This window comes from Nansenia antarctica (assembly GCF_963989245.1).
Source record: "Nansenia antarctica genome assembly, chromosome: 7".
NCBI lineage: Eukaryota > Metazoa > Chordata > Actinopteri > Argentiniformes > Microstomatidae > Nansenia > Nansenia antarctica.
Genome location: NC_137677.1, coordinates 3,760,272 through 3,904,450, shown reverse-complemented (window position 1 = coordinate 3,904,450; position 144,179 = coordinate 3,760,272). Strand labels below are relative to the sequence as shown.

At 42.8% G+C, this 144,179-nt stretch overlaps 8 protein-coding genes across 12 annotated transcripts in view; 3 read left to right on the top strand and 5 right to left on the bottom strand.

Annotated features, from left to right (window-relative positions):
* Positions 1–28,655: 28,655 nt before the first annotated feature.
* LOC308161930 (tudor domain-containing protein 5-like) lies at positions 28,656–43,513 on the bottom strand (the record flags this gene model as incomplete). Its single annotated transcript, XM_080536010.1, has 14 exons — positions 28,656–28,836; positions 28,988–29,064; positions 29,338–29,442; positions 29,770–29,898; positions 30,178–30,378; positions 30,530–30,596; positions 30,978–31,187; positions 37,018–37,235; positions 39,045–39,238; positions 39,773–39,935; positions 40,453–40,536; positions 40,919–41,109; positions 42,368–42,871; positions 43,285–43,513. The coding sequence occupies 14 exons, from the start codon at positions 43,511–43,513 to the stop codon at positions 28,656–28,658; spliced, it is 2,553 nt and encodes an 850-aa protein (XP_080392136.1).
* A 9,918-nt stretch (positions 43,514–53,431) lies between these two features.
* On the bottom strand, positions 53,432–64,770 carry LOC308161929 (tudor domain-containing protein 5-like; the record flags this gene model as incomplete). The annotated part of the gene is made up of 15 exons (XM_080536009.1): positions 53,432–53,612; positions 53,761–53,837; positions 54,111–54,215; positions 54,543–54,671; positions 54,955–55,155; positions 55,307–55,373; positions 55,782–55,991; positions 58,659–58,876; positions 60,667–60,869; positions 61,377–61,539; positions 61,808–61,864; positions 62,034–62,117; positions 62,500–62,573; positions 63,625–64,128; positions 64,542–64,770. The coding sequence occupies 15 exons, from the start codon at positions 64,768–64,770 to the stop codon at positions 53,432–53,434; spliced, it is 2,502 nt and encodes an 833-aa protein (XP_080392135.1).
* Positions 64,771–72,300: 7,530 nt separating this feature from the next.
* Positions 72,301–85,595, bottom strand: LOC308161928 (tudor domain-containing protein 5-like; the record flags this gene model as incomplete). Its single annotated transcript, XM_080536008.1, has 15 exons — positions 72,301–72,481; positions 72,630–72,706; positions 72,978–73,082; positions 73,406–73,534; positions 73,822–74,022; positions 74,174–74,240; positions 74,622–74,831; positions 79,622–79,839; positions 81,640–81,842; positions 82,355–82,517; positions 82,824–82,880; positions 83,050–83,133; positions 83,325–83,398; positions 84,450–84,953; positions 85,367–85,595. The coding sequence occupies 15 exons, from the start codon at positions 85,593–85,595 to the stop codon at positions 72,301–72,303; spliced, it is 2,502 nt and encodes an 833-aa protein (XP_080392134.1).
* Positions 85,596–92,795: 7,200 nt separating this feature from the next.
* On the bottom strand, positions 92,796–113,840 carry LOC308161927 (tudor domain-containing protein 5-like; the record flags this gene model as incomplete). Its single annotated transcript, XM_080536007.1, has 18 exons — positions 92,796–92,808; positions 93,194–93,370; positions 93,510–93,613; positions 99,997–100,144; positions 100,293–100,369; positions 100,643–100,747; positions 101,075–101,203; positions 101,511–101,711; positions 101,863–101,929; positions 102,338–102,547; positions 107,757–107,974; positions 109,765–109,967; positions 110,472–110,634; positions 110,903–110,959; positions 111,129–111,212; positions 111,595–111,668; positions 112,707–113,210; positions 113,612–113,840. 18 exons carry the CDS (start codon positions 113,838–113,840, stop codon positions 92,796–92,798), a joined length of 2,763 nt encoding a protein of 920 aa, XP_080392133.1.
* Positions 113,841–119,618: 5,778 nt separating this feature from the next.
* fam32a (family with sequence similarity 32 member A) lies at positions 119,619–123,040 on the bottom strand. Of its 2 annotated transcripts, none has more exons than XM_080537368.1 (4): positions 122,960–123,040; positions 121,105–121,246; positions 120,607–120,660; positions 119,619–119,944 (listed from the first exon to the last, which is right to left on the bottom strand). In XM_080537368.1, the coding sequence occupies exons 1-4, from the start codon at positions 123,031–123,033 to the stop codon at positions 119,876–119,878; spliced, it is 339 nt and encodes a 112-aa protein (XP_080393494.1). In that variant the 5' UTR covers positions 123,034–123,040; the 3' UTR covers positions 119,619–119,875. The 2 variants fall into 2 exon arrangements, with proteins under 2 accessions (XP_080393494.1, XP_080393493.1); XM_080537367.1 differs by lacking the exon at positions 122,960–123,040 and adding an exon at positions 121,782–122,109.
* A 583-nt stretch (positions 123,041–123,623) lies between these two features.
* mrpl54 (mitochondrial ribosomal protein L54) lies at positions 123,624–127,231 on the top strand. The gene is made up of 3 exons (XM_080535488.1): positions 123,624–123,821; positions 125,556–125,712; positions 126,392–127,231. The coding sequence occupies exons 1-3, from the start codon at positions 123,692–123,694 to the stop codon at positions 126,522–126,524; spliced, it is 420 nt and encodes a 139-aa protein (XP_080391614.1). The 5' UTR covers positions 123,624–123,691; the 3' UTR covers positions 126,525–127,231.
* A 1,688-nt stretch (positions 127,232–128,919) lies between these two features.
* On the top strand, positions 128,920–140,012 carry malt2 (MALT paracaspase 2; the record flags this gene model as incomplete). The annotated part of the gene is made up of 16 exons (XM_080536006.1): positions 128,920–129,056; positions 129,476–129,642; positions 130,676–130,806; positions 131,237–131,387; positions 132,520–132,707; positions 133,403–133,499; positions 133,752–133,796; positions 133,917–133,961; positions 134,370–134,573; positions 135,192–135,369; positions 135,482–135,556; positions 136,520–136,647; positions 137,226–137,375; positions 137,837–137,997; positions 138,852–138,992; positions 139,527–140,012. 16 exons carry the CDS (start codon positions 128,920–128,922, stop codon positions 140,010–140,012), a joined length of 2,484 nt encoding a protein of 827 aa, XP_080392132.1.
* A 2,831-nt stretch (positions 140,013–142,843) lies between these two features.
* Positions 142,844–144,179, top strand: part of safb (scaffold attachment factor B) — a 29,824-nt gene continuing 28,488 nt past the window's right edge. For 3 of the 4 annotated variants that reach the window (XM_080536241.1, XM_080536240.1, XM_080536239.1), the window contains exons 1-2: positions 142,844–142,959; positions 143,135–143,300. In XM_080536241.1, coding sequence (XP_080392367.1) covers positions 142,877–142,959; positions 143,135–143,300 — 249 coding nt within the window. In that variant the 5' untranslated portion in view covers positions 142,844–142,876. Of the gene's footprint in view, positions 142,960–143,092; positions 143,301–144,179 lie in introns of those variants that run through there. The other variant, XM_080536242.1, reaches the window with a different exon arrangement.

The following is a 144,179-nucleotide window of genomic DNA, read 5'->3' as shown; positions in this document are numbered from 1 at the left end:
TGAGTCTGCACATTCCCATGAGGGGCACTGTGACTCCCAAGACATTTACAATACAGTTTTTTACGGTCGCTAAGTCGCAGTGTTCAATACTGAAGTCACAGAGTCACAACTCTTCATACAGTCAGCCAAGCAGAAGTCCATGTGGACCAAACTGCGACTCTTTCTCTGTGATTTGTGCATTGCTTTCATACAAAATGCATTCAATGACCACGGTCTCCAAAATCCACAACACTTCTTTCATTCAAACTCCCCCACCTGCAAAACACTATGTATTTGCAACACATTTTTCCAATGTTAACATACTGTGTTCAAAACTCTGAAGAACACATTAAAAACAGAATGATATGGTGCATATATGACCGAAAGCTCGTAATTAACTTTTTTTTTGTTTTGTTGCAGTGTTTGAGTGTGCAGATGCTGCTATTTTGCACTCTATTGATACTCTTCAGTTCCAGCACCTCAGCAAAGTCTGATAACAGATGAGCGGTACAGGATAAGTATATACTGTAGGAAAGTACATTGCATTTTGCAACAAAACGTCATATTTTGATTGATTTGTCAATCAAATCTAAATGGAAGGAAGATGACTGGCTGACAGTAGGGGTATACAGAAGTATCTGCACCTGTTATGTTTACAGTGGTACTAATACAATAACAAAGATCAAGCAAATGATTACAATACAATATTGTATTGTGGTACTATTAGTGGTACTAATACAATAACAAAGCACAATGAGTAATGGAGAACAATGTCATGTTTTAGTCTTTATAAGTCCAAGCGTTTTGTGAATATGACCATTATTGTGTGGTTATGTGTCTCTGCTTTTGTGTGTGTGTGTGTGTGTGTGTGTGTGTGTGTGTATGTATGCAAGTAAGTAAGTAAAGTAAAACCACCTCCTTCTCAGGTGATAGCAGCTGAGGGAGAACGGGCCGCCTGCGAGGCTCTCCGGGCCTCTCTGTCTGGGTCTCCTGCTGCCGTCCAGCTCCGTCTCCTCCAGCTCCTCCACACCCTCCGCCCAGCGGTGATCCTCACCCTCCCCTCAGCCTGCCCCCCCGACCTCTCACCTCTGACCCCCCCCAGCCAATACTACCTCTACGACAGCAGGAGAGACCAGAAGAGAGGAAGATAAAGATTCTCCTATGATGTAAAGAGAGACTATGGGGTGTCCCTTCGTGTTAACGGGATGTAGGGTGTAAAAGCTTAGCGGTTACAATGGAATGGTTTAGCAATGTGGCTGTATGTTGTTTATAGCAAAGCATAACTTGATATCAATAATCTGACTCCAAGTAATTTAATTGAGGCAAATGAGGCTTTAATAATACGGTGAACTTTTATTAGAACTTTTATTAGTAACAATTAACACAATTGTTACTTTACAATTAACACATAAAAAAAAAAAAATCTGAGTGGGGCAGTCCCACTCATAGTTTTCATTTTATTAGACAGATACAGTGAAGACAGACAGGAAAGTAAGGAGAAGAATGGAGAGAGGGCATGTCAACAGGGCATGGGCCGGATTAGAACCCATGCCGACATGCCTGTGACCAGAACACCAGGTGTCACCACATTCTTGAGACCTTGTCAAAGACCACTGCATTTCGTGATGTTAGAATTATAAGGTTCTATCTCCATTTTTGTCAATTTTGTTTTTTACATAATCTGATCCATTAGGTGTTTATTAATGCCTGTGTGGTGTTGTTTTTAAAATGTTTAAATTTTTGAGTTAGTAATTAATCAAATACAACGGTTCCATCTCACAAAACATAATAATAATAATAATAATTCATTAAATTGATATAGCGCTTTTCCGAGGCTCAAAGACGGTGACAATTGAATGTAATAATGGAATGTGAAAACTTTGACGCTCAATATCTCTGAACTACCCTAAACGGAGATAGAACCTTATAATTCTAAACGGAGATAGAACCTTATCATTCTAAACAGAGATAGAACCTTAGAATTCTAAACAGAGATAGAACCTTAGAACATTTTTTTTTTTTTTTTTTGAACTTTAAATAGAACATACATTTTTAATACACAATACAATATTGTAGTTTCTTGGGCTTGGAGGGTTTGGGACTCGACTCAGGCTTCTGACTCACTACTTTGGGCTCAGGTGTGGCTACCTTCTTTGGGCCTGCCACCGACAGATTTCTTGCTCACTGTAATACAAATATACGCGTATGAGTGTACCAAATTCAAACAGTCACTGATTGCATTACAGGGTTCGACAGTAACGCTTTTTTACTTGTAAAACATTCACCGGGTTTGTTTGCGTGAGCCCGACGAAGCTGCTAGATCCCGGATATGTTTACCTGTGTGCAGGAAGAACAACAGACAGCGCAGGCGCCAGACCAGACTAGATGATCCTGAGTGAAGATATTATCAAAGCGTACGGGTGATCGACAGGCGCGTACGCTTTGATAATATCTTTACTCCACGATCATCTAGTCTAGTCTCGCACCTGCGCCGTCTGTTGTTCTTCCTGCACACAGGTAAACATATCCGGGATCTAGCAGCTTCGTCGGACTCGCGCAAACAAACCCGGCGAATTTGTTACTTGCTCCGGGCAAGTAAAAAAGCGTTACTGTCGAACCCTGTATTATAAGAGGAGAAGGAGAGTGGAGTAAAACCACAGAGTAGAGTACTCTAGATGTCTTCTCTCCTAGGCCATGTTACTGTGAGTTACAGTAGATCAGTCAGCAGGCTTCAAGGCCATTAAGTCGAGATGTTTATGCCAATGGGAGGTTTTGCACAAAGAGTTGAATTAAGCGTATATTTGAAATTAGGATTCAGGCCTATACAAAACAGCCTGCTCTGGTGGGGGGAAATTATCTTCACAGAAAGATGTATTATGTTTTTTACCTGCAATATCACTGATATGTGTGTAGTATTGACATACTAATTGAGGTGTGTTATTGATTTGTCTATGACAGTGGTGTTATGGTGTTGGTCTGTGGTTGAGGTGCGTTATGGTGTTGGTCTATGACAGTAGTGTGTTAAGGTGTTGGTCTATGACAGTAGTGTGTTAAGGTGTTGGTCTATGACAGTAGTGTGTCATGGTGTTGGTCTGTGACAGTAGTGTGTTAAGGTGTTGGTCTGTGACAGTAGTGTGTTATGGTGTTGGTCTGTGACAGTAGTGTGTTAAGGTGTTGGTCTGGGACAGAGGTATGTTATGGTGTTGGTCTATGACAGTAGTGTGTTAAGGTGTTGGTCTATGACAGTAGTGTGTTAAGGTGTTGGTCTGTGACAGTAGTGTGTTAAGGTGTTGGTCTATGACAGTAGTGTGTTAAGGTGTTGGTCTATGACAGTAGTGTGTTAAGGTGTTGGTCTATGACAGTAGTGTGTTAAGGTGTTGGTCTATGACAGTAGTGTGTTAAGGTGTTGGTCTGTGACAGTAGTGTGTTAAGGTGTTGGTCTATGACAGTAGTGTGTTAAGGTGTTGGTCTGTGACAGTAGTGTGTTATGGTGTTGGTCTGTGGTTGAGGTAGCCGACCTCTGGGCTCCTCTGGGTCTCAGCTAGCTGTCTCTCCAGGTTCTGGATCTTCTCCAGCGCTGCCTGGAGGGCCTCCTCCGCCTTCAGGGCCCTGACCTCTGAACTCTGGGCACCGACCTCTGAACTCTGGGCATGGACCTCAACCCCACTGACACACACACAGAAATACACGCTCACACACACAGTCTTGAAACCATACATGTCAACAAATGTGGAAGTACCATAATAATAATAATCTTTACATCATCATAAACAAACAGACATACTGCATAAAAGTAATAAAAGTAATAACTCACAGATCCATCACGGTGGCCAAGGCATCAAAGGCTGTCTGAGTGCTGTCAGTGTGTGGACAGACAACCATCTCCTCAGCCTGACACAACAAACACACAAGTAAAAAAATATATATATATGTTTTTAGGGCATTTCTGCTTTATTAGGATAGAGACAGTAGAGATTGACAGGAAGTATGGATGAGAGAGAGAGGGGGGATGACTTGCAGCTGTCGATGGCCGGAATTGGACCAAGGACATGGCGATGATATGGCATGGATGGTTGACTTACTTATAATAGACATGCTTTATCTATTGTACACAATCTAACTCTTGTTCAATCCGAGGGCGTGATGATACAGGGTCAGAGGTCATACCTGGGCCTTGAAGTTGGCCTGTGTCACCCCGATGAACTCCAGCTTTGGGAGGTCAGGCAGCTGCTTCACTTCTTTTTCATTGCTCCCAACAGCAGGGTCTGCAGCCTAAAACACATCAGGGTTCGACAGTAACACTTTTTTACTTGTCCGGAGCAAGTAAAACATTCGCCGGGTTTGTTTGCGCGAGCCCGACGACGCTGCTGGATCCTGGATATTTTTACCTGTGTGCAGGAAGAACAACAGACGGCGCAGGCGCCAGACTAGACTAGATCGTGAGTGAAGATATTATCAAAGCGGATGGGTGATCGACAGGCGCGTACGCTTTGATAATATCTTCACTCCACGATCATTAGTCTGCTACAATGAGAGTGTGATGTGTGTGTGTGTGTGTGTGTGTGTGTGTGTACTGTTAGAATTGGGAAAGGGGAGCTCCTCACCTGGGGTGTGGCAGGGGTTTGGGTGCAGGGCTCTGGGGTTTGGTCCACCACGTCCATGACTACTTCCATCCCCTCATCAAACACACCCTCGCCCAGATACAGGGTCACAGGGTTGAACTGCTCACACAGCTGAAAGAAGAAATACGTTTGACACAACAAATGGATGGATGCAATGGATCATTGTTGTTGAATGGGATATATACAGTACATGTATAAGCAAGTGTATGTGTGTGTGTGTGTGTAAATGGTAAATGGACTGCACTTATATAGCGCCTTTTTTGCTGCTCCAAAGCACTTTACAACGGCCTCTCATTCACACACACATTCACACACCAATGGCGGCAAGCTGCCATGCAAGGCACTGGCCCGCTCACTGGGAGCAATTTTGTGTGTGTGTGTGTGTGTGTACATTACTGACCTCTGAGTTGACTGCAGAGGGACAGGAGAGCCCGTGGCCCTGGCTCTGCAGGACACTGTGAACGTACACGTCCTCCTCCGTGTCTGTCTCACACAGGAAGACCTGCAGGAAGTCTGCGTGGTAGCTGTGCAGAGCTGCCCACAGGAGGCGCTCACAGCACAGCTTCCGGAAGGAGCTGGTAGCGTTCAAACTCCAACTGCCCTGGAACACCAAAACACAGGCTTTTAATATGGAATGGGAGATAAGAGTGCTATCTGGAAGTCAATGGGACTCTATGGGAGCAATACAATGTTAAAAGCTTGGGGAGATTGGTGGTCAATAACAGTGATATGAGATGTGTGTGGAGCCTTACACCCATAGGCTTGATTCCACTGAGTGATGAGGGGACCGCTTGGGCCGGGAGCTCAGAGTAACAAGACCTTGGGGTGAGAAAGCAGAGAGATGTAGGGGGACAACAGCAAAACAGACAAGGAGGCCTAACACTTGTCGTTAAAATGACTGTCACATTTACAGGACATTGATTTTACACTACAATATGTGGCAAGAAGCGGTCTCCCACAAAACCCCCAAAACATTTTAGTCTAGCCGTAGTCAGCGACGAAAAGACTGAGACTGCACTGGAATGTTTTCAGTTTTCATCAATTGGAACTGGACTGGAACTAAGAAAAATGGAGGTGACTTCATCTAAACACCAATGACTAAAAGTGACTAAAAAGCCTGCCAATATTAACACTGGTCTAGTGAAACCTGCCCATTGACTTTCATTGCTCTCTGTCTGAACTGGACCAGAAGAAGCCTACTTAAGGAACTTGAGGCTGGTCCTGTCCACAGTGGTGAGGTCCCCGAAGTCCACGTAGTACACCTCCACCTGGGTCTGGCTGAGGACGCGGTGGATGACGACCCGGTAGAACCACTCGTCTCTGGGAGCCACGCAGCACACCTGGCCCTGACGCACGAAACGTGAGGGAAGGGAGTACCACTCCGACACCTCGGGATAGGTGTAGCAACTCCTAGGAGGAAGAGGCGTTTCCCACAAACTCTGACATCATCTTGCAACTCGTTACATTACATTTTGGCCATTTAGCAGCAGACGTCTTTAACCAAAGCGAACTGACAACAAATAGATTTGTCTAAGTAAGTGAATCCAGTGTTTCCTCTACATGCATTTCATCGTGGCGGACCGCCACGATGGAATTTCCTCCGCCACCATTCAGATTTCTCAACCCAAAAAAAAAAAAAAGATTTAGGCCGCTTTTCAGACCTTCACAGCGCTAGACACACCCACAAGCGCTGAAACTGGACCAGTCCGTGTGTGTCGCGAGTATTGAACTTGAGGCTGCGTTCGTAAATTCGCTCTGAGAGCCCCGGAGCGCACACTGGGTTCAACGTCATAAAGGGACCAAGTCATTTGATTGGACAAGAGGCATTCCGTGAGTGCTGATCAGATTTCCAGAGCGTATTTACGAACGCGCCCTGGCTGTCACCCGAACACCGCGAGCTAGCGTAGTGTAGTGTAGTATAGGATGCGTAGTGTAGTGTAGTGTAGGATGGAGAGAGAGAGGAGAAGCCTCTCTATGTGTTACCTATGTCCAGTGTACTAGAACCACTCTAACAGGAGTGTTTGTCCGTGAATAACACCGGCTATGCCCGGGGTAGAAACACAAGACTATAGCTGGATAAGGTCTACAGGTCTACACGGTCATTTTAAGCCGTCGACCAGCCCTCTACGACCACGGGAAGTCATGTTAAAAGTGAAGATACTTCTGTTAAACTAAGCTAAGCTAAACATCGCTAATCGCTAACTCCCTCCTGGGCTTAAAGTGACAAGTAATAACGTTGTGAAAAAAAACGTCAGATCAGTGTTTTTGTTTTTATTGACAACGGAATTACATGCTGGAAAAACATGCAGACACAGACAATAAGAGACACACGGGAGAAGTACAGGAAAACATTTTATTTTTTTGGGCCATCCTCGAGTTTTGGCTGAAATTACGTCGTTGTTTTGAGCGCGCGTGCGCGTTTCATGCGCGTGCGGTCAGCACTACCCGCCACCATTGTAAAAATTCCTGGAGGAAACACTGGAATCATATATCCATCAGTCATTGTAAGAAAACATAATCTATGCTAGGACCAGGAGCCATTGGCAGTCGCAATGCTAGAAGAATTTTTTCTTTCTTTTTTATTCTATTCATGGTTCTATGTTACCACTCCAGATACAGGAATCTGACCTGATCATATGTGTGGTGGCCTGGGAAAACCCGTCGGATGTCGCTGGCGTTCGTTTGTGGCAAAGAGCAAAAATAGATGGAAATGTCCTATTTCGGCGATTTTGATATTATGTGGTATTCTAGTACTTTGAACTCCATACTACATTATGGTGAATAAACATTTTAAGAAAACAAAAGAGAAAGTACTTATTTTTATGTTTTTGTGGTGGGTAGTTTGCTAGCGAAACAACGTCACGTTGAACGTGTCTCATTCTCAGTTAAGCAACGCACGCACACATGAGCGAAAGGAGAGACGATACTTCCACCTGTGTTATTGCCAGTTTACTGATGCTCACAATAAGCATAAAGTAATAAAATCTTAACTAGAAGACACACAAATGGATCTGTCCCTCGCATACCGACGAGGCGAGCAGACTAACACCGCATCACAAGCAGACAAACGAGACCGGACGATCTGCATAGGCTCCTCCCCCGACCCGGAGGAGAAAGGGGTCGGGGGCAGCATTTCTCACCTTTCACTTTTTTTGACATGATACATTAAAATGCTCATAACATGTGGTTGCCTGAGATGTTAGACTCAAGGTATTGTGAGATCTGATAATCTGCAGCATGACTACAATGAAGGCAACCATTGACTCTATATTCATTTCCCATTCCCAATGGGAAATGAAAGTAGAGTCAAAAAGTAGGGCTTTGGGGAGGGCCAGGGAGATCATGGCTGACCCCGCACACCCAGGCCACAGCCTCTTCGCCCCGCTCCCCTCAGGCAGGAGGTCACTAAAGACTGTGAAGGCCCGACACGCACACAGCTTTTTCCCCACGGCCATCCGGCTCCTAAATGCTGCTGCTGGTGTCCCCCCCCCCCCCTTGCACTATGATCAGGGGTGCAAACTGGTGATGGCCCAAAAAGGTGAAACGTTTTTTTTGTGGCTAACCTTTGAATAGCGCTAGCACTAATGGTGTTAAATAGATACCGCTAGCACTAACGGTGGTCTAACAATGATGCATGTGTAAGTAGCGGCAGCCCTGACCTCAACACCTGCAGAATTACTTCTAAAACAGTTTACTGTGACTGTGTTCTCTATGCTGTCTGGAACTGCACCTAGTTCCCTGAAGCTAAAAGTTATTTCAACAGCAGCATTGTTGAAAGTTTAGCAGACAGGAAGATTAGTTAGCTCGCGCATCATGAAAAAAGCTAGAGCTAAAAAAACAAGACAACAACTAGTATGTTGCATATTAGAGACCTGTCATAGATGAATGGAAATAAAATGTATTTAAAAAATCTATAAATATAATATAGTTAAAGACAAAATTGTTAAAAACCAATTCCAATTGAATAAGAAAATAAGAAAATAAAGTAATATTAGTCCCCTGAAGAAGGGGGGGGGGGGGGGGGGCAGAGTTTCAGTGCAGACACAAACACCTGTGTACTTCCTCATCATCGTTGTACACTTCCTTTTCTACTGAGGGCAGCAACAACAGTCTCACATTCAGCTGTCAGTCAGGCACACATGCTAACGCAGCTACACAGACAAAGAGACTATACAGTAGAGTTGAGGTAAAGTTAGAATAAAAAGTATTGGAAAGATGTCTGAGGTTATCCATGCCAACCCTGACAAGGATGAAAACGTCAGGTTCCACAGAGGGAAGGTGGAGGAGAGGATTGTGGTCAGAGAGTCTCATCACTCAGGTCAGTAACTAATAACTGTCCTCACTCAGGTCAGTAACTAATAACTGTCCTCACTCAGGTCAGTAACTAATAACTGTCCTCACTCAGGTCAGTAACTAATAACTGTCCTCACTCAGGTCAGTAACTAATAACTGTCATCATGAATCATGCTTGTGATTTCTGAATCTCCCTTTTCTGATGACACACACACACACACACACACACACACACACACACACACACACACAGCTGAAACAGAGTAAGACTTATGGATTTAAAATGCACATACTGTAGAGACTCATTTTTAAATGGTTGGTATATTTGGAAAAATGTTTGGAAGGCCTAAATATTCACCTTTCAAGTTCAGTGTCAATGTCGTTGATAGAGTTACTTCCTCTCTACCAAACTGTATATATGGTCAGGGGTGCACATAACTTTTTGGGGCCAGTGCTCAGAGGAGCACCTAGGGATGCTGCTTGGTGCTCCCCGAGCTCGCGAGTCACGACCCGTCCCACAGGATGGATAAAAAAGGGATACATGGATAACTTATATTAGCAAAACGACATTTATTCATAAATAAAGATGAACGAACAAATGATTGTGTGCAAAACAAAAGAAACAAATGCAAAATCAAATGACTGCTCTTTAAGCATGAAAGTCTGTCAGACTCCTTTAAACACAATGAAATCAACTGACATCTCTTTAAGCACTAACTGAATGTCTGTTCTTTAAACACAATGAAATCAACTGACATCTCTTTAAGCACTGCTCTGTTCTGTAAACACTGAAATCAACTTTTCAACAAAAAGTTACAGCCTAAGCATTTATTTATGCTACAAGCTTAATCATCATCATCACTGCTCTCTTGACTGCTGTAAGTTATCACTGTCCTCAATTTCAACCATGGTAGAGGATGTTGTAGGCTATCACTTTAAATAGCTCATTATTTTGATTGTGCAACAAAGTCTTCTTTTTTTCTAATAGAATTCCCAACCATATTCCCTGGGTCAGGGGTCTAGGTGCGATAATCAAGCTGTAAAACAAACGTCTGAACGTTTGAAAGCTTCAGAGAAAAGAAACGTGAAGTTCCTTGGTGTTGTTTTTCCTTTTAGCGACGAGTCGTTCGGGACCGAATTGTCACGTGTCGGCGTGATAACCGTGCGATACGCGATAGGCGGAATGAAAGTACAAGTTACGATACTTTCCGAATGTTTTCGTGAGGGGAGTCGCCGTGGTCGTTGTGATGGCGTTACGGGGCTTGCAGTGATGCAGCAGTCAGCAGTCAGCAGGTGGATTTTGAGGAAGTAAATTCCTCTCCCAGCGCTCCCAGCTGTTGGTGCGCAAGAGCGCGTTCATGCCGCTGATCTTCCGCGCAGCCTGCATTTTGGCGACGCATGCGCACTGGCGCACCAGTTATGTGCACCCCTGTATATGGTCTCTTACTGCATCTAGCTGTATCAGCATGTAGCATGTCGCTAACTGAATGTGACCCTGTGGTGGTTTTTGCCCTCAAAAGAAAGGAATGAGTAAAAAGAGGAAGAATATTAAAAACAGTATAAAAGGTAATTGTTAGTGATGCTCCGATCTGATCGGCGCCGATCGGTATCGGCCGATATGGCCTTGATCGGTTTTGATCGGAGTTCTCAAAACGGCCGATCAAACATGACCGATCAGTTTACAAAATGGCCTCGCCAGTCTGGAAATATTACACAGTGTCGGAAAGAGACAACAAATATGCCGTTTGTAATGTCTGCTCAAAAGAAATACCTTGCGGAGGAACGCACGCAAGGTCTTTCAATACCACGAATATCATACGGCATTTGCTGCGTTCGTCGATTCGCTCAGAGAGCGCCGAAGCGCACACTGGGCTCGACGTCATAAAGGGACCGAGTGCTTTGATTGGACGAGAGGCGTTCCACGAGTGCTGGTCAGAGTTCCAGCGCGACTTCACGAGCGTAGTGTAGGTAGTGTTCACCGACGTCATGTGACCCCGTGAGCAGGAAGTCACTTGGCCCATAGCAACAACAACTATTAGCGCGTGAGTTTTAGGTCTTCCTCTGTGCACCTTGCACAAGTGTAGATAGCGAGCGACTTTTCAGCAGCAGGACATATTTTAGATGATAAGAGGAACAGGCTGAGTGCCAAAAACGCTGAGATGCTTGTATTTCTCAAGGCTAATCTGCCAGTGATGCTGCTTAATCAGAAGTAAGGTTTGAGTCTGAAATCTCCTTAGGTGCAATGTTTTGTTTTTTTGTTTTATTGATTATTGCTGACTTGCTGTCTTATCTCCTCCTAAATATGACTTGAAACTGACTGACTTGAAACAGTATTTTATATTTGGCTATAGCCTGTTTATGTTGCAGTTTAGTTTGGGTATGTTTATTGTTCCTCAGGAAAGCTACAGTTACAGTATAAGCTCCAAGTTCTCTAAGAGCCCCTAGTTCCTCTCATTCGAGTGGAATGTTGCACATTTGATGTGACAGTGTACATTCTATTTATTATGATTTTTATTTTCACATTTTATTTGTTTTTCCTGAAGTAAGCTACAGGTGGTTGTGAATTCAATAAAACAGATGGTCGTCAATTCATGATACTTTCTCATCTCCTAATTTCATTTAAATACTTAATATACAATGTCAATGGTGTTAAGAATAATTTAAAACATAAATAATGCTACACAATAAATAGAATGCTTCAATTGCCATTTTCGACGCTGTGATCGGTGATCGGTGATATCGGATCGGCAGATCACTGATTCCAGTGATCGGTGATCGGTGATCGGCACCAAAAACCCTGATCGGAGCATCTCTAGTAATTGTAGTGAGAACTTGTCTAGGTGTGAACACACACACACACGCACACACCCATACACACACCCGCACGCACACCCATACACACACACACACGCACACACACACCCCCAAAGCATGCTGTCCACACACACATCCATACACACACACACACACACAGCATGCTGTCCGCGCACACGCATAAACGTACACACATGCACGCACGCACACACGCACACACACACACACACACACACTCACACACACACATTAACGCTTCAGACACTTTTGTGCAAATGTCTGCTGCCATCTTGTGGACTTTCTTATACTTTCTTATTTTATCTAATTATTTACACATTAAAATCTCACGACTCTAAAGACATAGAATCAGCACAGATTCAAAGAGATATGAGTGACTAACAATCATCATTTTATGTTTGTTCATTGATATGAGATTCAGTGATGTAGAATGGTGTGTGTGTGTCTCTTGCAGGTAGGAGAATCCACATGCTGGTTGCTGGGCTGATGTGTGTTCTACAAGTCACACTGAACGTCTCCTGCGTCTCGTCCACTGTGAGTCTCCTGACTTGTGATTATGATATTATCCTTGAATACACACATAGGGCGTTCACACCGGCAAAGAACCGTGCCGGTTCGAACGCGAACCAAGTCTGGAACCGGCCGGCGCATGCAGACCCAAACTCAATTGGTTAGGAGCCTGAAAAGTTGGTTCGCAGCGGGTACCAGAAAATAGTGGTTCTCAAGCGCGAACCAAAACGTAGAACAGTCTCGTCGTCAGTGGGTGTGTCATATTCTAGGCTGCAAAGACCAGCAAGAAGGAAGTAGACAAAATGTAATCTAATCTAAATCTAATCATTAGTGATCAAAAACAATATCAAAAGTTTCATTATTCTCTCTATCTTCCTCACATGCTCAGCAAACACACACACACACACGCACACGCTCGCGGACATGCGCGAACGCGAATTTCGTAAGCCATTTCTATTCCAGTAATGGAGCAGCTGGTTAGTAAGAGAAGGCGTGTAGAAAGTGTCTTTTGTTTTGTTTCATATAAAATTGTGTTTATTTCAGATACTGTAGTGGAAGATATTATCCTCATGTCCAGTGAAGTAGCTGCCATCTAGTTGTGACATTTTTGTTTATCCCGCCCCTTCATCACCCAGCGTTGATGACGCGGATGGTTCTGGTTACACTGGTATGAACCCTGATGGTTCTGGTTACACTGGTATGACCCCTGATGGTTGTGGTTACACTGGTATGAATGCGGACTCGTTCGCCAGACAGCACCAATGTTCGGAGGTTCCCGAACGCGAACGCGAACCGGCACGGTTCTTTGCCGGTGTGAAAGCCCTAACAGAGAGCTCTATGAAGAGAAACCACCAAACTGAATGTCACATGGTCGTAATTCTTATGAACTGAATCAGTTCAGTAGAACCTGATGGTGAGAACAAGTTATAAACCGCCAGGCTGTCAACCTAACCACAGCTTCTCCTGTCTCTCAGACAAATATGAGAATGATCACACAGACTGGTTACAGACCAGTTACAACAACCTGACTAAAGAGAGAGACGACCTTCAGAGGAAACTGAAAACCGGTTGTGCAGAAGGATGGATGAAGTTTGGCTGCAATTGCTACTCCCTCTCCACTGAGACTAGAACCTGGGATGAGAGCAGACAGGACTGCAGAGACAGAGGAGCAGACCTGGTGGTCATCAACAGCATAGAGGAACAGGACTTTATCATTGATTTGAATAAGAAATTCGTCTGGATTGGTCTGACTGAGAGAGACAGAGAGGGGACCTGGAAATGGGTGGATGGCACACCTCTCAACACAGGTACTGGGGTCACAATCAGCCAAATAGTTATAGGGATGATGACTGTGTTTGCATATTTAATTATGGAAGTAAACTTAATCAATGGTATGACTACCCATGTAGAGTGACACTGAACTGGATCTGTGAGAAAGTGGTTTATACAGGGGTGCAAACAGGTGATGGCCCAAAAAGGTGACACTTTTTTTGTGGCTAACCTTAGGGGGGGGGGGATAGCGCTAGCACTAATGGTGTTAAATAGATATCGCTAGCACTAACGGTGGTCTAACAATGATGCGTGTGTAAGTAGCGGCAGCCCTGACCTCAACACCTGCAGAATTACTTCTAAAACAGTTTACTGTGACTGTGTTCTCTATGCTGTCTGGAACTGTACCTAGCTCCCTGAAGCTAAACGTTATTTCAACTGCAGCAGAGTTTAGCAGACAGGGAGATTAGCTAGCTTGTGCATCATGTGACATGGATGAGACTTAGTCTTAGACCGACCCCCCCCCCACCACACCCAACATTTTGTTTTGCAGATCTACACAATTCACATGGATTACCTATTTTGAGATAAAAATGGCTAATTTAGCAGAAAGGTGACAAGTTTGCACCCCTGAATGATGTTGGTTTGCACTGTCTTGTCCTGTCTTGCACCTGTCCTGTTGTAAACTGCGCTCCACTGTCCCAAACCAAATTCCTAACATGTTTACATGTCATGGCAATAAAGTCTTCTAATTCTGATTGTCATGTTTCCTCCCCGGTCTAAGCGGCACAGTCTCCTCACCTCATCTCCACCATCATGCTCTCCAGGGCGCGAGCCTCCCGGGTCTCGTGGAAGCGGATGAAGAAGTTGCTGGGTGACTCCACGTGCTCCACCAACACCTCTATCACCTCCCTAGGGTCCCTGGGCGTGGGCGCCCTCAGGCGCTGGCCCCGCAGGGCGTCCAGAGGAACCATACCTACCATACACCGTAACTGCACGGCAGGGAACTTGGCCACCATCTAGAGGGGGGAGAAACACACAGCCATGAGTGTCCACAAACACACACACACACACATGAATGTGCGTGTACACACACACACACACACACACACACACGCACACGTACACACACACACATTTTTATTGTCACCACAAAGACACTTTGTGGATTGAATGGGTTGTCCTTGAACATTTACAATCACCAAAGAAGATGTACAGGAGGTGATCAAAGATGTACAGAAATCAAACAACATCTATTCTTGTGAAATGCGTTTCGGTTTCAGCCTCAATTGTCTATGATGATGTATTTGGTCCAGCTGCCCTCAGGGGAAACAGAAGCTACAGACTGACCTTGAACAAAAGGGCAAGTAGGACCAGTTACTCTTCTTAGACCAGAGTCAGATCGTGAGTTTAGAATGATAAGGTTCTATCTCCGTTTAGAATGATAAGGTTCTATCTCCGTTTAGGGTGGTTCAGAGATATTGAGCGTCAAAGTTTTTACATTCCATTATGTTTTGTGAGATGGAACCTTTGTATTTTATTAATTACTAGGGGTGTAACGGATCGCCCCCCACGGTTCGGCACGCATGTGTACCGCGGATCAATTGCAAAATGTAACCAAGTAATAATATTACTTAATATTAGTTAATATCCCTTGTAAATCACAATGTAGAGTTGCCATGAAAAGATAGACGCGACAGTTGCGTGCTTTGTTTTACTCTAAAGCGCGATGATGGGTTGATAATGCAAAAAAAAATCTAGAACAACAAGGCTGCGTTCGTAAATTCGCTCTGGAATCTGATCGGCATTCATGGAACGCCTCTTGTCCAATCAAATTACTTGGTCCCTTTATGACGTCGGACCCAGTGTGCTCTCCGGCGCTATCAGAGCAAATTTACGAACACAGCCCAAGTGTTCATGGCGAGTCCTGCTAATGTTGGCGACAGAGAAGAACTCGAAATGCCTCCCTCGTCATTTAAATCCCATGTATGGGAGCACTTTGGCTTTGCTATCAATTATAACAATGACGGACAGTGTCATTGGAAGTGTGGTCGATAAAAAAGTTACGGTGTTTAAGCGTTGTGCAATGAGAAAGTCGTACGAGCATGGCCACACATTTGCCGCGACCCTGGTGTGTTGATGGGAGGCACGAAAAAGGCAGCTTGACAACTTCTGATAATGTAGCCAATTTTTTCATACCATGTTTAAAGTAAGGTTTCACTTTATTATTTAGTTAAAAGTGGCATAAAACATGTTTATTTGTCTGCTTTAAAGAGCCCAGTGATTCACTGCTGCAACCAGGTGCCTCCTCCCTCTCTCCTACTGCATCATTTAAGTTGAATGTGTGTTTCTGTTTAATATGTAGCCTAATGTTTGAGTGTAGAATATGTTATGTATATGTATATATATATATATATATATACACACACACACATATATATATATATATACCAGTTTTGACATCTTGAATGTTGTTGGGTTTTACACAGTAAAAGTGGTGTTTTTACAGAATTCGAGGAAAAAGCTTTTTATTTTTATGTTTTGTGTTGATCCGAAAAATGATCCGATCCGTGACTCAAAAACCGTGACACAATCCGATCCGTGAGTTAGGTGATCCGTTACACCCCTATTAATTACTAAAAAAAAAATGTCAACATTTTAAAAATAACACCACACAGGCATTAATAAACACCTAATTGGATCAATTTTGACAAAAATGGAGATAGAACCTTATAATTCTAACGTCACGACCTGTCTTCTCAGACCCGAGTCAGACGGGTCTCTTCTCTCACCTGTTGGAAGGTGGTGGTGGTGATGCGGAGGTCTGTCTCTGACATCAAGTCGTTGTCGGCGGCGGCCTCTCCGTCCTCCCCGTCCTCCTCCTCTCTGCGCCCCTCCCAGGGCGACTCCCCAGAGCTGAAGTAATAGCCCTGGCTGGAGGGGTTCAGCCGGTCACCCTGCTCAGCATCGCCGGGGGTGTCGGGCTCTACAGACCCTGGCCAAAAACATCACATCAACAAACCTACGGACCTTTGGGGACAGAGCCTTCAGCGTGGCTGCACCTACCCTCTGGAACTCCCTCCCCATAGTGATCCGCAATGCCCCCACCCTGGACTCTCTGTTCTCCAAGGCCTTTGGCCCCTAGTCACTGTTTCAGTTTTGTTTTGTCCTGTTTTTGTCTGTCTGATCATTCCCTTGAATTGTAAAGTGTCCTTGGGGTTTCTGAAAGGCGCTATATAAATTAAAGTTATTATTATTATTATTATTATTATCAGGGTGCTGCGTTTATAGAATGCCATGAGCTATAAGATACAGTACTCAGTTCTGCCCCTCCTCTTCAAATGACCCTTCCCCCAATGGGACAAATGGCTGTGATCTCTCAATAATGTGGGAACGCAATGGTATTAGCTGAATAGAATAGATAGGATGCATTTTTTTACATTTTAACCATTTAGCAGACGCTTTTATCCAAAGTAACAATACAAATTGAAACCATCGAGCTGACCTGGCTGCGTGTGGCCGGTGTGTTTGGTGTCGGTGATCATCCAGTGGGGGCCCTCGTCCCCGGCCACAGGCCGCAGGTGCAGCGTGTCGCTCAGCGCACCAACCATCTCCGTCACGCTCAGGAAGCCACTCTGGGCCACCGGGAGCTCCTCCCCAAACATCCTCTGTTGACCAGGGGGAAATGGTAAATGGTAAATGGACTGCACTTATATAGCACCTTTTTTGCTGCTCCAAAGCGCTTTACAACGGCCTCTCATTCACCCATTCACACCCATTCACACACCAATAGCGGCAAGCTACCATGCAAAGCGCCGGCCCGCTCATTGGGAGACATGTGGCCAGCCGGGGATCGAACCGCCGATCTGCCAACTTTGTGATCATTAGGCGGCGACTCTACCTCCTGTGCCACAGCCGCCCCGTAAAGTAGAGTGGAATATGTGTAACAAAGGAAACTAGTATAATTACCTTGTATTCGGCATGAAGATCATGTATTGATATCCCTTCACTGTTCTGAGCAACAACCTAGAAAGAAGGAATCTTCACTGTCACCATCACGTGTGACTAGAACATTAGGAGTTTTCAATGATTTCGGTATCCACCCATAAAGGAGCAACTCAATAGTCTGGCTCCTGACTCATTTACTTAAACAAATGTATTGATTGTAAGTCGCTTTGGGAAGATGTAAACTGACCTGGCGAAGGTTGGCCTTCAGCTCCTCACTGACGGTGCCCGCATAGCCGTTCTCCAGGATACGCTGCCTGAGCTTCTCCTCCAGCTGCATCGTGGCCAATCAAACACAACACATTCACTAGTGGTGATTGGGTGAGTTCCCATTCATATAAATGTGAAGTGCAACGAGACCAATAATCATATCTCATTAAATGTTCTTCACAAAAAAACATGACTTCTAGTAGAAGTGAACTCTACAAGCATTTAAAGTAATGTTCAGGGGTGCAAACTGGTGATGGCCTAAAAAGGTGACAACATTTATTTTTTGCCTGAAAATGAAGAAAATTATCAACATGGTTGATTCACATGGATTTACTATTTTGTGGTAAAAACCGCTAATTTAGCAGAAAGGTGACAGGTTTGCACCCCTGAATGTTACAGTTTCACATACAGAACATTTACTATGAGGTAAAAAGAGAAACAGACTCACTTTTATGACACATCTTTCAAATAGCTGCCCCTGTTGGATGAGCTGTGGCTCAGCATCTGTTTGCACACTCAAATCTGTGCAAAAAAACTTAGTTTATTGCACGAACTTTCAGTCATAAACCTTCTTCAGGGATAAAGCAGACAATTGAATGCAGTGGTATTCATAGCTTTCATGTGACGTCACAGCATAGTGGAAACGCCCACCTGACGGGCAAAAGGCACTTTTTGCGGGCAAAACCCACGGGCAAAACACACTTTTTGCGGGTTAATATCTTTGATTTCCCGTGGGTTAGGAAAATAATTCCAACGTGTCCGGATAGAGTAGAAGACAGGGAATCCAACACTATTTGAATGGAGTCGATCCTCCACTCCTATCACCGTGGACACAGCAAGGAGCGAATTACCGGATATAAATATTCCCTCGCCGACAGCGGGAGTTGGGAGTTTCGTCCAGCAGCCGGTGAACGCCCGGTTGATCGAGTTTCATATTAAAAGTATATCTTCTCGGGGTGTCAGCGCGGTGGTTAAGGGCTCAAAATGACCGTATACTGATGGTGAATTTAGCAATAATAGTCTTATGTTTGTACCACCTCCATAACCGGTGTTATTCACGGGAAAAGCCGGTCAAGGAGGCACCCTTTGCAGGTCAATAACTTTGATTCTCCGGGGGTTAGGAAAATAATTCCAACGTGTCCGGATAGAGTAGAAGACAGGGAATCCTCCAACACTATTTGAATGGTGTCAATCCTCCACTCCTATCACCGTCGTGTATCTTGATAGTTCTTCATGAGTGAGGTGGTCTAAATAGTAGGCAGCCATGTTGAGCGATGTTGCTATGATACTTTTTGCCCGTCAGGTTGGTGGTTGCTAGGGAAGAAACCACGTGACTGAAAGCTATGAATAAAGGCTTCAAACAACATCACTTAATTAGCCAATGCACAACATCTGTGTCAAATCTTTCACCTAGTGGCTAGGCATCATGGGAATTGTAGTCCTAGATTTAGTGGACTACAAAAAACATGTGTTCATGAGACAGGAAACACCTAAAAGTACATGAAATATTTACAATATATACTTAACAGAACAAAAAACTATAGAGAAATGCTACAAACATGCAGACATCAGGCAGTAGCCATCATATAGCATAGAACATAGTGTCTAAAGTAATTTATTCATAGCACAACACATGTCGAAATCCTCATTCAAGCCTAGGCGTTGTAAACGTTCTAGGGTGTGGATCCAAAAAAGCTCTCTGGCATAACCTCCTGTCCGAGGGGTAATTTGCTCTATGCCGCCTGCCCTGAACCATTTAGCAGTTAGCATTTACCATTTACCACTTAATTAGAGTTTACAGGGACAGTCTCCCTGGAGAAAGTTAGGGCTAAGTAACGTACTGAAGGGCACACTAGTGGTGGTGTTCCCAGGCGAGTCCAACTTATAGCCATGTATAGTTAAAGGTATAAAACAGGGATACTGAATGATAGCATGCCCATGGACACAAGTGCTAAATGTAGTCCTGCTCAGAAAAAAGCCTTCACATCAGGTCCCTCAAACGCATACATGTAAAGAAAAAGTAAATGTTAAAAAGAAAACGTGAGTTTAGAATTATACAGTTCTATCTCCGTGTAGGGTCGTTCAGAGATAATAATGAGCGTCAAAGTTTTTACATTCCATTATGTTTTGTGAGATGGAACCTTTGTATTTTATGAATTACTAACTCAAAAATGTCAACATTTTAAAAATAACACCACACAGGCATTAATAAACACCTAATGGATCAGATTATGTAAAAAACTCAATTTTGACCAAAAATGGAGATAGAACCTCATAATTCTAACGTCACGATCTGTCTACACTGTAGTACCAACCCACCTGTGTCTACCGCTGGCCTCGCACATGTGTCCGTCGAGGGGGTCAGCTGTGGTCGAGGTGGCTTTATCTGCCCCGTCCTCACCGCCGTCCCCCCACGCGATGCCATCAGCGCCCCACCCTGCCACGCCGTCAGCCCCATCGCAGGTGGCGCCACCTTCAGGGTCAGCAGGGAGCCCGTCCGGCTCGGCTTGACCGCCACCAGGTCCGCCGCGGCCGCCAGCATCTCCGCGACGGAGTAGAAGCCGAGGTTGACGAAGCACAGCGGGTGGCCGAAGTGGCGGGCGAAGCCGGCCTCCAGCTCCGACAGGCCCACGGGCCCCTGGGCGAGCAGCTGCCGCAGCTGTGAGCGCAGGTGAGCGGGCAGGGCCGGGGGGGCGTGGCCCCGCCGGGGGAGGGGGCTGGCGGGGAACAAGCCCATACTGCCCCTGTGTGGTTTGTTGGGCTTACGGACACGCTGCCGGGCCACCATCTCCCCTATGCGTTGGGTGCTTTCGTCCAAAACCGCTGCAGAGGGACCAAGGGATGGGAGGGAGGGAGGGAGGGGAAGAAAAAGCGAGGCAAAGAGTTGGGTTGGAATAAAGTAGTTTTTTCGTGCATACGTGTGTAATTTTACTCTGTGCAGGTCATAGTACTAAAATGGTAATGGTAAATGGACTGCACTTATAGCGACTTTTTTGCTGCTCCAAAGCGCTTTACAACAGCCTCTCATTCACACATTCACACACCAATGGCGGCAAGCTGCCATGCAAGGCGCCGGCCCGCTCACTGGGAGCAATTTTGGGGTTCAGTGTCTTGCCCAAGGACACTTCGACATGTGGCCAACCGGGGCTCAAACCGCCGATCTGCCAACCTTGTGATCATTAGACGGCGACTCTACCTCCTGCGCCACAGCCGCACCACTACTAGACTGGGCTTACCTTTCAACACCAAGCTGCCGTCTTCCAAAAAGTCCATCTTCACCACGTCAGGCATCTCCTTGATCATGTCCATCACGTTGTGGAAGCCGAGGGACCTCAGAGGCAGCGGATGGCCCACGATGCAGAGGTAGTCCCGACTCAGGTCGTCCGGGGACAGGCCTAACTTGGACGAGTTGAGCACGGAGCGAACATCCTTCTTCAGGCCCCACAGTAGCTGGTCTTGGGTCATCATTATTAATGCCTGTGTGGTGTTATTTTTATAATGTTGACATTTTTGAGTTAGTAATTAATAAAATACAAAGGTTCCATCTCACAAAACATAATGGAATGTAAAAACGTTGACGCTCAATATCTCTGAACGACCCTAAGCGGAGATAGAACCTTATCATTCTAAACGGAGATAGAACCTTATCATTCTAAACGGAGATAGAACCTTATGATTCTAAACGGAGATAGAACCTTATCATTCTAAACGGAGATAGAACCTTATGATTCTAAACGGAGATAGAACCTTATGATTCTAAACGGAGATAGAACCTTATCATTCTAAACGGAGATAGAACCTCATCATTCTAAACGGAGATAGAACCTTCTCATTCTAAACGGAGATAGAACCTCATCATTCTAAACGGAGATAGAACCTTATCATTCTAAACGGAGATAGAACCTTATCATTCTAAACGGAGATAGAACCTTATCATTCTAAACGGAGATAGAACCTTATCATTCTAAACGGAGATAGAACCTTATCATTCTAAACGGAGATAGAACCTTATCATTCTAAACGGAGATAGAACCTCATCATTCTAAACGGAGATAGAACCTCATCATTCTAAACGGAGATAGAACCTTATCATTCTAAACGGAGATAGAACCTTCTCATTCTAAACGGAGATAGAACCTTCTCATTCTAAACGGAGATAGAACCTCATCATTCTAAACGGAGATAGAACCTTATCATTCTAAACGGAGATAGAACCTTCTCATTCTAAACGGAGATAGAACCTTCTCATTCTAAACAGAGATAGAACCTTATCATTCTAAACGGAGATAGAACCTTATCATTCTAAACTCACGAGATAAGTACAAACCTAGTAAGACCATAGACATTTCAAAAATGTTAGTGACAAAATGAAAGCCACGTTTCTTAGGCTGCTAGCTAGTAACTACTCACGCCCAGTTTTTATTTTAAGGAGCAAGTTCAATTTCAAGTTGGAAAAGAAAGTTATCTATTAATGTTGCCGGCCAATAGTGTCTTTTATGGATGCAATGCAGTTAGCGACGTCGATTATTCACGAGAGAGAAGTAAATAACATCAACTAAAGACATTTAGTTTATATTTTGGCAGTGGTTTTTAAGTCACTGTTCTCACACTTGAGCTAGTAGCCTAGCTAGCATTTCAATTGACTTCAGCTAGCGAGCTAACTAGCCACTATGGCGCATCTGTCTTATCAACATTGTACGACAGTTACAGCTTGTAGAATACTTACTAAGCTGTCTATTCATATACAGGTTGTTCATTTAGAATTAGACCATTATTATTATTATTATTATTATTAACCTTAGAAAGAGAGAGTTAAATACAGAAGCGTGTAACAGTCTCTCCACAGTGACTCTTCAATCAGCGACTCACGTGCAGGTCAGGTGTCAATCAGACATCACGTGCAGGTGTCAATCACGTGACGTTAGAATTATAAGGTTCTATCTCCATTTTTGTCAAAATTGAGTTTTTTTTACATAATCTGATCCATTAGGTGTTTATCAATGCCTGTGTGGTGTTATTTAAAAAAAATAAAAAATAAAAACAGTTAGTAATTAATAAAATACAAAGGTTCCATCTCACAAAACATAATGGAATGTCAAAACTTTGACGCTCAATATCTCTGAACTGCCCTAAACGGAGATAGAACCTTATAATACTAAGCTCACGACGTGCCACGCAGCAGACTGGCGTCATTATCACGTTGATTTCAGTCATGCGCAAGATAAACTCCTCAAAAAAAGTTTGGAAACGTTATTTCAGTCGATTCTTCCTCCCCTTTAATAATACCAATTGGTATTGTATTTTATATCGTTGGAAAGCCTGATTAGTCACCTTTACAACGAGGTACAACTTGTCTTGTAAGGATCATGCATTCGTGGAATGAGCAACACAGATAAACGTGTGGGTAGCGGCCAAAGAAATGTGCCAAATCCCCTGCAATATGTGGCATAGTTGTGGCATGCAAATTCATAGCGTTTTTGGTCTGGGACTTTTTGAGCTTTTTGACCAAAGCCAGGAAAAGAATAATAGGAACTATCCGCTCAGACAACAATTAAAAAGAGAGGCTTGAATGTGTGAAACCTAGATGGTCTCTTGACTTCTCTAGCACAGCAAAACAATATATTGTGAAATATGTGTAAAGTTAAGCAATACAGAGACTTATTTACTAGTTGACGAGCTAAGTAAAACACTTTTGAATATATATAATTATTTTTTTTAGAGAGAGAGGGGGAGGGGTAATTCAAGCACTTTCAATGACCCATGTCTATTTTCAAAAACTTTTAAGGACTTGATTTCTTTTTCTCCAATTCAAAAACTTTCAAGGATTTCAAGGACCCGTGGGAACCCTTTACTTAAGTACAAACCTAGTAACAACATTTCGATAATGTTATAGTGACCAAATGAAACCCGCGTGTCTTAGGCTGCTAGCTAGTAGCTACTCACGCACAGTTTAACAAAGGAGCAAGTTCAAGTTGGAAAAGAAAGTTATCTATTAATGTTGCTGGCCAAAAGTGTCTTCTATGGATGCAATGCAGTTAGCGACGTCGATTATTCACGAGAGAGAAGTAAATAACATCAACTAAAGACTAAAGATGTATAGGTTTCTAAGTCGCTGTTCTCACACTTGAGCTAGTAGCATAGCCTAGCATTTCAATTGACTTCAGCTAGCGAGCTAATTAGCTACTATGACGCATCTGTTTTATCAACGTTGTACGACAGTTACAGCTTGTAGAATACTTACTAAGCTGTCTATTCATATACAGGTTGTTCATTTAGAATTGTCTACGTTCAGCCAAATTAGATCATCGTTAATATTATTATTATTTACCTTAGAAAGAGAGGTTAAATACAGAAGAATGAAGTCTGGAAATGGAGTCTTCAATCAGCAACGCGCGTGCAGGTGTCAATCAGGCATCACGTGCAGGCAGGGGCGCCGCTAGGGGGGGTGGGTAAATTAGGACGATTCTAAGGGCCCATCACTGACAGGGGCCCAAGAGAATCATATTTTTAAATATATTATATTTATAATAATATTATTATTATCATAAGGAAGTTAACGTAGCCGACTTCAAATTATAATTCTATGTATTAAAAAAACAAACTGGAGTTTTGTTTCTCTATGTTTGACAAAATTAAGCCTTATTATTTACCCCTCTATTTATTCATTGCATGGTTCAGTCCACCGTTAATCAGCAGCGCACGTGCAGGTGTGCAGGTGTCAATCAGACAGCACGTGGTGCCACGCAGCAGACTGACGTCATTATCACGTTGATTTCTGTCATGACAAGATATAAACTCCTCCAAAAAAGTTTGGAAACGTTATTTCAGTCGATTCTTCCTCCCCTTTAATAATACCAACTGGTATTGTATTTTATATCGTTGGAAAGCCTGATTAGTCAACTTTACAACGAGGTACAACTTGTCTTGTAAGGATCATGCATTCGTGGAATGAGCAACACAGATAAACGTGTGGGTAGCGGCCAAAGAAAATGTGCCACAATCCCCTGCAATATGTGGCATAGTTGTGGCATGCTAAGTCATAGCATTTTTGGTCAGGGACTTTTTGAGCTTTTTGACCAAAGCCAGGAAAAGAATAATAAGAAGTAAACCACCAATAACAATACTACTATGTAGTAGGAATAATAATAATAATAATATAATTTGTATAATGATACTAACTGGATTTGATTCCCCAATCAATTGTAATGTAAAAAAAATTACTTGAGATTTTGTTTCAGAAGCTGAGTTTGGGGCCATAATGATAATCAATTACTTTCTTTAGAGGGACATGGAGGTCAATAACTAGTAATTAAAGTGTGTGTGGGAAGATGTGTGTCTTTCCTGGTCTGAAAACAGAGAAGAACTTACATCAGCAACAAACGTCTGAGTCTGCACATTCCCATGAGGGGCACTGTGACTCCCAAGACATTTACAATACATTTTTTTACGGTCGCTAAGTCGCAGTGTTCAATACTGAAGTCACAGAGTCACAACTCTTCATACAGTCAGCCAAGCAGAAGTCCATGTGGACCAAACTGCGACTCTTTCTCTGTGATTTGTGCATTGCTTTCATACAAAATGCATTCAATGACCACGGTCTCCAAAATCCACAACACTTCTTTCATTCAAACTCCCCCACCTGCAAAACACTATGTATTTGCAACACATTTTTCCAATGTTAACATACTGTGTTCAAAACTCTGAAGAACACATTAAAAACAGAATGATATGGTGCATATATGACCGAAAGCTCGTAATTAACTTTTGTTTTGTTTTGTTGCAGTGTTTGAGTGTGCAGATGCTGCTATTTTGCACTCTATTGATACTCTTCAGTTCCAGCACCTCAGCAAAGTCTGATAACAGATGAGCGGTACAGGATAAGTATATACTGTAGGAAAGTACATTGCATTTAGCAACAAAACGTCATATTTTGATTGATTTGTCAATCAAATCTAAATGGAAGGAAGATGACTGGCTGACAGTAGGGGTATACAGTAGTATCTGCACCTGTTATGTTTACAGTGGTACTAATACAATAACAAAGATCAAGCAAATGATTACAATACAATATTGTATTGTGGTACTATTAGTGGTACTAATACAATAACAAAGCACAATGAGTAATGGAGAACAATGTCATGTTTTAGTCTTTATAAGTCCAAGCGTTTTGTGAATATGACCATTATTGTGTGGTTATGTGTCTCTGCTTTTGTGTGTGTGTGTGTGTGTGTGTGTGTGTGTGTATGTATGCAAGTAAGTAAGTAAAGTAAAACCACCTCCTTCTCAGGTGATAGCAGCTGAGGGAGAACGGGCCGCCTGCGAGGCTCTCCGGGCCTCTCTGGACTCTCTGTCTGGGTCTCCTGCTGCCGTCCAGCTCCGTCTCCTCCAGCTCCTCCACACCCTCCGCCCAGCGGTGGTCCTCACCCTCCCCTCAGCCTGCCCCCCGACCTCTCACCTCTGACCCCCCCAGCCAATACAACCTCTACGACAGCAGGAGAGACCAGAAGAGAGGAAGATAAAGATTCTCCTATGATGTAAAGAGAGACTATGGGGTGTCCCTTCGTGTTAACGGGATGTAGGGTGTAAAAGCATAGCGGTTACAATGGAATGGTTTAGCAATGTGGCTGTATGTTGTTTATAGCAAAGCATAACTTGATATCAATAATCTGACTCCAAGTAATTTAATTGAGGCAAATGAGGCTTTAATAATACGGTGAACTTTTATTAGAACTTTTATTAGTAACAATTAACACAATTGTTACTTTACAATTAACACATTAAAAAAAAAAGATTCTGAGTGGGGCAGTCCCACTCATAGTTTTCATTTTATTAGACAGATACAGTGAAGACAGACAGGAAAGTAAGGAGAAGAATGGAGAGAGGGCATGTCAACAGGGCATGGGCCGGATTAGAACCCATGCCGACATGCCTGTGACCAGAACACCAGGTGTCACCACATTCTTGAGACCTTGTCAAAGACCACTGCATTTCGTGATGTTAGAATTATAAGGTTCTATCTCCATTTTTGTCAATTTTGTTTTTTACATAATCTGATCCATTAGGTGTTTATTAATGCCTGTGTGGTGTTGTTTTTAAAATGTTTACATTTTTGAGTTAGTAATTAATCAAATACAACGGTTCCATCTCACAAAACATAATAATAATAATAATAATAATTCATTAAATTGATATAGCGCTTTTCCGAGGCTCAAAGACGGTGACAATTGAATGTAATAATGGAATGTGAAAACTTTGACGCTCAATATCTCTGAACTACCCTAAACGGAGATAGAACCTTATAATTCTAAACGGAGATGGAACCTTATAATTCTAAACGGAGATAGAACCTTATAATTCTAAACGGAGATAGAACCTTATAATTCTAAACGGAGATGGAACCTTATAATTCTAAACAGAGATAGAACCTTAGAATTCTAAACAGAGATAGAACCTTAGAACATTTTATTTATTTTTTTGAACTTTAAATAGAACATACATTTTTAATACACAATACAATATTGTAGTTTCTTGGGCTTGGAGGGTTTGGGACTCGACTCAGGCTTCTGACTCACTACTTTGGACTCAGGTGTGGCTACCTTCTTTGGGCCTGCCACCGACAGATTTCTTGCTCACTGTAATACAAATATACGCGTATGAGTGTACCAAATTCAAACAGTCACTGATTGCATTACAGGGTTCGACAGTAACGCTTTTTTACTTGTAAAACATTCGCCGGGTTTGTTTGCGTGAGCCCGACGAAGCTGCTAGATCCCGGATATGTTTACCTGTGTGCAGGAAGAACAACAGACGGCGCAGGCGCCAGACCAGACTAGATGATCCTGAGTGAAGATATTATCAAAGCGTACGGGTGATCGACAGGCGCGTACGCTTTGATAATATCTTTACTCCACGATCATCTAGTCTAGTCTCGCACCTGCGCCGTCTGTTGTTCTTCCTGCACACAGGTAAACATATCCGGGATCTAGCAGCTTCGTCGGACTCGCGCAAACAAACCCGGCGAATTTGTTACTTGCTCCGGGCAAGTAAAAAAGCGTTACTGTCGAACCCTGTATTATAAGAGGAGAAGGAGAGTGGAGTAAAACCACAGAGTAGAGTACTCTAGATGTCTTCTCTCCTAGGCCATGTTACTGTGAGTTACAGTAGATCAGTCAGCAGGCTTCAAGGCCATTAAGTCGAGATGTTTATGCCAATGGGAGGTTTTGCACAAAGAGTTGAATTAAGCGTATATTTGAAATTAGGATTCAGGCCTATACAAAACAGCCTGCTCTGGTGGGGGGAAATTATCTTCACAGAAAGATGAATTATGTTTTTTACCTGCAATATCACTGATATGTGTGTAGTATTGACATAATAATTGAGGTGTGTTATTGATTTGTCTATGACAGTAGTGTGTTAAGGTGTTGGTCTATGACAGTAGTGTGTTAAGGTGTTGGTCTATGACAGTAGTGTGTTAAGGTGTTGGTCTGTGACAGTGGTGTGTTAAGGTGTTGGTCTGTGACAGTAGTGTGTTAAGGTGTTGGTCTATGACAGTAGTGTGTTAAGGTGTTGGTCTGTGACAGTAGTGTGTTAAGGTGTTGGTCTATGACAGTAGTGTGTTAAGGTGTTGGTCTGTGACAGTAGTGTGTTAAGGTGTTGGTCTATGACAGTAGTGTGTTAAGGTGTTGGTCTGTGACAGTAGTGTGTTAAGGTGTTGGTCTATGACAGTAGTGTGTTAAGGTGTTGGTCTGTGACAGTAGTGTGTTAAGGTGTTGGTCTGTGACAGTAGTGTGTTAAGGTGTTGGTCTGTGACAGTAGTGTGTTAAGGTGTTGGTCTGTGACAGTAGTGTGTTAAGGTGTTGGTCTATGACAGTAGTGTGTTAAGGTGTTGGTCTGTGACAGTAGTGTGTTAAGGTGTTGGTCTGTGACAGTAGTGTGTTATGGTGTTGGTCTGTGGTTGAGGTAGCCGACCTCTAGGCTCCTCTGGGTCTCAGCTAGCTGTCTCTCCAGGTTCTGGATCTTCTCCAGCGCTGCCTGGAGGGCCTCCTCCGCCTTCAGGGCCCTGACCTCTGAACTCTGGGCACCGACCTCTGAACTCTGGGCATGGACCTCAACCCCACTGACACACACACAGAAATACACGCTCGCACACACAGTCTTGAAACCATACATGTCAACAAATGTGGAAGTACCATAATAATAATAATAATCTTTACATCATCATAAACAAACAGACATACTGCATAAAAGTAATAAAAGTAATAACTCACAGATCCATCACGGTGGCCAAGGCATCAAAGGCTGTCTGAGTGCTGTCAGTGTGTGGACAGACAACCATCTCCTCAGCCTGACACAACAAACACACAAGTAAAAAAAAATATATATATGTTTTTAGGGCATTTCTGCTTTATTAGGATAGAGACAGTAGAGATTGACAGGAAGTATGGGTGAGAGAGAGGGGGGGGATGACTTGCAGCTGTCGATGGCCGGAATTGGACCAAGGACATGGCGATGATATGGCATGGATGGTTGACTTACTTATAATAGACATGCTTTATCTATTGTACACAATCTAACTCTTGTTCAATCCGAGGGCGTGATAAAGGGTCAGAGGTCATACCTGGGCCTTGAAGTTGGCCTGTGTCACCCCGAGGAACTCCAGCTTTGGGAGGTCAGGCAGCTGCTTCACTTCTTTTTCATTGCTCCCAACAGCAGGGTCTGCAGCCTAAAACACATCAGGGTTCGACAGTAACGCTTTTTTACTTGTCCGGAGCAAGTAAAACATTCGCCGGGTTTGTTTGCGCGAGCCCGACGACGCTGCTGGATCCTGGATATTTTTACCTGTGTGCAGGAAGAACAACAGACGGCGCAGGCGCCAGACTAGACTAGATGATCGTGAGTGAAGATATTATCAAAGCGGATGGGTGATCGACAGGCGCGTACGCTTTGATAATATCTTCACTCCACGATCATTAGTCTGCTACAATGAGAGTGTGATGTGTGTGTGTGTGTGTGTGTGTACTGTTAGAATTGGGAAAGGGGAGCTCCTCACCTGGGGTGTGGCAGGGGTTTGGGTGCAGGGCTCTGGGGTTTGGTCCACCACGTCCATGTCTACTTCCATCCCCTCATCAAACACACCCTCGCCCAGATACAGGGTCACAGGGTTGAACTGCTCACACAGCTGAAAGAAGAAATACGTTTGACACAACAAATGGATGGATGCAATGGATCATTGTTGTTGAATGGGATATATACAGTACATGTATAAGCAAGTGTATGTGTGTGTGTGTAAATGGTAAATGGACTGCACTTATATAGCGCCTTTTTTGCTGCTCCAAAGCACTTTACAACGGCCTCTCATTCACACACACATTCACACACCAATGGCGGCAAGCTGCCATGCAAGGCACTGGCCCGCTCACTGGGAGCAATTTTGTGTGTGTGTGTGTACATTACTGACCTCTGAGTTGACTGCAGAGGGACAGGAGAGCCCGTGGCCCTGGCTCTGCAGGACACTGTGAACGTACACGTCCTCCTCCGTGTCTGTCTCACACAGGAAGACCTGCAGGAAGTCTGCGTGGTAGCTGTGCAGAGCTGCCCACAGGAGGCGCTCACAGCACAGCTTCCGGAAGGAGCTGGTAGCGTTCAAACTCCAACTGCCCTGGAACACCAAAACACAGGCTTTTAATATGGAATGGGAGATAAGAGTGCTATCTGGAAGTCAATGGGACTCTATGGGAGCAATACAATGTTAAAAGCTTGGGGAGATTGGTGGTCAATAACAGTGATATGAGATGTGTGTGGAGCCTTACACCCATAGGCTTGATTCCACTGAGTGATGAGGGGACCGCTTGGGCCGGGAGCTCAGAGTAACAGGACCTTGGGGTGAGAAAGCAGAGAGATGTAGGGGGACAACAGCAAAACAGACAAGGAGGCCTAACACTTGTCGTTAAAATGACTGTCACATTTACAGGACATTGATTTTACACTACAATATGTGGCAAGAAGCGGTCTCCCACAAAACCCCCAAAACATTTTAGTCTAGCCGTAGTCAGCGACGAAAAGACTGAGACTGCACTGGAATGTTTTCAGTTTTCATCAATTGGAACTGGACTGGAACTAAGAAAAATGGAGGTGACTTCATCTAAACACCAATGACTAAAAGTGACTAAAAAGCCTGCCAATATTAACACTGGTCTAGTGAAACCTGCCCATTGACTTTCATTGCTCTCTGTCTGAACTGGACCAGAAGAAGCCTACTTAAGGAACTTGAGGCTGGTCCTGTCCACAGTGGTGAGGTCCCCGAAGTCCACGTAGTACACCTCCACCTGGGTCTGGCTGAGGACGCGGTGGATGACGACCCGGTAGAACCACTCGTCTCTGGGAGCCACGCAGCACACCTGGCCCTGACGCACGAAACGTGAGGGAAGGGAGTACCACTCCGACACCTCGGGATAGGTGTAGCAACTCCTAGGAGAAAGAGGCGTTTCCCACAAACTCTGACATCATCTTGCAACTCGTTACATTACATTTTGGCCATTTAGCAGCAGACGTCTTTAACCAAAGCGAACTGACAACAAATAGATTTGTCTAAGTAAGTGAATCATATATCCATCAGTCATTGTAAGAAAACATAATCTATGCTAGGACCAGGAGCCATTGGCAGTCGCAATGCTAGAAGAATTTTTTCTTTCTTTTTTATTCTATTCATGGTTCTATGTTACCACTCCAGATACAGGAATCTGACCTGATCATATGTGTGGTGGCCTGGGAAAACCCGTCGGATGTCGCTGGCGTTCGTTTGTGGCAAAGAGCAAAAATAGATGGAAATGTCCTATTTCGGCGATTTTGATATTATGTGGTATTCTAGTACTTTGAACTCCATACTACATTATGGTGAATAAACATTTTAAGAAAACAAAAGAGAAAGTACTTATTTTTATGTTTTTGTGGTGGGTAGTTTGCTAGCGAAACAACGTCACGTTGAACGTGTCTCATTCTCAGTTAAGCAACGCACGCATACATTAGCGAAAGGAGAGACGATACTTCCACCTGTGTTATTGCCAGTTTACTGATGCTCACAATAAGCATAAAGTAATAAAATCTTAACTAGAAGACACACAAATGGATCTGTCCCTCGCATACCGACGAGGCGAGCAGACTAACACCGCATCACAAGCAGACAAACGAGACCGGACGATCTGCATAGGCTCCTCCCCCGACCCGGAGGAGAAAGGGGTCGGGGGCAGCATTTCTCACCTTTCACTTTTTTTGACATGATACATTAAAATGCTCATAACTTTTTAAAATAAAGGGCTATCTCAGTCATTCAACTAGTTATGAATAGCTGAGAACTTCTAATTTATGGAAATATATCAAATCAATGACAAATCAATGAAAATGTCAAAATGGCACCATGTGAAGGGTTTTCCCAGGCCACCACACATATGGTTACGTTCCAGGTCACCTAGGGGCTGCACAGATCAGCATTGTGCTTGCTGCTACTGTACATGTGGTTACCTGAGATGTTAGACTCAAGGTATTGTGAGATCTGATAATCTGCAGCATGACTACAATGAAGGCAACCATTGACTCTATATTCATTTCCCATTCCCAATGGGAAATGAAAGTAGAGTCAAAAAGTAGGGCTTTGGGGAGGGCCAGGGAGATCATGGCTGACCCCGCACACCCAGGCCACAGCCTCTTCGCCCCGCTCCCCTCAGGCAGGAGGTCACTAAAGACTGTGAAGACCCGACACGCACACAGCTTTTTCCCCACGGCCATCCGGCTCCTAAATGCTGCTGCTGGTGTCCCCCCCCCCCCCTTGCACTATGATCAGGGGTGCAAACTGGTGATGGCCCAAAAAGGTGAAACGTTTTTTTTGTGGCTAACCTTTGAATAGCGCTAGCACTAATGGTGTTAAATAGATACCGCTAGCACTAACGGTGGTCTAACAATGATGCATGTGTAAGTAGCGGCAGCCCTGACCTCAACTCCTGCAGAATTACTTCTAAAACAGTTTACTGTGACTGTGTTCTCTATGCTGTCTGGAACTGCACCTAGTTCCCTGAAGCTAAAAGTTATTTCAACAGCAGCGTTGAGCTAAAAAGCTAGAGCTAAAAAAACAAGACAACAACTAGTATGTTGCATATTAGAGACCTGTCATAGATGAATGGAAATAAAATGTATTTAAAAAATCTATAAATATAATATAGTTAGACAAAATTGTTAAAAACCAATTCCAATTGAATAAGAAAAATAAAGTAATATTAGTCCCCTGAAGAAGGGGGGGGGGGGGGGGGGGGGGGGGGCAGAGTTTCAGTGCAGACACAAACACCTGTGTACTTCCTCATCATCGTTGTACACTTCCTTTTCTACTGAGGGCAGCAACAACAGTCTCACATTCAGATGTCAGTCAGGCACACATGCTAACGCAGCTACACAGACAAAGAGACTATACAGTAGAGTTGAGGTAAAGTTAGAATAAAAAGTATTGGAAAGATGTCTGAGGTTATCCATGCCAACCCTGACAAGGATGAAAACGTCAGGTTCCACAGAGGGGAGGTGGAGGAGAGGATTGTGGTCAGAGAGTCTCATCACTCAGGTCAGTAACTAATAACTGTCCTCACTCAGGTCAGTAACTAATAACTGTCCTCACTCAGGTCAGTAACTAATAACTGTCCTCACTCAGGTCAGTAACTAATAACTGTCATCATGAATCATGCTTGTGATTTCTGAATCTCCCTTTTCTGATGACACACACACACACACACACACACACAGCTGAAACAGAGTAAGACTTATGGATTTAAAATGCACATACTGTAGAGACCCATTTTTAAATGGTTGGTATATTTGGAAAAATGTTTGGAAGGCCTAAATATTCACCTTTGAAGTTCAGTGTCAATGTCGTTGATAGAGTTACTTCCTCTCTACCAAACTGAATATATGGTCTCTTACTGCATCTAGCTGTATCAGCATGTAGCATGTCGCTAACTGAATGTGACCCTGTGGTGGTTTTTGCCCTCAAAAGAAAGGAATGAGTAAAAAGAGGAAGAATATTAAAAACAGTATAAAAGGTAATTGTAGTGAGAACTTGTCTAGGTGTGAACACACACACACACACGCCCAACCACACACCCATACACACACACACACACACGCACACACACACCCCCACAGCATGCTGTCCACACACACATCCATACACACACACACACACATAAACACACACAGCATGCTGTCCGCGCACACGCATAAACGTACACACATGCACGCACGCACACACACACACACACACACACACACACACACACACACATTAACGCTTCAGACACTTTTGTGCAAATGTCTGCTGCCATCTTGTGGACTTTCTTATACTTTCTTATTTTATCTAATTATTTACACATTAAAATCTCACGACTCTAAAGACATAGAATCAGCACAGATTCAAAGAGATATGAGTGACTAACAATCATCATTTTATGTTTGTTCATTGATATGAGATTCAGTGATGTAGAATGGTGTGTGTGTGTCTCTTGCAGGTAGGAGAATCCACATGCTGGTTGCTGGGCTGATGTGTGTTCTACAAGTCACACTGAACGTCACCTGCGTCCCGTCCACTGTGAGTCTCTTGACTTGTGATTATGATATTATCCTTGAATACACACATAGGGCGTTCACACCGGCAAAGAACCGTGCCGGTTCGAACGCGAACCAAGTCTGGAACCGGCCGGCGCATGCAGACCCAAACTCAATTGGTTAGGAGCCTGAAAAGTTGGTTCGCAGCGGGTACCAGAAAATAGTGGTTCTCAAGCGCGAACCAAAACGTACAACAGTCACGTCGTCAGTGGGTGTGTCATATTCTAGGCTGCAAAGACCAGCAAGAAGGAAGTAGACAAAATGTAATCTAATCTAAATCTAATCATTAGTGATCAAAAACAATATCAAAAGTTTCATTATTCTCTCTATCTTCCTCACATGCTCAGCAAACACACACACACGCACACGCTCGCGGACATGCGCGAACGCGAATTTCGTAAGCCATTTCTATTCCAGTAATGGAGCAGCTGGTTAGTAAGAGAAGGCGTGTAGAAAGTGTCTTTTGTTTTGTTTCATATAAAATTGTGTTTATTTCAGATACTGTAGTGGAAGATATTATCCTCATGTCCAGTGAAGTAGCTGCCATCTAGTTGTGACATTTTTGTTTATCCCGCCCCTTCATCACGCAGCGTTGATGACGCGGATGGTTCTGGTTACACTGGTATGAACCCTGATGGTTCTGGTTACACTGGTATGACCCCTGATGGTTGTGGTTACACTGGTATGAATGCGGGCTCGTTCGCCAGACAGCACCAATGTTCGGAGGTTCCCGAACGCGAACGCGAACCGGCACGGTTCTTTGCCGGTGTGAAAGCCTTAACAGAGAGCTCTATGAAGAGAAACCACCAAACTGAATGTCACATGGTCGTAATTCTTATGAACTGAATCAGTTCAGTAGAACCTGATGGTGAGAACAAGTTATAAACCGCCAGGCTGTCAACCTAACCACAGCTTCTCCTGTCTCTCAGACAAATATGAGAATGATCACACAGACTGGTTACAGACCAGTTACAACAACCTGACTAAAGAGAGAGACGACCTTCAGAGGAAACTGAAAACCGGTTGTGCAGAAGGATGGATGAAGTTTGGCTGCAATTGCTACTTCCTCTCCACTGAGACTAGAACCTGGGATGAGAGCAGACAGGACTGCAGAGACAGAGGAGCAGACCTGGTGGTCATCAACAGCATAGAGGAACAGGACTTTATCATTGATTTGAATAAGAAATTCGTCTGGATTGGTCTGACTGAGAGAGACACAGAGGGGACCTGGAAATGGGTGGATGGCACACCTCTCAACACAGCGTACTGGGGTCACAATCAGCCAAATAGTTATAGGGATGATGACTGTGTTTGCATATTTAATTATGGAAGTAAACTTAATCAATGGTATGACTACCCATGTAGAGTGACACTGAACTGGATCTGTGAGAAAGTGGTTTATACATAATACAGGGGTGCAAACAGGTGATGGCCCAAAAAGGTGTCAACATTTTTTTGTGGCTAACCTTAGGGGGGGGTGGATAGCGCTAGCACTAATGGTGTTAAATAGATATCGCTAGCACTAACGGTGGTCTAACAATGATGCGTGTGTAAGTAGCGGCAGCCCTGACCTCAACACCTGCAGAATTACTTCTAAAACAGTTTACTGTGACTGTGTTCTCTATGCTGTCTGGAACTGTACCTAGCTCCCTGAAGCTAAACGTTATTTCAACTGCAGCAGAGTTTAGCAGACAGGGAGATTAGCTAGCTTGTGCATCATGTGACATGGATGAGACTTAGACCCCCCCCCCACCACACCCAATTTTTTTTTTTGCAGATCTACACAATTCACATGGATGACCTATTTTGAGATAAAAATGGCTAATTTAGCAGAAAGGTGACAAGTTTGCACCCCTGAATGATGTTGGTTTGCACTAGGGATGTCCCGATCCCACTTTTTCACTACCGATACCGATACCGATACCTGGGCTTCGGGTATCGGCGATACCGATACCGATCCGATATTTGTATACATTTTTTTACCCCTGAATAATAACAAATACCTCCCCAGTATATAGTCCACACCAACAACAGTTAAATTAAAGACTGCCAGCCTTTATTAAAGCAACAAATGCGACGTGTTGTGGATTGGAACTACGGATCATAAGCTTTCAAATGATGTGTCATACATTGAAATCCGAAAAAATATGAAGTTAGAGTCATTTGAATGTTGTTAGACGTCAGGCACATATAGGGTTAACCTCTTTGTAATGAAACCGGAAGCACACAGCGCAGCGCTATGCGCATTTTAAGCGCATATAGGACTCGCGTGAAGCGCTATGCGCATTTTAAGCGCATATAGGACTCGCGTGAAGCATTTCTGCGACACGTGTTTCTGTTCACTGTTTTTATTTCCTCATCGCTTATACACATAAGTTTGACTGCGGATGACAGTAGGATCGGATCGGAGCCTTTTTTTTTTCTGGTGCGATCCCCGATCCAGCATTCAGGACCAATATCGGGTCGATATCCGATATCAGTATCGGATCGGGACATCCCTAGTTTGCACTGTCTTGTCCTGTCTTGCACCTGTCCTGTTGTAAACTGCGCTCCACTGTCCCAAACCAAATTCCTAACATGTTTACATGTCATGGCAATAAAGTCTTCTAATTCTGATTGTCATGTTTCCTCCCCGGTCTAAGCGGCACAGTCTCCTCACCTCATCTCCACCATCATGCTCTCCAGGGCGCGAGCCTCCCGGGTCTCGTGGAAGCGGATGAAGAAGTTGCTGGGTGACTCCACGTGCTCCACCAACACCTCTATCACCTCCCTAGGGTCCCTGGGCGTGGGCGCCCTCAGGCGCTGGCCCCGCAGGGCGTCCAGAGGAACCATACCTGCCATACACCGTACCTGCACGGCAGGGAACTTGGCCACCATCTAGAGGGGGGAGAAACACACAGCCATGAGTGTCCACAAACACACACACACACATGAATGTGCGTGTACACACACACACACACACACGCACACGTACACACACACACATTTTTATTGTCACCACAAAGACACTTTGTGGATTGAATGGGTTGTCCTTGAACATTTACAATCACCAAAGAAGATGTACAGGAGGTGATCAAAGATGTACAGAAATCAAACATCTATTCTTGTGAAATGCGTTTCGATTTCAGCCTCAATTGTCTATGATGATGTATTTGGTCCAGCTGCCCTCAGGGGAAACAGAAGCTACAGACTGACCTTGAACAAAAGGGCAAGTAGGACCAGTTACTCTTCTTAGACCAGAGTCAGATCGTGAGTTTAGAATGATAAGGTTCTATCTCCGTTTAGAATGATAAGGTTCTATCTCCGTTTAGGGTGGTTCAGAGATATTGAGCGTCAAAGTTTTTACATTCCATTATGTTTTGTGAGATGGAACCTTTGTATTTTATTAATTACTAGGGGTGTAACGGATCGCCCCCCACGGTTCGGCACGCATGTGTACCGCGGATCAATTGCAAAATGTAACCAAGTAATAATATTACTTAATATCCCTTGTAAATCACAATGTAGAGTTGCCATGAAAAGATAGACGCGACAGTTGCGTGCTTTGTTTTACTCTAAAGCGCAATGATAGGTTGATCAAAAAAAAATCTAGAACAACAAGGCTGCGTCCGTAAATTCGCTCTGGAATCTGATCAGCATTCATGGAACGCCTCTTGTCCAATCAAATTACTTGGTCCCTTTATGACGTCGGACCCAGTGTGCTCTCCGGCGCTATCAGAGCAAATTTACGAACACAGCCCAAGTGTTCATGGCGAGTCCTGCTAATGTTGGCGACAGAGAAGAACTCGAAATGCCTCCCTCGTCATTTAAATCCCATGTATGGGAGCACTTTGGCTTTGCTATCAATTATAACAATGACGGACAGTGTCATTGGAAGTGTGGTCGATAAAAAAGTTACGGTGTTTAAGCGTTGTGCAATGAGAAAGTCGTACGAGCATGGCCACACATTTGCCGCGACCCTGGTGTGTTGATGGGAGGCACGAAAAAGGCAGCTTGACAACTTCTGATAATGTAGCCAATTTTTTCATACCATGTTTAAAGTAAGGTTTCACTTTATTATTTAGTTAAAAGTGGCATAAAACATGTTTATTTGTCTGCTTTAAAGAGCCCAGTGATTCACTGCTGCAACCAGGTGCCTCCTCCCTCTCTCCTACTGCATCATTTAGTAAGTTGAATGTGTGTTTCTGTTTAATATGTAGCCTAATGTTTGAGTGTAGAATATGTTAAGTATATATACTATGTATATGTATATATATATATATATATATATATATATATATATATATATATATATATACACACACACACATATATATATATACCAGTTTTGACATCTTGAATGTTGTTGGGTTTTACACAGTAAAAGTGGTGTTTTTACAGAATTCGAGGAAAAAGCTTTTTATTTTTATTTTTATGTTTTGTGTTGATCCGAAAAATGATCCGATCCGTGACTCAAAAACCGTGACACGATCCGATCCGTGAGTTAGGTGATCCGTTACACCCCTATTAATTACTAACTAAAAAATGTCAACATTTTAAAAATAACACCACACAGGCATTAATAAACACCTAATGGATCAGATTATGTAAAAAACTAAATTTTGACAAAAATGGAGATGGAACCTTATAATTCTAACGTCACGACCTGTCTTCTCAGACCCGAGTCAGACGGGTCTCTTCTCTCACCTGTTGGAAGGTGGTGGTGGTGATGCGGAGGTCTGTCTCTGACATCAAGTCGTTGTCGGCGGCGGCCTCTCCGTCCTCCTCCTCTCTGCGCCCCTCCCAGGGCGACTCCCCAGAGCTGAAGTAATAGCCCTGGCTGGAGGGGTTCAGCCGGTCACCCTGCTCAGCATCGCCGGGGGTGTCGGGCTCTACAGACCCTGGCCAAAAACATCACATCAACAAACCTACGGACCTTTGGGGACAGAGCCTTCAGCGTGGCTGCACCTACCCTCTGGAACTCCTTCCCCATAGTGATCCGCAACGCCCTCGCTACCCTGGACTCCTTCAAATCAGCCCTTAAAACCCATCTGTTCACCAAGGCCTTTGGCCCCTAGTCACTGTTTCAGTTTTGTTTTGTCCTGTTTTTGTCTGTCTGATCATTCCCTTGAATTGTAAAGTGTCCTTGGGGTTTCTGAAAGGCGCTATATAAATTAAAGTTATTATTATTATTATTATTATCAGGGTGCTGCGTTTATAGAATGCCATGAGCTATAAGATACAGTACTCAGTTCTGCCCCTCCTCTTCAAATGACCCTTCCCCCAATGGGACAAATGGCTGTGATCTCTCAATAATGTGGGAACGCAATGGTATTAGCTGAATAGAATAGATAGGATACATTTTTTTACATTTTAACCATTTAGCAGACGCTTTTATCCAAAGTAACAATACAAATTGAAACCATCGAGCTGACCTGGCTGCGTGTGGCCGGTGTGTTTGGTGTCGGTGATCATCCAGTGGGGGCCCTCGTCCCCGGCCACAGGCCGCAGGTGCAGCGTGTCGCTCAGCGCACCAACCATCTCCGTCACGCTCAGGAAGCCACTCTGGGCCACCGGGAGCTCCTCCCCAAACATCCTCTGTTGACCAGGGGGAAATGGTAAATGGTAAATGGACTGCACTTATATAGCACCTTTTTTGCTGCTCCAAAGCGCTTTACAACGGCCTCTCATTCACCCATTCACACACCAATAGCGGCAAGGTACCATGCAAGGCGCCGGCCCGCTCACTGGGAGACATGTGGCCAGCCGGGGATCGAACCGCCGATCTGCCAACTTTGTGATCATTAGGCGGCGACTCTACCTCCTGTGCCACAGCCGCCCCGTAAAGTAGAGTGGAATATGTGTAACAAAGGAAACTAGTATAATTACCTTGTATTCGGCATGAAGATCATGTATTGATATCCCTTCACTGTTCTGAGCAACAACCTAGAAAGAAGGAATCTTCACTGTCACCATCACGTGTGACTAGAACATTAGGAGTTTTCAATGATTTCGGTATCCACCCATAAAGGAGCAACTCAATAGTCTGGCTCCTGACTCATTTACTTAAACGAATGTATTGATTGTAAGTCGCTTTGGGAAGATGTAAACTGACCTGGCGAAGGTTGGCCTTCAGCTCCTCACTGACGGTGCCCGCATGGCCGTTCTCCAGGATACGCTGCCTGAGCTTCTCCTCCAGCTGCATCGTGGCCAATCAAACACAACACATTCACTAGTGGTGATTGGGTGAGTTCCCATTCATATAAATGTGAAGTGCAACGAGACCAATAATCATATCTCATTAAATGTTCTTCACAAAAAAACATGACTTCTAGTAGGAGTGAACTCTACAAGCATTTAAAGTAATGTTCAGGGGTGCAAACTGGTGATGGCCTAAAAAGGTGACAACATTTATTTTTTGCCTGAAAATGAAGAAAATTATCAACATGGTTGATTCACATGGATTTACTATTTTGTGGTAAAAACCGCTAATTTAGCAGAAAGGTGACAAGTTTGCACCCCTAAATGTTAGTTTCACATACAGAACATTTACTATGAGGTAAAAAGAGAAACAGACTCACTTTTATGACACATCTTTCAAATAGCTGCCCCTGTTGGATGAGCTGTGGCTCAGGTTGTGTCAATTCCATGTCCTGGTGAATTCCATGTCCCCCATGGTCCTGGTGTCCCCCTGAGCTGTTAGGGACAGTGTCCTCAGGACCAGAGGCCATGTGATTCTGTACTGGAGTACCAGAGGGTTTTTCCACAGGAGCTGAAGACAGACAAAATGTTACAACCAATACCAGATCACTACTGTTTACATTTTACAGTTACACCCATTTACATTTGAACCATTTAGCAGTTAAATTGTATAATAATGAAAATACCACCGCTCATCCGTGATCAGACTTGAGCTGAGGTGCTGGAATTGAAGAGTATCAATAAAGTGCAAAAAAACAGCATCCGTTCGCACACTCAAATCTGTGCAAAAAAACTTAGTTTATTGCACGAACTTTCAGTCATAAACCTTCTTCAGGGATAAAGCAGACAATTGAATGCAGTGGTATAAAGGCTTCAAACAACATCACTTAATTAGCCAATGCACAACATCTGTGTCAAATCTTTCACCTAGTGGCTAGGCATCATGGGAATTGTAGTCCTAGATTTAGTGGACTACAAAAAACATGTGTTCATGAGACAGGAAACACCTAAAAGTACATGAAATATTTACAATATATACTTAACAGAACAAAAAACTATAGAGAAATGCTACAAACATGCAGACATCAGGCAGTAGCCATCATATAGCATAGAACATAGTGTCTAAAGTAATTTATTCATAGCACAACACATGTCGAAATCCTCATTCAAGCCTAGGCGTTGTAAACGTTCTAGGGTGTGGATCCAAAAAAGCTCTCTGGCATAACCTCCTGTCCGAGGGGTAATTTGCTCTATGCCGCCTGAACCATTTAGCAGTTAGCATTTACCATTTACCACTTAATTAGAGTTTACAGGGACAGTCTCCCTGGAGAAAGTTAGGGCTAAGTAACGTACTGAAGGGCACACTAGTGGTGGTGTTCCCAGGCTAGTCCAACTTATAGCCATGTATAGTTAAAGGTATAAAACAGGGATACTGAATGATAGCATGCCCATGGACACAAGTGCTAAATGTAGTCCTGCTCAGAAAAGCCTTCACATCAGGTGCCTCAAACGCATACATGTAAAGAAAAAGTAAATGTTAAAAAGAAAACGTGAGTTTAGAATTATACAGTTCTATCTCCATTTAGGGTAGTTCAGAGATAATAATGAGCGTCAAAGTTTTTACATTCCATTATGTTTTGTGAGATGGAACCTTTGTATTTTATGAATTACTAACTCAAAAATGTCAACATTTTAAAAATAACACCACACAGGCATTAATAAACACCTAATGGATCAGATTATGTAAAAAACTCAATTTTGACCAAAAATGGAGATAGAACCTCATAATTCTAACGTCACGATCTGTCTACACTGTAGTACCAACCCACCTGTGTCTACCGCTGGCCTCGCACATGTGTCCGTCGAGGGGGTCAGCTGTGGTCGAGGTGGCTTTATCTGCCCCGTCCTCACCGCCGTCCCCCCACGCGATGCCATCAGCGCCCCACCCTGCGACGCCGTCAGCCCCATCGCAGGTGGCGCCACCTTCAGGGTCAGCAGGGAGCCCGTCCGGCTCTGCTTGACCACCACCAGGTCCGCCGCGGCCGCCAGCATCTCCGCGACGGAGTAGAAGCCGAGGTTGACGAAGCACAGCGGGTGGCCGAAGTGGCGGGCGAAGCCGGCCTCCAGCTCCGACAGGCCCACGGGCCCCTGGGCGAGCAGCTGCCGCAGCTGTGAGCACAGGTGAGCGGGCAGGGCCGGGGGGGCGTGGCCCCGCCGGGGGAGGGGGCTGGCGGGGAACAAGCCCATACTGCCCCTGTGTGGTTTGTTGGCCTTACGGACACGCTGCCGGGCCACCATCTCCCCTATGCTTCGGGTGCTTTCGTCCAAAACCGCTGCAGAGGAACCAAGGGATGGGAGGGAGGGAGGGAGGGGAAGAAAAAGCGAGGCAAAGAGTTGGGTTGGAATAAAGTAGTTTTTTCGTGCATACGTGTGTAATTTTACTCTGTGCAGGTCATAGTACTAAAATGGTAATGGTAAATGGACTGCACTTATAGCGACTTTTTTGCTGCTCCAAAGCGCTTTACAACGGCCTCTCATTCACACATTCACACACCAATGGCGGCAAGCTGCCATGCAAGGCGCAGGCCCGCTCACTGGGAGCAATTTTGGGGTTCAGTGTCTTGCCCAAGGACACTTCGACATGTGGCCAACCGGGGCTCAAACCGCCGATCTGCCAACCTTGTGATCATTAGACGGCGACTCTACCTCCTGCGCCACAGCCGCACCACTACTAGACTGGGCTTACCTTTCAACACCAAGCTGCCGTCTTCCAAAAAGTCCATCTTCACCACGTCAGGCATCTCCTTGATCATGTCCATCACGTTGTGGAAGCCAAGGGACCTCAGAGGCAGCGGATGGCCCACGATGCAGAGGTAGTCCCGACTCAGGTCGTCCGGGGACAGGCCTAACTTGGACGAGTTGAGCACGGAGCGAACATCCTTCTTCAGGCCCCACAGTAGCTGGTCTTGGGTCATCATTATTAATGCCTGTGTGGTGTTATTTTTATAATGTTGACATTTTTGAGTTAGTAATTAATAAAATACAAAGGTTCCATCTCACAAAACATAATGGAATGTAAAAACGTTGACGCTCAATATCTCTGAACGACCCTAAGCGGAGATAGAACCTTATCATTCTAAACGGAGATAGAACCTTGTCATTCTAAACGGAGATAGAACCTTATCATTCTAAACGGAGATAGAACCTTATCATTCTAAACGGAGATAGAACCTTATCATTCTAAACGGAGATAGAACCTTATGATTCTAAACGGAGATAGAACCTTATCATTCTAAACGGAGATAGAACCTCATCATTCTAAACGGAGATAGAACCTTCTCATTCTAAACGGAGATAGAACCTTATCATTCTAAACGGAGATAGAACCTTATCATTCTAAACGGAGATAGAACCTTATCATTCTAAACGGAGATAGAACCTTATCATTCTAAACGGAGATAGAACCTTATCATTCTAAACGGAGATAGAACCTCATCATTCTAAACGGAGATAGAACCTTATCATTCTAAACGGAGATAGAACCTTATCTCTATCTGTTTTTTTTCGACCCCGCCCCTTTCCAAGATGGTGGAATTGTTTGGAGCTCTATGAGCTCTCAGAAATATAACTCTTATAAGTACTTAAAACAAAGGAAAAAATGCCACCAAAGCTAAATAAACAAAATGCGATGGAGGAGGAAATCAGAAAATCACTGAACTTTATGTCAGAGGAGTTAAGCAAAGTTGCCAAACAACAAACCAAACTTATGGAACTAATGGATGAGGTGAAACATCTGAAAACGCTTATCAAGGAAAAGGATAAAAAGGTTGATGATCTGGAGAAAAGAATCGACGACATGGAACAATATTCCCGAATGGAAGATTTGGTGATAACCGGACTGGAGACCAAGCATCAAACATATGCCAGGGCGGCGTCAGGCACAGCAACAAACAAAGGTGAGGACGCACCTGCACATGAACTACAAACACTGGAACAACAAATCATACAATTCTTTGAAAAGAAAAACATGCCTATTGAAAGCAATACAATTGCAGCTTGTCATACACTTCCCCGAAAGGACAGCAGATCAACGCCTGCAATAATAGTTCGTTTTGCTAATCGAAAAAGCAAGATTGAACTACTAAAACAGGGTAGGAAGCTGTCTGGGACGGGAGTGTATTTAAATGAACATCTTACCAAAAAGAATGCTGAAATTGCCTGGCAAGCACGCATTCTAAGGAAGCAAAACAAGTTGCAAGGCACTTGGACAAGAAACTGTAAAGTGATGATTAGGCCCAATGGATCTCCTGAAACCTCCAAAGGGTTTATGGTGAGAGAACTAAAAGACTTAGACCAGTACAAATAATGACTGTGAAATACCTGAACAGACAACAATTCAAATTTGAGTGGAAATACTTGGACAGACAAGGACTGCTATAATGGGAACGGACGAGGATTATTCCTTTCCACACAATGACATTAATGATGATGAGTTTGGAGAAATGGGATCACTGGACTGTGTGGATTATAATCCAGCTGCACCCAAAAACTATGAAGAGTTGAACTTGAAAACCTTTGACTTTACAGAGCACAAAATGTATGACATTGAGAACAACATCGACCCAGAGAACCACTTCTACAACAATAATAACTGCAACTGTGAATACTACACAGAGGAACAATTCAAAAGTAATATAAAAATGGATGGTAACTTATCAATAATACACTTCAACAGTAGAAGTCTTTATAGAAACTTTACAAAAACTAAGGACTATTTGAGACAGTTCACCAAGTTCAGCATCATTGCTGTATCGGAGACATGGCTCAGTAAAGAGAAAGAAGCCGATGTGGGACTTGAGGACTATGAACTATTTACCACCAACAGAACAAACAAGAAGGGAGGAGGAGTTGCCTTGTATGTAAATAATGACTTTGACTGTAAAATAGTAAAAAATATGTCAATAACAATAGAAAACATTATGGATTGTGTCACTGTAGAAATTCATATGGAGAAATCTAAGAGCATAATAATAAGCTGTGTATAGAACTCCAGGATCCTGTCTTGACACATTCAAAGATATGATGGTTGATATGTATGATAAACTAAATGACAGAAAGATGGTCTTTGTATGTGGGGACTTAAATATAGATTTGTTGAACCCAAATGAACACAAACAAATTAGAGACTTCATGGACACAATGTACAGTATAAGTCTATTTCCTACAATCTTAAAACCAACCAGAATAACAAGTAACAGTGCTACTTTAATAGACAACATTTTTACCAATGAAATTGGGAGTAAAATTGTAAGTGGAATGCTATTAAATGACATAAGTGACCACCTTCCTGTTTTTGCAACCATACAGAACTGTACCAAGATTAAAACTCATAGAAATTCCGAAACTCAGAAATTGATTCGTAACAGAACATCAGAAGCTATAGAGGCTCTGAAGGGAGACTTAAGGAAGCAAAGCTGGCATAGGGTCATTTCAAACAATAATCCAAACAAAGTTTATGATGAATTTCTCTCCACATTTTTCACCTTGTATGACATACACTGTCCACTAAAAAAACAGAGAAAACACAAATATGAAGACAAGCCCTGGATCACAAGAGGACTAGAAAATGCATGCAAAAAGAAAAATATACTATATAAACAGTTCTTAAAGGACAGATCAAAGGTAGCAGAAAATAAATACAAAACCTACAGAAATAAATTAACTAGTATAATGAGATACAATAAAAAGGAATACTATAATAAACTATTGGAACAACACAGAAGTAATACACAAGGTACATGGAAAGTGCTAAACAGCATAATTAAAAAGGGTACAAAAAAATCGGACTATCCAAATTACTTTAATAAAGATAAACTAAACATAACTAAACCAAAAGAGATTGTCGATGAGTTTAATGACTACTTTGTCAATGTTGGCTATAACTTAGCAAATGAAATTGTGGACCCGATAACGAAGGACGGTGTAGACGAAGATATTATTGATATAAACACCAACACCATATTTCTGAAGAAAATTGAAGAGAAGGAACTGATTGATGTGGTAACCAAATTTAAGAATAAAAAATCTACAGATTGTAATGACATAGATATGAGACTAGTAAAAAATATTATAGAATATATTGCAAAGCCACTGACTCATATCTGTAACCAATCATTTCAAACCGGCATATTTCCCAACCAAATGAAAATAGCAAAGGTCATTCCTATCTACAAAAATGGAAACAAGCACAGTTTCTCCAATTATAGACCAATTTCTCTTCTTCCTCAGTTCTCAAAAATATTAGAAAAACTGTTTGTAGTAAGACTGGACGATTTTATAGAAAAACAAAACCTACTGAGTGACCATCAATTTGGATTTAGAGCAAATCGATCCACTACAATGGCAGTGATGGAATTGATTGAAAAAATATCCACAAAAATTGAAAGTAAAGATTATACTGTAGGGATATTCATAGATCTAAAGAAAGCATTTGATACTATTGATCATAGATTATTAATAAGAAAACTTGATAGATATGGAATTAGAGGGTTAGCAAATTTATGGATTAGAAACTATCTTGATAATAGACACCAGTATGTACAAATAAACAATGATAAATCTGAACTGCTAAGGGTCACATGTGGGGTCCCACAAGGTTCAGTGCTGGGTCCAAAGCTGTTTATTCTATACATCAATGATATTTGCAATGTGTCCAAGTTGTTAAATTTTGTTTTGTTTGCAGATGATACTAATTTATTTTGTTCTGGCAAAGATTTGGAGCAGCTTCTGGATACAGTGGAAACGGAACTAAAAACTATAAAACGATGGTTTGACACAAACAAGTTGTCATTGAACTTAGAAAAAACTAAACTTATGATATTTGGAAATCGAAAAATAACTAATCAAGTACAAATCAAGATAGATAATGTTGAAATTGAAAGAGTTTATGAAAACAAATTTTTGGGAGTTGTTATAGACCACAAACTATGTTGGAAAACACACATAAACTACTTAAAGACTAAAATATCAAAGTCTATTGCAATACTGCATAAAACAAAAGACATACTTAATCCAAATTCATTACACATATTGTACCGCTCTCTAATAGTTCCATACATAACCTACTGTGTGGAAGTGTGGGGAAACACATACAAAACAATCACAAATCCAATTTATTTACTACAGAAAAGAGCTATACGAATTATAAACAGAGCTGCCTATCAAGAACCAACTAACAAATTATTCATAAACACCTATGATCTCAAATTTAAAGAATTGGTGGACTTCAAAATGGCACAAGTCATGTATAAAGTAAAAAATAAGATGCTTCCAGACAGAGTAATTATGAACTCAGAGGAATATGTATGTTTATGAAAACAAAGATTAGAACAAATGCAAAACAAAGATGTATAACAGTTAAAGGAGTTAATTTATGGAATACTTTTGAAAAGGAAATGAAAATGTGTAGTACATTAAAAGGATTTAAAAAATTATTTAAAAATAAGATGATTAACAAGTATAAAACAGAGGTTTAAATATAGTTTTTGTTTGGTATTTTTATTTTATTTTTTGAACTTTTTGTTGACATGCGTAAGTGACATTTTGTTTATAAAAGTTTCAATGTTTTGATTATGCATTCATGGGGGGACATGCATACATGTAAGCAAGGGTAGGCGCAATAAGCCACGGCTTCAGCCTACACCTTTTTGGCCCTGATGTTATAAATTGTGACTATGTACATTTTCTTATATCTGTATTGTGAATTGTATAGGGGACCAAAATAAACATTCTCAATCAATCAAAAAAAAAACCTCATCATTCTAAACGGAGATAGAACCTCATCATTCTAAACGGAGATAGAACCTTATCATTCTAAACGGAGATAGAACCTTCTCATTCTAAACGGAGATAGAACCTTATCATTCTAAACGGAGATAGAACCTTATCATTCTAAACGGAGATAGAACCTTATCATTCTAAACTCACGAGATAAGTACAAACCTAGTAAGACCATAGACATTTCAAAAATGTTAGTGACAAAATGAAAGCCACGTTTCTTAGGCTGCTAGCTAGTAACTACTCACGCCCAGTTTTTATTTTAAGGAGCAAGTTCAAGTTGGAAAAGAAAGTTATCTATTAATGTTGCCGGCCAATAGTGTCTTCTATGGATGCAATGCAGTTAGCGACGTCGATTATTCACGAGAGAGAAGTAAATAACATCAACTAAAGACATTTAGTTTATATTTTGGCAGTGGTTTTTAAGTCACTGTTCTCACACTTGAGCTAGTAGCCTAGCTAGCATTTCAATTGACTTCAGCTAGCGAGCTAACTAGCCACTATGGCGCATCTGTCTTATCAACATTGTACGACAGTTACAGCTTGTAGAATACTTACTAAGCTGTCTATTCATATACAGGTTGTTCATTTAGAATCGTCTACGTTCAGACAAATTAGATCATCGTTATTAATATTATTATTTACCTTAGAAAGAGAGGTTAAATACAGAAGAATGAAGTCTGGAAATGGAGTCTTCAATCAACAACGCGCGTGCAGGTGTCAATCAGGCATCACGTGCAGGCAGGGGCGCCGCTAGGGGGGGTGGGTAAATTAGGACGATTCTAAAGGCCCATCACTGACAGGGTCCAAGAGAATCATATTTTTAAATATATTATATTTATAATTATTATTATTATCATAAGGAAGTTAATGTAGCCGACTTCAAATTATAATTCTATGTATTAAAAAAACAAACTGGAGTTTTGTTTCTCTATGTTTGACAAAATTAAGCCTTATTATTTACCCCTCTATTTATTCATTGCATGGTTCAGTCCACCGTTAATCAGCAGCGCACGTGCAGGTGTGCAGGTGTCAATCAGACAGCACGTGGTGCCACGCAGCAGACTGACGTCATTATCACGTTGATTTCTGTCATGACAAGATATAAACTCCTCCAAAAAAGTTTGGAAACGTTATTTCAGTCGATTCTTCCTCCCCTTTAATAATACCAACTGGTATTGTATTTTATATCGTTGGAAAGCCTGATTAGTCACCTTTACAACGAGGTACAACTTGTCTTGTAAGGATCATGCATTCGTGGAATGAGCAACACAGATAAACGTGTGGGTAGCGGCCAAAGAAAATGTGCCACAATCCCCTGCAATATGTGGCATAGTTGTGGCATGCACATTCATAGCATTTTTGGTCAGGGACTTTTTGAGCTTTTTGACCAAAGCCAGGAAAAGAATAATAAGAAGTAAACCACCAATAACAATACTACTACGTAGTAGGAATAATAATAATAATAATAATAATAATAATAATATAATTTGTATAATGATACTAACTGGATTTGATTCCCCAATCAATTGTAATGTAAAAATGAGATTTTGTTTCAGAAGCTGAGTTTGGGGCCATAATGATAATCAATTACTTTCTTTAGAGGGACATGGAGGTCAATAACTAGTAATTAAAGTGTGTGTGGGAAGATGTGTGTCTTTCCTGGTCTGAAAACAGAGAAGAACTTACATCAGCAACAAACGTCTGAGTCTGCACATTCCCATGAGGGGCACTGTGACTCCCAAGACATTTACAATACAGTTTTTTACGGTCGCTAAGTCGCAGTGTTCAATACTGAAGTCACAGAGTCACAACTCTTCATACAGTCAGCCAAGCAGAAGTCCATGTGGACCAAACTGCGACTCTTTCTCTGTGATTTGTGCATTGCTTTCATACAAAATGCATTCAATGACTACGTTCTCCAAAACCCATAACACTTCTTTCATTCAAACTCCCCCACCTGCAAAACACTATGTATTTGCAACACATTTTTCCAATGTTAACATACTGTGTTCAAAACTCTGAAGAACACATTAAAAACAGAATGATATGGTGCATATATGACCGAAAGCTCGCAATTAACTTTTTTTGTTTTTTTGTTGCAGTGTTTGAGTGTGCAGATGCTGCTATTTTGCACTCTATTGATACTCTTCAGTTCCAGCACCTCAGCAAAGTCTGATAACAGATGAGCGGTACAGGATAAGTATATACTGTAGGAAAGTACATTGCATTTTGCAACAAAACGTCATATTTTGATTGATTTGTCAATCAAATCTAAATGGAAGGAAGATGACTGGCTGACAGTAGGGGTATACAGTAGTATCTGCACCTGTTATGTTTACAGTGGTACTAATACAATAACAAAGATCAAGCAAATGATTACAATACAATATTGTATTGTGGTACTATTAGTGGTACTAATACAATAACAAAGCACAATGAGTAATGGAGAACAATGTCATGTTTTAGTCTTTATAAGTCCAAGCGTTTTGTGAATATGACCATTATTGTGTGGTTATGTGTCTCTGCTTTTGTGTGTGTGTGTGTGTGTGTGTGTATGTATGTATGCAAGTAAGTAAGTAAAGTAAAACCACCTCCTTCTCAGGTGATAGCAGCTGAGGGAGAACGGGCCGCCTGCGAGGCTCTCCGGGCCTCTCTCTCTGGGTCTCCTGCTGCCGTCCAGCTCCAGCTCCTCCAGCTCCTCCGCACCGAGCGCCCAGCGGTGGTCCTCACCCTCCCCTCAGACCTCCTCAGCCTGCCCCCCGACCTCTCACCTCTGACCCCCCCAGCCAATACAACCTCTACCACAGCAGGAGAAACCAGAAGAGAGGAAGATAAAGATTCTCCTATGATGTAAAGAGAGACTATGGGGTGTCCCTTCGTGTTAACGGGATGTAGGGTGTAAAAGCTTAGCGGTTACAATGGAATGGTTTAGCAATGTGGCTGTATGTTGTTTATAGCAAAGCATAACTTGATATCAATAATCTGACTCCAAGTAATTTAATTGAGGCAAATGAGGCTTTAATAATACGGTGAACTTTTATTAGAACTTTTATTAGTAACAATTAACACAATTGTTACTTTACAATTAACACATTAAAAAAAAAAGATTCTGAGTGGGGCAGTCCCACTCATAGTTTTCATTTTATTAGACAGATACAGTGAAGACAGACAGGAAAGTAAGGAGAAGAATGGAGAGAGGGCATGTCAACAGGGCATGGGCCGGATTAGAACCCATGCCGACATGCCTGTGACCAGAACACCAGGTGTCACCACATTCTTGAGACCTTGTCAAAGACCACTGCATTTCGTGATGTTAGAATTATAAGGTTCTATCTCCATTTTTGTCAATTTTGTTTTTTACATAATCTGATCCATTAGGTGTTTATTAATGCCTGTGTGGTGTTGTTTTTAAAATGTTTAAATTTTTGAGTTAGTAATTAATCAAATACAACGGTTCCATCTCACAAAACATAATAATAATAATAATAATAATTCATTAAATTGATATAGCGCTTTTCCGAGGCTCAAAGACGGTGACAATTGAATGTAATAATGGAATGTGAAAACTTTGACGCTCAATATCTCTGAACTACCCTAAACGGAGATAGAACCTTATAATTCTAAACGGAGATGGAACCTTATAATTCTAAACAGAGATAGAACCTTAGAATTCTAAACAGAGATAGAACCTTAGAACATTTTTTTTTTTTTTTGAACTTTAAATAGAACATACATTTTTAATACACAATACAATATTGTAGTTTCTTGGGCTTGGAGGGTTTGGGACTCGACTCAGGCTTCTGACTCACTACTTTGGGCTCAGGTGTGGCTACCTTCTTTGGGCCTGCCACCGACAGATTTCTTGCTCACTGTAATACAAATATACGCGTATGAGTGTACCAAATTCAAACAGTCACTGATTGCATTACAGGGTTCGACAGTAACGCTTTTTTACTTGTAAAACATTCACCGGGTTTGTTTGCGTGAGCCCGACGAAGCTGCTAGATCCCGGATATGTTTACCTGTGTGCAGGAAGAACAACAGACGGCGCAGGCGCCAGACCAGACTAGATGATCCTGAGTGAAGATATTATCAAAGCGTACGGGTGATCGACAGGCGCGTACGCTTTGATAATATCTTTACTCCACGATCATCTAGTCTAGTCTCGCACCTGCGCCGTCTGTTGTTCTTCCTGCACACAGGTAAACATATCCGGGATCTAGCAGCTTCGTCGGACTCGCGCAAACAAACCCGGCGAATTTGTTACTTGCTCCGGGCAAGTAAAAAAGCGTTACTGTCGAACCCTGTATTATAAGAGGAGAAGGAGAGTGGAGTAAAACCACAGAGTAGAGTACTCTAGATGTCTTCTCTCCTAGGCCATGTTACTGTGAGTTACAGTAGATCAGTCAGCAGGCTTCAAGGCCATTAAGTCGAGATGTTTATGCCAATGGGAGGTTTTGCACAAAGAGTTGAATTAAGCGTATATTTGAAATTAGGATTCAGGCCTATACAAAACAGCCTGCTCTGGTGGGGGGAAATTATCTTCACAGAAAGATGTATTATGTTTTTTACCTGCAATATCACTGATATGTGTGTAGTATTGACATAATAATTGAGGTGTGTTATTGATTTGTCTATGACAGTGGTGTTATGGTGTTGGTCTGTGGTTGAGGTGCGTTATGGTGTTGGTCTATGACAGTAGTGTGTTAAGGTGTTGGTCTATGACAGTAGTGTGTTAAGGTGTTGGTCTGTGACAGTAGTGTGTTAAGGTGTTGGTCTATGACAGTAGTGTGTTAAGGTGTTGGTCTATGACAGTAGTGTGTTAAGGTGTTGGTCTGTGACAGTAGTGTGTTAAGGTGTTGGTCTGTGACAGTAGTGTGTTAAGGTGTTGGTCTATGACAGTAGTGTGTTAAGGTGTTGGTCTGTGACAGTAGTGTGTTAAGGTGTTGGTCTGTGACAGTAGTGTGTTAAGGTGTTGGTCTGTGACAGTAGTGTGTTAAGGTGTTGGTCTGTGACAGTAGTGTTTTAAGGTGTTGGTCTGTGACAGTAGTGTGTTAAGGTGTTGGTCTGTGGTTGAGGTAGCCGACCCCTGGGCTCCTCTGGGTCTCAGCTAGCTGTCTCTCCAGGTTCTGGATCTTCTCCAGCGCTGCCTGGAGGGCCTCCTCCGCCTTCAGGGCCCTGACCTCTGAACTCTGGGCACCGACCTCTGAACTCTGGGCATGGACCTCAACCCCACTGACACACACACAGAAATACACGCTCACACACACAGTCTTGAAACCATACATGTCAACAAATGTGGAAGTACCATAATAATAATAATCTTTACATCATCATAAACAAACAGACATACTGCATAAAAGTAATAAAAGTAATAACTCACAGATCCATCACGGTGGCCAAGGCATCAAAGGCTGTCTGAGTGCTGTCAGTGTGTGGACAGACAACCATCTCCTCAGCCTGACACAACAAACACACAAGTAAAAAAAAATAATAATATGTTTTTAGGGCATTTCTGCTTTATTAGGATAGAGACAGTAGAGATTGACAGGAAGTATGGGTGAGAGAGAGAGGGGGGATGACTTGCAGCTGTCGATGGCCGGAATTGGACCAAGGACATGGCGATGATATGGCATGGATGGTTGACTTACTTATAATAGACATGCTTTATCTATTGTACACAATCTAACTCTTGTTCAATCCGAGGGCGTGATACAGGGTCAGAGGTCATACCTGGGCCTTGAAGTTGGCCTGTGTCACCCCGATGAACTCCAGCTTTGGGAGGTCAGGCAGCTGCTTCACTTCTTTTTCATTGCTCCCAACAGCAGGGTCTGCAGCCTAAAACACATCAGGGTTCGACAGTAACGCTTTTTTACTTGTCCGGAGCAAGTAAAACATTCGCCGGGTTTGTTTGCGCGAGCCCGACGACGCTGCTGGATCCTGGATATTTTTACCTGTGTGCAGGAAGAACAACAGACGGCGCAGGCGCCAGACAAGACTAGATGATCGTGAGTGAAGATATTATCAAAGCGGATGGGTGATCGACAGGCGCGTACGCTTTGATAATATCTTCACTCCACGATCATTAGTCTGCTACAATGAGAGTGTGATGTGTGTGTGTGTGTGTGTGTGTACTGTTAGAATTGGGAAAGGGGAGCTCCTCACCTGGGGTGTGGCAGGGGTTTGGGTGCAGGGCTCTGGGGTTTGGTCCACCACGTCCATGTCTACTTCCATCCCCTCATCAAACACACCCTCGCCCAGATACAGGGTCACAGGGTTGAACTGCTCACACAGCTGAAAGAAGAAATACGTTTGACACAACAAATGGATGGATGCAATGGATCATTGTTGTTGAATGGGATATATACAGTACATGTATAAGCAAGTGTATGTGTGTTTGTAAATGGTAAATGGACTGCACTTATATAGCGCCTTTTTTGCTGCTCCAAAGCACTTTACAACGGCCTCTCATTCACACACACATTCACACACCAATGGCGGCAAGCTGCCATGCAAGGCACTGGCCCGCTCACTGGGAGCAATTTTGTGTGTGTGTGTGTGTGTGTACATTACTGACCTCTGAGTTGACTGCAGAGGGACAGGAGAGCCCGTGGCCCTGGCTCTGCAGGACACTGTGAACGTACACGTCCTCCTCCGTGTCTGTCTCACACAGGAAGACCTGCAGGAAGTCTGCGTGGTAGCTGTGCAGAGCTGCCCACAGGAGGCGCTCACAGCACAGCTTCCGGAAGGAGCTGGTAGCGTTCAAACTCCAACTGCCCTGGAACACCAAAACACAGGCTTTTAATATGGAATGGGAGATAAGAGTGCTATCTGGAAGTCAATGGGACTCTATGGGAGCAATACAATGTTAAAAGCTTGGGGAGATTGGTGGTCAATAACAGTGATATGAGATGTGTGTGGAGCCTTACACCCATAGGCTTGATTCCACTGAGTGATGAGGGGACCGCTTGGGCCGGGAGCTCAGAGTAACAAGACCTTGGGGTGAGAAAGCAGAGAGATGTAGGGGGACAACAGCAAAACAGACAAGGAGGCCTAACACTTGTCGTTAAAATGACTGTCACATTTACAGGACATTGATTTTACACTACAATATGTGGCAAGAAGCGGTCTCCCACAAAACCCCCAAAACATTTTAGTCTAGCCGTAGTCAGCGACGAAAAGACTGAGACTGCACTGGAATGTTTTCAGTTTTCATCAACTGGAACTGGACTGGAACTAAGAAAAATGGAGGTGACTTGGTGTGACTAGAACTGGTGTGCATCTTCATCTAAACACCAATGACTAAAAGTGACTAAAAAGCCTGCCAATATTAACACTGGTCTAGTGAAACCTGCCCATTGACTTTCATTGCTCTCTGTCTGAACTGGACCAGAAGAAGCCTACTTAAGGAACTTGAGGCTGGTCCTGTCCACAGTGGTGAGGTCCCCGAAGTCCACGTAGTACACCTCCACCTGGGTCTGGCTGAGGACGCGGTGGATGACGACCCGGTAGAACCACTCGTCTCTGGGAGCCACGCAGCACACCTGGCCCTGACGCACGAAACGTGAGGGAAGGGAGTACCACTCCGACACCTCGGGATAGGTGTAGCAACTCCTAGGAGGAAGAGGCGTTTCCCACAAACTCTGACATCATCTTGCAACTCGTTACATTACATTTTGGCCATTTAGCAGCAGACGTCTTTAACCAAAGCGAACTGACAACAAATAGATTTGTCTAAGTAAGTGAATCATATATCCATCAGTCATTGTAAGAAAACATACCGTATTTTCCGGACTATAAGTCGCGCTTTTTTTCATTGTTTGGCTGGTCCTGCGACTTATAGTCAGGTGCGACTTATATATCAATATACTGTATATATATAATTTCATACTGACTGACATGAACCAAGGAGTAAACATTACCGTCTACATTGTCAGCGTCTTGGAGCCTCGGAAAAGCGCTATATAAATTCAATGTAATTATTATTATTATTATTATTACAGCCAACAGAGGGCGCTCTGGGCCGCTCTGGGCTTGTGACAACTATATGCTGCTCCGAAACCCCTGAAGAAGTTATCTAAAACATTAGCTTGTTGAAGCTAAGCAAACGGTAGCTTGGTGAACTTGCTTACTGGTAACTTGCTTGTTGGACTCGCTGGCTTGTTATGTTAATTCAGCCTATTCAGCCTCCCAGGTATGTTCTTTATGCTATTGTTTTGCTGAATAACTGTTAATGTGTTACGTTAACATACCGGACTTATATTCAGCCTGTTGTTCTGTGTGCTATTGTGTAGTTGAATAAACTTGCCTTTCCAGATTAAATGTCTGTTCTTGGTCTTGGATTTTGTGAAATATATTTCTAAATAAATGCGACTTATAGTCCAGTGCGACTTATATGTGTTTTTTTCCTCTTAATGTCACATTTTTTGACTGATGCGACTTATACTCCGGAGCGACTTATAGTCCGGAAAATACGGTAATCTATGCTAGGACCAGGAGCCATTGGCAGTCGCAATGCTAGAAGAATTTTTTCTTTCTTTTTTATTCTATTCATGGTTCTATGTTACCACTCCAGATACAGGAATCTGACCTGATCATATGTGTGGTGGTGGCCTGGGAAAACCCGTCGGATGTCGCTGGCGTTCGTTTGTGGCAAAGAGCAAAAATAGATGGAAATGTCCTATTTCGGCGATTTTGATATTATGTGGTATTCTAGTACTTTGAACTCCATACTACATTATGGTGAATAAACATTTTAAGAAAACAAAAGAGAAAGTACTTTTTATGTTTTTGTGGTGGGTAGTTTGCTAGCGAAACAACGTCACGTTGAACGTGTCTCATTCTCGGTTAAGCAACGCACGCACACATGAGCGAAAGGAGAGACGATACTTCCACCTGTGTTATTGCCAGTTTACTGATGCTCACAATAAGCATAAAGTAATAAAATCTTAACTAGAAGACACACAAATGGATCTGTCCCTCGCATACCGACGAGGCGAGCAGACTAACACCGCATCACAAGCAGACAAACGAGACCGGACGATCTGCATAGGCTCCTCCCCCGACCCGGAGGAGAAAGGGGTCGGGGGCAGCATTTCTCACCTTTCACTTTTTTTGACATGATACATTAAAATGCTCATAACTTTTTAAAATAAAGGGCTATCTCAGTCATTCAACCAGTTATGAATAGCTGAGAACTTCTAATTTATGGAAATATTAAAAAATGAAAATGTCAAAATGCCACCATGTGAAGGGTTATCCCAGGCCACCACACATATGGTTACGTTCCAGGTCACCTAGGGGCTGCACAGATCAGCATTGTGCTTGCTGCTACTGTACATGTGGTTGCCTGAGATGTTAGACTCAAGGTATTGTGAGATCTGATAATCTGCAGCATGACTACAATGAAGGCAACCATTGACTCTATATTCATTTCCCATTCCCAATGGGAAATGAAAGTAGAGTCAAAAAGTAGGGCTTTGGGGAGGGCCAGGGAGATCATGGCTGACCCCGCACACCCAGGCCACAGCCTCTTCGCCCCGCTCCCCTCAGGCAGGAGGTCACTAAAGACTGTGAAGGCCCGACACGCACACAGCTTTTTCCCTACGGCCATCCGGCTCCTAAATGCTGCTGCTGGTGTCCCCCCCCCCTTGCACTATGATCAGGGGTGCAAACTGGTGATGGCCCAAAAAGGTGAAACTTTTTTTGTGGCTAACCTTTGAATAGCGCTAGCACTAATGGTGTTAAATAGATACCGCTAGCACTAACGGTGGTCTAACAATGATGCATGTGTAAGTAGCGGCAGCCCTGACCTCAACACCTGCAGAATTACTTCTAAAACAGTTTACTGTGACTGGGTTCTCTATGCTGTCTGGAACTGTACCTAGCTCCCTGAAGCTAAACGTTATTTCAACTGCAGCAGAGTTTAGCAGACAGGGAGATTAGCTAGCTTGTGCATCATGTGACATGGATGAGACTTAGACCGACCGACCCCCCCCCCCCCCCCCCACCACACCCATTTTTTTTTTTGCAGATCTACACAATTCACATGGATGACCTATTTTGAGATTAAAATGGCTAATTTAGCAGAAAGGTGACAAGTTTGCACCCCTGAATGATGTTGGTTTGCACTGTCTTGTCCTGTCTTGCACCTGTCCTGTTGTAAACTGCGCTCCACTGTCCCAAACCAAATTCCTAACATGTTTACATGTCATGGCAATAAAGTCTTCTAATTCTGATTGTCATGTTTCCTCCCCGGTCTAAGCGGCACAGTCTCCTCACCTCATCTCCACCATCATGCTCTCCAGGGCGCGAGCCTCCCGGGTCTCGTGGAAGCGGATGAAGAAGTTGCTGGGTGACTCCACGTGCTCCACCAACACCTCTATCACCTCCCTAGGGTCCCTGGGCGTGGGCGCCCTCAGGCGCTGGCCCCGCAGGGCGTCCAGAGGAACCATACCTGCCATACACCGTACCTGCACGGCAGGGAACTTGGCCACCATCTAGAGGGGGGAGAAACACACAGCCATGAGTGTCCACAAACACACACACACACACACATGAATGTGCGTGTACACACACACACACACACACACACACACACACACGCACACGTACACACACACACATTTTTATTGTCACCACAAAGACACTTTGTGGATTGAATGGGTTGTCCTTGAACATTTACAATCACCAAAGAAGATGTACAGGAGGTGATCAAAGATGTACAGAAATCAAACAACATCTATTCTTGTGAAATGCGTTTCGGTTTCAGCCTCAATTGTCTATGATGATGTATTTGGTCCAGCTGCCCTCAGGGGAAACAGAAGCTACAGACTGACCTTGAACAAAAGGGCAAGTAGGACCAGTTACTCTTCTTAGACCAGAGTCAGATCGTGAGTTTAGAATGATAAGGTTCTATCTCCGTTTAGGGTGGTTCAGAGATATTGAGCGTCAAAGTTTTTACATTCCATTATGTTTTGTGAGATGGAACCTTTGTATTTTATTAATTACTAGGGGTGTAACGGATCGCCCCCCACGGTTCGGCACGCATGTGTACCGCGGATCAATTGCAAAATGTAACCAAGTAATAATATTACTTAATATTAGTTAATATCCCTTGTAAATCACAATGTAGAGTTGCCATGAAAAGATAGACGCGACAGTTGCGTGCTTTGTTTTACTCTAAAGCGCAATGATGGGTTGATAATGCAAAAAACAATCTAGAACAACAAGGCTGCGTTCGTAAATTCGCTCTGGAATCTGATCAGCATTCATGGAACGCCTCTTGTCCAATCAAATTACTTGGTCCCTTTATGACGTCGGACCCAGTGTGCTCTCCGGCGCTATCAGAGCAAATTTACGAACACAGCCCAAGTGTTCATGGCGAGTCCTGCTAATGTTGGCGACAGAGAAGAACTCGAAATGCCTCCCTCGTCATTTAAATCCCATGTATGGGAGCACTTTGGCTTTGCTATCAATTATAACAATGACGGACAGTGTCATTGGAAGTGTGGTCGATAAAAAAGTTACGGTGTTTAAGCGTTGTGCAATGAGAAAGTCGTACGAGCATGGCCACACATTTGCCGCGACCCTGGTGTGTTGATGGGAGGCACGAAAAAGGCAGCTTGACAACTTCTGATAATGTAGCCAATTTTTTCATACCATGTTTAAAGTAAGGTTTCACTTTATTATTTAGTTAAAAGTGGCATAAAACATGTTTATTTGTCTGCTTTAAAGAGCCCAGTGATTCACTGCTGCAACCAGGTGCCTCCTCCCTCTCTCCTACTGCATCATTTAAGTTGAATGTGTGTTTCTGTTTAATATGTAGCCTAATGTTTGAGTGTAGAATATGTTATGTATATGTATATATATATATATATATATATATATATATATATATACACACACACACATATATATATATATATATACCAGTTTTGACATCTTGAATGTTGTTGGGTTTTACACAATAAAAGTGGTGTTTTTACAGAATTCGAGGAAAAAGCTTTTTATTTGTATGTTTTGTGTTGATCCGAAAAATGATCCGATCCGTGACTCAAAAACCGTGACACAATCCGATCCGTGAGTTAGGTGATCCGTTACACCCCTATTAATTACTAACTAAAAAATGTCAACATTTTAAAAATAACACCACACAGGCATTAATAAACACCTAATGGATCAGATTATGTAAAAAAATCAATTTTGACAAAAATGGAGATAGAACCTTATAATTCTAACGTCACGACCTGTCTTCTCAGACCCGAGTCAGACGGGTCTCTTCTCTCACCTGTTGGAAGGTGGTGGTGGTGATGCGGAGGTCTGTCTCTGACATCAAGTCGTTGTCGGCGGCGGCCTCTCCGTCCTCCCCGTCCTCCTCCTCTCTGCGCCCCTCCCAGGGCGACTCCCCAGAGCTGAAGTAATAGCCCTGGCTGGAGGGGTTCAGCCGGTCACCCTGCTCAGCATCGCCGGGGGTGTCGGGCTCTACAGCCCCTGGCCAAAAACATCACATCAACAAACCTACGGACCTTTGGGGACAGAGCCTTCAGCGTGGCTGCACCTACCCTCTGGAACTCCCTCCCCATAGTGATCCGCAATGCCCCCACCCTGGACTCTCTGTTCTCCAAGGCCTTTGGCCCCTAGTCACTGTTTCAGTTTTGTTTTGTCCTGTTTTTGTCTGTCTGATCATTCCCTTGAATTTGTAAAGTGTCCTTGGGGTTTCTGAAAGGCGCTATATAAATTAAAGTTATTATTATTATTATTATTATCAGGGTGCTGCGTTTATAGAATGCCATGAGCTATAAGATACAGTACTCAGTTCTGCCCCTCCTCTTCAAATGACCCTTCCCCCAATGGGACAAATGGCTGTGATCTCTCAATAATGTGGGAACGCAATGGTATTAGCTGAATAGAATAGATAGGATGCATTTTTTACATTTTAACCATTTAGCAGACGCTTTTATCCAAAGTAACAATAAAAATTGAAACCATCGAGCTGACCTGGTTGCGTGTGGCCGGTGTGTTTGGTGTCGGTGATCATCCAGTGGGGGCCCTCCTCCCCTGCCACAGGCCGCAGGTGCAGCGTGTCGCTCAGCGCACCAACCATCTCCGTCACGCTCAGGAAGCCACTCTGGGCCACCGGGAGCTCCTCCCCAAACATCCTCTGTTGACCAGGGGGAAATGGTAAATGGTAAATGGACTGCACTTATATAGCACCTTTTTTGCTGCTCCAAAGCGCTTTACAACGGCCTCTCATTCACCCATTCACACCCATTCACACACCAATAGCGGCAAGCTACCATGCAAGGCCGGGGATCGAACCGCCGATCTGCCAACTTTGTGATCATTAGGCGGCGACTCTACCTCCTGTGCCACAGCCGCCCCGTAAAGTAGAGTGGAATATGTGTAACAAAGGAAACTAGTATAATTACCTTGTATTCGGCATGAAGATCATGTATTGATATCCCTTCACTGTTCTGAGCAACAACCTAGAAAGAAGGAATCTTCACTGTCACCATCACGTGTGACTAGAACATTAGGAGTTTTCAATGATTTCGGTATCCACCCATAAAGGAGCAACTCAATAGTCTGGCTCCTGACTCATTTACTTAAACGAATGTATTGATTGTAAGTCGCTTTGGGAAGATGTAAACTGACCTGGCGAAGGTTGGCCTTCAGCTCCTCACTGACGGTGCCCGCATGGCCGTTCTCCAGGATACGCTGCCTGAGCTTCTCCTCCAGCTGCATCGTGGCCAATCAAACACAACACATTCACTAGTGGTGATTGGGTGAGTTCCCATTCATATAAATGTGAAGTGCAACGAGACCAATAATCATATCTCATTAAATGTTCTTCACAAAAAAACATGACTTCTAGTAGGAGTGAACTCTACAAGCATTTAAAGTAATGTTCAGGGGTGCAAACTGGTGATGGCCTAAAAAGGTGACAACATTTATTTTTTGCCTGAAAATGAAGAAAATTATCAACATGGTTGATTCACATGGATTTACTATTTTGTGGTAAAAACCGCTAATTTAGCAGAAAGGTGACAAGTTTGCACCCCTGAATGTTAGTTTCACATACAGAACATTTACTATGAGGTAAAAAGAGAAACAGACTCACTTTTATGACACATCTTTCAAATAGCTGCCCCTGTTGGATGAGCTGTGGCTCAGCATCCGTCCGCACACTCAAATCTGTGCAAAAAAACTTAGTTTATTGCACGAACTTTCAGTCATAAACCTTCTTCGGGGATAAAGCAGACAATTGAATGCAGTGGTATAAAGGCTTCAAACAACATCACTTAATTAGCCAATGCACAACATCTGTGTCAAATCTTTCACCTAGTGGCTAGGCATCATGGGAATTGTAGTCCTAGATTTAGTGGACTACAAAAAACATGTGTTCATGAGACAGGAAACACCTAAAAGTACATGAAATATTTACAATATATACTTAACAGAACAAAAAACTATAGAGAAATGCTACAAACATGCAGACATCAGGCAGTAGCCATCATATAGCATAGAACATAGTGTCTAAAGTAATTTATTCATAGCACAACACATGTCGAAATCCTCATTCAAGCCTAGGCGTTGTAAACGTTTTAGGGTGTGGATCCAAAAAAGCTCTCTGGCATAACCTCCTGTCCGAGGGGTAATTTGCTCTATGCCGCCTGAACCATTTAGCAGTTAGCATTTACCATTTACCACTTAATTAGAGTTTACAGGGACAGTCTCCATGGAGAAAGTTAGGGCTAAGTAACGTACTGAAGGGCACACTAGTGGTGGTGTTCCCAGGCGAGTCCAACTTATAGCCATGTATAGTTAAAGGTATAAAACAGGGATACTGAATGATAGCATGCCCATGGACACAAGTGCTAAATGTAGTCCTGCTCAGAAAAAAGCCTTCACATCAGGTGCCTCAAACGCATACATGTAAAGAAAAAGTAAATGTTAAAAAGAAAACGTGAGTTTAGAATTATACAGTTCTATCTCCGTTTAGGGTCGTTCAGAGATAATAATGAGCGTCAAAGTTTTTACATTCCATTATGTTTTGTGAGATGGAACCTTTGTATTTTATGAATTACTAACTCAAAAATGTCAACATTTTAAAAATAACACCACACAGGCATTAATAAACACCTAATGGATCAGCTTATGTAAAAAACTCAATTTTGACCAAAAATGGAGATAGAACCTCATAATTCTAACGTCACGATCTGTCTACACTGTAGTACCAACCCACCTGTGTCTACCGCTGGCCTCGCACATGTGTCCGTCGAGGGGGTCAGCTGTGGTCGAGGTGGCTTTATCTGCCCCGTCCTCACCGCCGTCCCCCCACGCGATGCCATCAGCGCCCCACCCTGCGACGCCGTCAGCCCCATCGCAGGTGGCGCCACCTTCAGGGTCAGCAGGGAGCCCGTCCGGCTCTGCTTGACCACCACCAGGTCCGCCGCGGCCGCCAGCATCTCCGCGACGGAGTAGAAGCCGAGGTTGACGAAGCACAGCGGGTGGCCGAAGTGGCGGGCGAAGCCGGCCTCCAGCTCCGACAGGCCCACGGGCCCCGGGGCGAGCAGCTGCCGCAGCTGTGAGCGCAGGTGAGCGGGCAGGGCCGGGGGGGCGTGGCCCCGCCGGGGGAGGGGGCTGGCGGGGAACAAGCCCATACTGCCCCTGTGTGGTTTGTTGGGCTTACGGACACGCTGCCGGGCCACCATCTCCCCTATGCGTCGGGTGCTTTCGTCCAAAACCGCTGCAGAGGGACCAAGGGATGGGAGGGAGGGAGGGAGGGGAAGAAAAAGCGAGGCAAAGAGTTGGGTTGGAATAAAGTAGTTTTTTCGTGCATACGTGTGTAATTTTACTCTGTGCAGGTCATAGTACTAAAATGGTAATGGTAAATGGACTGCACTTATAGCGACTTTTTTGCTGCTCCAAAGCGCTTTACAACGGCCTCTCATTCACACATTCACACACCAATGGCGGCAAGCTGCCATGCAAGGCGCCGGCCCGCTCACTGGGAGCAATTTTGGGGTTCAGTGTCTTGCCCAAGGACACTTCGACATGTGGCCAACCGGGGCTCAAACCGCCGATCTACCAACCTTGTGATCATTAGACGGCGACTCTACCTCCTGCGCCACAGCCGCACCACTACTAGACTGGGCTTACCTTTCAACACCAAGCTGCCGTCTTCCAAAAAGTCCATCTTCACCACGTCAGGCATCTCCTTGATCATGTCCATCACGTTGTGGAAGCCGAGGGACCTCAGAGGCAGCGGATGGCCCACGATGCAGAGGTAGTCCCGACTCAGGTCGTCCGGGGACAGGCCTAACTTGGACGAGTTGAGCACGGAGCGAACATCCTTCTTCAGGCCCCACAGTAGCTGGTCTTGGGTCATCATTATTAATGCCTGTGTGGTGTTATTTTTATAATGTTGACATTTTTGAGTTAGTAATTAATAAAATACAAAGGTTCCATCTCACAAAACATAATGGAATGTATAAACGTTGACGCTCAATATCTCTGAACGACCCTAAGCGGAGATAGAACCTTATCATTCTAAACGGAGATAGAACCTTATCATTCTAAACGGAGATAGAACCTTATGATTCTAAACGGAGATAGAACCTTATCATTCTAAACGGAGATAGAACCTTATCATTCTAAACGGAGATAGAACCTTATGATTCTAAACGGAGATAGAACTAGGGATGCTCCGATTTATCGGCCACCGATTTAAATCGGCCGATTTCACTCCAAATGACTCGATCGGTGATCGGCAAAAATGGCCGATCGCAAAAACCGATCTTTTTTTTTTTTTTTTTTTTTCCTGGGGAAGACAGATAACTGAACAGAAAACATAGGAGGACGTAACAGTATGTAAACCATGAAGGCCACGTTTATGATGTCTTTTATACAGCCATATCGACTGACTTGGGCTTCAGGCCCTAACTGGGTGATAGGCCAGACCTTTACTATGCCATAAAAATGGGTCTGCGTTTGCTTGGTGCCTAATGGATCAAAACTTTTGTTTAAAAAGCAAAAAATATTTAGGCTATCCAGTCAGTTATGTATTTTTAAAAAAATCGGTATCGGTATCGGTATCGGTTGATCTTGAGGAAACAAATCGGTGATCGGTATCGGCCCCAAAAATCCAGATCGGAGCATCCCTAGATAGAACCTTATCATTCTAAACGGAGATAGAACCTCATCATTCTAAACGGAGATAGAACCTTATCATTCTAAACGGAGATAGAACCTCATCATTCTAAACGGAGATAGAACCTTATCATTCTAAACGGAGATAGAACCTTATCATTCTAAACGGAGATAGAACCTCATCATTCTAAACGGAGATAGAACCTTATCATTCTAAACGGAGATAGAACCTTCTCATTCTAAACGGAGATAGAACCTTATCATTCTAAACGGAGATAGAACCTTATCATTCTAAACTCACGAGATAAGTACAAACCTAGTAAGACCATAGACATTTCAAAAATGTTAGTGACAAAATGAAAGCCACGTTTCTTAGGCTGCTAGCTAGTAGCTACTCACGCCCAGTTTTTATTTTAAGGAGCAAGTTCAAGTTCAAGTTGAAAAAGAAAGTTATCTATTAATGTTGCCGGCCAATAGTGTCTTCTATGGATGCAATGCAGTTAGCGACGTCGATTATTCACGAGAGAGAAGTAAATAACATCAACTAAAGACATTTAGTTTATATTTTGGCAGTGGTTTTTAAGTCACTGTTCTCACACTTGAGCTAGTAGCCTAGCTAGCATTTCAATTGACTTCAGCTAGCGAGCTAACTAGCCACTATGGCGCATCTGTCTTATCAACATTGTACGACAGTTACAGCTTGTAGAATACTTACTAAGCTGTCTATTCATATACAGGTTGTTCATTTAGAATTAGACCATTATTATTATTATTATTATTATTATTATTATTATTTACCTTAGAAAGAGAGAGTTAAATACAGAAGCGTGTAACAGTCTCTCCACAGTGACTCTTCAATCAGCGACGCACGTGCAGGTCAGGTGTCAATCAGACATCACGTGCAGGTGTCAATCACGTGACGTTAGAATTATAAGGTTCTATCTCCATTTTTGTCAAAATTGAGTTTTTTTTACATAATCTGATCCATTAGGTGTTTATCAATGCCTGTGTGGTGTTATTTAAAAAAAATAAAAAAATAAAATAGTTAGTAATTAATAAAATACAAAGGTTCCATCTCACAAAACATAATGGAATGTCAAAACTTTGACGCTCAATATCTCTGAACTGCCCTAAACGGAGATAGAACCTTATAATACTAAGCTCACGACGTGCCACGCAGCAGACTGGCGTCATTATCACGTTGATTTCAGTCATGCGCAAGATAAACTCCTCAAAAAAAGTTTGGAAACGTTATTTCAGTCGATTCTTCCTCCCCTTTAATAATACCAACTGGTATTGTATTTTATATCGTTGGAAAGCCTGATTAGTCACCTTTACAACGAGGTACAACTTGTCTTGTAAGGATCATGCATTCGTGGAATGAGCAACACAGATAAACGTGTGAGTAGCGGCCAAAGAAATGTGCCAAATCCCCTGCAATATGTGGCATAGTTGTGGCATGCAAAATCATAGCATTTTTGGTCAGGGACTTTTTGAGCTTTTTGACCAAAGCCAGGAAAAGAATAATAGGAACTATCCGCTCAGACAACAATTAAAAAGAGAGGCTTGAATGTGTGAAACCTAGACGGTCTCTTGTCATCTCTACCACAGCACAGCAAAACTATATATTGTGAAATATGTGTAAAGTTAAGCAATACAGAGACTTATTTACTAGTTGACTAGCTAAGTAAAACACTTTTGAATATATATAATTATTTTTTTTAGAGAGAGAGAGGGGGGAATTCAAACACTTTCAATGACCCATGTCTATTTTCAAAAACGTTTAAGGCCTTGATTTTTTCCCCCTCAAATTCACAAACTTTCAAGGATTTCAAGGACCCGTGGGAACCCTGTACTTAAGTACAAACCTACCTAGTAACAACATTTCGAAAATGTTATAGTGACAAAATGAAACCCGCGTGTCTTAGGCTGCTAGCTAGTAGCTACTCACGCCCGGTTTAGGTATATGTATAAGTCAGTCCAACCTTTTCCCTCAAATCTTAATCGGCAAAGAAGCAAGTTAAAGTTGGAAAAGAAAGGTATCTATTCATTTTGCTGGCGAATACTAGTGTCTTCTATGGATGCAATGCCGTTAGCGAAGTTAGCATTTCAACTGGCTTCAGCTAGCGAGCTAATGAGCGCCATTATGGCGCATGTGTCCTATCAACATTGTACGACAGTTACAGCTTGTAGAATACTTACTAAGCTGTCTATTCATATACAGGTTATTCATTTAGAATCGTCTACGTTCAGACAAATTAGATCATCGTTATTAATATTATTATTTACCTTCCAAAGAGAGGTTAAATACAGAAGAATTAATCAGTTCTTCACAGTAACTCTTCAACCAGACAGCACGAGCAGGTGTCATTCAGCAACGCACATGCGCAGTGTGTTAATCAGGTTAGTCAGACAGCACGTGACGCACTAGAAGGTTCATTTTTGTCAAAATTAGTTTTTTTTACATAATCTGATCCATTAGGTGTTTATTAATGCCTGTGTGGTGTTATCTTTTAAAGAAAACATTTTTTTAGTTAGTAATTAATAAAATACAAAGGTTCCATCTCACAGAACAAGCGCACGTGCAGGTGTCAATCAGACATCACGTGCAGGTGTCAATCAGACAGCACGTGGTGCCACACAGCAGACTGACGTCATTATCACGTTGATTTCTGTCATGACCAGATATAAACTCCTCCCAAAAAGTTTGGAAACGTTATTTCAGTCGATTCTTCCTCCCCTTTAATAATACCAACTGGTATTGTATTTTATATCGATGGAAAGCCTGATTACTCACCTTTACAACGAGGTACAACTTGTCTTGTAAGGATCATGCATTCGTGGAATGAGCAACACAGATAAACGTGTGGGTAGCGGCCAAAAAGAATGTGCCAAAATCCCCTGCAATATGTGGCATAGTTGTGGCATGCAAATTCATAGCATTTTTGGTCAGGGACTTTTTGAGCTATTTGACCAAAGCCAGGAAAAGAATAATAAGAAGTAAACCACCAATAACAATACTACTACGTAGTAGGAATAATAATAATAATAATATAATTTGTATAATGATACTAACTGGATTTGATTCCCCAATCAATTGTAATGTAAAAGTAAATTACTTGAGATTTTGTTTCAGAAGCTGAGTTTGGGGCCATAATGATAATCAATTACTTTCTTTAGAGGGAAACGGAGGTCAATAACTAGTAATTAAAGTGTGTGTGGGAAGATGTGTGTCTTTCCTGGTCTGAAAACAGAGAAGAACTGACATCAGTAACAAACGTCTGAGTCTGCACATTCCCATGACGGGCACTGTGACTCCCAAGACATTTACAATACAGTTTTTTACGGTCGCTAAGTCGCAGTGTTCAATACTGAAGTCACAGAGTCACAACTCTTCATACAGTCAGCCAAGCAGAAGTCCATGTGGACCAAACTGCGACTCTTTCTCTGTGATTTGTGCATTGCTTTCATACAAAATGCATTCAATGACCACGGTCTCCAAAATCCACAACACTTCTTTCATTCAAACTCCCCCACCTGCAAAACACTATGTATTTGCAACACATTTTTCCAATGTTAACATACTGTGTTCAAAACTCTGAAGAACACATTAAAAACAGAATGATATGGTGCATATATGACCGAAAGCTCGTAATTAACTTTTGTTTTGTTTTGTTGCAGTGTTTGAGTGTGCAGATGCTGCTATTTTGCACTCTATTGATACTCTTCAGTTCCAGCACCTCAGCAAAGTCTGATAACAGATGAGCGGTACAGGATAAGTATATACTGTAGGAAAGTACATTGCATTTAGCAACAAAACGTCATATTTTGATTGATTTGTCAATCAAATCTAAATGGAAGGAAGATGACTGGCTGACAGTAGGGGTATACAGTAGTATCTGCACCTGTTATGTTTACAGTGGTACTAATACAATAACAAAGATCAAGCAAATGATTACAATACAATATTGTATTGTGGTACTATTAGTGGTACTAATACAATAACAAAGCACAATGAGTAATGGAGAACAATGTCATGTTTTAGTCTTTATAAGTCCAAGCGTTTTGTGAATATGACCATTATTGTGTGGTTATGTGTCTCTGCTTTTGTGTGTGTGTGTGTGTGTATGTATGCAAGTAAGTAAGTAAAGTAAAACCACCTCCTTCTCAGGTGATAGCAGCTGAGGGAGAACGGGCCGCCTGCGAGGCTCTCCGGGCCTCTCTGGACTCTCTGTCTGGGTCTCCTGCTGCCGTCCAGCTCCGTCTCCTCCAGCTCCTCCACACCCTCCGCCCAGCGGTGGTCCTCACCCTCCCCTCAGCCTGCCCCCCGACCTCTCACCTCTGACCCCCCCAGCCAATACAACCTCTACGACAGCAGGAGAGACCAGAAGAGAGGAAGATAAAGATTCTCCTATGATGTAAAGAGAGACTATGGGGTGTCCCTTCGTGTTAACGGGATGTAGGGTGTAAAAGCATAGCGGTTACAATGGAATGGTTTAGCAATGTGGCTGTATGTTGTTTATAGCAAAGCATAACTTGATATCAATAATCTGACTCCAAGTAATTTAATTGAGGCAAATGAGGCTTTAATAATACGGTGAACTTTTATTAGAACTTTTATTAGTAACAATTAACACAATTGTTACTTTACAATTAACACATTAAAAAAAAAAGATTCTGAGTGGGGCAGTCCCACTCATAGTTTTCATTTTATTAGACAGATACAGTGAAGACAGACAGGAAAGTAAGGAGAAGAATGGAGAGAGGGCATGTCAACAGGGCATGGGCCGGATTAGAACCCATGCCGACATGCCTGTGACCAGAACACCAGGTGTCACCACATTCTTGAGACCTTGTCAAAGACCACTGCATTTCGTGATGTTAGAATTATAAGGTTCTATCTCCATTTTTGTCAATTTTGTTTTTTACATAATCTGATCCATTAGGTGTTTATTAATGCCTGTGTGGTGTTGTTTTTAAAATGTTTACATTTTTGAGTTAGTAATTAATCAAATACAACGGTTCCATCTCACAAAACATAATAATAATAATAATAATAATTCATTAAATTGATATAGCGCTTTTCCGAGGCTCAAAGACGGTGACAATTGAATGTAATAATGGAATGTGAAAACTTTGACGCTCAATATCTCTGAACTACCCTAAACGGAGATAGAACCTTATAATTCTAAACGGAGATGGAACCTTATAATTCTAAACAGAGATAGAACCTTATAATTCTAAACAGAGATACAACCTTAGAACATTTTTTTTTTTTTTTTTTGAACTTTAAATAGAACATACATTTTTAATACACAATACAATATTGTAGTTTCTTGGGCTTGGAGGGTTTGGGACTCGACTCAGGCTTCTGACTCACTACTTTGGGCTCAGGTGTGGCTACCTTCTTTGGGCCTGCCACCGACAGATTTCTTGCTCACTGTAATACAAATATACGCGTATGAGTGTACCAAATTCAAACAGTCACTGATTGCATTACAGGGTTCGACAGTAACGCTTTTTTACTTGTAAAACATTCGCCGGGTTTGTTTGCGTGAGCCCGACGAAGCTGCTAGATCCCGGATATGTTTACCTGTGTGCAGGAAGAACAACAGACGGCGCAGGCGCCAGACCAGACTAGATGATCCTGAGTGAAGATATTATCAAAGCGTACGGGTGATCGACAGGCGCGTACGCTTTGATAATATCTTCACTCCACGATCATCTAGTCTAGTCTCGCACCTGCGCCGTCTGTTGTTCTTCCTGCACACAGGTAAACATATCCGGGATCTAGCAGCTTCGTCGGACTCGCGCAAACAAACCCGGCGAATTTGTTACTTGCTCCGGGCAAGTAAAAAAGCGTTACTGTCGAACCCTGTATTATAAGAGGAGAAGGAGAGTGGAGTAAAACCACAGAGTAGAGTACTCTAGATGTCTTCTCTCCTAGGCCATGTTACTGTGAGTTACAGTAGATCAGTCATAGGCTTCAAGGCCATTAAGTTGAGATGTTTATGCCAATGGGAGGTTTTGCACAAAGAGTTGAATTAAGCGTATATTTGAAATTAGGATTCGGGCCTATACAAAACAGCCTGCTCTGGTGGGGGGAAATTATCTTCACAGAAAGATGTATTATGTTTTTTACCTGCAATATCACTGATATGTGTGTAGTATTGACATAATAATTGAGGTGTGTTATTGATTTGTCTATGACAGTGGTGTTATGGTGTTGGTCTGTGGTTGAGGTGCGTTATGGTGTTGGTCTGTGACAGTAGTGTGTCATGGTGTTGGTCTATGACAGTAGTGTGTTAAGGTGTTGGTCTATGACAGTAGTGTGTTAAGGTGTTGGTCTGTGACAGTAGTGTGTTAATGTGTTGGTCTATGACAGTAGTGTGTTAAGGTGTTGGTCTGTGACAGTAGTGTGTTAAGGTGTTGGTCTGTGACAGTAGTGTGTTAAGGTGTTGGTCTGTGACAGTAGTGTGTTAAGGTGTTGGTCTGGGACAGTAGTGTGTTAAGGTGTTGGTCTGTGGTTGAGGTGCGTTATGGTGTTGGTCTATGACAGTAGTGTGTTAAGGTGTTGGTCTATGACAGTAGTGTGTTAAGGTGTTGGTCTATGACAGTAGTGTGTTAAGGTGTTGGTCTATGACAGTAGTGTGTTAAGGTGTTGGTCTATGACAGTAGTGTGTTAAGGTGTTGGTCTATGACAGTAGTGTGTTAAGGTGTTGGTCTATGACAGTAGTGTGTTAAGGTGTTGGTCTGTGACAGTAGTGTGTTATGGTGTTGGCCTGTGGTTGAGGTAGCCAACCTCTAGGCTCCTCTGGGTCTCAGCTAGCTGTCTCTCCAGGTTCTGGATCTTCTCCAGCGCTGCCTGGAGGGCCTCCTCCGCCTTCAGGGCCCTGACCTCTGAACTCTGGGCACCGACCTCTGAACTCTGGGCATGGACCTCAACCCCACTGACACACACACAGAAATACACGCTCACACACACAGTCTTGAAACCATACATGTCAACAAATGTGGAAGTACCATAATAATAATAATCTTTACATCATCATAAACAAACAGACATACTGCATAAAAGTAATAAAAGTAATAACTCACAGATCCATCACGGTGGCCAAGGCATCAAAGGCTGTCTGAGTGCTGTCAGTGTGTGGACAGACAACCATCTCCTCAGCCTGACACAACAAACACACAAGTAAAAAAATATATATATATGTTTTTAGGGCATTTCTGCTTTATTAGGATAGAGACAGTAGAGATTGACAGTAAGTATGGGTGAGAGAGAGGGGGGATGACTTGCAGCTGTCGATGGCCGGAATTGGACCAAGGACATGGCGATGATATGGCATGGATGGTTGACTTACTTATAATAGACATGCTTTATCTATTGTACACAATCTAACTCTTGTTCAATCCGAGGGCGTGATAAAGGGTCAGAGGTCATACCTGGGCCTTGAAGTTGGCCTGTGTCACCCCGAGGAACTCCAGCTTTGGGAGGTCAGGCAGCTGCTTCACTTCTTTTTCATTGCTCCCAACAGCAGGGTCTGCAGCCTAAAACACATCAGGGTTCGACAGTAACGCTTTTTTACTTGTCCGGAGCAAGTAAAACATTCGCCGGGTTTGTTTGCGCGAGCCCGACGACGCTGCTGGATCCTGGATATTTTTACCTGTGTGCAGGAAGAACAACAGACGGCGCAGGCGCCAGACTAGACTAGATGATCGTGAGTGAAGATATTATCAAAGCGGATGGGTGATCGACAGGCGCGTACGCTTTGATAATATCTTCACTCCACGATCATTAGTCTGCTACAATGAGAGTGTGATGTGTGTGTGTGTGTGTGTACTGTTAGAATTGGGAAAGGGGAGCTCCTCACCTGGGGTGTGGCAGGGGTTTGGGTGCAGGGCTCTGGGGTTTGGTCCACCACGTCCATGTCTACTTCCATCCCCTCATCAAACACACCCTCGCCCAGATACAGGGTCACAGGGTTGAACTGCTCACACAGCTGAAAGAAGAAATACGTTTGACACAACAAATGGATGGATGCAATGGATCATTGTTGTTGAATGGGATATATACAGTACATGTATAAGCAAGTGTATGTGTGTGTGTGTGTAAATGGTAAATGGACTGCACTTATATAGCGCCTTTTTTGCTGCTCCAAAGCACTTTACAACGGCCTCTCATTCACACACACATTCACACACCAATGGCGGCAAGCTGCCATGCAAGGCACTGGCCCGCTCACTGGGAGCAATTTTGTGTGTGTGTGTGTGTGTGTACATTACTGACCTCTGAGTTGACTGCAGAGGGACAGGAGAGCCCGTGGCCCTGGCTCTGCAGGACACTGTGAACGTACACGTCCTCCTCCGTGTCTGTCTCACACAGGAAGACCTGCAGGAAGTCTGCGTGGTAGCTGTGCAGAGCTGCCCACAGGAGGCGCTCACAGCACAGCTTCCGGAAGGAGCTGGTAGCGTTCAAACTCCAACTGCCCTGGAACACCAAAACACAGGCTTTTAATATGGAATGGGAGATAAGAGTGCTATCTGGAAGTCAATAGGACTCTATGGGAGCAATACAATGTTAAAAGCTTGGGGAGATTGGTGGTCAATAACAGTGATATGAGATGTGTGTGGAGCCTTACACCCATAGGCTTGATTCCACTGAGTGATGAGGGGACCGCTTGGGCCGGGAGCTCAGAGTAACAGGACCTTGGGGTGAGAAAGCAGAGAGATGTAGGGGGACAACAGCAAAACAGACAAGGAGGCCTAACACTTGTCGTTAAAATGACTGTCACATTTACAGGACATTGATTTTACACTACAATATGTGGCAAGAAGCGGTCTCCCACAAAACCCCCAAAACATTTTAGTCTAGCCGTAGTCAGCGACGAAAAGACTGAGACTGCACTGGAATGTTTTCAGTTTTCATCAATTGGAACTGGACTGGAACTAAGAAAAATGGAGGTGACTTCATCTAAACACCAATGACTAAAAGTGACTAAAAAGCCTGCCAATATTAACACTGGTCTAGTGAAACCTGCCCATTGACTTTCATTGCTCTCTGTCTAAACTGGACCAGAAGAAGCCTACTTGAGGAACTTGAGGCTGGTCCTGTCCACAGTGGTGAGGTCCCCGAAGTCCACGTAGTACACCTCCACCTGGGTCTGGCTGAGGACGCGGTGGATGACGACCCGGTAGAACCACTCGTCTCTGGGAGCCACGCAGCACACCTGGCCCTGACGCACGAAACGTGAGGGAAGGGAGTACCACTCCGACACCTCGGGATAGGTGTAGCAACTCCTAGGAGGAAGAGGCGTTTCCCACAAACTCTGACATCATCTTGCAACTCGTTACATTACATTTTGGCCATTTAGCAGCAGACGTCTTTAACCAAAGCGAACTGACAACAAATAGATTTGTCTAAGTAAGTGAATCATATATCCATCAGTCATTGTAAGAAAACAATCTATGCTAGGACCAGGAGCCATTGGCAGTCGCAATGCTAGAAGAACTTTTTCTTTCTTTTTTATTCTATTCATGGTTCTATGTTACCACTCCAGATACAGGAATCTGACCTGATCATATGTGTGGTGGCCTGGGAAAACCCGTCGGATGTCGCTGGCGTTCGTTTGTGGCAAAGAGCAAAAATAGATGGAAATGTCCTATTTCGGCGATTTTGATATTATGTGGTATTCTAGTACTTTGAACTCCATACTACATTATGGTGAATAAACATTTTAAGAAAACAAAAGAGAAAGTACTTATTTTTATGTTTTTGTGGTGGGTAGTTTGCTAGCGAAACAACGTCACGTTGAACGTGTCTCATTCTCAGTTAAGCAACGCACGCACACACGAGCGAAAGGAGAGACGATACTTCCACCTGTGTTATTGCCAGTTTACTGATGCTCACAATAAGCATAAAGTAATAAAATCTTAACTAGAAGACACACAAATGGATCTGTCCCTCGCATACCGACGAGGCGAGCAGACTAACACCGCATCACAAGCAGACAAACGAGACCGGACGATCTGCATAGGCTCCTCCCCCGACCCGGAGGAGAAAGGGGTCGGGGGCAGCATTTCTCACCTTTCACTTTTTTTGACATGATACATTAAAATGCTCATAACTTTTTAAAATAAAGGGCTATCTCAGTCATTCAACCAGTTATGAATAGCTGAGAACTTCTAATTTATGGAAATATAAAAAAATGAAAATGTCAAAATGCCACCATGTGAAGGGTTTTCCCAGGCCACCACACATATGGTTACGTTCCAGGTCACCTAGGGGCTGCACAGATCAGCATTGTGCTTGCTGCTACTGTACATGTGGTTGCCTGAGATGTTAGACTCAAGGTATTGTGAGATCTGATAATCTGCAGCATGACTACAATGAAGGCAACCATTGACTCTATATTCATTTCCCATTCCCAATGGGAAATGAAAGTAGAGTCAAAAAGTAGGGCTTTGGGGAGGGCCAGGGAGATCATGGCTGACCCCGCACACCCAGGCCACAGCCTCTTCACCCCGCTCCCCTCAGGCAGGAGGTCACTAAAGACTGTGAAGGCCCGACACGCACACAGCTTTTTCCCCACGGCCATCCGGCTCCTAAATGCTGCTGCTGCTGGTGTCCCCCCCCCCCCCCTTGCACTATGATCAGGGGTGCAAACTGGTGATGGCCCAAAAAGGTGAAACGTTTTTTTTGTGGCTAACCTTTGAATAGCGCTAGCACTAATGGTGTTAAATAGATACCGCTAGCACTAACGGTGGTCTAACAATGATGCATGTGTAAGTAGCGGCAGCCCTGACCTCAACACCTGCAGAATTACTTCTAAAACTGTTTACTGTGACTGTTCTCTATGCTGTCTGGAACTGCACCTAGTTCCCTGAAGCTAAAAGTTATTTCAACAGCAGCGTTGTTGAAAGTTTAGCAGACAGGAAGATTAGTTAGCTCGCGCATCATGAAAAAAGCAAGAGCTAAAAAAACAAGACAACAACTAGTATGTTGCATATTAGAGACCTGTCATAGATGAATGGAAATAAAATGTATTTAAAAAATCTATAAATATAATATAGTTAAAGACAACATTGTTAAAAAACAATTCCAATTGAATAAGAAAATAAGAAAATAAAGTAATATTAGTCCCCTGAAGAAGGGGGGGGGGCAGAGTTTCAGTGCAGACACAAACACCTGTGTACTTCCTCATCATCGTTGTACACTTCCTTTTCTACTGAGGGCAGCAACAACAGTCTCACATTCAGCTGTCAGTCAGGCACACATGCTAACGCAGCTACACAGACAAAGAGACTATACAGTAGAGTTGAGGTAAAGTTAGAATAAAAAGTATTGGAAAGATGTCTGAGGTTATCCATGCCAACCCTGACAAGGATGAAAACGTCAGGTTCCACAGAGGGAAGGTGGAGGAGAGGATTGTGGTCAGAGAGTCTCATCACTCAGGTCAGTAACTAATAACTGTCCTCACTCAGGTCAGTAACTAATAACTCTCACTCAGGTCAGTAACTAATAACTGTCATCATGAATCATGCTTGTGATTTCTGAATCTCCCTTTTCTGATGACACACACACACACACACACAGCTGAAACAGAGTAAGACTTATGGATTTAAAATGCACATACTGTAGAGACTCATTTTTAAATGGTTGGTATATTTGGAAAAATGTTTGGAAGGCCTAAATATTCACCTTTCAAGTTCAGTGTCAATGTCGTTGATAGAGTTACTTCCTCTCTACCAAACTGTATATATGGTCTCTTACTGCATCTAGCTGTATCAGCATGTAGCATGTCGCTAACTGAATGTGACCCTGTGGTGGTTTTTGCCCTCAAAAGAAAGGAATGAGTAAAAAGAGGAAGAATATTAAAAACAGTATAAAAGGTAATTGTAGTGAGAACTTGTCTAGGTGTGAACACACACACACACACGCACACACCCATACACACACCCATACACACACCCACACCCACACCCACACACACACACACACACACACACACGCACACGCACACACACACCCCCACAGCATGCTGTCCACACACACATCCATATACACACACACACACATAAACACACACAGCATGCTGTCCGCGCACACGCATAAACGTACACACATGCACGCACGCACACACACACACACACACACACACACACACACACACACACACACACACACATTAACGCTTCAGACACTTTTGTGCAAATGTCTGCTGCCATCTTGTGGACTTTCTTATACTTTCTTATTTTATCTAATTATTTACACATTAAAATCTCACGACTCTAAAGACATAGAATCAGCACAGATTCAAAGAGATATGAGTGACTAACAATCATCATTTTATGTTTGTTCATTGATATGAGATTCAGTGATGTAGAATGGTGTGTGTGTGTCTCTCTTGCAGGTAGGAGAATCCACATGCTGGTTGCTGGGCTGATGTGTGTTCTACAAGTCACACTGAACGTCTCCCTGCGTCTCGTCCACTGTGAGTCTCCTGACTTGTGATTATGATATTATCCTTGAATACACACATAGGGCGTTCACACCGGCAAAGAACCCTGCCGGTTCACGTTCGCGAACCAAGTCTGGAACCGGCCGGCGCATGCAGACCCAAACTCAATTGGTTAGGAGCCTGAAAAGTTGGTTCGCAGCGGGTAGCCGGGTACCAGAAAATAGTGGTTCTCAAGCGCGAACCAAAACGTAGAACAGTCACGTCGTCAGTGGGTGTGTCATATTCTAGGCTGCAAAGACCAGCAAGAAGGAAGTAGACAAAATGTAATCTAATCTAAATCTAATCATTAGTGATCAAAAACAATATCAAAAGTTTCATTATTCTCTCTATCTTCCTCACATGCTCAGCAAACACACACACACGCACACACTCGCGGACATGCGCGAACGCGAATTTCGTAAGCCATTTCTATTCCAGTAATGGAGCAGCTGGTTAGTAAGAGAAGGCATGTAGAAAGTGTCTTTTGTTTTGTTTCATATAAAATTGTGTTTATTTCAGATACTGTAGTGGAAGATATTATCCTCATGTCCAGTGAAGTAGCTGCCATCTAGTTGTGACATTTATGTTTATCCCGCCCCTTCATCACCCAGCGTTGATGACGCGGATGGTTCTGGTTACACTGGTATGAACCCTGATGGTTCTGGTTACACTGGTATGACCCCTGATGGTTGTGGTTACACTGGTATGAATGCGGGCTCGTTCGCCAGACAGCACCAATGTTCGGAGGTTCCCGAACGCGAACGCGAACCGGCACGGTTCTTTGCCGGTGTGAAAGCCCTAACAGAGAGCTCTATGAAGAGAAACCACCAAACTGAATGTCACATGGTCGTAATTCTTATGAACTGAATCAGTTCAGTAGAACCTGATGGTGAGAACAAGTTATAAACCGCCAGGCTGTCAACCTAACCACAGCTTCTCCTGTCTCTCAGACAAATATGAGAATGATCACACAGACTGGTTACAGACCAGTTACAACAACCTGACTAAAGAGAGAGACGACCTTCAGAGGAAACTGAAAACCGGTTGTGCAGAAGGATGGATGAAGTTTGGCTGCAATTGCTACTTCCTCTCCACTGAGACTAGAACCTGGGATGAGAGCAGACAGGACTGCAGAGACAGAGGAGCAGACCTGGTGGTCATCAACAGCATAGAGGAACAGGACTTTATCATTGATTTGAATAAGAAATTCGTCTGGATTGGTCTGACTGAGAGAGACACAGAGGGGACCTGGAAATGGGTGGATGGCACACCTCTCAACACAGCGTACTGGGGTCACAATCAGCCAAATAGTTATAGGGATGATGACTGTGTTTGCATATTTAATTATGGAAGTAAACTTAATCAATGGTATGACTACCCATGTAGAGTGACACTGAACTGGATCTGTGAGAAAGTGGTTTATGATGTTGGTTTGCACTGTCTTGTCCTGTCTTGCACCTGTCCTGTTGTAAACTGCGCTCCACTGTCCCAAACCAAATTCCTAACATGTTTACATGTCATGGCAATAAAGTCTTCTAATTCTGATTCAGTCATGTTTCCTCCCCGGTCTAAGCGGCACCGTCTCCTCACCTCATCTCCACCATCATGCTCTCCAGGGCGCGAGCCTCCCGGGTCTCGTGGAAGCGGATATAGAAGTTGCTGGGTGACTCCACGTGCTCCACCAACACCTCTATCACCTCCCTAGGGTCCCTGGGCGTGGGCGCCCTCAGGCGCTGGCCCCGCAGGGCGTCCAGAGGAACCATACCTGCCATACACCGTACCTGCACGGCAGGGAACTTGGCCACCATCTAGAGGGGGGAGAAACACACAGCCATGAGTGTCCACAAACACACACACACACATGAATGTGCGTGTACACACACACACACACACACACGCACACGTACACACACACACATTTTTATTGTCACCACAAAGACACTTTGTGGATTGAATGGGTTGTCCTTGAACATTTACAATCACCAAAGAAGATGTACAGGAGGTGATCAAAGATGTACAGAAATCAAACAACATCTATTCTTGTGAAATGCGTTTCGGTTTCAGCCTCAATTGTCTATGATGATGTATTTGGTCCAGCTGCCCTCAGGGGAAACAGAAGCTACAGACTGACCTTGAACAAAAGGGCAAGTAGGACCAGTTACTCTTCTTAGACCAGAGTCAGATCGTGAGTTTAGAATGATAAGGTTCTATCTCCGTTTAGAATGATAAGGTTCTATCTCCGTTTAGGGTGGTTCAGAGATATTGAGCGTCAAAGTTTTTACATTCCATATGTTTTGTGAGATGGAACCTTTGTATTTTATTAATTACTAGGGGTGTAACGGATCGCCCCCCACGGTTCGGCACGCATGTGTACCGCGGATCAATTGCAAAATGTAACCAAGTAATAATATTACTTAATATTAGTTGTTGTAAATCACAATGTAGAGTTGCCATGAAAAGATAGACGCGACAGTTGCGTGCTTTGTTTTACTCTAAAGCGCAATGATAGGTTGATAATACAAAAAAAAATCTAGAACAACAAGGCTGCGTTCGTAAATTCGCTCTGGAATCTGATCAGCATTCATGGAACGCCTCTTGTCCAATCAAATTACTTGGTCCCTTTATGACGTCGGACCCAGTGTGCTCTCCGGCGCTATCAGAGCAAATTTACGAACACAGCCCAAGTGTTCATGGCGAGTCCTGCTAATGTTGGCGACAGAGAAGAACTCGAAATGCCTCCCTCGTCATTTAAATCCCATGTATGGGAGCAATTTGGCTTTGCTATCAATTATAACAATGACGGACAGCGTCATTGGAAGTGTGGTCGATAAAAAAGTTACGGTGTTTAAGCGTTGTGCAATGAGAAAGTCGTACGAGCATGGCCACACATTTGCCGCGACCCTGGTGTGTTGATGGGAGGCACGAAAAAGGCAGCTTGACAACTTCTGATAATGTAGCCAATTTTTTCATACCATGTTTAAAGTAAGGTTTCACTTTATTATTTAGTTAAAAGTGGCATAAAACATGTTTATTTGTCTGCTTTAAATAGTCCAGTGATTCACTGCTGCAACCAGGTGCCTCCTCCCTCTCTCCTACTGCATCATTTAAGTTGAATGTGTGTTTCTGTTTAATATGTAGCCTAATGTTTGAGTGTAGAATATGTTATGTATATATATGTATATGTATATATATATATATATATATATATATATATATATATATATATACACACACACACATATATATTATATATACCAGTTTTGACATCTTGAATGTTGTTGGGTTTTACACAGTAAAAGTGGTGTTTTTACAGAATTCGAGGAAAAAGCTTTTTATTTTTATGTTTTGTGTTGATCCGAAAAATGATCCGAGACTCAAAAACCGTGACACGATCCGATCCGTGAGTTAGGTGATCCGTTACACCCCTATTAATTACTAACTAAAAAATGTCAACATTTTAAAAATAACACCACACAGGCATTAATAAACACCTAATGGATCAGATTATGTAAAAAACTCAATTTTGACAAAAATGGAGATAGAACCTTCTAATTCTAACGTCACGACCTGTCTTCTCAGACCCGAGTCAGACGGGTCTCTTCTCTCACCTGTTGGAAGGTGGTGGTGGTGATGCGGAGGTCTGTCTCTGACATCAAGTCGTTGTCGGCGGCGGCCTCTCCGTCCTCCCCGTCCTCCTCCTCTCTGCGCCCCTCCCAGGGCGACTCCCCAAAGCTGAAGTAATAGCCCTGGCTGGAGGGGTTCAGCCGGTCACCCTGCTCAGCATCGCCGGGGGTGTCGGGCTCTACAGCCCCTGGCCAAAAACATCACATCAACAAACCTACGGACCTTTGGGGACAGAGCCTTCAGCGTGGCTGCACCTACCCTCTGGAACTCCCTCCCCATAGTGATCCGCAATGCCCCCACCCTGGACTCTCTGTTCTCCAAGGCCTTTGGCCCCTAGTCACTGTTTCAGTTTTGTTTTGTCCTGTTTTTGTCTGTCTGATCATTAGCTTGAATTGTAAAGTGTCCTTGGGGTTTCTGAAAGGCGCTATATAAATTAAAGTTATTATTATTATTATTATTATTATTATCAGGGTGCTGCGTTTATAGAATGCCATGAGCTATAAGATACAGTACTCAGTTCTGCCCCTCCTCTTCAAATGACCCTTCCCCCAATGGGACAAATGGCTGTGATCTCTCAATAATGTGGGAACGCAATGGTATTAGCTGAATAGAATAGATAGGATGCATTTTTTACATTTTAACCATTTAGCAGACGCTTTTATCCAAAGTAACAATACAAATTGAAACCATCGAGCTGACCTGGTTGCGTGTGGCCGGTGTGTTTGGTGTCGGTGATCATCCAGTGGGGGCCCTCCTCCCCTGCCACAGGCCGCAGATACAGCGTGTCGCTCAGCGCACCAACCATCTCCGTCACGCTCAGGAAGCCACTCTGGGCCACCGGGAGCTCCTCCCCAAACATCCTCTGTTGACCAGGGGTAAATGGTAAATGGTAAATGGACTGCACTTACCGTATATAGCACCTTTTTTGCTGCTCCAAAGCGCTTTACAACGGCCTCTCATTCACCCATTCACACCCATTCACACACCAATAGCGGCAAGCTACCATGCAAGGCGCCGGCCCGCTCACTGGGAGACATGTGGACAGCCGGGGATCGAACCGCCGATCTGCCAACTTTGTGATCATTAGGCGGCGACTCTACCTCCTGTGCCACAGCCGCCCCGTAAAGTAGAGTGGAATATGTGTAACAAAGGAAACTAGTATAATTACCTTGTATTCGGCATGAAGATCATGTATTGATATCCCTTCACTGTTCTGAGCAACAACCTAGAAAGAAGGAATCTTCACTGTCACCATCACGTGTGACTAGAACATTAGGAGTTTTCAATGATTTCGGTATCCACCCATAAAGGAGCAACTCAATAGTCTGGCTCCTGACTCATTTACTTAAACAAATGTATTGATTGTAAGTCGCTTTGGGAAGATGTAAACTGACCTGGCGAAGGTTGGCCTTCAGCTCCTCACTGACGGTGCCCGCATGGCCGTTCTCCAGGATACGCTGCCTGAGCTTCTCCTCCAGCTGCATCGTGGCCAATCAAACACAACACATTCACTAGTGGTGATTGGGTGAGTTCCCATTCATATAAATGGATTTACTATTTTGTGGTAAAAACCGCTAATTTAGCAGAAAGGTGACAAGTTTGCACCCCTGAATGTTACAGTTTCACATACAGAACATTTACTATGAGGTAAAAAGAGAAACAGACTCACTTTTATGACACATCTTTCAAATAGCTGCCCCTGTTGGATGAGCTGTGGCTCAGCATCCGTTTGCACACTCAAATCTGTGCAAAAAAACTTCGTTTATTGCACGAACTTTCAGTCATAAACCTTCTTCAGGGATAAAGCAGACAATTGAATGCAGTGGTATAAAGGCTTCAAACAACATCACTTAATTAGCCAATGCACAACATCTGTGTCAAATCTTTCACCTAGTGGCTAGGCATCATGGGAATTGTAGTCCTAGATTTAGTGGACTACAAAAAACACGTGTTCATGAGACAGGAAACACCTAAAAGTACATGAAATAATTACAATATATACTTAACAGAACAAAAAACTATAGAGAAATGCTACAAACATGCAGACATCAGGCAGTAGCCATCATATAGCATAGAACATAGTGTCTAAAGTAATTTATTCATAGCACAACACATGTCGAAATCCTCATTCAAGCCTAGGCGTTGTAAACGTTCTAGGGTGTGGATCCAAAAAAGCTCTCTGGCATAACCTCCTGTCCGAGGGGTAATTTGCTCTATGCCGCCTGAACCATTTAGCAGTTAGCATTTACCATTTACCACTTAATTAGAGTTTACAGGGACAGTCTCCCTGGAGAAAGTTAGGGCTAAGTAACGTACTGAAGGGCACACTAGTGGTGGTGTTCCCAGGCGAGTCCAACTTATAGCCATGTATAGTTAAAGGTATAAAACAGGGATACTGAATGATAGCATGCCCATGGACACAAGTGCTAAATGTAGTCCTGCTCAGAAAAAAGCCTTCACATCAGGTGCCTCAAACGCATACATGTAAAGAAAAAGTAAATGTTAAAAAGAAAACGTGAGTTTAGAATTATACAGTTCTATCTCCGTTTAGGGTCGTTCAGAGATAATAATGAGCGTCAAAGTTTTTACATTCCATTATGTTTCGTGAGACGGAACCTTTGTATTTTATGAATTACTAACTCAAAAATGTCAACATTTTAAAAATAACACCACACAGGCATTAATAAACACCTAATGGATCAGATTATGTAAAAAACTCAATTTTGACCAAAAATGGAGATAGAACCTCATAATTCTAACGTCACGATCTGTCTACACTGTAGTACCAACCCACCTGTGTCTACCGCTGGCCTCGCACATGTGTCCGTCGAGGGGGTCAGCTGTGGTCGAGGTGGCTTTATCTGCCCCGTCCTCACCGCCGTCCCCCCACGCGATGCCATCAGCGCCCCACCCTGCGACGCCGTCAGCCCCATCGCAGGTGGCGCCACCTTCAGGGTCAGCAGGGAGCCCGTCCGGCTCGGCTTGACCGCCACCAGGTCCGCCGCGGCCGCCAGCATCTCCGCGACGGAGTAGAAGCCGAGGTTGACGAAGCACAGTGGGTGGCCGAAGTGGCGGGCGAAGCCGGCCTCCAGCTCCGACAGGCCCACGGGCCCCTGGGCGAGCAGCTGCCGCAGCTGTGAGCGCAGGTGAGCGGGCAGGGCCGGGGGGGCGTGGCCCCGCCGGGGGAGGGGGCTGGCGGGGAACAAGCCCATACTGCCCCTGTGTGGTTTGTTGGGCTTACGGACACGCTGCCGGGCCACCATCTCCCCTATGCGTCGGGTGCTTTCGTCCAAAACCGCTGCAGAGGGACCAAGGGATGGGAGGGAGGGAGGGAGGGGAAGAAAAAGCGAGGCAAAGAGTTGGGTTGGAATAAAGTAGTTTTTTCGTGCATACGTGTGTAATTTTACTCTGTGCAGGTCATAGTACTAAAATGGTAATGGTAAATGGACTGCACTTATAGCGACTTTTTTGCTGCTCCAAAGCGCTTTACAACGGCCTCTCATTCACACATTCACACACCAATGGCGGCAAGCTGCCATGCAAGGCGCCGGCCCGCTCACTGGGAGCAATTTTGGGGTTCAGTGTCTTGCCCAAGGACACTTCGACATGTGGCCAACCGGGGCTCAAACCGCCGATCTGCCAACCTTGTGATCATTAGACGGCGACTCTACCTCCTGCGCCACAGCCGCACCACTACTAGACTGGGCTTACCTTTCAACACCAAGCTGCCGTCTTCCAAAAAGTCCATCTTCACCACGTCAGGCATCTCCTTGATCATGTCCATCACGTTGTGGAAGCCGAGGGACCTCAGAGGCAGCGGATGGCCCACGATGCAGAGGTAGTCCCGACTCAGGTCGTCCGGGGACAGGCCTAACTTGGACGAGTTGAGCACGGAGCGAACATCCTTCTTCAGGCCCCACAGTAGCTGGTCTTGGGTCATCATTATTAATGCCTGTGTGGTGTTATTTTTATAATGTTGACATTTTTGAGTTAGTAATTAATAAAATACAAAGGTTCCATCTCACAAAACATAATGGAATGTAAAAACGTTGACGCTCAATATCTCTGAACGACCCTAAGCGGAGATAGAACCTTATCATTCTAAACGGAGATAGAACCTTATCATTCTAAACGGAGATAGAACCTTATCATTCTAAACGGAGATAGAACCTTATCATTCTAAACGGAGATAGAACCTTATCATTCTAAACGGAGATAGAACCTTGTGATTCTAAACGGAGATAAAACCTTATCATTCTAAACGGAGATAGAACCTCATCATTCTAAACGGAGATAGAACCTTCTCATTCTAAACGGAGATAGAACCTCATCATTCTAAACGGAGATAGAACCTTATCATTCTAAACGGAGATAGAACCTTATCATTCTAAACGGAGATAGAACCTTATCATTCTAAACGGAGATAGAACCTTATCATTCTAAACGGAGATAGAACCTTCTCATTCTAAACGGAGATAGAACCTCATCATTCTAAACGGAGATAGAACCTCATCATTCTAAACGGAGATAGAACCTCATCATTCTAAACGGAGATAGAACCTTATCATTCTAAACGGAGATAGAACCTTATCATTCTAAACGGAGATAGAACCTTCTCATTCTAAACGGAGATAGAACCTTATCATTCTAAACGGAGATAGAACCTCATCATTCTAAACGGAGATAGAACCTCATCATTCTAAACGGAGATAGAACCTTATCATTCTAAACGGAGATAGAACCTTCTCATTCTAAACGGAGATAGAACCTTATCATTCTAAACGGAGATAGAACCTTATCATTCTAAACTCACGAGATAAGTACAAACCTAGTAAGACCATAGACATTTCAAAAATGTTAGTGACAAAATGAAAGCCACGTTTCTTAGGCTGCTAGCTAGTAACTACTCACGCCCAGTTTTTATTTTAAGGAGCAAGTTCAAGTTCAAGTTGGAAAAGAAAGTTATCTATTAATGTTGCCGGCCAATAGTGTCTTCTATGGATGCAATGCAGTTAGCGACGTCGATTATTCACGAGAGAGAAGTAAATAACATCAACTAAAGACATTTAGTTTATATTTTGGCAGTGGTTTTTAAGTCACTGTTCTCACACTTGAGCTAGTAGCCTAGCTAGCATTTCAATTGACTTCAGCTAGCGAGCTAACTAGCCACTATGGCGCATCTGTCTTATCAACATTGTACGACAGTTACAGCTTGTAGAATACTTACTAAGCTGTCTATTCATATACAGGTTGTTCATTTAGAATTAGACCATTATTATTATTATTATTATTATTTACCTTAGAAAGAGAGAGTTAAATACAGAAGCGTGTAACAGTCTCTCCACAGTGACTCTTCAATCAGCGACGCACGTGCAGGTCAGGTGTCAATCAGACATCACGTGAAGGTGTCAATCACGTGACGTTAGAATTATAAGGTTCTATCTCCATTTTTGTCAAAATTGAGGTTTTTTTACATAATCTGATCCATTAGGTGTTTATCAATGTCTGTGTGGTGTTATTTAAAAAAATAAAAATAAATATGTTTTAGTTAGTAATTAATAAAATACAAAGGTTCCATCTCACAAAACATAATGGAATGTCAAAACTTTGACGCTCAATATCTCTGAACTGCCCTAAACGGAGATAGAACCTTATAATACTAAGCTCACGACGTGCCACGCAGCAGACTGGCGTCATTATCACGTTGATTTCAGTCATGCGCAAGATAAACTCCTCAAAAAAAGTTTGGAAACGTTATTTCAGTCGATTCTTCCTCCCCTTTAATAATACCAATTGGTATTGTATTTTATATCGTTGGAAAGCATGATTAGTCACCTTTACAACGAGGTACAACTTGTCTTGTAAGGATCATGCATTCGTGGAATGAGCAACACAGATAAACGTGTGGGTAGCGGCCCCAAAAAATGTTGTCCAAATCCCCTGCAATATGTGGCATAGTTGTGGCATGCTAAGTCATAGCATTTTTGGTCAGGGACTTTTTGAGCTATTTGACCAAAGCCAGGAAAAGAATAATAGGAACTATCCGCTCAGACAACAATTAAAAAGAGAGGCTTGAATGTGTGAAACCTAGACGGTCTCTTGCCTTCTCTACCACAGCACAGCAAAACTATATATTGTGAAATATGTGTAAAGTTAAGCAATACAGAGACTTATTTACTAGTTGAGAGCTAAGTAAAACACTTTTGAATATATATAATTATTTTTTTTAGGGGGAGGGGGAATTCAAGCACTTTCAATGACCCATGTCTATTTTCAAAAACCTTTAAGGACTTGATTTATTTTTCTCAAATTCACAAACTTTCAAGGATTTCAAGGACCCGTGGGAACCCTTTACTTAAGTACAAACCTAGTAACAACATTTCGATAATGTTATAGTGACAAAATGAAACCCGCGTGTCTTAGGCTGCTAGCTAGTAGCTACTCACGCACAGTTTAACAAAGGAGCAAGTTCAAGTTGGAAAAGAAAGTTATCTATTAATGTTGCTGGCCAAAAGTGTCTTATATGGATGCAATGCAGTTAGCGACGTCGATTATTCACGAGAGAGAAGTAAATAACATCAACTAAAGACTAAAGATGGATGTTGTTCTCACACTTGAGCTAGTAGCATAGCCTAGCATTTCAATTGACTTCAGCTAGCGAGCTAATTAGCTACTATGACGCATCTGTTTTATCAACGTTGTACGACAGTTACAGCTTGTAGAATACTTACTAAGCTGTCTATTCATATACAGGTTGTTCATTTAGAATTGTCTACGTTCAGACAAATTAGATCATCGTTATTAATATTATTATTTACCTTAGAAAGAGAGGTTAAATACAGAAGAATGAAGTCTGGAAATGGAGTCTTCAATCAGCAACGCGCGTGCAGGTGTCAATCAGGCATCACGTGCAGGCAGGGGCGCCGCTAGGGTGGGTGGGTAAATTAGGACGATTCTAAAGGCCCATCACTGACAGGGGCCCAAGAGAATCATATTTTTAAATATATTATATAATATTATTATTATTATCATAAGGAAGTTAACGTAGCCGACTTCAAATTATAATTCTATGTATTAAAAAAAAAAAACTGGAGTTTTGTTTCTCTATGTTTGACAAAATTAAGCCTTATTATTTACCCCTCTATTTATTCATTGCATGGTTCAGTCCACCGTTAATCAGCAGCGTACGTGCAGGTGTCAATGCACATGCGCAGTGTGTTAATCAGACATCACGTGGTGCCACGCAGCAGACGTCATTATCACGTTGATTTCTGTCATGACAAGATAAACTCCTAAAAAAAAAAGTTTGGAAACGTTATTTCAGTCGATTCTTCCTCCCCTTTAATAATACCAATTGGTATTGTATTTTATATCGTTGGAAAGCCTGATTAGTCACCTTTACAACGAGGTACAACTTGTCTTGTAAGGATCATGCATTCGTGGAATGAGCAACACAGATAAACGTGTGGGTAGCGGCCAAAAAGAATGTGCCAAAATCCCCTGCAATATGTGGCATAGTTGTGGCATGCAAATTCATAGCATTTTTGGTCAGGGACTTTTTGAGCTTTTTGACCAAAGCCAGGAAAAGAATAATAAGAAGTAAACCACCAATAACAATACTACTACGTAGTAGGAATAATAATAATATTAATAATAATAATAATAATATAATTTGTATAATGATACTAACTGGATTTGATTCCCCAATCAATTGTAATGTAAAAATAAATTACTTGAGATTTTGTTTCAGAAGCTGAGTTTGGGGCCATAATGATAATCAATTACTTTCTTTAGAGGGACATGGAGGTCAATAACTAGTAATTAAAGTGTGTGTGGGAAGATGTGTGTCTTTCCTGGTCTGAAAACAGAGCAACAAACGTCTGAGTCTGCACATTCCCATGAGGGGCACTGTGACTCCCAAGACATTTACAATACAGTTTTTTACGGTCGCTAAGTCGCAGTGTTCAATACTGAAGTCACAGAGTCACAACTCTTCATACAGTCAGCAAAGCAGAAGTCCATGTGGACCAAACTGCGACTCTTACTCTGTGATTTTTACATTGCTGCTTTCATACAAAATGCATTCAATGACCACGGTCTCCAAAATCCATAACACTTCTTTCATTCAAACTCCCCCACCTGCAAAACACTATGTATTTGCAACACATTTTTCCAATGTTAACATACTGTGTTCAAAACTCTGAAGAACACATTAAAAACAGAATGATATGGTGCATATATGACCGAAAGCTCGCAATTAACTTCTTTTTTTTTTTTTTGCAGTGTTTGAGTGTGCAGATGCTGCTATTTTGCACTCTATTGATACTCTTCAGTTCCAGCACCTCAGCAAAGTCTGATAACAGATGAGCGGTACAGGATAAGTATATACTGTAGGAAAGTACATTGCATTTTGCAACAAAACGTCATATTTTGATTGATTTGTCAATCAAATCTAAATGGAAGGAAGATGACTGGCTGACAGTAGGGGTATACAGTAGTATCTGCACCTGTTATGTTTACAGTGGTACTAATACAATAACAAAGATCAAGCAAATGATTACAATACAATATTGTATTGTGGTACTATTAGTGGTACTAATACAATAACAAAGCACAATGAGTAATGGAGAACAATGTCATGTTTTAGTCTTTATAAGTCCAAGCGTTTTGTGAATATGACCATTATTGTGTGGTTATGTGTCTCTGCTTTTGTGTGTGTGTGTGTGTGTGTGTGTGTATGTATGTAAGTATGTATGTATGCAAGTAAGTAAGTAAAGTAAAACCACCTCCTTCTCAGGTGATAGCAGCTGAGGGAGAACGGGCCGCCTGCGAGGCTCTCCGGGCCTCTCTGGACTCTCTCTCTGGGTCTCCTGCTGCTGTCCAGCTCCGTCTGCTCCGTCTCCTCCACACCCTCCGCACCGAGCGCCCAGCGGTGGTCCTCACCCTCCCCTCAGCCTGCCCCCCGACCTCTCACCTCTGACCCCTCCAGCCAATACAACCTCTACGACAGCAGGAGAGACCAAGAGAGAGGAAGAGAAAGATTCTCCTATGATGTAAAGAGAGACTATGGGGTGTCCTTTCGTGTTAACGGGATGTAGGGCGTAATAGCTTGGCAGTTACAATCAGTGGTGTAGTCTAGGTGATACGCAGGACTACGCCGTATACCCACTAGGTAAGGCCAAGAATTTCCATATACCCACTTAAAAATGTGTGAGGATACGTAACAGCATTTTGTGACAGAACTTTCACTTTCATTCATAAAATTCACCCAGTCTGTGTTACGAAGCACTTGAATTTTGGACCATTGGGACTGACTATAGCGTCATATACCATCAAAGGGGGGAGATGCGACATGAAATATGGAAGAAAGAAAAAATCACAGTATACCCACTAGAAAAAACTAGACTACACCACTGGTTACAATGGAACGGTTTAGCAATGTGGCTGTATGTTGTTTATGGCAAAGCATAACTTGATGTCAATAATCTGACTCCAAGTAGTTTAATTAACATTGTGCAAAGAATTGCTGAATTAGTGCAAGAATGGTCAAATAGAATCAATCAAATTAGGCTTTAATAATACTGTGAACTTTTATTAGTTAGAACAATTAACACATAAAAAAAAAAATCTGAGTGGGGCAGTCCCACTCATATTTTTCATTTTATTAGACAGATATAGTGAAGACAGACAGGAAAGTAAGGAGAAGAAGGGAGAGAGGGCATGTCAGCAGGGCATGGGCCGGATTAGAACCCATGCCGACATGGGAATATGTGTGCACTGTAGACCGCGGTGCTAGACCACTGGAACACCCCAGGCCACTTACTATTACAATTTAATAGAAATATTACAAATACTTAATAGGAAAAAAAGCTACATTGTACTCTCAATGGTAAATGATAGGTAGGGAGGGGGGGAGAGAGAGAGAGAGAAAGAGGGAAAGGACAAACCACATGATCTGAACTCATGATCAGAAGGTCATGAGTTCAAATCCAACCTGGGAACACTACCACTAGTGGTGTGCTGGAGGAAGGCACTTACAGCCCTAAATGACTCCATTACAGTTCCTGTAATCTCTAATTGTAAGTCGCTTTGGATAAAAGCGTCTGCTAAATAGTTGTAATGTAATATCTACTAATAGCTGCAACATTTGCAGGAAAAGTGCTATACAAATAAAAGTTGAGTTTTTTACATAATCTGATCCATTAGGTGTTTATTAATGCCTGTGTTATTTTTAAAATGTTGACATTTTTGAGTTAGTAATTAATCAAATACAAAGGTTCCATCTCACAAAACATAATGGAATGTAAAAACTTTGACGCTCAATATCTCTGAACTGCCCTAAACGGATAGAACCTTATAATTCTAAACGGAGATAGAACCTTATCATTCTAAACGGAGATAGAACCTTATAATTCTAAACGGAGATAGAACCTTATAATTCTAAGCTCACGATTTGTCCCACCAGGAAGAAGGGTCATTGAAGATGAGGTGTAATGACCAATGTGAAATGAAAGCAAGTCCCCTTCTATATACTGTTGTATGTATAATAATAATAATTCATTACATTTATATAGTGCTTTTCCGAGGCTCAAAGACGCTGACAATATATACAGTATGTCATTTAGCGAACGATTTTATCCAAAGCGACATTGCAGTGAGTCCATACATTTTTTAATACACAATACAATACTTTTCAAATACTTCACTCTGTTTTCTTTCATTGTCAAATATTGTAGTTTCTTGGGCTTGGAGGGTTTGGGACTGGGCTCAGGCTTCTGACTCACTACTTTGGGCTCAGGTGTGGCTACCTTCTTTGGGCCTGCCACGACAGATTTCTTGCTCACTGTAATGCAAATATATGCGTATGAGTGTCCAAATTCAAACAGTCACTGATTGCATTACAGGGTTCGACAGTAACGCTTTTCTACATGCCCGGAGCAAGTAAAAGATTTGCCGGGTTTGTTTGCGCGAGCCCGACAATAATATCTTCAATCCACGATCATCTAGTCTAGTCTCGCGCCTGTGCCGTCTGTTGTTCTTCCTGCACACAGGTAAACATATCCAGGATCTAGCAGCGTCGTCGGGCTCGCGCAAACAAACCCGGCGAATGTTTTACTTGCTCCGGGCAAGTAAAAAAGCGTTACTGTCCAACCCTGCATTGTAAGAGGAGAAGGAGAGTAGAGTAAAATCACAGAGTACAGTACTCATGCCTTCTCTTCTAGGCCTACTGTGGGTTACAGTATATCAGTCGCAGGCTCCAAGGCCATTAAGTTGCCAATGCCAATGGGAGGTTTGCACAAAGAGTTGAATTAAGTGTATATTTGAAATTAGGATTCAGGCCTATACAAAACAGCCTGCTCTGGTGGGGGGAAACTATCTTCACAGAAAGATGTATTATGTTTTTCTACCTGCAATATCACTGTTATGTGTTATGAAGGTGATCTATGCGTGTTAGTATGTACATAATAATTGATGTGTTATTGATTTGTCTGTGGTTGAGGTGTGTCATGGTGTTGGTCTGTGGTTGAGGTAGCCAACCTCTGGGCTCCAGACTGGGCCGTCTCAGCTAGCTGTCTCTCCAGGTTCTGGATCTTCTCCAGCGCTGCCTGGAGTAGCAGTCTCTCCAGGTTCTGGATCTTCTCCAGCGCTGCCTGGAGGGCCTCCTCTGCCTTCAGGGCCCTGACCTCTGAACTCTGGGCCTGGACCTCCACCCCCCTGACACACACACAGAAACACACGCACAGTCTTGAAACGATACATGTCAACAAATGTGAAGTACCATAATAATAATCATCTTTACGTCAACATAAACAAACAGACATACTGCATAAAAAGTATAAAAGTAATAACTCACAGAAGCCTCACTGTGGCCAAGGCATCAAAGGCTGTCTGAGTGCTGTCAGGGTGTGGACAGACAGCCATCTCCTCAGTGTGTGGACAGACAGCCATCTCCTCAGCCTGAGACACAAAACACAAAAGTAAAAAAAAAAAAAAGGGCATTTTTGCTTTATTAGGATAGTAAGTAAGTAAAGCTTTATTTATATAGCGCCTTTCGTACATGAAATGCAACTCAAAGCACTTTACAATAGAACATATACAACCAAAGACTACAAGGAAAGGAAAAAGCAGACAAGACAACGGTGGTGGGAGGGTAGAGGGAGCAAAATGCGACCGCCTACGTCGGGAGAGAGAGAGAGAGAGAGAGAAAGTAGAGACAGATAGAGACTAGGGCTGGGTTCAAAAAATCGATTTCCCGATTCTGAATCGATCTTCATTGAATGAGCGATTTATCGATTCATAAATCCCGAGATCGATTTTTTTTTTTTTTTTTTTTGCTTGCAGCTTCAACCCGCAACGAGATCTCGCGCTACAAGAATTTATCATATCTCACGCAACGAGAGGTCTCAACACTAAAATCTAAAAACATGGCGATGGCAGGGACACTCAAGTCACCACCAGGCTTAAAGTCAGATGTCTGGGTGCATTTTGGATTAGCAAAATGTTGGTCAATGATGTTCATTTATGTTCCAATAAAAAGTACATTCATGTAACTGCTTTGGAGTCAATTCTTAATGTAAACATTGATATGTTTAACAATGCTACATGTTATAGGGTTCCTTGAACCATTTATAGCATTAGTTCTGAGAATCTCTTTCATATTCAAGCAAAAAATGTATATTGTAACTAGATCGAATCGGAATCGAATCGAATCGAATCGTGAATCGAATCGAATCGAATCGAATTGTGAGCTGTGAATCGGAATCGAATCGTTTTGGGAAATCAGTGGCGATACCCAGCCCTAATAGAGACAGTAGAGAAGTAAAAGTTTGGAAACGTTATTTCAGTCGATTCTTCCTCCCCTTTAATAATACCAACTGGTATTGTATTTTATATCGTTTGAAAGCCTGATTAGTCACCTTTACAACGAGGTACAACTTGTCTTGTAAGGATCATGCATTCGTGGAATGAGCAACACAGATAAACGTGTGGGTAGCGGCCAAAGAAATGTGCCAAATCCCCTGCAATATGTGGCATAGTTGTGGCATGCAAAGTCATAGCGTTTTTGGTCTGGGACTTTTTGAGCTTTTTGACCAAAGCCAGGAAAAGAATAATAGGAACTATCCGCTCAGACAACAATTAAAAAGAGAGGCTTAAATGTGTGAAACCTAGATGGTCTCTTGACTTCTCTACCACAGCAAAACAATATATTGTGAAATATGTGTAAAGTTAAGCAATACACAGACGTATTTACTAGTTGACGAGCTAAGTAAAACACTTTTGAATATATATAATTATTTTTTTTAGGGAGGGAATTCAAGCACTTTCAATGACCCATGTCTATTTTCAAAAACTTTTAAGGACTTGATTTCTTTTTCTCAAATTCACAAACTTTCAAGGATTTCAAGGACCCGTGGGAACCCTTTACTTAAGTACAAACCTAGTAACAACATTTCGATAATGTTATAGTGACAAAATGAAACCCGCGTGTCTTAGGCTGCTAGCTAGTAGCTTCTCACGCCCGGTTTAACAAAGGAGCAAGTTCAAGTTGGAAAAGAAAGTTATCTATTAATGTTGCTGGCCAAAAGTGTCTTCTATGGATGCAATGCAGTTAGCGACGTCGATTATTCACGAGAGAGAAGTAAATAACATCAACTAAAGACTAAAGATGTATAGGTTTCTAAGTCGCTGTTCTCACACTTGAGCTAGTAGCATAGCCTAGCATTTCAATTGACTTCAGCTAGCGAGCTAATTAGCTACTATGACGCATCTGTTTTATCAACGTTGTACGCCAGTTACAGCTTGTAGAATACTTACTAAGCTGTCTATTCATATACAGGTTGTTCATTTAGAATTGTCTACGTTCAGCCAAATTAGATCATCGTTAATATTATTATTATTTACCTTAGAAAGAGAGGTTAAATACAGAAGAATGAAGTCTGGAAATGGAGTCTTCAATCAGCAACGCGCGTGCAGGTGTCAATCAGGCATCACGTGCAGGCAGGGGCGCCGCTAGGGGAGGTGGGTAAATTAGGACGATTCTAAGGGCCCATCACTGACAGGGGCCCAAGAGAATCATATTTTTAAATATATTATATTTATAATAATATTATTATTATCATAAGGAAGTTAACGTAGCCGACTTCAAATTATAATTCTATGTATTAAAAAAACAAACTGGAGTTTTGTTTCTCTATGTTTGACAAAATTAAGCCTTATTATTTACCCCTCTATTTATTCATTGCATGGTTCAGTCCACCGTTAATCAGCAGCGCACGTGCAGGTGTGCAGGTGTCAATCAGACAGCACGTGGTGCCACGCAGCAGACTGACGTCATTATCACGTTGATTTCTGTAATGACAAGATATAAACTCCTCCAAAAAAGTTTGGAAACGTTATTTCAGTCGATTCTTCCTCCCCTTTAATAATACCAACTGGTATTGTATTTTATATCGTTGGAAAGCCTGATTAGTCAACTTTACAACGAGGTACAACTTGTCTTGTAAGGATCATGCATTCGTGGAATGAGCAACACAGATAAACGTGTGGGTAGCGGCCAAAGAAAATGTGCCACAATCCCCTGCAATATGTGGCATAGTTGTGGCATGCTAAGTCATAGCATTTTTGGTCAGGGACTTTTTGAGCTTTTTGACCAAAGCCAGGAAAAGAATAATAAGAAGTAAACCACCAATAACAATACTACTATGTAGTAGGAATAATAATAATAATAATATAATTTGTATAATGATACTAACTGGATTTGATTCCCCAATCAATTGTAATGTAAAAAAAAATACTTGAGATTTTGTTTCAGAAGCTGAGTTTGGGGCCATAATGATAATCAATTACTTTCTTTAGAGGGACATGGAGGTCAATAACTAGTAATTAAAGTGTGTGTGGGAAGATGTGTGTCTTTCCTGGTCTGAAAACAGAGAAGAACTTACATCAGCAACAAACGTCTGAGTCTGCACATTCCCATGAGGGGCACTGTGACTCCCAAGACATTTACAATACATTTTTTTACGGTCGCTAAGTCGCAGTGTTCAATACTGAAGTCACAGAGTCACAACTCTTCATACAGTCAGCCAAGCAGAAGTCCATGTGGACCAAACTGCGACTCTTTCTCTGTGATTTGTGCATTGCTTTCATACAAAATGCATTCAATGACCACGGTCTCCAAAATCCACAACACTTCTTTCATTCAAACTCCCCCACCTGCAAAACACTATGTATTTGCAACACATTTTTCCAATGTTAACATACTGTGTTCAAAACTCTGAAGAACACATTAAAAACAGAATGATATGGTGCATATATGACCGAAAGCTCGTAATTAACTTTTGTTTTGTTTTGTTGCAGTGTTTGAGTGTGCAGATGCTGCTATTTTGCACTCTATTGATACTCTTCAGTTCCAGCACCTCAGCAAAGTCTGATAACAGATGAGCGGTACAGGATAAGTATATACTGTAGGAAAGTACATTGCATTTAGCAACAAAACGTCATATTTTGATTGATTTGTCAATCAAATCTAAATGGAAGGAAGATGACTGGCTGACAGTAGGGGTATACAGTAGTATCTGCACCTGTTATGTTTACAGTGGTACTAATACAATAACAAAGATCAAGCAAATGATTACAATACAATATTGTATTGTGGTACTATTAGTGGTACTAATACAATAACAAAGCACAATGAGTAATGGAGAACAATGTCATGTTTTAGTCTTTATAAGTCCAAGCGTTTTGTGAATATGACCATTATTGTGTGGTTATGTGTCTCTGCTTTTGTGTGTGTGTGTGTGTGTGTGTGTGTATGTATGCAAGTAAGTAAGTAAGTAAAGTAAAACCACCTCCTTCTCAGGTGATAGCAGCTGAGGGAGAACGGGCCGCCTGCGAGGCTCTCCGGGCCTCTCTGGACTCTCTGTCTGGGTCTCCTGCTGCCGTCCAGCTCCGTCTCCTCCAGCTCCTCCACACCCTCCGCCCAGCGGTGGTCCTCACCCTCCCCTCAGCCTGCCCCCCGACCTCTCACCTCTGACCCCCCCAGCCAATACAACCTCTACGACAGCAGGAGAGACCAGAAGAGAGGAAGATAACGATTCTCCTATGATGTAAAGAGAGACTATGGGGTGTCCCTTCGTGTTAACGGGATGTAGGGTGTAAACTTTTATTAGAACTTTTATTAGTAACAATTAACACAATTGTTACTTTACAATTAACACATTAAAAAAAAAAGATTCTGAGTGGGGCAGTCCCACTCATAGTTTTCATTTTATTAGACAGATACAGTGAAGACAGACAGGAAAGTAAGGAGAAGAATGGAGAGAGGGCATGTCAACAGGGCATGGGCCGGATTAGAACCCATGCCGACATGCCTGTGACCAGAACACCAGGTGTCACCACATTCTTGAGACCTTGTCAAAGACCACTGCATTTCGTGATGTTAGAATTATAAGGTTCTATCTCCATTTTTGTCAATTTTGTTTTTTACATAATCTGATCCATTAGGTGTTTATTAATGCCTGTGTGGTGTTGTTTTTAAAATGTTTACATTTTTGAGTTAGTAATTAATCAAATACAACGGTTCCATCTCACAAAACATAATAATAATAATAATAATAATTCATTAAATTGATATAGCGCTTTTCCGAGGCTCAAAGACGGTGACAATTGAATGTAATAATGGAATGTGAAAACTTTGACGCTCAATATCTCTGAACTACCCTAAACGGAGATAGAACCTTATAATTCTAAACGGAGATGGAACCTTATAATTCTAAACAGAGATAGAACCTTATAATTCTAAACGGAGATAGAACCTTATAATTCTAAACAGAGATAGAACCTTAGAACATTTTTTTTTTTTGAACTTTAAATAGAACATACATTTTTAATACACAATACAATATTGTAGTGTCTTGGGCTTGGAGGGTTTGGGACTCGACTCAGGCTTCTGACTCACTACTTTGGGCTCAGGTGTGGCTACCTTCTTTGGGCCTGCCACGACAGATTTCTTGCTCACTGTAATACAAATATACGCGTATGAGTGTACCAAATTCAAACAGTCACTGATTGCATTACAGGGTTCGACAGTAACGCTTTTTTACTTGTAAAACATTCGCCGGGTTTGTTTGCGCGAGCCCGGACGACGCTGCTAGATCCTGGATATTTTCAGACCAGACTAGATGATCCTGAGTGAAGATATTATCAAAGCGTACGGGTGATCGACAGGCGCGTACGCTTTGATAATATCTTCACTCCACGATCATCTAGTCTAGTCTCGCACCTGCGCCGTCTGTTGTTCTTCCTGCACACAGGTAAACATATCCGGGATCTAGCAGCTTCGTCGGGCTCACGCAAACAAACCTGGCGAATTTGTTACTTGCTCCGGGCAAGTAAAAAAGCGTTACTGTCGAACCCTGTATTATAAGAGGAGAAGGAGAGTGGAGTAAAACCACAGAGTAGAGTACTCTAGATGTCTTCTCTCCTAAGCCATGTTACTGTGAGTTACAGTAGATCAGTCAGCAGGCTTCAAGGCCATTAAGTTGAGATGTTTATGCCAATGGGAGGTTGGCACAAAGAGTTGAATTAAGCGTATATTTGAAATTAGGATTCAGGCCTATACAAAACAGCCTGCTCTGGTGGGGGGAAATTATCTTCACAGAAAGATGTATTATGTTTTTTACCTGCAATATCACTGATATGTGTGTAGTATTGACATAATAATTGAGGTGTGTTATTGATTTGTCTATGACAGTGGTGTTATGGTGTTGGTCTATGACAGTAGTGTGTTAAGGTGTTGGTCTGTGACAGTAGTGTGTCATGGTGTTGGTCTGTGACAGTAGTGTGTTAAGGTGTTGGTCTATGACAGTAGTGTGTTAAGGTGTTGGTCTATGACAGTAGTGTGTTAAGGTGTTGGTCTATGACAGTAGTGTGTTAAGGTGTTGGTCTGTGACAGTAGTGTGTTAAGGTGTTGGTCTGTGACAGTAGTGTGTTAAGGTGTTGGTCTGTGACAGTAGTGTGTTAAGGTGTTGGTCTGTGACAGTAGTGTGTTAAGGTGTTGGTCTATGACAGTAGTGTGTTAAGGTGTTGGTCTATAACAGTAGTGTGTTAAGGTGTTGGTCTATGACAGTAGTGTGTTAAGGTGTTGGTCTGTGACAGTAGTGTGTTATGGTGTTGGTCTATGACAGTAGTGTGTTAAGGTGTTGGTCTATGACAGTAGTGTGTCATGGTGTTGGTCTGTGACAGTAGTGTGTTAAGGTGTTGGTCTATGACAGTAGTGTGTTAAGGTGTTGGTCTGTGACAGTAGTGTGTTATGGTGTTGGTCTGTGGTTGAGGTAGCCGACCTCTGGGCTCCTCTGGGTCTCAGCTAGCTGTCTCTCCAGGTTCTGGATCTTCTCCAGCGCTGCCTGGAGGGCCTCCTCCGCCTTCAGGGCCCTGACCTCTGAACTCTGGGCACCGACCTCTGAACTCTGGGCATGGACCTCAACCCCACTGACACACACACAGAAATACACGCTCACACACACAATCTTGAAACCATACATGTCAACAAATGTGGAAGTACCATAATAATAATAATCTTTACATCATCATAAACAAACAGACATACTGCATAAAAGTAATAAAAGTAATAACTCACAGATCCATCACGGTGGCCAAGGCATCAAAGGCTGTCTGAGTGCTGTCAGTGTGTGGACAGACAACCATCTCCTCAGCCTGACACAACAAACACACAAGTAAAAAAATATATATATATGTTTTTAGGGCATTTCTGCTTTATTAGGATAGAGACAGTAGAGATTGACAGGAAGTATGGGTGAGAGAGAGAGGGGGGATGACTTGCAGCTGTCGATGGCCGGAATTGGACCAAGGACATGGCGATGATATGGCATGGATGGTTGACTTACTTATAATAGACATGCTTTATCTATTGTACACAATCTAACTCTTGTTCAATCCGAGGGCGTGATACAGGGTCAGAGGTCATACCTGGGCCTTGAAGTTGGCCTGTGTCACCCCGATGAACTCCAGCTTTGGGAGGTCAGGCAGCTGCTTCACTTCTTTTTCATTGCTCCCAACAGCAGGGTCTGCAGCCTAAAACACATCAGGGTTCGACAGTAACGCTTTTTTACTTGTCCGGAGCAAGTAAAACATTCGCCGGGTTTGTTTGCGCGAGCCCGACGACGCTGCTGGATCCTGGATATTTTTACCTGTGTGCAGGAAGAACAACAGACGGCGCAGGCGCCAGACTAGACTAGATGATCGTGAGTGAAGATATTATCAAAGCGGATGGGTGATCGACAGGCGCATACGCTTTGATAATATCTTCACTCCACGATCATTAGTCTGCTACAATGAGAGTGTGATGTGTGTGTGTGTGTGTGTGTGTACTGTTAGAATTGGGAAAGGGGAGCTCCTCACCTGGGGTGTGGCAGGGGTTTGGGTGCAGGGCTCTGGGGGTTGGTCCACCACGTCCATGTCTACTTCCATCCCCTCATCAAACACACCCTCGCCCAGATACAGGGTCACAGGGTTGAACTGCTCACACAGCTGAAAGAAGAAATACGTTTGACACAACAAATGGATGGATGCAATGGATCATTGTTGTTGAATGGGATATATACAGTACATGTATAAGCAAGTGTATGTGTGTGTGTGTGTGTGTGTGTGTGTGTGTAAATGGTAAATGGACTGCACTTATATAGCGCCTTTTTTGCTGCTCCAAAGCACTTTACAACGGCCTCTCATTCACACACACATTCACACACCAATGGCGGCAAGCTGCCATGCAAGGCACTGGCCCGCTCACTGGGAGCAATTTTGTGTGTGTGTGTGTGTGTGTGTGTACATTACTGACCTCTGAGTTGACTGCAGAGGGACAGGAGAGCCCGTGGCCCTGGCTCTGCAGGACACTGTGAACGTACACGTCCTCCTCCGTGTCTGTCTCACACAGGAAGACCTGCAGGAAGTCTGCGTGGTAGCTGTGCAGAGCTGCCCACAGGAGGCGCTCACAGCACAGCTTCCGGAAGGAGCTGGTAGCGTTCAAACTCCAACTGCCCTGGAACACCAAAACACAGGCTTTTAATATGGAATGGGAGATAAGAGTGCTATCTGGAAGTCAATGGGACTCTATGGGAGCAATACAATGTTAAAAGCTTGGGGAGATTGGTGGTCAATAACAGTGATATGAGATGTGTGTGGAGCCTTACACCCATAGGCTTGATTCCACTGAGTGATGAGGGGATCGCTTGGGCCGGGAGCTCAGAGTAACAACACCTTGGGGTGAGAAAGCAGAGAGATGTAGGGGGACAACAGCAAAACAGACAAGGAGGCCTAACACTTGTCGTTAAAATGACTGTCACATTTACAGGACATTGATTTTACACTACAATATGTGGCAAGAAGCGGTCTCCCACAAAACCCCAAAAACATTTTAGTCTAGCCGTAGTCAGCGACGAAAAGACTGAGACTGCACTGGAATGTTTTCAGTTTTCATCAATTGGAACTGGACTGGAACTAAGAAAAATGGAGGTGACTTGGTGTGACTAGAACTGGTGTGCATCTTCATCTAAACACCAATGACTAAAAGTGACTAAAAAGCCTGCCAATATTAACACTGGTCTAGTGAAACCTGCCCATTGACTTTCATTGCTCTCTGTCTGAACTGGACCAGAAGAAGCCTACTTGAGGAACTTGAGGCTGGTCCTGTCCACAGTGGTGAGGTCCCCGAAGTCCACGTAGTACACCTCCACCTGGGTCTGGCTGAGGACGCGGTGGATGACGACCCGGTAGAACCACTCGTCTCTGGGAGCCACGCAGCACACCTGGCCCTGACGCACGAAACGTGAGGGAAGGGAGTACCACTCCGACACCTCGGGATAGGTGTAGCAACTCCTAGGAGGAAGAGGCGTTTCCCACAAACTCTGACATCATCTTGCAACTCGTTACATTACATTTTGGCCATTTAGCAGCAGACGTCTTTAACCAAAGCGAACTGACAACAAATAGATTTGTCTAAGTAAGTGAATCATATATCCATCAGTCATTGTAAGAAAACATAATCTATGCTAGGACCAGGAGCCATTGGCAGTCGCAATGCTAGAATAATTTTTTCTTTCTTTTTTATTCTATTCATGGTTCTATGTTACCACTCCAGATACAGGAATCTGACCTGATCATATGTGTGGTGGCCTGGGAAAACCCGTCGGATGTCGCTGGCGTTCGTTTGTGGCAAAGAGCAAAAATAGACGGAAATGTCCTATTTCGGCGATTTTGATATTATGTGGTATTCTAGTACTTTGAACTCCATACTACATTATGGTGAATAAACATTTTAAGAAAACAAAAGAGAAAGTACTTATTTTTATGTTTTTGTGGTGGGTAGTTTGCTAGCGAAACAACGTCACGTTGAACGTGTCTCATTCTCAGTTAAGCAACGCACGCACACGAGCGAAAGGAGAGACGATACTTCCACCTGTGTTATTGCCAGTTTACTGATGCTCACAATAAGCATAAAGTAATAAAATCTTAACTAGAAGACACACAAATGGATCTGTCCCTCGCATACCGACGAGGCGAGCAGACTAACACCGCATCACAAGCAGACAAACGAGACCGGACGATCTGCATAGGCTCCTCCCCCGACCCGGAGGAGAAAGGGGTCGGGGGCAGCATTTCTCACCTTTCACTTTTTTTGACATGATACATTAAAATGCTCATAACTTTTTAAAATAAAGGGCTATCTCAGTCATTCAACCAGTTATGAATAGCTGAGAACTTCTAATTTATGGAAATATAAAAAAATGAAAATGTCAAAATGCCACCATGTGAATGAAGGGTTTTCCCAGGCCACCACACATATGGTTACGTTCCAGGTCACCTAGGGGCTGCACAGATCAGCATTGTGCTTGCTGCTACTGTACATGTGGTTGCCTGAGATGTTAGACTCAAGGTATTGTGAGATCTGATAATCTGCAGCATGACTACAATGAAGGCAACCATTGACTCTATATTCATTTCCCATTCCCAATGGGAAATGAAAGTAGAGTCAAAAAGTAGGGCTTTGGGGAGGGCCAGGGAGATCATGGCTGACCCCGCACACCCAGGCCACAGCCTCTTCGCCCCGCTCCCCTCAGGCAGGAGGTCACTAAAGACTGTGAAGGCCCGACACGCACACAGCTTTTTCACCACGGCCATCCGGCTCCTAAATGCTGCTGCTGGTGTCCCCCACCCCTTGCACTATGATCAGGGGTGCAAACTGGTGATGGCCCAAAAAGGTGAAACGTTTTTTTTGTGGCTAACCTTTGAATAGCGCTAGCACTAATGGTGTTAAATAGATACCGCTAGCACTAACGGTGGTCTAACAATGATGCATGTGTAAGTAGCGGCAGCCCTGACCTCAACACCTGCAGAATTACTTCTAAAACAGTTTACTGTGACTGTGTTCTCTATGCTGTCTGGAACTGCACCTAGTTCCCTGAAGCTAAAAGTTATTTCAACAGCAGCGTTGTTGAAAGTTTAGCAGACAGGAAGATTAGTTAGCTCGCGCATCATGAAAAAAGCTAGAGCTAAAAAAACAAGACAACAACTAGTATGTTGCATATTAGAGACCTGTCATAGATGAATGGAAATAAAATGTATTTAAAAAATCTATAAATATAATATAGTTAAAGACAAAATTGTTAAAAACCAATTCCAATTGAATAAGAAAAATAAAGTAATATTAGTCCCCAGAAGAAGGGGGGGGGGGGCAGAGTTTCAGTGCAGACACAAACACCTGTGTACTTCCTCATCATCGTTGTACACTTCCTTTTCTACTGAGGGCAGCAACAACAGTCTCACATTCAGCTGTCAGTCAGGCACACATGCTAACGCAGCTACACAGACAGAGAGACTATACAGTAGAGCTGAGGTAAAGTTAGAATAAAAAGTATTGGAAAGATGTCTGAGGTTATCCATGCCAACCCTGACAAGGATGAAAACGTCAGGTTCCACAGAGGGGAGGTGGAGGAGAGGATTGTGGTCAGAGAGTCTCATCACTCAGGTCAGTAACTAATAACTGTCCTCACTCAGGTCAGTAACTAATAACTCTCACTCAGGTCAGTAACTAATAACTGTCATCATGAATCATGCTTGTGATTTCTGAATCTCCCTTTTCTGATGACACACACACACACACACAGCTGAAACAGAGTAAGACTTATGGATTTAAAATGCACATACTGTAGAGACTCATTTTTAAATGGTTGGTATATTTGGAAAAATGTTTGTAAGGCCTAAATATTCACCTTTCAAGTTCAGTGTCAATGTCGTTGATAGAGTTACTTCCTCTCTACCAAACTGTATATATGGTCTCTTACTGCATCTAGCTGTATCAGCATGTAGCATGTCGCTAACTGAATGTGACCCTGTGGTGGTTTTTGCCCTCAAAAGAAAGGAATGAGTAAAAAGAGGAAGAATATTAAAAACAGTATAAAAGGTAATTGTAGTGAGAACTTGTCTAGGTGTGAACACACACACACACACACGCACACACCCATACACACACACCCATACACACACCCGCACGCACACCCATACACACACACGCACACACACACACACAGCATGCTGTCCACACACACATCCATACACACACACACACACACACACATAAACACACACAGAATGCTGTCCGCGCACACGCATAAACGTACTCACATGCACGCACGCACGCACACACACACACACACACACACACACACACACTCACACTCACACACACACATTAACGCTTCAGACACTTTTGTGCAAATGTCTGCTGCCATCTTGTGGACTTTCTTATACTTTCTTATTTTATCTAATTATTTACACATTAAAATCTCACGACTCTAAAGACATAGAATCAGCACAGATTCAAAGAGATATGAGTGACTAACAATCATCATTTTATGTTTGTTCATTGATATGAGATTCAGTGATGTAGAATGGTGTGTGTGTGTGTCTCTCTTGCAGGTAGGAGAATCCACATGCTGGTTGCTGGGCTGATGTGTGTTCTACAAGTCACACTGAACGTCTCCCTGCGTCTCGTCCACTGTGAGTCTCCTGACTTGTGATTATGATATTATCCTTGAATACACACATAGGGCGTTCACACCGGCAAAGAACCGTCTGGAACCGGCCGGCGCATGCAGACCCAAACTCAATTGGTTAGGAGCCTGAAAAGTTGGTTCGCAGCGGGTACCAGAAAATAGTGGTTCTCAAGCGCGAACCAAAACGTAGAACAGTCACGTCGTCAGTGGGTGTGTCATATTCTAGGCTGCAAAGACCAGCAAGAAGGAAGTAGACAAAATGTAATCTAATCTAAATCTAATCATTAGTGATCAAAAACAATATCAAAAGTTTCATTATTCTCTCTATCTTCCTCACATGCTCAGCAAACACACACACACGCACACGCTCGCAGACATGCGCGAACGCGAATTTCGTAAGCCATTTCTATTCCAGTAATGGAGCAGCTGGTTAGTAAGAGAAGGCGTGTAGAAAGTGTCTTTTGTTTTGTTTCATATAAAATTGTGTTTATTTCAGATACTGTAGTGGAAGATATTATCCTCATGTCCAGTGAAGTAGCTGCCATCTAGTTGTGACATTTTTGTTTATCCCGCCCCTTCATCACCCAGCGTTGATGACGCGGATGGTTCTGGTTACACTGGTATGAACCCTGATGGTTCTGGTTACACTGGTATGACCCCTGATGGTTGTGGTTACACTGGTATGAATGCGGGCTCGTTCGCCAGACAGCACCAAAGTTCGGAGGTTCCCGAACGCGAACGCGAACCGGCACGGTTCTTTGCCGGTGTGAAAGCCCTAACAGAGAGCTCTATGAAGAGAAACCACCAAACTGAATGTCACATGGTCGTAATTCTTATGAACTGAATCAGTTCAGTAGAACCTGATGGTGAGAACAAGTTATAAACCGCCAGGCTGTCAACCTAACCACAGCTTCTCCTGTCTCTCAGACAAATATGAGAATGATCACACAGACTGGTTACAGACCAGTTACAACAACCTGACTAAAGAGAGAGACGACCTTCAGAGGAAACTGAAAACCGGTTGTGCAGAAGGATGGATGAAGTTTGGCTGCAATTGCTACTTCCTCTCCACTGAGACTAGAACCTGGGATGAGAGCAGACAGGACTGCAGAGACAGAGGAGCAGACCTGGTGGTCATCAACAGCATAGAGGAACAGGACTTTATCATTGATTTGAATAAGAAATTCGTCTGGATTGGTCTGACTGAGAGAGACACAGAGGGGACCTGGAAATGGGTGGATGGCACACCTCTCAACACAGCGTACTGGGGTCACAATCAGCCAAATAGTTATAGGGATGATGACTGTGTTTGCATATTTAATTATGGAAGTAAACTTAATCAATGGTATGACTACCCATGTAGAGTGACACTGAACTGGATCTGTGAGAAAGTGGTTTATACATAATACAGGGGTGCAAACAGGTGATGGCCCAAAAAGGTGACACATTTTTTTTGTGGCTAACCTTAGGGGGGGGGGGATAGCGCTAGCACTAATGGTGTTAAATAGATATCGCTAGCACTAACGGTGGTCTAACAATGATGCGTGTGTAAGTAGCGGCAGCCCTGACCTCAACACCTGCAGAATTACTTCTAAAACAGTTTACTGTGACTGTGTTCTCTATGCTGTCTGGAACTGTACCTAGCTCCCTGAAGCTAAACGTTATTTCAACTGCAGCAGAGTTTAGCAGACAGGGAGATTAGCTAGCTTGTGCATCATGTGACATGGATGAGACTTAGTCTTAGACCGACCCCCCCCCACCACACCCAACATTTTTTTTGCAGATCTACACAATTCACATGGATGACCTATTTTGAGATAAAAATGGCTAATTTAGCAGAAAGGTGACAAGTTTTCACCCCTGAATGATGTTGGTTTGCACTGTCTTGTCCTGTCTTGCACCTGTCCTGTTGTAAACTGCGCTCCACTGTCCCAAACCAAATTCCTAACATGTTTACATGTCATGGCAATAAAGTCTTCTAATTCTGATTCAGTCATGTTTCCTCCCCGGTCTAAGCGGCACAGTCTCCTCACCTCATCTCCACCATCATGCTCTCCAGGGCGCGAGCCTCCCGGGTCTCGTGGAAGCGGATGAAGAAGTTGCTGGGTGACTCCACGTGCTCCACCAACACCTCTATCACCTCCCTAGGGTCCCTGGGCGTGGGCGCCCTCAGGCGCTGGCCCCGCAGGGCGTCCAGAGGAACCATACCTGCCATACACCGTACCTGCACGGCAGGGAACTTGGCCACCATCTAGAGGGGGGAGAAACACACAGCCATGAGTGTCCACAAACACACACACACACATGAATGTGCGTGTACACACACACACACACACACACACACACACACACACGTACACACACACACATTTTTATTGTCACCACAAAGACACTTTGTGGATTGAATGGGTTGTCCTTGAACATTTACAATCACCAAAGAAGATGTACAGGAGGTGATCAAAGATGTACAGAAATCAAACAACATCTATTCTTGTGAAATGCGTTTCGGTTTCAGCCTCAATTGTCTATGATGATGTATTTGGTCCAGCTGCCCTCAGGGGAAACAGAAGCTACAGACTGACCTTGAACAAAAGGGCAAGTAGGACCAGTTACTCTTCTTAGACCAGAGTCAGATCGTGAGTTTAGAATGATAAGGTTCTATCTCCGTTTAGAATGATAAGGTTCTATCTCCGTTTAGGGTGGTTCAGAGATATTGAGCGTCAAAGTTTTTACATTCCATTATGTTTTGTGAGATGGAACCTTTGTATTTTATTAATTACTAGGGGTGTAACGGATCGCCCCCCACGGTTCGGCACGCATGTGTACCGCGGATCAATTGCAAAATGTAACCAAGTAATAATATTACTTAATATTAGTTAATATCCTTTGTAAATCACAATGTAGAGTTGCCATGAAAAGATAGACGCGACAGTTGCGTGCTTTGTTTTACTCTAAAGCGCAATGATGGGTTGATAATGCAAAAAAAAATCTAGAACAACAAGGCTGCGTTCGTAAATTCGCTCTGGAATCTGATCAGCATTCATGGAACGCCTCTTGTCCAATCAAATTACTTGGTCCCTTTATGACGTCGGACCCAGTGTGCTCTCCGGCGCTATCAGAGCAAATTTACGAACACAGCCCAAGTGTTCATGGCGAGTCCTGCTAATGTTGGCGACAGAGAAGAACTCGAAATGCCTCCCTCGTCATTTAAATCCCATGTATGGGAGCACTTTGGCTTTGCTATCAATTATAACAATGACGGACAGTGTCATTGGAAGTGTGGTCGATAAAAAAGTTACGGTGTTTAAGCGTTGTGCAATGAGAAAGTCGTACGAGCATGGCCACACATTTGCCGCGACCCTGGTGTGTTGATGGGAGGCACGAAAAAGGCAGCTTGACAACTTCTGATAATGTAGCCAATTTTTTCATACCATGTTTAAAGTAAGGTTTCACTTTATTATTTAGTTAAAAGTGGCATAAAACATGTTTATTTGTCTGCTTTAAAGAGCCCAGTGATTCACTGCTGCAACCAGGTGCCTCCTCCCTCTCTCCTACTGCATCATTTAAGTTGAATGTGTGTTTCTGTTTAATATGTAGCCTAATGTTTGAGTGTAGAATATGTTATGTATATGTATATATATATATATATATATATATACACACACACACATATATATATATACCAGTTTTGACATCTTGAATGTTGTTGGGTTTTACACAGTAAAAGTGGTGTTTTTACAGAATTCGAGGAAAAAGCTTTTTATTTGTATGTTTTGTGTTGATCCGAAAAATGATCCGATCCGTGACTCAAAAACCGTGACACAATCCGATCCGTGAGTTAGGTGATCCGTTACACCCCTATTAATTACTAACTAAAAAATGTCAACATTTTAAAAATAACACCACACAGGCATTAATAAACACCTAATGGATCAGATTATGTAAAAAAATCAATTTTGACAAAAATGGAGATAGAACCTTATAATTCTAACGTCACGACCTGTCTTCTCAGACCCGAGTCAGACGGGTCTCTTCTCTCACCTGTTGGAAGGTGGTGGTGGTGATGCGGAGGTCTGTCTCTGACATCAAGTCGTTGTCGGCGGCGGCCTCTCCGTCCTCCCCGTCCTCCTCCTCTCTGCGCCCCTCCCAGGGCGACTCCCCAGAGCTGAAGTAATAGCCCTGGCTGGAGGGGTTCAGCCGGTCACCCTGCTCAGCATCGCCGGGGGTGTCGGGCTCTACAGACCCTGGCCAAAAACATCACATCAACAAACCTACGGACCTTTGGGGACAAGAGCCTTCAGCGTGGCTGCACCTACCCTCTGGAACTCCCTCCCCATAGTGATCCGCAATGCCCCCACCCTGGACTCTCTGTTCTCCAAGGCCTTTGGCCCCTAGTCACTGTTTCAGTTTTGTTTTGTCCTGTTTTTGTCTGTCTGATCATTCCCTTGAATTGTAAAGTGTCCTTGGGGTTTCTGAAAGGCGCTATATAAATTAAAGTTATTATTATTATTATTATCAGGGTGCTGCGTTTATAGAATGCCATGAGCTATAAGATACAGTACTCAGTTCTGCCCCTCCTCTTCAAATGACCCTTCCCCCAATGGGACAAATGGCTGTGATCTCTCAATAATGTGGGAACGCAATGGTATTAGCTGAATAGAATAGATAGGATGCATTTTTTACATTTTAACCATTTAGCAGACGCTTTTATCCAAAGTAACAATACAAATTGAAACCATCGAGCTGACCTGGTTGCGTGTGGCCGGTGTGTTTGGTGTCGGTGATCATCCAGTGGGGGCCCTCCTCCCCTGCCACAGGCCGCAGGTGCAGCGTGTCGCTCAGCGCACCAACCATCTCCGTCACGCTCAGGAAGCCACTCTGGGCCACCGGGAGCTCCTCCCCAAACATCCTCTGTTGACCAGGGGGAAATGGTAAATGGTAAATGGACTGCACTTATATAGCACCTTTTTTGCTGCTCCAAAGCGCTTTACAGCGGCCTCTCATTCACCCATTCACACCCATTCACACACCAATAGCGGCAAGCTACCATGCAAGGCCGGGGATCGAACCGCCGATCTGCCAACTTTGTGATCATTAGGCGGCGACTCTACCTCCTGTGCCACAGCCGCCCCGTTAAGTAGAGTGGAATATGTGTAACAAAGGAAACTAGTATAATTACCTTGTATTCGGCATGAAGATCATGTATTGATATCCCTTCACTGTTCTGAGCAACAACCTAGAAAGAAGGAATCTTCACTGTCACCATCACGTGTGACTAGAACATTAGGAGTTTTCAATGATTTCGGTATCCACCCATAAAGGAGCAACTCAATAGTCTGGCTCCTGACTCATTTACTTAAACGAATGTATTGCTTGTAAGTCGCTTTGGGAAGATGTAAACTGACCTGGCGAAGGTTGGCCTTCAGCTCCTCACTGACGGTGCCCGCATGGCCGTTCTCCAGGATACGCTGCCTGAGCTTCTCCTCCAGCTGCATCGTGGCCAATCAAACACAACACATTCACTAGTGGTGATTGGGTGAGTTCCCATTCATATAAATGTGAAGTGCAACGAGACCAATAATCATATCTCATTAAATGTTCTTCACAAAAAAACATGACTTCTAGTAGGAGTGAACTCTACAAGCATTTAAAGTAATGTTCAGGGGTGCAAACTGGTGATGGCCTAAAAAGGTGACAACATTTATTTTTTGCCTGAAAATGAAGAAAATGATCAACATGGTTGATTCACATGGATTTACTATTTTGTGGTAAAAACCGCTAATTTAGCAGAAAGGTGACAAGTTTGCACCCCTGAATGTTAGTTTCACATACAGAACATTTACTATGAGGTAAAAAGAGAAACAGACTCACTTTTATGACACATCTTTCAAATAGCTGCCCCTGTTGGATGAGCTGTGGCTCAGCATCCGTCCGCACACTCAAATCTGTGCAAAAAAACTTAGTTTATTGCACGAACTTTCAGTCATAAACCTTCTTCAGGGATAAAGCAGACAATTGAATGCAGTGGTATAAAGGCTTCAAACAACATCACTTAATTAGCCAATGCACAACATCTGTGTCAAATCTTTCACCTAGTGGCTAGGCATCATGGGAATTGTAGTCCTAGATTTAGTGGACTACAAAAAACATGTGTTCATGAGACAGGAAACACCTAAAAGTACATGAAATATTTACAATATATACTTAACAGAACAAAAAACTATAGAGAAATGCTACAAACATGCAGACATCAGGCAGTAGCCATCATATAGCATAGAACATAGTGTCTAAAGTAATTTATTCATAGCACAACACATGTCGAAATCCTCATTCAAGCCTAGGCGTTGTAAACGTTCTAGGGTGTGGATCCAAAAAAGCTCTCTGGCATAACCTCCTGTCCGAGGGGTAATTTGCTCTATGCCGCCTGAACCATTTAGCAGTTAGCATTTACCATTTACCACTTAATTAGAGTTTACAGGGACAGTCTCCCTGGAGAAAGTTAGGGCTAAGTAACGTACTGAAGGGCACACTAGTGGTGGTGTTCCCAGGCTAGTCCAACTTATAGCCATGTATAGTTAAAGGTATAAAACAGGGATACTGAATGATAGCATGCCCATGGACACAAGTGCTAAATGTAGTCCTGCTCAGAAAAAAGCCTTCACATCAGGTGCCTTAGGTGAAAAAGTAAATGTTAAAAAGAAAACGTGAGTTTAGAATTATACAGTTCTATCTCCGTTTAGGGTAGTTCAGAGATAATAATGAGCGTCAAAGTTTTTACATTCCATTATGTTTTGTGAGATGGAACCTTTGTATTTTATGAATTACTAACTCAAAAATGTTAACATTTTAAAAATAACACCACACAGGCATTAATAAACACCTAATGGATCAGATTATGTAAAAAACTCAATTTTGACCAAAAATGGAGATAGAACCTCATAATTCTAACGTCACGATCTGTCTACACTGTAGTACCAACCCACCTGTGTCTACCGCTGGCCTCGCACATGTGTCCGTCGAGGGGGTCAGCTGTGGTCGAGGTGGCTTTATCTGCCCCGTCCTCACCGCCGTCCCCCCACGCGATGCCATCAGCGCCCCACCCTGCGACGCCGTCAGCCCCATCGCAGGTGGCGCCACCTTCAGGGTCAGCAGGGAGCCCGTCCGGCTCGGCTTGACCGCCACCAGGTCCGCCGCGGCCGCCAGCATCTCCGCGACGGAGTAGAAGCCGAGGTTGACGAAGCACAGCGGGTGGCCGAAGTGGCGGGCGAAGCCGGCCTCCAGCTCCGACAGGCCCACGGGCCCCTGGGCGAGCAGCTGCCGCAGCTGTGAGCGCAGGTGAGCGGGCAGGGCCGGGGGGGCGTGGCCCCGCCGGGGGAGGGGGCTGGCGGGGAACAAGCCCATACTGCCCCTGTGTGGTTTGTTGGGCTTACGGACACGCTGCCGGGCCACCATCTCCCCTATGCGTCGGGTGCTTTCGTCCAAAACCGCTGCAGAGGGACCAAGGGATGGGAGGGGAAGAAAAAGCGAGGCAAAGAGTTGGGTTGGAATAAAGTAGTTTTTTCGTGCATACGTGTGTAATTTTACTCTGTGCAGGTCATAGTACTAAAATGGTAATGGTAAATGGACTGCACTTATAGCGACTTTTTTGCTGCTCCAAAGCACTTTACAACGGCCTCTCATTCACACATTCACACACCAATGGCGGCAAGCTGCCATGCAAGGCGCCGGCCCGCTCACTGGGAGCAATTTTGGGGTTCAGTGTCTTGCCCAAGGACACTTCGACATGTGGCCAACCGGGGCTCAAACCGCCGATCTGCCAACCTTGTGATCATTAGACGGCGACTCTACCTCCTGCGCCACAGCCGCACCACTACTAGACTGGGCTTACCTTTCAACACCAAGCTGCCGTCTTCCAAAAAGTCCATCTTCACCACGTCAGGCATCTCCTTGATCATGTCCATCACGTTGTGGAAGCCGAGGGACCTCAGAGGCAGCGGATGGCCCACGATGCAGAGGTAGTCCCGACTCAGGTCGTCCGGGGACAGGCCTAACTTGGACGAGTTGAGCACGGAGCGAACATCCTTCTTCAGGCCCCACAGTAGCTGGTCTTGGGTCATCATTATTAATGCCTGTGTGGTGTTATTTTTATAATGTTGACATTTTTGAGTTAGTAATTAATAAAATACAAAGGTTCCATCTCACAAAACATAATGGAATGTAAAAACGTTGACGCTCAATATCTCTGAACGACCCTAAGCGGAGATAGAACCTTATCATTCTAAACGGAGATAGAACCTTATCATTCTAAACGGAGATAGAACCTTATCATTCTAAACGGAGATAGAACCTTATAATTCTAAACGGAGATAGAACCTTATCATTCTAAACGGAGATAGAACCTTATGATTCTAAACGGAGATAGAACCTTACCATTCTAAACGGAGATAGAACCTCATCATTCTAAACGGAGATAGAACCTTCTCATTCTAAACGGAGATAGAACCTCATCATTCTAAACGGAGATAGAACCTTCTCATTCTAAACGGAGATAGAACCTCATCATTCTAAACGGAGATAGAACCTTATCATTCTAAACGGAGATAGAACCTTATCATTCTAAACGGAGATAGAACCTTATCATTCTAAACGGAGATAGAACCTCATCATTCTAAACGGAGATAAAACCTCATCATTCTAAACGGAGATAGAACCTTATCATTCTAAACGGAGATAGAACCTTCTCATTCTAAACGGAGATAGAACCTTATCATTCTAAACTCACGAGATAAGTACAAACCTAGTAAGACCATAGACATTTCAAAAATGTTAGTGACAAAATGAAAGCCACGTTTCTTAGGCTGCTAGCTAGTAACTACTCACGCCCAGTTTTTATTTTAAGGAGCAAGTTCAAGTTCAAGTTGGAAAAGAAAGTTATCTATTAATGTTGCCGGCCAATAGTGTCTTCTATGGATGCAATGCAGTTAGCGACGTCGATTATTCACGAGAGAGAAGTAAATAACATCAACTAAAGACATTTAGTTTATATTTTGGCAGTGGTTTTTAAGTCACTGTTCTCACACTTGAGCTAGTAGCCTAGCTAGCATTTCAATTGACTTCAGCTAGCGAGCTAACTAGCCACTATGGCGCATCTGTCTTATCAACATTGTACGACAGTTACAGCTTGTAGAATACTTACTAAGCTGTCTATTCATATACAGGTTGTTCATTTAGAATTAGACCATTATTATTATTATTATTTACCTTAGAAAGAGAGAGTTAAATACAGAAGCGTGTAACAGTCTCTCCACAGTGACTCTTCAATCAGCGACGCACGTGCAGGTCAGGTGTCAATCAGACATCACGTGCAGGTGTCAATCACGTGACGTTAGAATTATAAGGTTCTAGGGGTATAAATCACCAGCTTCATCACGATACGATATTATATCGATTTGTTTGTATGACGATACAATGTTTGACGATATCACAATGTCAGTCACGATACGATTTCGATTCGATTCGATTCAAGATCGATATGACGATATGATCGATATGACGCGATATCATATGCCAATCTAACACAATTATCAATTGTAATAAGTGGTAATTAACATACAGCTCATTAACATATACACACACACACACACAGGTTCAGAGAGACATCCAGACACACACACACACGTCCACACACGTGTCACACACGTCCAGCAGGTCTGACTGGATTCGCCTCGATGAGTAGATGTTAAAAAATATCTTTGGTGTCCAAAACGGTCAATGTATTCGCCCATTAGACTCCCGTTAGACGCACTCTCATTAGACGCACTCACACAAGCCGAACATTTCCGAAGATTACCGGAGATTGCCGAACGCGAGAGGAGGAGGAGCCGAGAAGTGGAGCCGAGTGTTTCTCAACCCTCTCCTCGGGGCGCCCCAGCCGCTCCACATATTTGATCTGTTCCACCACCAGCACACCTGATTCAACTGATCAAGTCCAAAGCAATTATGATTTGACACGGTGAATGCGAAGTCATTGCGAACGCGAGTATGTGAACTTCCCTGGTTTAGAGAGATGTTCCAAAATATATATTAGAAGGGACAGACTTACTGTCTCTCATCAAAAATGCAAAACATTCGTATCTTTTTCAAGTCTCTCTCTCTCTCTGCGCGCATAAGATGACGATATAGATCGATGTTTTTACATTGCATCGATGTAATCAGATCGTTAGTCAATGAATCGATGCATCGATGTGAATCGATGTATCGTTACACCCCTATAAGGTTCTATCTCCATTTTTTTCAAAATTGAGTTTTTTTACATAATCTGATCCATTAGGTGTTTATCAATGCCTGTGTGGTGTTATTTAAAAAAAATAAAATAAAAATAATAGTTAGTAATTAATACAAAGGTTCCATCTCACAAAACATAATGGAATGTCAAAACTTTGACGCTCAATATCTCTGAACTGCCCTAAACGGAGATAGAACCTTATAATACTAAGCTCACGACGTGCCACGCAGCAGACTGGCATCATTATCACGTTGATTTCAGTCATGACAAGATAAACTCCTCAAAAAAAGTTTGGAAACGTTATTTCAGTCGATTCTTCCTCCCCTTTAATAATACCAATTGGTATTTTATTTTATATCGTTGGAAAGCCTGATTAGTCACCTTTACAACGAGGTACAACTGTCTTGTAAGGATCATGCATTCGTGGAATGAGCAACACAGATAAACGTGTGGGTAGCGGCCAAAGAAATGTGCCAAATCCCCTGCAATATGTGGCATAGTTGTGGCATGCAAATTCATAGCGTTTTTGGTCAGGGACTTTTTGAGCTTTTTGACCAAAGCCAGGAAAAGAATAATAGGAACTATCCGCTCAGACAACAATTAAAAAGAGAGGCTTGAATGTGTGAAACCTAGATGGTCTCTTGACTTCTCTAGCACAGCAAAACAATATATTGTGAAATATGTGTAAAGTTATATTTATATACAGAGACTTATTTACTAGTTGACGAGCTAAGTAAAACACTTTTGAATATATATAATTATTTTTTTTAGAGAGAGAGAGAGAGAGGGGAATTCAAACACTTTCATTGACCCATGTCTATTTTCAAAAACTTTTAAGGATTTGATTTATTTTTCTCAAATTCACAAACTTTCAAGGATTTCAAGGACCCGTGGGAACCCTTTACTTAAGTACAAACCTAGTACCGACATTTCGAAAATGTTATAGTGACAAAATGAAACCCACGTGTCTTAGGCTGCTAGCTTGTAGCTTCTCACGCCAGGTTTTTATTTTAAAGGTATATGTATAAGTCAGTCCAACCTTTTTCCTCAAATCTTAATCGGCAAAGAAGCAAGTTAAAGTTGGAAAAGAAAGGTATCTATTCATTTTGCTGGCGAATACTAGTGTCTTCTATGGATGCAATGCCGTTAGCGAAGTTAGCATTTCAACTGGCTTCAGCTAGCGAGCTAATGAGCGCCATTATGGCGCATGTGTCCTATCAACATTGTACGACAGTTACAGCTTGTAGAATACTTACTAAGCTGTCTATTCATATACAGGTTATTCATTTAGAATCGTCTACGTTCAGACAAATTAGATCATCGTTATTAATATTATTATTTACCTTCCAAAGAGAGGTTAAATACAGAAGAATTAATCAGTTCTTCACAGTGGCTCTTCAAACAGACAGCACGACCAGGTGTCAATCAGCAACGCACATGCGCAGTGTGTTAATCAGGTTAGTCAGACAGCACGTGACGCACTAGAAGGTTCTATCTCCATTTTTGTCAAAATGAGTTTTTTTTACATATTCTGATCCATTAGGTGTTTATTAATGCCTGTGTGGTGTTATCTTTTAAAGAAAACATTTTTTTAGTTAGTAATTAATAAAATACAAAGGTTCCATCGCACAGAACAAGCGCACGTGCAGGTGTCAATCAGACATCACGTGCAGGTGTCAATCAGACAGCACGTGGTGCCACACAGCAGACTGACGTCATTATCATGTTGAATTCAGTCATGACCAGATATAAACTCCTCCCCAAAAGTTTGGAAACGTTATTTCAGTCGATTCTTCCTCCCCTTTAATAATACCAACTGGTATTGTATTTTATATCGATGGAAAGCCTGATTACTCACCTTTACAACGAGGTACAACTTGTCTTGTAAGGATCATGCATTCGTGGAATGAGCAACACAGATAAACGTGTGGGTAGCGGCCAAAAAGAATGTGCCAAAATCCCCTGCAATATGTGGCATAGTTGTGGAATGCAAATTCATAGCATTTTTGGTCAGGGACTTTTTGAACTATTTGACCAAAGCCAGGAAAAGAATAATAAGAAGTAAACCACCAATAACAATACTACTACGTAGTAGGAATAATAATAATAATATTAATATAATTTGTATAATGATACTAACTGGATTTGATTCCCCAATCAATTGTAATGTAAAAGTAAATTACTTGAGATTTTGTTTCAGAAGCTGAGTTTGGGGCCATAATGATAATCAATTACTTTCTTTAGAGGGAAACGGAGGTCAATAACTAGTCATTAAAGTGTGTGTGGGAAGATGTGTGTCTTTCCTGGTCTGAAAACAGAGAAAAACTTACATCAGCAACAAACGTCTGAGTCTGCACATTCCCATGAGGGGCACTGTGACTCCCAAGACATTTACAATACAGTTGTTTACGGTCGCTAAGTCGCAGTGTTCAATACTGAAGTCACAGAGTCACAACTCTTATACAGTCAGCAAAGCAGAAGTCCATGTGGACCAAACTGCGACTCTTACTCTGTGATTTTTACATTGCTGCTTTCACACAAAATGCATTCAATGACTACGTTCTCCAAAACCCATAACACTTCTCTCATTCAAACTCCCCCACCTGCAAAACACTATGAATTTGCAACACATTTTTCCAATGTTAACATACTGTGTTCAAAACTGTGAAGAACACATTCAAAACAGAATGATTTGGTGCATTTTTGCAGTAATCATATATGACCGAAAGCTCGCAATAAACTGTTTTTTGCACAGTGTTTGAGTGTGCAGATGCTGTTATTTTGCACTCTATTGATACTCTTCAGTTCCAGCACCTCAGCAAAGTCTGATAAGGGATGAGCGGTGGTATTTTCACTATTTGCAGTAATCATATTGAAATGTCTAGAAAATATTAGCTGAATATATACAATGAAATGAAATAGACGTGCATTGCCTGGGAAGACATTAGATGAGACCAGATGCAGACCAGAGGGTGGACCAAAACTCTCAGGAGTGAGACATTTTTGGTGTGATTGCTATTGTATTGTAGCCCTGGAATTTCTGTTTTCTTTCTTGTTTGAACTTTGTGAGCATTTTCCACAAGTAAATGTAGTGTACTTTGAAGTATGTGCCGTAACGTACTTTCTGCAAAGATACTGAAAAAATACACTAAAAAGGATAAAAAATACACTAAAGGATAGAAGCAAATTGTTGATTTCTGATTCATTCTTGTTGCCTAATACTTTACAATTGTACAGTCAACTATTCTGTCTGATTACTATAAATCAAACCATTTTTATAACAAAATATTAATTCTTGTGAAAATCATTCAAAATATGTAATGCTCCCTGTTGTTAATGTTTTGTAAGTCAGAATGTTATGAATGACTGTGTATGCTTTCTGAGTGAACATTGTTGCCAGTGTGTGGTTGAACGAGCTTCTTTTGAGACATGAATGAAGTGATTGGCCAACATGCATGTTAGTAATGCAATTCACAAGTTGGCTTTACAATGGACATTTTTTTTAAATGTCACTGGGCCTGTGGAAATCAATTCTATCTTGTATTCTAATCAAGTGTCATCTTCTCGACAGCAATAAGCCAATATTTAACCATATACAACCATAAAGAGAAGTAAATCATTTTAATCAAATCGGTAGTTTTACAGCAAGAATCTTCTTCCATCAATTGACATTCTGCTGATCCATATTAAACTAAAATGTATTCACACAAATTAACACATTACAAAATAATAATAGAAACTTTAAATTTGAGGAACAGAAATGTACAGTGTAGTATGCAACAAGAGATATTACAAAATATGACCTTAATAGGGAAAAGAAAAGCAAATTCTAAACACGCTAAAACAAAAGCAGTCCAGGAGTCCTCTTCATTTGGTCCAGCTGACCTTGGGGATGTCGTAATGTTCCGTCAGGGTGTCAAGGTGGCGGTTGAAATCCTGTAATGAAACAAAGTCAGAACACTCCACATCTGAGTTTATACAAACCAGGGTTCTCTGCTGTTACTGGAGAGCTACTTAAGCAATATCACACGAGAGGGAGTGCTGTAATACTGAATATCAGCACGGCGCAACTTATTAGTTAACAGTAATAAGTGACAACAGATTCTGACTTGTTTATTTATTGAATCATTTATTTTGGCCCCGTCAACAAAAATTGTTCCGCAACTGGACTGTTGCCTAGTAACCTGAACACAAACATCTGCAGGCTAGCTACTTTGTATTAACGGTCATTTCGGAGTGATCCATATAGTTAAAAGTCCCAGTGCTGTTATACTGTATATCAGCACTCATGGAATGCCTCTTGTCCAATCAAATCACTTGGTCGGAACCAACTGTTGTATAAAATGTGTTAATGTATACGTTCCAGGCCAGCACCCGAACACAGCTCATTCAACTACTGATGTCCACTTCATACTTAAGACTGAATATCTAGAACAGGTGTTATCAGGCAGAGCTGGAACAAATACTTGTAGCTCTACTGGATAAGAGTTAGAGAACCTCTGTCCATCCATGCCATCAGTGCCAGAACCAGACCTAAACATATCTCCCTTGTGTTTCAATGCATTGTAATGCAGTGTTGACAAATAACAAAATATTACCTCAACTCTGCGCTTGTGAGTTTTTTCAGCTTTGTTCAAAATCCTCTCCATTTGCTGAAAGACAGAAGAAAGGGATATTAGATTATGTTTTCAAGAGAGAACAGGTCAACACAAGGTGTGGAATTTACCCTGACCCTAGAAATCTAATCGCTGCTATAAGGACCCTCAACACCTGACTCACTGCACTAACCCTGCCAGATGTACTGCACTTTATAAGTTGTAAATATTGACTATGTTCTTGTCTTGTGGTTATGTGTGTACATGTCCATTGTGATAGTCATGTGCAATGTGTGTATGTTTGATGTAACTGACAGTGCTGTAATGAGCTTTTCCACCTGTACCGAAAACAAATTCCACCGACCTAGGTCGTGTGGTCATTAAACGATTCATTCATTCATTAGTTTTTTTGTATTGCAAGACCAACATACTCTCACTGCTTTAGTGCTCTACGATCATTAAATGTTCCCTCATTATTCTTTATGACTTGAGGATAATCACCCTCTTCTCCTGCATCTTGTCAAAAGCGTATTGTGCCGGTGTTCTCTTGTCAACGTATCCCCGGTTGGCCTCATCCTCTTCGTTTTGGTTTGTCACGGCCTGCTGCTCCAGACGCTTCCTCTCCTTCTCTCTCTTCTTCTTTCTAAACAGATGAAGGATTTGACATTAATATACGAAGGAATGATGACTAGGCCAACAATACATTGCGCAATACAAAATTGCCAAATATTGTATATTACAGTATGTATATTTATCATACATGTATCATATGTATCATAGCACATTGTATATAATCTCAATGTATATATACCACTGCACATATACATCCAGTCACCATTGTATGACATGGTATGTCATTCATTGCACATCACGCTACCATTTGCACTTTACTGTAGATAGATGCTATACTGCTGTAAATACTGCTACTTATCAATGCAATATAATTGCTATTTGCACTTCTGGTTAGACGCACAATAATTTCGTTGCATTGTCTTGTATTGTATGTAATGACAATAAAGTGAATCGAATCGAATCGAATCTAAAGCGACGTCGTAAATACAAAACCACCACAGAACAAGTGCCAGTCTCAGCCGAGTTCTCGGAGGTTTTCGCCACTGCAGCGAGTAGTTAAGTCTCTCGTCTGGCTTGGTTCTAAAAGTTGTGGCACACCCACATACCCAAATGTTTTGCACCACATGCTAAAGTGCTCTCTCCACTGGTCTCCGTCAGAGTTACTCAGGACATCTGACCAAAACCCCTGACCACCGTCTCTCTTCCACCGTCTCCTCTCCATGCTGTGAGCCTGGATGTGAGCCTGGATAATCGCCAAGACAACCGCCGCTCTGCGCCTCCTGTGCTGCCTCAGCCTCACGCGCCTGTCTCGTTCGTACTGACGTCTGCTACGTTCCAGCTCTGCCTCCAGTCGAACGCGGGATTCGAACATCGCGCTCGAGAAATGATCGAACATTAGAAACCCAACGGCCAGCAACTGCTTATCAGCCGCCATCTTGTTGTCAACAAGAAGAGAGACGTGTTCCACTTCCGTCTGCCTCTTCTTCTTCTTCTCTGGGTACAACCGGCCTCGAGTATGTCGCATTAGCGCCACCTGCTGGATTACTGGGCCTTGTGCTCAGTCAGTGTTGCCAACTTGGCGACTTTTTTGTCGCTATATCTGGCGACTTTTTCCAGACCCCCTATGGCGACTTAATTAGTCAAAAGCGACCAGTGACAAATCTCAGCTACTTGTTCTGGTCATTTGGGGGATTACTCTAAAGCATCTAACATATCCCGGATATAACAAGTAGGCCTATAATCTCCCCGGAGAGCCTAGTTGTAAACCTGCTCAGCCTTTTTTTTTGTATTATTCATTTAGCCTTTCAGAATATAATATTATAGAAATTAGTTGATTACGTCATCTAGCTACTTTCGGAAGAGCCAACAGCTACTTTCATTACAGAGGAGTTGGCAACACTGCGTTGTGCTTAACCCGGGCATGATGCCATTCCCATTGCATGTTTGTTGTTGGGATTTCATGTAATTTACAGGGAACTATAATGTATAAAGGGCTAGAGCTGTGTCCATCCCAACTTAATAGAGGGATGGATTTGCAAATACATACGTCATTCATCAAATCTATACACACTAGTCAAACACAAAAATAGTCAACGAAAAAGATGTTTCGATTGTCTGTCTGGCAAGATTGTGTGTTGCTGGATGAATGGCGTCGAGCAAGCTATGGCCTATCCGTTTAGACCATCATGGCCTATCCTTTGTCATGAGCAATAGCGGATACATCAACTATTGTATTGGAACATATGTACTCCCTATTAGTGATTTAATAAACGGACATACGTACTTCTTGCTGGCTGAAATGCTTCCAACTCCTTTCAGCTTCAGAGAGCCTTTCTGCACGGTGGCGTACTCAGACATCTTCTTCGTGAAGTTCTTCTTTGCGATGTTATTGTAGACAGATGGAGGAGAAATGTAGTTTTGCTGGGAATAGTTGTTCTTTGCTGCCACCTATCGTGCCGGGGTGGTAATAATAATAATAATAATAATAATAATAAATGTTATTTATAAAAGCACTTTACATAGGAAATCCCAGAGTGCTACAATTAAAAACAGGAAGATAAAACAATAAACATTTTAAATTAAAAGGCTAAAAAAAAAGGCTCTATTAAAAAGCAACATTAATTAATATGGTGTGCCATGCATTCCTCCCACCGAGCGGCAGTGATGTCCCATCAAGGACACAGTGCAGTCGTATTATCTTTTCTGTCAAGAAGAAGAAGTTGTTCACAGAAATAGGATAATGAAACAGGTAATTCAGTGTTTGAAAGATACTGGGTTGATAGACAAGATTTAACCCCCCCCCCCCCCATTTTGTTTATTTCTTTCATTTAAAAAAAATGTTTTCCCTGTCAAATATGCCGTCCAAACACAGTCCGGTAGGTGGCGGTAATGCGCCTCAAGTTGGTCGCAAACCGCCATTCAAACTGAAAAGAAGCAGAAGAAGAAGAAATAGGAGAATGAATGTCAAACACATGTTGTTGTAATAATATCTAACCCCCAAAGAAAGAAAGACAGGATGGCAGGGTACAGGTTATTCTGCTCTGCAATGAGAATGAAATGTCTTGCAAGCAATACAACATCTGTGGGGCTTTGTGTTAATAAACTGGTGTTCAGAATCCCAACGTGCGGCTACGCCAAGAAAGTCGGTGAGTGCCTGTGTCCTCTCTCTCCTTGCTTAACCATGGATATTCAGAAGTAGAAAGGTTGACCTTCATTTCAAGATGCTTTTCTAGAAAATGTTACCCCTGGATAACCATAGAACCAATAAATCACCTGCACATGCGCATTAACAGTTGCTTTCAACACAGCAAAGACCTAGGTTCTAGGCCCTGGACAATCTGGACAATTTGATGGCAGCTACTAGATTGTAATCAAGTGCAATACTGAAACACAACTGTGAACATTTCAAACCTGCAAACTGCGACACTTTAAATGAATGTGCAACAATACTATGTGCAATATGACAACCCCCGTGTACATAAGGTTCAGAGATAGGAAATGTTAGGATATTTATAGCATAGCATAGAGTACAGCACAGTGTTTTATTTGTATAGTATAGTATAGTGGATAGTGTACATAGCCTTTATTTATGTAAACCAGCTCTTTTCCCTTGTCTTTAGTATTTTTTTCCTAGCACCAGTGGAGCCCCCCCTCCCAAATGTCGTTGTATGGTACCTGTACTATATTAATGACAATAAAGACCATTCATTCATTCATTCATTCATTCAGTCTGTATGCTTCTGTGCAACAGCCCAAACCTGCACCATCTCTGGTAGTTTCAGCACCTCAATATTATAATTAATAATATAATATACCTACATTTCTCCAATAGCACTGCTGAATGTTTACAAACATGTACATCGTGATTTATGATAACCACCACTTTTCACCAATCAATATATTGTGTGTACATTTCACCGGCGCCCCCCTCCCCTCTCTGGAAGAGCTGTACAACACACGCTGTCTCAGGAAGGCCTCCAAGATCTCCAGGGACCCGACCCACCCTGGGCACGTACACTTTATCAGGCTGCCCTCGAAAAGGAGGTACAGGACCCCGGCCGCTAAGACAAACAGACTGAAGAACTGCTTCTACCACAGGGCCGTCAAGGCCCTGAACACAGCAAAGGCCTAAGTTCTGGGCCCAGGACAGTCTGGACGGATTGTATGGCAGCTAGTGCTGAGGCACAAACATGTTCATTTCAAGCCTGCAAACTGTGACACTTTAAATAACGTGAAAAAATAATTTTGTGCAATATGACAACCCTAGTTGACTATCTGTGCAGTATAGTACAGTGGATTGTGTACATAGCCTTTATTTATGTAAACCAGCTCCTTACCTTCTTGTGATTTTATTCTTTTTCTAAAAGTTTTTTTTTTCCCTTTCCTAACACCAGGGGAGCCACCCCTCCTAAATTTCGTTGTTTGGTACCTGTACTGTAGCAATGACAATAAAGTCCATTCATTCATTCATTCATTCATTCAAAAAAAAATACAATGCAGGTATATTGTAGCTGTGATATTCTTGGAAACACTGACTGTGAGATACATATTTCAGTCTGTAAATCTGTGCTCTACTTTATGGTCACAACCATGCCCACAGTGCTAGAGGCAGACTTCCTGTCACAACTTCCTGTGAGAAGGCGCAGTCAAATGTTAAAATAACTTGTTCACCGCCTTGCACTTAATCACAGTTCTGTTTTCCAAGACTTCTCAATATTGCTGACTTATGCCTTTTATTCTAAAGGACCCCATTAGTGAAGACAATGTAAAATGAGCTTGCATTTGCTATGTGCTATGCATCTTTTTAGCATCAGAGTCACATTGACATCTTTTGGTTGTTCCCATTTGTGTCATCTTGTCCCCTCTCCTCTCTCTCTCAGTTGCCAAAGGGAAGAGCAAAGGCATGGTGAAAGATGTCCAGCTTGGGCCAGAGGTGTGTAAGGACCCAGTGATGCTAACCTCTCACGCTGTTGGGGTCAACATCTTCAAGCAGGGGGAAGACCCTGCACTGAAACCTCGCGAGGAATACCCAGAGTGGTATGTGTTCAGAATAGTACTATTACCATGAGAACATAATGATGAGAACATAATAACATGAAATATGTTGTGGTGTTTGGGAACATTTTGAGATGTATAGGTCTAACTTTAATGTGCTCCTGTATCAAATAAAAGTCAATAATGCCCTGTAATAGTAATAATATTCTCCTGTCAACATGTTATATGCTTTGTTATTGATTTGTAATTCTTTAAGTACATATTATTTAATGTGTATGTTACGGTACATGTGGGAAAACTAGGGTTAGGGTTAGGTGCTACGTTGACTTGGTACATGCTGGCATGTCTAACCCTAACCCTAACCCTAATCCTAACCCTACCCCTACCCCTAACCCTAGCACCCTAGCACCTAACCCTAACCCTAGTTTTCCCACATGTACCGTATTCCCACATGTACCGTAACATGTAGATTTAATCACTGCTGTCTGGTCTGGTGTCTGGCCTGGTGTCTGGTGTCTGGTCTGGTGTCTGGTGTCTGGTCTGGTGTCTGGTAACAATGCCGTGTTTGGGTCATTGAACTTGAGGGAGTTGAGTCATGAAAGTCCTTGAAAGGTGCTTGATTTTGATGTTTCAGAAGGTGTGGGAACCCTGATATTATTTAACGTGTAGATTTGATCTCTGCTGCCTCCTCTGTCTCCTCTGTCTCCTCTCCGTCTCCCAGGCTGTTCCAGTTGGAGTTGGGTCCCCCTAAGAAGCTCACAGAGCTGGAGCCAGAGAGCCGTGAATACTGGAAGGTCCTGAGGAAAGAGCACATGATGCGCTTCAACAGGCTACACAAAGGGAAGAAGTTCTAGAACACAGAGCAGAGATGCAGTCCCCTCCATGTGCCAGACACTGCAGCATTGCTGTAACCATCTGACTGACGATGGAGCTGTTAAGTCGTGACGTGTTTCCGGGTCCAACGTTGGCTGAGGCGCTCTCTTCGAAATGCCTCAGTAATAATAATAATTCATTATATTTGTATAGCGCTTTTCCAAGGCTCAAAGACGCTGACAATATGGGAAAAACGGGAAAGTGCTGTGTCCCTTGTTGTATAAATAGATCAGTCTAAAAAAACGATTGAACTGTCTACCGCTTTAGTACACTGGTACTCTGGTGCGGGGAAGTTTTGGTTTGGTTTGGACCCGGAAATTGACGTCAGACTTAACAACCCCATACATCCAGCCTCTGTCTTTCTGTTGATACAGAACTCCCACCATGAAACAGCTCTTAATGGCTCTTTTTAGTACAAAAGTCAATGCCAGGATCTGTTCTCTTGTGACCATTGCTGGTAATAAATAAAGGCTACAAGGAAGTTGATTACACACCCCATCTCAGCATTTGCCTGAGTTCTTGGTTAAAATTTGAACTTTGTCATGAGTACAGTTTAGCTGTTAGAACTTGCAGAAAGGTATGTCATCTGATACATGATCCAAGACAGTGGTTTGAGAGAATTCAGAAGATAATAAATGAATGGCCTTGCCTGAGAACACTTAACATACCTTTTGAGGTCGACTTGTTTCATGTCAGATTATGTTTATTAATGTTGAATAAATATTGCTTTTTGAATTAAATTGAAGATGTGGTGTGCATGTTTGATAATTATGCAATAAGATAGTTGCTTATTATTTGATTTATCTTTCAACTTATTTTGGCCCATAACTGAACTTGAGAGCCTTGAAAGGCGCCCATAAATAAAATGTATTATTATTATTATTATTATTATAATGATTTGACTTATTTTGCCCCATAACTGAACTTTAACTTGATGCTTCGATTAATGTGATTCTATTTGCACGGGGAAGATGAAAGTACATGTCAGCAAGGTGGGGGTGGGGGACATGGTTAATTTCATGCAAATAAAAGGGATGGCAGAAAAAAAGAGGAACCGAAATGAGAAACAAGTCAATTTGTTCACTTTATTGTACGAAGAGGAATCAACTCGAGCGACACAGACAGAGTGGAAAAAACGTACTTTCGAAATGCTTGAGATTGACTTCTGATGTGGATGGATTAAGAGTTGGTGATCTGAGCATCGGAACAAGTGGAGAGGGGTATGAATGCATTCATAGATCTAGACAGATAAACTATAACCTAGGGCGCATATTCATATTCACATACGAGGAAACATCATATTCGGTTCATTCCGGAAGCCGCAGAACTCAGGTAAATGATGTCCATTGCCTTCTCTCCTCTGCGCTTACAGAAGAGCCTGTAGCCTATTGACTTGTCCTTAACCTTAACCCTAACACATTTATCTTTTTAAATCACATTTCTTAAAATCGTTCAAATCGACCGGATGGATTTACTTTAGTTGGTGTTACTGACGCACACAGACATCATTTATTTCCTGAAAATGATCCGGGGCGTAGATAACATTTTAAAACCCATCTATTATAGTGTGTTCATCTAATAGGCTATTGTAGCCCTAATATGTAGTTAGTTGTAACATTGTAGTCATTGATTCTACATTCATTGATAATATGAGTTATGAATAAGATGAATTATGTGCGTGTGGGCTATATGAATGAATGAATGAATGAATGAATGAATGGTCTTTATTGTCATTAATACAGTACAGGTACCATACAACGACATTTGGGAGGGGGGGCTCCCCTGGTGCTAGGAAAAAAAAACTAAAAACAAGAAGGGAAAAGAGCTGGTTTACATAAATAAAGGCTATGTACACTATCCACTATACTATACTATACAAATAAATACCTGTGCTGTACTCTATGCTATGCTATACCTATTCTAACATTTCCTATTCTCTGAACCTTATGTACCCTAGGGTTGTCATATTGCACATAGTGTTATTGCACATTCATTTAAAGTGTCGCAGTTTGCAGGTTTGAAATGTACACATATGTGTTTCAGTGTTTTCTTTGCTGTGTTCAGGGCCTGAATGGCCCTGGGGTAGAAGCTGAGCTTCTAGTGTTCGTACCCAGGCAGTCACACATCAGTGGAAGTGGCAACAATGCGTCTTCTGTAGTGCGTCTGTCTGTCACACTCACTCACACAGGCGTGACTGGCACCCCAGAGCCCCTACATCAACATGACTTCAGCCCTCAAGTTTACAATCACAGACCCTGTGAGAGTTGTAGAAAGTAAACTATGCTTGGTAAACAATAACCATAAAGTACTATTCATCTTTTCTTCCTCCCTCCAAATAGGACAGCATTAATTGAAGACACAATAGAACTGGCAGAGATGGGTGACTGGAATAGGAGCCTGGGGACTTTGAGTGACAGTGCTTTAAGCATGTTAGGAGACATACTGGACAATGCAACATGTGGATGGAAACAACTGGCCAGTGTAGTGAATGAGCAACCTCGATATCGCTGCAGGTAAAACATCACACCTCATGAGTAACGTTGCCTTGGATGAACTGAACTGATGATGCATGAACTGAAGCTCAGCGGGCTAACACAGTCCTGCTGCGGCACATAGACATTTTGTGACGTTAGATCTATAAGGTTCTATCTCCATTTTAGTCAAAATTGAGTTTTTTACATAATCTGATCCATTAGGTGTTTATTAATGCCTGTGTGGTGTTATTTTTTAAAATGCTGACATTTTTGAGTTAGTAATTCATAAAATACAAAGGTTCCATCTCACAAAACATAATGGAATATAAAAACTTTGACGCTCAATATCTCTGAACTGCCCTAAACGGAGATAGAACCTTATCATTCTAAACTCACGACTTGTGATCTCCATCAATCCCATTGACAGTGGTTTGTTCTGGCTGGTTCCTTCCATGCAGTGAGAAGGAGTTGACCAGCTGCTCGCTCCAGGTGCTCAGTCCCACCGGCAGCCCTGGCCGCTACCTCCTGGCCCGGCTGGCCGACCGCTCCTGCACCCTGGGCTTCCTGCTCCACTGCCTGAAGAAGATGGACCACCAGGAGGCTGTGCGGTACCTCACGGTCATAGGTACGTTACAAATCACTGCATAGGTGAAGACAGTTCATTGTCGATGTCATTCAAACTAACTGGACTGAGAGTCAATGGTACTTTCAGGGGTGGGGGCTGTGTCTCAGGAGAGTCGCCGTCTAATGAGCACAAGGTTGGCAGATCGGCGGTTCGAGCCCCGGCTGGCCACATGTCGAAGTGTCCTTGGGCAAGACACTGAACCCCAACAATTGCTCTCAGTGAGCGGGGCCGGCGGCTCGCAGGGTAGCTTGCCGCCATTGGTGTGTGAATGTGTGTGTGAATGGGTGAATGAGAGGCCGTTGTAAAGCGCTTTGGAGCAGCTTTGGAGAAGCAAAAAGGAGCTATATAAGTGCAGTCCATTTACCATTTTACCATTACAAATCACTGCATAGGTGAATTACATTGACAATCAACTGATTGTCAATGTTATTCAAACTAACTGGACTGAGAGTCAATGGTACTTTCCAGGTAGTAAGTAAACACAAATCTGGCGTACGGTAGGTCAGCGTAAACTCAGTGTTTTTTGTTGTGGAGAAATTCAAAATGTTCACAAGGTTGGCACATCGGCGGTTCGAGCCCTGGCTGGCCACATGTCGAAGTGTCCTTGGGCAAGACACTGAAGCCCAAACTGAACCCCAAAATTGCTCCCAGTGAGCGGGCCAGCGCCTTGCATGGCAGCTTGCCGCCATTGGTGTGTGAATGTGTGTGTGAATGGGTGAATGAGAGGCCGTTGTAAAGCCCTTTGGAGCAGCAAAAAAGGCGCTATATAAGTACAGTCCATTTACCATTTTACCATTACAAATCACTGCATAGGTGAAGACAGTTGATTGTCAATGTAATTCAAACTAACTGGACTGAGAGTCAATGGTACTTTCCAGGTAGTAAGTAAACACAAATCTGGCATACGATAGGTCAGTGTAAACTCAATAGACTCCGTGTTTAGTGTTGTGGAGAAATTCAAAATGTTCACCTGTGAATATTTGTGGTGAATGTGTGTATGTCTTATTTGTTTGTGTGTGCATGTGCTGTGCAGTGACGGAGCAGATCCAGATCACAGTGCAGCCGCAGCCCCAGAACGTTCCAGAAGGAGGCAGAGTGCTTCTGACCTGCCAGGCCGCTGGTCCTGTTGGGCTAGGGTACCAGTGGTTCAGAGGCAAAGACGAGGTCGGTCCTACAGTTACACTTCTACTGTAATACAGTGGTTTTCAATCCTCTCCACGGGGACCACCAGCCGTTCCACATATTTGATCTGTTCCACCACCAGCTCACCTGATTCAACTAATCAAGTGCAAAGCAATTATGGGTTGTACTTGATTAGTTGAGTCATGTGTGCTGGTGGTGGAACAGATCAAATATGGTGGTCCCCGAGGAGAGGGTTGAAAACCACTGCTGTAATAACAATAAAACACGGGTAATAGTGCCAATATAACCATGCTACCCCCATTTAACATGCATTAAAGCATATTTGAGATGAGAAACTGCTATACCTATGAAATGCAAACCATTATCATTATATTGAACTTACAGTACGACAACTGTTGGAGGAGCTTCTACTGTGAACCACCTGCAAATCTATACATGTTGTCTGTTTTAGGTGCTGGGGGGAAATAGTCCAGAGCTGGTGATCTGCCCGGTAACCACAGGCCATAAGGGACACTACATATGCCGGGTTAACTACGCAGAGAACTTCATCTTCACCCAGTGGGCTCAGGTGCGCCTGGTCAGGTCAGATGGCTCCAGCTCAGGTAAGCTAATAATAATCAGCTGTCAGAATTCGGTTGTTAAGTTGTGACGTGTTTCCGGGTCCAACGTTGGCTGAGGCGCTCTCTTCGAAATGCCTCAGTAATAATAATAATAATTCATTATATTTGTATAGAGCTTTTCCGAGGCTCAAAGACACTGACAATATGGGAATAACGGGAAAGTGCTGCGTCCCTTGTTGTATGAATAGATCCCAGTCTAAAAAACGGTTGAACTGTCATTCTACCGCTGTAGTACACTGGTACTCTGGTGCTTTAGTACACTGGTACTCTGGTGCTTTAGTACACTGGTACTCTGGTGCTTTAGTACACTGGTACTCTGGTGCTTTAGTACACTGGTACTCTGGTGCTTTAGTACACTGGTACTATGGTGCTTTAGTACACTGGTACTATGGTGCTTTAGTACACTGGTACTATGGTGCTTTAGTACACTGGTACTATGGTGCTTTAGTACACTGGTACTCTGGTGCTTTAGTACACTGGTACTCTGGTGCTTTAGTACACTGGTACTCTGGTGCTTTAGTACACTGGTACTCTGGTGCTTTAGTACACTGGTACTCTGGTGCGGGGAATTTCTGTGTTGGACCCGGAAATTGCTAAACGTCACGCGTGACGTCAGACTTAACAACCGAATATACTTTAGTTCAGTCAGGAAGTCTCATGTAGCTGATAAACCAAGAATGGAATGGAAGTGATGCTGGTATTGGAACATAGAGTAAAATGTATATGGCAATATATTGTATGTTGTTGTCTAGATGTGGGTGTTTGATCATGACTTATTTTGTTTTGGCGTCTAGGCACCTCTAACCCTAACCCTTTTGGGGATTTATCACCATGAGTAACAATGTAGTAGTTACTGTTTCCCCCTTGTACAGTATATTTATTCATAATATTCACTCATATTGGTACTGTATACAGTATTTTGTCTTGAGTTTTGTTGTATTGTCGTCTTGCTGTTTTATGTACTGTAGCTTGTACTTGTACTGTAGCTTAGCATGGTAGAATACCAAGTCATGTTCCTAGTGCACTGCACACGGCGAATAAAGTTGAATTTAATTTAATTTAATTGTATTACTCCTATGGCCAAACCAAAACCGTCTCCTTGGTGATGTTCTAGATGCCAGTAGCAGCTTCTTCCCGCCCTCAGCCAGCGGGCTGCGTATCGTCTGCCAGCCCCAGACCAAGGCCATGTCTGAGGGGGACTCTCTGTGTCTGGAGTGCCACGCTGAGGCCAACCCTCCTGCACAATACCAGTGGTACCGCAACAGGGAACCCATGCCAAAGGGCAAGACATGCTCACTGAGGGTTAGTGCATTTGGGTCACCTAATACTGTTGTTTATTTCAGCTACACCCACCATTTACTTTCTGGGTCATACATATTAATTACACACTGAAACCTCCCACCACTCTAGACAACCCCTCAAACCTGAAATTCAGGTAAGAGTTCAGGTAAATGAGAAATTGTCATGCCCCCACTGGACTCCATCTTAAAAGTCTCACTGTATCAGAATTCGGTTGTTAAGTCGTGACGTGTTTCCGGGTCCAACGTTGGCTGAGGCGCTCTCTTGGAAATGCCTCAGTAATAATAATAATTCATTATATTTATATAGCGCTTTTCCAAGGCTCAAAGACGCTGACAATATGGGGAAAACGGGAAAGTGCTGCTGTGTCCCTTGTTGTATGAATAGATCCGAGTCTAAAAAACGATTGAACTGTCATTCTACCGCTGTAGTACACTGGTACTCTGGTGCGGGGGATTCCTGGTTTGGACCCGTTTGACGTGAGACTTAACGACCGAATTACATGGGACTCCTGTGCCATCTTGTTGTGGCAAAATCAAGTTGCAGCCTTTTGCCCATATGTTCTGTAGTATTATGATTATGGGTTGTCCCCATGTATGTATGATTTTCATACATGTGTTGCTGTAGGGGGGGTGGAATAATATTTGATTCTATCCTATTCTATTCCATGTGTGTCATGGTGTGTGTGTGTACTGTAGATCCCATGCGTAACCACGGCAGACAGAGGACAGTACTGCTGCAGAGTGTTCAACCTCTACCACGAGGTGTGGAGCAACAGCATCCACATCAACATCGGTGAGAGAAACGTTGTCTGTCTGGCAATTGGTGGTATCGTTGGATATGACTGTGGTCTGACTAAGGTCAGACTTTAGACACTAATTGATGTTGAATCGGGTGTTTGTTTGGCAAAGTTTCATGGATTCCTTACTTACTTGAAGCGGTTGAATCATTATTTCCAGTTCTATGAATAGCTGTTGTTGTTTTCAACGCCATTGAAAGTATATGACAACCTGGGGTGAATAACTTCCTGCTTTGTGGTTACCGTAGGCCCACGCTCGGATGTGAACTGGGGAGAAGTAGACGCCCCTGCAGGTATTATTGTGTTGTATTACAATCAGCTTCCCTTTTTTACATGCAGTATATTATTGTTATTGACTGTTTTTGACTTAATAATGTCGTCTGTTTATGACGATATATAATCTCTGTTTACAGCTGTCGCTCCAAGCAGCCCTGCTAGGCAGATGAGTAAATTCTATGGTATGTGCAATAGCAAATTTCCATACGTACATTATATATTTCCCACACAACCAATAGGGAGATGCAGGAGAAACATATTGTATAAATCAACAATTTATCTGGTGTAGAATGAGTATACCATACAGTATTATTGTTATTCAACTTCAATACTATTTAAAGTACAGGTCATAATGTTCTGAAGTATTTCTCTCTCTCCCTCTCTCTCCCTCTCTCTCTCTCTTTCTCTCTCTCTCTCTCACACACACACACACACACACACACTCCTACTCCCTCTCTCTTTCTCTCCCCCTCTCTCTTTCTCTCCCTCTCTCTCTCTCGCTCTCTCTCTCTCCCTCTCTCTCTCTCTCTCTCTCTCTCTCTCTCTCTCTCTCTCTCTCTCTCTCTCTCTCTCCCCCCTCTCCTCTCCAGCCACAGATAAGGTGGCCCTGCTAATGGGCAACATGAACTACCAGCACCTCAGACCTCTGCGTGCGCCCATGGCAGACGTGCACGAGCTGACTAACCTGTTGAGGCAGCTGGACTTCAAGGTGGTGTCTCTGCTGGACCTCAACTGGCAGGAGATGCATAGCGCTGTGACAGAGTTCCTGCTGCTGCTCGACAGAGGCGTCTATGGTCAGTTCGGGGCCTGGGGGCTCCACCACAGCATGCCATGCACATTGTTGTTGTAGCCCAACACTTGGCCCATAGTGCTCTTGAATTGATTTCAAGGGTTACTCTTCTTTAGTTTCACAGTACTGCTGGTATATTTTCCTCAAATTGTATAGATTGTGGTGGGTTGACATAATTCACCCACGGAATGGGTTGGGAGTATTGTTCCGCACGGACAGTTAAGTGTGTGGTACCCGAGTTGTTTAGTTCAGTTCTACTGCTCTGAGTGTGTTGTTGACAATCGTTCATGTCCTGCATTAAACGTTTAGCTGTGACATTTGATACGCCGCCTACCACTCCCGTCTCTCGGCACTATAAAGCCCACGTAGTTTGTATGTGAAGAAGATTTTGATTGGTTATTGGCACGGATTTGCCAGAGATTCCATTCATTCCATTCACATAAGGTGTGTCCTTGATGAGTGAGGACGGATGAAAATCAGTGCCGCAGGAATAAATCTGAGAAAGTTGGAATGACATGTACATGTACTGTCCTTAAATCATACTTAAATCATATGTAGTAGTGTAGTAGTAGTTTCTAACCCCCCCCCCCCCTCTCTTCCTGACCTGTATGTGCCATTCCAGGGTTGCTGTACTTTGCGGGTCATGGTTACGAGAACTTCGGTAACAGCTTCATGGTGCCCATCGACGCCCCCGCCTCCCACACGTCAGAGAACTGTCTGTGGGTGCAGGACGTGTTACAGAGGATGCAGGAACGAGAGACGGGTCTCAATGTCTTCCTGTTGGACATGTGTCGCAAAAGGTACGTACACTCGTATCATCATTGATCGATAACCACAATGCTATGACATTATTATGAGGATGTTGTTAGTTTATCTGATTCATGTCTGCATTCTAACCTGCATTGTTCTTAGAAACCTGAACGATGACATAATTCAACAGCCGGGCCCGCTGAAAGTGACAGCGAACATAGTGTTCGGTTACGCTACGTAAGTTGCTTGGACCTCCATCTTCTTATTCAGGGTTCCCGCACTGGTCTTAAAAAGCCTTAAAGTCTAAAATCCAGCAATCCAATTTATAAGGCCTAAAAAGGTTGCACATTTCAGTTATTCGGTCTAAAAATTAGGTGCTAGGTCTTAAAAATTAGATCCTGCAAGGAAATCAGTCTGACCACATCTATTTACGTGGAAATTAATCAAGCTGGAACCCAAAAAAATGCCAATTCCCTTCCTTTTTTGTCTGTGTGGCAGTGAAATCCCTAATTTCATCACCTCGAGGATGACAAAAAGCTATCATATGGTGTTGCGAATAGGTCTACAATTCTATTCAAAAAGGTCTAAAAAAGGTCTAAAAGGGTCTTAAATTTGACTTGTTGAAACTTGTAGGAACCCTGCTTATTATACACAGCGGGCCCTGTGTTCTTGTGTCGACCATAGAGGATTGAGTTAGTTTGAGTATTATGGAAAAGAAAATCCACCCTGTCTGTCAGAAGACACGGTGAAACGATTACCGTATTGCTTACACCTATCCAATCATCTCAGATCTGTACAATTACATTTTCAATTCAACTTTATTCGCCATGTGCAGTGCACTAGGAACATGACTTGGTATTCTACCATGCCAAACAAGCTACAGTACATACAACAGCAAGACAACAATACAACAAAACTCAAGACAAAATATACAGTACCAATATGAGTGAATATTATGAATAAATATACTGTACAACTAAGTGCAAGAACATGTAAAGTGCAAGGTGCAATGATCAGGAGTTATTGAGGAAGGCTGTGGCTTTGGGGAAGAAACTGTTGAAGTGGCGTGATGTTTTTGTCCTGGTGGCCCTGTACCGCTGTCCAGAAGGGAGTAAGTGCACAGGGAGGGAGGGACTAGGGGTCGGTTTGGGGTTGGGTGTTGGTGTGGCGGTGTGTTTGTTCATGTCTGAATGTGTCCAGGTGTGTGGACGCAGAGGCCTACGAGGTCAACAAGGACGACCTGTCCAACGGCATCTTCATCAGGTTCCTCAAGAAGAGACTGATGGAGGACGACAAGGTCACTGTGATGCTCGACAGAGTGGCTGAAGGTACGAGGGTTGCATTTATTACTTAATACTTCATACTAAATATATTCAATGCACTCATTCTTGGCCTACATTCAATTCGGTTGTTAAGTCTGACGTCACGCATGACGTTTAACAATTTCCGGGTCCAAACAAAAACTTCCCTGCACCAGAGTACCAGTGTACTAAAGCAGACAAAAAAATGACAGTTCAATCATTTTTTAGACTTGGATCTATTCATACAACAAGGGACACAGCACTTTCCCGTTTTTCCCATATTGTCAGCGTCTTTGAGCCTCGGAAAAGCGCTATATAAATATAATGAATTATTATTATTACTGAGGCATTTCGAAGAGAGCGCCTCAGCCAACGTTGGACCTGGAAACGCGTCACGACTTAACAACCGGATACCCACAATCCGTTCAATAAGGCTGAATATGTATTGTGTTGTTGACATTATGTATTATCTTTTACTAATACTTGGTATTGCAAATGAAAACATCCACTACTTTGTATTTGTTTCTAGCAAGTTGTATGTGCATTAATACTGTATAAGCTTATGTAGACTCTTAGTTCCTCCCTCTGTTTCTGTATGTTTACAGACATGGGTCACTGTGAGATCACGCGGGGGAGGCAGGCTCTGGAGCTACGCAGTAACCTATCAGAGCGGCGTGCCCTCACCGACCGCATCCAGAGCTCTGACTGTCCCGCCACCACGTCCGCACGCAACCTGCAGTGGGCCATCGCACACGGTCAGTCCTCTGAACACAACCACAACCACCTCACCATAAACCACCAGTCAACCACCTCACCATAAGCCAGTCTTTCTGTTTTAGACTACTGTAGCACTAACACAACTGTTTCAATTTGTCAAATGCTTACTGGTTAGTTGAATCAGGTAAGTAAATTGCAATTTCATGAATCCACTAGAACTACAACGCCCACCATGTATATGTTACGGTTCATGTGGGAATATGGTACATGTGGGAAAACTAGGGTTAGGGTTAGGTGCTAGGGTGACTTGGTACATGCTGGCAGGTCTAACCCTAACCCTAACCCTAACCCTATCCCTAACCCTAACCCTAACCTTAACCCTAGCACCCTAGCAACTAACCCTAACCCTAGTTTTCCCACATGTACCGTTTTCCCACATTTACCGTAACATACACACTGTATGAATGCCTAACGATAGTGTTGCCTTGTCTCTGCCCAGTTCTACCAGAGAGCCGCAACCTGCAGTTCGATTGCGGTGTGAAGGTGCAGCTGGGCTTCGCTGCAGAGTTCTCCAACATCATGATCATCTACACCAGGATACTGGAGCAGCCTAAGGACATCGCGTCCTGTTACGCCCAGCTCACAGACTTCCCCCCTGAGGTGAGTCGGTCAGTTGTACCAAATGTCTCAATAATGTCTCAATCAGGTGCAGTATAATCAGGCTTTATTATCTTTATCAATCATTACATTATTATGAAAAGTGTCAGATTTTAGAGTGGTTACATTTTTCATTCTTTTATGTAGGCCTCTTGTAGATGTAGATGGCTTTGATACTTTCCTTAAGTGTATTTCAATCCTATAAAATGGGTAATGGCTACAATTACATCTGTAAATATACATATTATTATATAGCTTCATAGTTTCATTGTCATACTCCCCATAGTGATCCGCAACGCCCCCACCCTGGACTCCTTCAATTCAATTCAATTCAATTCAACTTTATTCACCATGTGCAGTGCACTAGGAACATGACTTGGTATTCTACCATACTAAACAAGCTACAGTACATACAACAGCAAGACGACAACACGACAATACTCAAGACAAAATATACAGTACCAATATGAGTGAATATTATGAATAAATACTGTACAACTAAGTGCAAGAACATGTAAAGTGCAAGGTGCAATGATCAGCAGTTGTTGAGAAGGGCTGTGGCTTTGGGGAAGAAACTGTTCAAGTGGCGTGATGTTTTTGTCCTGGTGGCCCTGTAGCGCTGTCCAGAAGGGAGTAATGCAAACAAGCTTGAAGCTGTGAGCTTCAAATTACATCTGTTCACCAAGGCCTTTGGCCCCTAGTCAATGTTTCAGTTTTGCTTTGTTTGTTTTCTGTTTTGTCTGTCTGATCATTTCCCTTAGAATTGTAAAGCATCCTTGGGTTGTTTGAAAGGCGCTATACAGTAGTTATTATTGTTATAATTATTATAATTATTATACTCTTGCGTCCTATGGCAGGGTCTGGACATCGACCTGAAGAAGTGTAACCAGGAGAGCCTGTTAGAAGCAGGCAGTTTACTACCGACCATGAGAAACCTGCTGCCAGCGCCGGAGGAGCCCAGCCTCTACACCCGTCTCAAGAGCCTTCAGAGACTCAAGGTCCAGTTCTGATCGCACATATTCGTTCTTTGGGTTAACCTTCACAAACACTAGACTGGACCAATGTTAATGTTCAGACACCATAAGGAATACAGTCAACGTTTAATCAACAAGACATACTCAAACTCTTATATACACAGTTAGGAGGTTATCACTTTATTGACTAGGGTAGGAATTACTGGGCATTGACATACATGGGTACACGCAACACATCAATGTAATGCATGTTTGTACAGTAAATGCCCAGTAATTCCTACCCTAGTCAATAAAGTGATAACCTCCTAACTGTGTATTATAAGAGTTTGAGTATGTCTTGTTGATTAAACTTTGACTGTATTCCTTATGGTAACTGCCTATTAAAACATATTTCAGGGGTGCAAACATGTCACCTTTTAGCCGTTTTTACCTCAACATATTCATAAATGTTCTTTGTTTTCAGTCCCAAAAAAATGTGTCACCTTTTTGGGTCATCACCAGTTTATATCCCTGATATATAGTTCTGACAGTCTCTCTTTGCCTATGCTTTAATTTCAGACGGAGCTGACGTTCACAGTGTGTCTTCAGTACCAGTATTTGAACTTGGATGAGGAGGTGCAAGAGAGGCAAACCGTCAGCGTGGGGAAACCGCTGGTCTCCAAGCTGAACCTCTACGAACCGCGTCTCACCCGCTCCAGCTCTGCGACCTCCTCCTCCTCCTTCGACCTTCAAACGTTCAGCCTCCCCGAGTCCTCCTCCTTCCCAGAGGGCTTTGGGCAAAGCTTCCCTGCCTCAGAGACTTCCTCCATCGGTTCGGCCTCTACTACCTGGTCCTATTACTCCCAGCCTGCTGGAGAGTCATCTGCCTCTGCCACCACATCTTCAGCTACTAGGAAGGTCAATCTACCTGTGGAGAGTGAATGTCCTGAAGTGTTGGATTCTGATGCCCCTCAGCCTCTTACGACAAGCAAAAGCTTGCCTCATGGTGATGGAGATGACCTCACGTATAAGTTCAGTAACATGTATAATTTCCATTCCTGTTAGTCATGTCTACTCTCAGTTTTAAGCCGACGTCGACAGGCGTCCCATTCTGTTTGGTCTATATGCATTAACTTATTGTGCAACTTACTTTACAAAATGTATTCTATAAACTGCTCTGTATGTAAAACAAAACAAAACAAACAACAACCAAAAATATATTTATTAGATTATATATATATATAATGAAAATGTGTTGTGTGTGCTACTGTGGTTATGTATAAAGTGAATGAAAAGTTCAGGATTTTTCTTACATGATGGTTTGTAAAAAAAAAAAAAAACATTGAAAAAACCCCCCATTGTAAACAAACATTACTAATTACATGACTTAATAAAATTGTTTTGAGACATATCCCTTTGTTGTTCCAAATGACTATTGTAACTTGTTTCACAGAAGACAACTAAAAGATGGAAATTTCACCCATTTGAAATAATGCTCCCTACTCTTATGTTTTATGAACAATTCCCTGCAGTTTGGAAAAGACTGGACAGTACAGGTGATATGATATGATATGTGAATACTTTGCCTATTCTGGTTTACTGTCAAACTGGTTTACTGTCAAATCATATGCATGTAGGCCTACAGTTAGCTACATCATCGCAGCATGTTTTACACGTGTTAAATCTCTTTACTTTTATAAAAAAAGAAACCTACTACAAGTTAGATAATTCTTCATTATGTTGTGTACATTGGGCATTATTGTATAAGGGTACACTGGAATTCAATCAATTTTTCTGAAGTAATTTCTGCCTTTAAACTAATAACTATGTTGGTGCTTACTGTGATGCATCCAAAAGGAAGCATGCTATGACCGTGGACTGAAAAACACTGGAAAACTCTAATCTCTAATTTAATTGGTCAGGAATAACACCTGATTCATAATACATGGACTTCCCATTAATTTGACATACAGTAATTTGCTTTTCTGTAATGCACCCCCTTGACATTTACTGTACAACCAGAAAACAGACAACACAAATACAGTATCAAACGGATGGAAGAAAATAAACATTCTGCTCTTTAAGCAAAGGCAACTTGTTGGTTATTGGCTTTAACCCAATTTCAGTTTGTTTCCTTTGCAGGTAGTCCATTCTGTTGCTCCTTCCCCCCAAAACGTTACCAAACTTGACAACTTTTGATTACATCTTTCATGTCTTTTATTGCAGCAATGGAGCTGTCCTTGAGTGACAAGCCTAGTAGAACTGGCCTGTTACCTGCCTCTTGTGACACAAACGTTGCCAGGTTTTTGGCACAAACATGTGTTAGAGCCTGTAAAAAGACAAAAACACGATGTTAACAGTTGCCACATACTGTTCAGTACAGTATCAAACAAGGTAACCATTTTCATGACATGAACAACACAATTTTACATATCACGTTGTCACCTTCTTAAAATAATGGCTTACGTCATATTTTAAGTCATATTTTCAAGTTTTGAACAGAAACAGAAAACTGAAAATGAACTCAAAATGTGTATTTCCTTTGGTAACTTTTTTGTAATTTGTAGAATAATACAGAATATATGATATTTTGGCAAAAACGTCATTTTCCTCAATAGTGGCTTTTAAGCCATGATTTGAAGAAGGTGACGACGTGTAACCTTCATGAGACAAACAACAATGTCACACATCAAAATGTGACCATTTTCATAATCAGTCTCTACCTCATCTTTTCCCAGCAATACTTTGGTGGTGAACAAGGGACTGCTGACGTCATTCGATCTGGAGTCAGGTGTCACAGATATTAACGTTCCAATCTTTCCATACTGTGTGAGAACTACAAATATGTAGTTGCTGAATTCTGTGCAAACAACCTGGGTGGATATTCCATTGATTGTTTTCTCTGTCTGCTTTGATTTGATGAGGGGCTGAGTTGACATAGTGAACCCCAAGACCTAAAACGAAACATGAAAGAGGTATAATCAATCTATAACTGACACATTATACAAAAGAGAAAAGTGAACGCTGTTGCAGGTAATTATTACAATAGCCTACGGTCAAACACTATAAAGTTAAACTATGTTATGAAAGTGCAAGAAGATTCATTGAACAGACCGTTCACATACTTTGTCTCACTTGCCTAGTATGATTTAACCAACATTCATTCTATTCTACATCTCTCTCTCTCTCTCTCTCTCTCTCTCTCTCTCTCTCTCTCTCTCTCTCTCTCTCTCTCTCTCTCTCTCTCTCAACATTCATTCTCAACCAACATTCATTCTATTCTACAGAGAAATACACAAAGAGGACCATGCAGACGATGTAGGTACAACGGCGCTGTGACGTCAGTATCGCCTAGCGGAAGTAGGATATACCGAGGCTGTAACCCACCATCTGCAGTAACGGTGCTACTGTTGCCCGGTAAGGAAAAACACTATCAAGATATACCGATTTGTATACAGGCAGTGGCGGACTCAGGCTGTGAAGGGCAGGGGGGGCGAAAAGAAAAAAAGGGCACCTACTGCACAACATGGGACCCCATCAGTGCACATGGTCAAGTTTAGACCATTGGAAGGGGCACCAATAGGGCACACCCTCTCATTTTTGCCACTCAAAAGGGCACTTAAGACAGACGTTTTTCAACCTTGGGGGCACCAGGAGGGGCGGTCGCCCCCTCGCCCCCCCTGCCCCCCTTGAGTCCGCCAGTGTACACAGGGATAGACACTTCCTTACCTTGTATCTGGTGTCCGTCAACAGTTTCAGAGCATCTCCGCAGCTGGATATACTTGATCACATCCGTCTACGCTATCTGTACACACTGTGTTTTTTTCCCCGTTTCCGTTTCCGTTTTTTTCCCGCGTCTCAAACGTCCGCGGTTGCGCAGAACACACCAGACAACAATAACATCTTAGATCATTTTATCAACCATCGTCATGAATTCAAAACAAAACATATATGGATCAATGAAGAATTGCACTGTGAGATTGGAGAGGCTAACCGAACTGACCCCAGATCCGTGAGTCACCGTAGCCCACACTACGCATGCGCAGTGCTACACCATGCATTATCTCTCTTTTCGCAGAGGCGCGACTCCATTTTGTAACAGTGAAGCCGCCTGTTTTTGACGCTAACACACAGCAGTAGCCGGTTGCTTTGCAAGACAAAAACAGACTTTCTATATCCAATAACAGGGTGATCATGGCTGAAACCTCTTCGCCAGGAGAAGGAGAGGCCCCCGAGGGAGCAGGGATGCGCAAACTATCCGAGCTGAGAGTGATAGATCTGAAGGCCGAACTGAAGAAGCGAAACCTGGACACGGCCGGGATCAAGAGCCTGCTCTCCGAGAGGCTGAAGAAGGTAATTATGCTAAGCTAACTAGCCTGCTATCTGAGAGGCTGAAGAAGGTAACGCAGCCTATGCTAAGCTAACTAGCTAGGTAGCTAGGTAGCTTTCCATCGACCAATCGTGACGTTAGAATTATAAGGTTCTAGAATCTCCATTTTGGCCCAAATTGAGTTTTTTGTTTTGTTTTACATAATCTGATCCATTAGGTGTTTATTAATGCCTGTGTGGTGTTATTTTTTAAATGTTGGACATTTTTTTAGTTAGTAATTAATAAAATACAAAGGTCCCATCTCACAGAACATAATGGAATGTAAAAACTTTGACTCTCAATATCTCTGAACTGCCCTAAACGGAGATAGAACCTTCTCATTCTAAACGGAGATAGAACCTTATCATTCTAAACGGAGATAGAACCTTCTCATTCTAAACGGAGATAGAACCTTATCATTCTAAGCTAACTAGCCTGCTAGCTTTCCATCGACCAATTACACCATCCCCCCACATGCATCAACATTATGCATAACCCAGTTCCAACTATCTCATTTAATAGTTCCACCTATGGTTATATATCTTAAGTTGAACATGGGTATATATTGGTTTGGATTAGCTTGATTATCTGTCAACAAACGTGAGCTAGCACGCGCTAGTTAGCTAGCCCTGCGTTAGCTTCCATTGCGTCAGTCCCACATGGCGGCTAGACTAGCCAGGCTAAGCTAGGCCTGGAGGAACTGATCACTGAGAGGGTCGTGATGTGTTTACATAACTATTGACTGAGTGACAACGGGACAGTTCTGTCTATTTCGTCTTGTTGACCCACCAAAACACGTAAGCAAACCGTAGGCTAATATGTCTGGTTTTATTTAAATCTAGCCTTTCAAATAGACAGTCATC

Bases quoted from the DNA above. Each gene is read 5' to 3' on its own strand.
- fam32a (XM_080537367.1), bottom strand. From the start codon at position 122,071: ATGTTCGATCATTTCTCGAGCGCGATGTTCGAATCCCGCGTTCGACTG. The intron at 121,247-121,781 runs GTATGTGGGTGT...TCATCTGTTTAG, and splicing joins ATGTGGTGCAAAACATTTGG to AAAGAAGAAGAGAGAGAAGG. The intron at 119,945-120,606 runs GTAATATTTTGT...GTTTCATTACAG, and splicing joins CTCACAAGCGCAGAGTTGAG to GATTTCAACCGCCACCTTGA.
- mrpl54 (XM_080535488.1), top strand. From the start codon at position 123,692: ATGGCAGGGTACAGGTTATTCTGCTCTGCAATGAGAATGAAATGTCTT. The intron at 123,822-125,555 runs GTGAGTGCCTGT...TCTCTCTCTCAG, and splicing joins CGGCTACGCCAAGAAAGTCG to TTGCCAAAGGGAAGAGCAAA. The intron at 125,713-126,391 runs GTATGTGTTCAG...TCCGTCTCCCAG, and splicing joins CGCGAGGAATACCCAGAGTG to GCTGTTCCAGTTGGAGTTGG.